A 144179-nucleotide genomic window follows, 5' to 3' on the forward strand; every position below is an offset into this window, starting at 1 on the left:
TGGACAATCGTTGCCACCTTTTCCTATATTTATGAACTTCTTTCTTTGCTATTCTGAATTCCTCTTGTAGCTTTTTATTTTTTCTATAAATTTTAAGCCGTTCACGCTTTGTCTTCTTCCTTCCTCTTTGTATATTGCCCTGCGCAGGGGACACAGGTGGCGTCAAAAAAATTGGAGTTTTTGCTGTTTTTTGTTTTTGTTTTCTTTTTTCCTCTCTCCATTTTCTGCGCAGTTTCCTAGCAGCCCTCTCACTGAGGCTCTTAATAGACGGCCGCTCCCCGTTTTCTTTCCTCTTCTGATATCTTAATCTTTCTTTTTCTAGGTATTCTGCATGCTTATTAGGATCCGATTTTAACCGCGCCCTGTATTCCCTTGCCCTCTCCGCTGCTGTCTTCCCCATCTTTACAAAAAATTGATGCTTTCTTCAAAAGTTCTAATTTATCTTTAAACAGTAAGTAGTCAGATCCCTGTGTGTCCATCCACCTTGTTTCTAATTGCCTTTTGTAAAATTCAGACATGTGCCACTGCACTAAATTTAAGGTTTCTTCATGATGTTTATCAAAAAGGATTATTTCTTTTTTGGTTTTCAAAATTTCTTTTTTCAGCAAATCCATGTCATTCTATTAAAAGAAGAAATCATTTAATTGTAATGAATTTAGCTTTTTTAAACTTATAAACCTTTTAAGTCAATTTAAAGTATTTTATTCATAGAATTTCCTTACCGTCACACAGAGCTCCGTACCGCTATCGTTACTGATATTCCGGTACGGAATGTGATGGTATGGAAATTTTTCACATTGACCCAGAATGTTTCTAAATCTTCTGTCCTAACATAAGGAATTTGTATAAATTAGGTAGCTTGTAAACTATTTAATGATATAACTGCTGGTTGATTGGAGCTTAATACTCACATTCATGCAGAAAATAAAGTTCGGTACAGAAAATTTAATTGACTACATATGAAAAATGGCTACTTACATGCAGTTTTTCTGTTTTCACTGGCAGCCATCATGAAGAAGGTATAACATGTGATTCACTCATGACATCATCAAAAGTTACATTGGCGGGAAATATGCAAATATGGTTCATGAGTGTATCATAAGTGCAGAAAATAGGTGTGTTGCGGTATGGAACACATTTTAAAGGACAAAACTTTTTTATTTAAAAAAATTCAGGAGCGGTGTTTACACAACATACATTGTGTTATAAAACTTGGGTTATATACAATTTTAATATGCACTTTGAATTTAGATCCATTAATACCATATTTATGAGATATGTATGTAAGTTTTTATCTGATCTTGAATAGGACATTACCGTCACGCCATTGTGATAAGGTAATCTGGTTTGTATTTTTCAATATTATTTCTTCATCATTTGAGACTACACTAATTATTATTTTTTTCTAGATAGTATTTAATGCATATATATAAGGACATGTCAAATCTTAAGTCAGCTTGTGAGGTTTCCACATAAATTTGATGAGACAACATCTTGCAGGACTGTTAACGTAATGAGAGAATTGCCCTTATATTGAATAGACGCAAATCTTTATTCCTATGTTGATATAGTGTTTCCTAGACCGACTTTTCCTTTCTTTAGGTCACCTTAATGACTCGGGTGACCTATTGTTATCTTTTTTTTGCATTGTCCATTTACATCTAAACATTTTTAGCTTCTTCTCTGTAACCGCTATAACAAATTTCAACTTATGTTTGCATATTGCATTTTTGGGAGAAGGGGGACAGAAATTGTGAATTCATGTTCTCTGAGAGGTGGGATCAAAAATCTCAACATTAATGTTATCATCAAATGTCTTCTTTAGTCCTGGATCCGGTTGTTTCAATATTTAATTAATGATTAAAGCTTTATTAAACTGATCATATTTAAATTGTCATTAAATTCCGTTGCATCAATGTTTTAATGAAGGAATCTGTGCTCCAATTTTAAGAGAATCTTTTCTAATTTTAATGAAGCCAAGAGGGCTTCTTTTAACGGTCATTAATGTAATACGTAATGTATGGTCAGTTGGGGAGAAGAAGAGCGGATAGGGTTTTCTATACAAAACATGAGTGACGAGGAAATTCGGAGGTGATATTGATTTGGAAAGGAATCGATAAAACAAATCGTGTATCTACTTGACCCAATAATCGGCCATAGGACTAGAAGAAAGCATGTATTGTCAACAGAAAAAACTTATTTTGTTATATAATGTATTTTCCATACGAAACAGTCATAAAACACCACAACATCCCCTTCCCTTGTTTTGTTTTTATTACGTCACATATTGCGTCACCTAAGTGTCGGATCCTCACAATATTTACCCATATAGCTAAAGAATAATAAATAGTAATAACATATAATGCAGGGAGTGGGGTTCTAATATTTTTTTTTAATAATCTTGTTTCTTTGATTATACACAGGTGAACTGTGACGACAATTCTTGAGTGATACTAAAATATTAGAGTTATTTCCATTTGTGCATATCTAAGCATGTCACAGGTGCTTGAAAACTGACGATGTCTCTACTATCTCTCTCTCTCTCTCTCTCTCTCTCTCTCTATATATATATATATATCTATGTCCTTGCACCAACCGCTTGGGTCTGAAAGACCAGTCGAATGTAAAAATAATCCGTTCTAAAATCAAACTGTTTTGGCCGGTTTAAAAACACATTTTGTGATACATTAAGAAGAGTCGCCGTTTGGGTGGGCCACGTTTTGTAGTAATAAGCTATCATTTGAATCATTTCAATAATTAACATGCTTTAAAATCTTTCCTCCAAGATTAATTAGACAATTTATGTAATATCTTGATTTTTTTTCGCCATCATTATTGAAAAACGCCGGATTAATGAGGTTTATTTATTATTCAATGTATGAAAAATGGTGAAGGCCATGGTAATGATGATTAATAAAATCCGTAACATAAATTACTATTTGAAAAAAATGAACTAATATACATGTATATGCATTTATTATATACCCAACTGTTTGTCACTCAGTTTTACTGTTAAATTCACACAATCACGTGACGGTGTGATCCGACGTTCCGGATCACCACACTGTGGTTTTCTCAATCCATATCACCCCTCTCTGAAACTGATGACGTAGTACACAGATAAATGACGTTTTTATTCTCGCGCATCAAAAAGTTCCTTGACAAAATGGTTTGTTTAATGGATAAAAGTTATGTAATTGATCCAAAAAGTTTCCTTTTATTTTACTTTGCTAGTTGTAAAGGGGTGTATAATAAATTTATCATTATAACAGTAACTTGATCCGAAGAGCCGTATCATGTCTCGTTGACAGGCGCGGATCATCAGATCAAACGAGACGCGTAGCGTCTCGTTTGATCTGATGATCCGCGCCTGTCAACGAGACGTGATACGGCTCTTCGGATCAAGTTACTGTTATAATAATATATATGTACACTTCACTACATTTGTGTAATCCATATTTGATTATATAGTGCCAGAAATTACATTACAAGATTTAGTTCCCAAAAAAATATACAATTTCTACAGTAGTAATTTTATCAGATTTCATTGTTTATGAAACCAGAAGTACAACTCTGTAATGGGTAAATTAACAAAGTTACCAGCCAACTTGGCTTGAAGTGGTAAATTATCTCGTTATCGAGATCAACCCAGGTAAGGTGAGAACTATGATCAACGCTAAATGAAAACACTGTTGTAAGTTTTATAAATTTAATAAAGTTAGAATTAACCTTTGTAGATGATAATAAACAATAATCAAAATTTAACAAAGAGTAAAAGTCTTTGAAAATTGCACAGGAATAAATAAAGTTTTATCAAAAATTTAATTTAATTTGGCAAGTGAATAACAATAATATCAATGAATAAATAAAAAGATTATGAAAAATTTAATAGAAAATGGGAGGAATGTGAAAGACCTATGAATAAGCTAGGAGACTAAATAAAAATATATATTTACCTACAGGGCCTCCATACTTATAAAAAAAATGCTCAAAAAATCATGTTCTATAAATAAACACTGGTATAAATTACTGTGAATTAGAAAATATAAAGAAAATGAGCTACATCACCCAAAATTAACTTAATTATCAACACTCAGTTGCACTACGTAAACTATGAAAAATGACACTAAATTGGGACTACTCTAAAAATAACTATCCCAGAAAATAAACAGCATCAAAAATAAATAATGAATAGTAGTTCCAGAAATTTATTAACCTGATATCTACAAATTCCTAGACCAGGCTGGACTTGGAAAGGGGGAACTTAAATTAACTCTATAAAATATCAAAAACCTGAAAAACGTGCAACTTAAACTAGCTAAGACATTGAGTGCTGTCAAACCATGAGGTTTTCTTAGTAGAGTAAAGAGGAACTAACCATGAGGCTGTGTTCCCCAACTCAAGTAAAAAAAAACTACAAGAACACGGTTTTAAATACCCTAGCTATAGGCCCAAAATAAAAGACAACAAACATCAAAGATTCTATGACTAACCAATCAGAACACAGCTACCAAAAGTACTATGAAAAGACTGTTAACATGGATGACACTTCCTGTTTAAAAGTAAAAACATGTGGAATATGTCAACACATGACCTAACTTATAAAATACAAATAAGGGGTTTTACGTAAGTAACAATTGAGATCATAAGGTAAATAGAATTACCATACTTAAATACCAGCAATTACTTGTAAAATATCATTTACATAACCAAGGCTATTTAAATAAAAATCTTAACCACTACATTTATATTGTAGGCCTTCACCATTTTTTTCGTAAATTGAATATTTAATAAATCAACATTATTAACCCTGCATGTTTCATTTAATTTAATTTTGGCTGAATTAAACCTTTTTTTTCATCATAAAGTAATTGCCGTCACGGTAGCTTAATCGGTCGCTCCGTGATCGGAAGGTCGTGTGTTCGAAACACGGCCGCGTCTGACCCAAGTCGATAAAAAATAGGTAGCAACTGTTCCTTCGCCAATCGCTCGGCACTTTGAAGTGAAAGTTGCGGGTACATCGGATGAGACCTTAAAAACCGAAGCCCCGTGTCACGGCACGACAAAGATGGCGGTGACACGATAAAGAACCTCACTGCTCAATGACCCTGAGTGCCGAGTAAAGGTCCAAGTTTGAAGCCCTTAACCGGTAAATGGTGACGTCTCTATATGAGTGAAAATTTTTTTCTAACGGGAAGTAAAACAACAAACGAGCAATCATTAAAATAAACAATATTTTGGAAGGATTATTAAATCAAATCTGTTAAAAAATGATTTGTTTTCATGATTTAATGCCGGTAAATGGAGAAAAACTGAATTTGGTTAGAAGACCTAAATTCAGTTTTTAAATCGAAATATTTTCTCTATTCCCATTATTTATTTAGTTATCGACAAAAGTGACTCTAAAAGATCGAAAGCTAAAATTAAACATTTTACTATTTCTTTCAATTCATATCACAATCACTTAGGCTGTTGGAAATGTCGGATTGAAAAAGAATTCGGACTAGAACACAGTAACTTAATCTAAAGTTCATGGCATTAAAAAAATTTGGGGGAAATCAAAATTATCTTAACGGTTAATTAAAACATTAAGTAAAATATAATAATAGTAATATCGTTTCCAGTACACTTCAAATGAATATGACAAATGCACATATACGTCTGTAAAAATCACAACAAAAACTTGCCTAATAATGACTAATTCTTATTTGTTCCCTTAAGATTGGCCCCTCTCGAAAATTTTCTTGGATATTGCAATGTTTTCTTTCTTGAAATCATTAGAATAACATCTGAGGTAATTAAAAAGCCAATAAAATAAACCGTTTGACTAGTTTCTCTTTTGGCTAAAATTATCATATAAACGTTTATACCATTTTATTTCAATTCTTTAGGTCCTCATTTCTTTGCGATATTACGTAGTGGGAGTTTTCTTGAAGTCGTCGGAGATACTGTTGGAGTGATCAATTGCGTGTCTCGAGAGTTGTCCGTAAAGTGTCTAAAGCCCTTGTTTCCCTGGCTCACCGATTTATCAAACGGCCTGCCGATGACAAGCTTACTATCCTCAAAAACAAATTCTTCAACTTCAACCCTCTTGCACTTACCTATATTCCTCCACCTTTTTGGACCTATAATGCACAAATGTTTAGAATGTTACTATTGATGCAGGATCGAACTTTCGAGCTTATTTGTAGAAAACCAAATATTTTAATTATGGACATTCCATAGATCAAAACTTGTTAAGAAAGCGATGTGTGCAATCATTAATTTATGTTTAATCCTATTATATATATAATATATGTAATAACTAATTACATGTAATTAGCATTTGTAGGTTACCATACGTCGACAGGTAAGCGTGCAGAACTAAACTTAAATTTCGCCAATTTGAATAGTGATAGCAGATTCTCTTCAGAAAGAGACACATTTTGAATCTGTTATTTTAAGTATATTGATTATTTATTGAATTAAAAAAAATTATTAATGCAAATCATTATTAACAATTTATTTATCTATGAATTATGATTACATGTTTGGCTCCATGCTTGTCGTCGCTGTAGTTAGCTTTTCTGTCGCGTATACCTCTGCCGCCACGGTGACCCCATTCTGCGCTAGATCAGAATACTCATTGACGGCTTGATTGCTCGGAATAAGCAGTTCTATTAGCATGGACATAGTTTGGGGTATGCCAAAGATCTCTATGTTGCTCTGTTTATTAAAAATATGCCTTTTTTGTTTTAATTCTCTTGCGCCCATGATCCTGTGAATACAAACAAATTTCATATTTTACAAAGCCCCTGGGGGATCTAGACTGAGGAGGGCGGAAGAGAGGGGTGTGATTTTCAGGGTAAACAGAAAAAATAACCATAGAACCCTCCCCCCAATCGGAAAGACAAACTCTTCAATACTGTAAGTGATCCTTTTTGGAAAAAAAGACTGATGTAAGTGTCTACCCCCCCACCCCTTCCCCCGGATGAAATAAGATTTCAAGTTTCGCACAAGCTGTTTTGTACAGTTTTTGTGTCTGTGTGTGTTTGTTTGATTGTCAAAAAATGTTCAAGTCCTACTATACTGACGCGAAAGACTGAGTTTCAGTTTGCCAGTTTATTCTTTATCCAAAATTAGTAAAATGCTGTAACAAATATATAAGACACAATTACAAAAAGAAAATTCAGAAACAACTTACAATAAAGGTATACTCTTTTGCCGGATAATGACCATTTTAAGATCATGAAAAAATTGTAAAAATAACTATACAAAATAATTATGCAGTATGATATGTTTATAAATTAATATGGAAATAAATAGAAGTAATATCATTCAGAACATATATCTCGTAAACAGTAGAATGTAGCTGACATTATGCACGAACTATTTTCCGCCAAACAGGTAAGTTGTCTACATAACTTGTTTACATACATTTACAAAAAAATTATAAATACTGCATGTCATAAATAATGAAAAATACAATTAAAAACTTACACTGTGGTAATACTGACTAAATGGAGATGTACACTTGTACAAAGTAAGGTGGCATCTTTGGGTGCAAAACACAGTTTTATGTATGAAATATATGGAGATAACGAACAGTATTGAAGCTCAAAAGTCCATTAAACAATACAAAATAGGAGCAGAGCAAACACGGACCTCCAAACATCAGAGGTGGGATCAGGTGCCATGGAGGAGTGAGCATCCCCTGACGTTATTACGACGTTACCATGTGAGGGACAAGCAAAACTGACCCCTATAAAAAATAATATGAAGGCTTGTTACATAGACATCTATATATCAATGGAAAGATAAAATGATGAATTTTATAAATATCAAAGTATAATCCATTCATCACTTACTAAAAACATGTATTTAACACACAAAACACGAAGGAAATGGGGAAATTTATGTGTCTAATCGCAGTACACATATGCATTTTCACCTCCCTTTATCAACAAACAGCGCAGAAATCAGAAAATATAAGATCTGTGCATTTGACAGAACAAGTTCCCAGGTTTTTTTTTTGATGTACTTTTAAGGTACATTTTCCAGCTTTTGAAAGAGCTACATTACCTGCTATTCAAGTCATGCAATTCTGCACGTGTGAAAACCGGATGGTTTGAGAGTTACCTCCCACTATTAAAATGTCACACAAAAAATTATTCTAAAAAAATATATGCATATGTTTTTCATTTAATATTAAGATAAGACTCTCCTTTATGCAAACAAAAACAAAAAAAAGATGCAATTTTTAAGTACACTTCCTATAAATAGCAGGAAAATCCCTACCCATCATCCTTCTCTCTGGGTAAAAAAGCCCCTGGATTTTATACTTAACTGTTTAGCTACCTTTGTGCGTGGGGATCTCGTCACCTGTGCATCTGTGACTTTGTCTGACAAATATGGTTTTTACAACTGGGAAAGTTTAAGCAAGGACAGTAACTCGTTATAATTATTAACTCGTACATGAAAATATTCGTGTTACATAACACTCCACGCCTAATCATCATGATATTACTCAAAAATTCATAAATTTAGAAAAAAGACACAAAAATACAAATGGTTGTATTGTAAATCATATACAGTATCAATTAGGATGCACCAGATGTGCATTTCGACAGATTATGTCTCCAAAAATACAAAACGCATGACATAGTTCTTCTGAACAACGTATACCTTGACTTACAGTTCACAATTCATTGGTTTTACACGGTCACTAAGACTATTCAGTCAGAAACACAACCTTAGTTATGGGTCTCAAATAGTAAACAGGTTTGTTATCTTTGATCAAACGGATTTCAATTGTACGAACTTCGCCATCACTGTCACTCTGGAATACGCGATTCACAAGACGAGGAGGACATTGTCTGCGATACAAGGAATTGTCACGTAGAAGTACTGCATCACCTGGTTTCAGATCAGGTTTAATGTTCTGCCACTTTCGACGGATTTGCAGATTCTGAATGTATCTTTCCTTCCAATGTTTCCAAAACGTGTTTGAAAGCCACTGAACATGCTTCCATTGTGCTGTATAAATGTCCTTTAGGCTTGTAGAGTTGGTACCACATTGGTGTTGAAATTTTCCGTGTCAAAAGCAATAACAGCTTAACAATAATAGGGTCCTCTAAATCTTTGAATTTTGAATGATAGGACAAATAGGTCTAGAATTCATAATTGCTGTAATTTCACACTTGAAGGTTCACATCACTTCATGAGTAAGCTCCTTAGCTTTTGTGTTGAGTAGCATGACATCCAAAATTTTCCTGGCAATGCCAATCATCCTCTCCCAAGATCCGGCCATGTGAGATGTATGTGGAGAATTAAAAGTCCACTTGATTCTGGCTGAAGACAAAAAGTTCTGTAATGGTCCATCCTATTTAAACAATACATTTGCAAGTAGATCATTCAGAGCTCCTATAAAATTTGTCCCTCGATCCGAGCTAAATTCTTGAACAGGTCCTTGCAAAGAAATGAATGGTCTCAGAGCGTTTATAAAAGATGAACTGCTAAGATCTTCAATGACTTTTATATGTACGGCTTTCGTTGCTATACAACTGAAAAGTAGAGCCCATCTTTTAGAATGTGCGATCGAGTCCTCTGGTTGTTCCAAGGCCCGAATACATCAACTCCTACTGCGCTGATTGGTGATGAAGGAACAATTCTATCTGCTGGTAAGTTTGCGATAATTTGTTGTTCAGTAGGTAGCCTAAGTTTCCTACAGGTCACACATTTATGAATTAAGGAGCTAACGAGTCTCTTGACGCCCAAGACCCAGTAGCTATGGGAACGGATAGCTCCCTCTGTGAACAGCCTCCCTAGGTGTTGGATCAGGTGATGGAATCTTAAAGCGAGTAATCTGGCAAGATGAGACTTTCCACGAAGGATAACTGTATGCATCTGATCTAGAGGAAGCGATGCCTGATTAAGTCGCCCTACAACACGAATTCCATCCTTGTCAAGGAAAGGACTGTGTGGCGTAAGAATACTTTTCCGTGTTATGGGTCCGTCTTTCTTAAGACCAATTATCTCCTCCATAAAATACATATGCTGAGAACAACGCAGAACATATTTTTCAGTTTCTAGTGTCTCTTCAATACTCCTTTGAGGAAATATCAATATTTTGCCTTTTCTCAGACGATACACTCTGGGTAAGAGTCTGAATGCACGAATAAGTTCATTCCATGACGAGAATTGCACAAATTTAGAAACGGCAGTTTCTTCAACTGAGCTCTTTTTCACTACTGGTCTTATGTTTATGTCATCATTCGGCTCAATAAGTGGATTATGATTGATTATTATTGTTTAACGCCGAGTCAGCAATATTTCAGCCATATTTCGGCGATCAAATTAAGTGTATATGCCCATTAATCATCAATAAGTGGAAAGTCTAATGAATCTGTAGCAGAGTCTGAGAGATAAAAAAGCTGAGATGATCTTGTAAGCCATTTTCTATGGATTTTTTGCTACACATGTTGTAGACCTTGTTTCAATATATGCTGGATTATTTTCCGTTGAATCAAACTTCCACTGTTCAGGCTTTGAGCGTTGGTGAATGATACTGACACGGTTACTAACATAGTCAAGAAACGTCTTGATAGGTATCCCAACACAACTCTTGAGTCTGAATAGTAGCTCACAATGTCTGAAGGTAAGTCCAAGTTTGTTGTAATGATTTCACTCAGATCTGTTGCTAACACGGCACCACATAATTCCAAACGTGGTACTCTATGTCCAGATAGTATTGCTACTTTAGATTTACCTAAGATAAATCCAACATTCACTTCACCTTGGTTACTAATGGTACGAAGATAAGCAACAGCTGAGATTGCCTTTTCTGAACCATCTGAGCAAATATGCACTTCGCTAGAATGTGCTTCACTAAATGAGGTAGGTGTAATAATGAACCTTTTGTCCATAATAATAACACTATCCACTGGCGGATTTAGAGGGGGCCCAAGGGACCCGACCCCCCTTTTGTGTCCAAAATATGAATTAATAAATCAATTTCTTGGTGTGGCCGTGGGCCCCTACCCCGACTCCAAACTGGTCGCTCCCCCCCCCCTTTTTTCAAGATCCCTGGATCCGCTACTGATTTCATTAAGGATTGACTCTTATTTGTCGTCTAATTCACTCAGTATAACAGTATGAGCAAAAAACTCTAGCTGACTGTCTTCTGTATTAGTTATGTTCCCCAAACGAAGTTTGGGAACATATTGTTTTTACTCTGTTTCTTATTATTAAGTCTTCCGTTCACAACGGAAGACTTATAGTGATTGTATTGTTTCTTTTTAAGTCTTCCGTTCACAACGGAAGACTGATAGTGTTTGTATTGTTTCTTTTTATTATTAAGTCTTCCGTTCACAACGGAAGACTTATAGTGATTGTATTGTTTCTTTTTATTATTATTATTATTATTCCTCCCAAATTTTGTGAGCTCGATTACTCAGAGATGGTTGGATAGATTTTCACAATTTTTCACATAATAGTAGGCTGATATATGAAGTTTATATAAAATTCCGTTTTTTGAAAAATTCACTTCCGGTCCGAAGTTACGGCCGAATTTCCAATTTTTAAATGGACTTTTGTCCGGAATTTTTCTCGGAAACGGTTTGAGGTAAGGATGTGAAATTTACAGGAATACTAGATCATGACATTCTCTTTGTTTCGAAGTTGTTTTCGTATGTTTTCGGTACTTCCTGTCCGAACCGGAAGTGAACTTGTGTTTGGTCAATTTTCAACTTTTTTGTTTTTTAATATTTTTTCAAGATATTATTATGTATAACAGAGGTTATTCTACAAATACTAAATATATAATTTGTTTTAAAATTGGATTGCGCATTTTCTAGATTTTAGGTACCGTCATTTTCCCCATTTACCTAGTGTGTATACAATGGGCAAAGAAAGATAACTCTGACTTGTAAGTGAGAATAGAACTTTCGAGATAAAGGCGGAAATAGTATCGATGACGTCAGAGACATATACACTCTCCATATCAAAAATATTTAGACGTTCCATATGCACTCTTCTAAATGTAAGAGTACGTTGGTTACCGCTTCCAGTACATGTATAGTTTAAAGTTGCCAGTGTAGTGTAAGTCTGTATTGACAGTTAATTGATTTACACATGAATATATCTAAAAAAAATTAATATATATGCTAGGTACCTAACTCAAGTAAATATATTATAAGCACTGAATATACATTTACAGTGATGGACAGGCATGCAATTTTATCCATCTCGTATAGTAAGTTCAGAATACGATAGTTATAAGCCTTCTATAATGTAGACGATTTATTATTCTCTATGATTTGAATGCGAAATTATCCCGATTTATTTTCGATATTAAAAAATATTACATACACTCAAAAAGGAATTGAGCGATAGAAAATTGTAATACAGTACTGTTTTAAAGCCTTTATAAATAAATTGATATCTGCCACTTAAAAGAAAGAAAATCAATCTATAGATTAGATTTGGTTATTACATGATTGTATATTTGATAAAAAGTTAAATTATTTATGACACATGATCTATACTCTATATACCCAAGGAATTATAAAAGATTTGAAAAGACGATTCTTGGATTCTTGTGAAATACTCAAAGAGTTAAAAAAAAATATGTGAAAACGCGATTCTGTGTGAAATAGTGGTACGCTACTTGTGTATATGTTTCTTTTGAAAAAAAAAAAAAAAAAAAAAAAAAAAAACATGATAAAAAAAATTGCACAGGTCTCTTGATATGTGGGATAAGTATACCTGAATGAACACAATTTTATGCAATGATATATAATTATGTACATGCAACTGACGTCCGTACTTTTCCTTATAATTCATAAAACATAAAACTATTTAATTCCTTTGAAGCCTCCCCCCTCCCCCGTCTTGATTATTTGGAGACGTTCGTGCAGCTAGGCATTTGAATTATATATTCGTTTTAGATTTAAATCTGGAACATGTGAATATAATTACCATTTACATGTATACAGAATTTCATATTCTATAATGGTAGATTTGTCATTATGAAATGTTCAATTTACGTCTGAGAAAGAGAGAGAGGGAGAGAGAGATTCCCTCTTAATCCCGATCCTCCTATCCATTTACATAGAGCAAAAATTAGTTCTATATCGGTCACACCCATTCTTAATTAAATGTTTTCTGATTTCATAGTCAGTCATGGTCACATCCTGTATATTTTTCAGCTTAAAAAGTATCACACGAAGTGCACGTGTGTTGACCTGTCAATCAAAATCCCTTGACGCTGTATGCACTGCAATTAAGTAGCCTGAGTTCGAAATGATCTTGAAGTATGATCTTTAAGTAAATCTGATGCAACAAACTTGTAAAAAAAAATATAATAAAATAAAAAATAAAATGTCTCTGTATTGTGAACTTCGATTGTGGGACGTGGAGACCGGTCCTTTGGATGAGATCGTATAAATCGAGGTCCCTTGTCGCAGAAGGTGCTGGCATAAAAAAGATTCCTCACTGCTCAATTGCGATAAGTGCCAAAGTATAGGACAAAAATTTGCAGTCTCCACTGGCGAGTGGTGGCGTCTCCATGTGAGTGAAAAATTCTGGAGAGGAACGTTAAACAACATACGTATAATCAATCAATCAATCAATCAATCGATTGCTGAAGAATTAATGTAATTGAATAATCTGTCTTATAGGTACATGTATGCTGTCAAATCTTGATATTATAACTTTACAAAACTCAGTGACTTTACGTTTAGTGTGATACTAACTTTTTTATAACACCATCACAATTATGCCAAAATATACACACAAGGAAGTTTATGATAGTACGGTGTTCGTTCGTCTGTTTGTTTGTCTTAGAAATGATTGCAAACAATTTTTTTTAAATTGCTAATGATAAACGTTTATCTCTTATAGGTGCCAAATGTATTATACAAGATTGATAATGAAAATCAAAGTACCTTAAGTACTGAAAGGACTTTTTTCCAGTTATTTTTTTCTTTCACAGTAAATATATGTATGCTTTTTACACAGAAAAAAGCAAATTCTTACAGATTTAAAAGAACGGAAGACTTTTTTGTTGCCATGGCAACAAGAGTCTAGTTATTATTATTATTAAGTCTTCCGTTCACAACGGAAGACTTATAGTGATTGTATTGTTTCTTTTTATTAAGTCTTCCGTTCACAACGGAAGACTTATAGTGATTGTATTGTTTCTTTTTAAGTCTTCCGTTCACAACGGAAGACTTATAGTGATTGTATTGTTTCTTTTTATTATTATTATTATTATTATTATTATTATTCCTCCCAAATTTTGTGAGCGCGATTACTCAGAGATGGTTGGATAGATTTTCACAATTTTTCACATGATAGTAGGCTGATATATGAAGTTTATATAAAATTCCGTTTTTTGAAAAATTCACTTCCGGTCCGAAGTTACGGCCGAATTTCCAATTTTTAAATGGACTTTTGTCCGGAATTTTTCTCGAAAACGGTTTGAGGTAAAGATGTGAAATTTACAGGAGTATTAGATCATGACATTCTCTTTGTTTCGAAGTTGTTTTCGTGTGTTTCCGGTACTTCCTGTCCGAACCGGAAGTGAATTTGTGTTTGGTCAATTTTCAACTTTTTTGTTTTTTAATATTTTTTCAACATATTATTATGTATAACAGAGGTTATTCTACAAATACTAAATATATAATTTGTTTTAAAATTGGATTGCGCATTTTCTAGATTTTAGGTACCGTCATTTTCCCCATTTACCTAGTGTGTATACAATGGGCAAAGAAAGATAACTCTGACTTGTAAGTGAGAATAGAACTTTCGAGATAAAGGCGGAAATAGTATCGATGACGTCAGAGACATATATACTCTCCATATCAAAAATATTTAGACGTTCCATATGCACTCTTCTAAATGTAAGAGTACGTTGGTTACCGCTTCCAGTGCATGTATAGTTTAAAGTTGCCAATGTAGTGTAAGCCTGTATTGACAGTTAATTGATTTACACATGAATATATCTAAAAAAAAATAATATATATGCTAGGTACCTAATTCAAGTAAATATATTATAAGCACTGAATATACATTTATAGTGATGGACAGGCATGCAATTTTATCTATCTCGTATAGTAAGTTCAGAATACGATAGTTATAAACTTTCTATAATGTAGACGATTTATTATTCTCTATGATTTGAATGCGAAATTATCCCGATTTCCGAGTTTTATTTTGGATATTAAAAAAATATTACATACATTCAAAAAGGAATTGAGCGATAGAAAATTGTAATACAGTACTGTTTTAAAGCCTTTATAAATAAATTGATATCTGCCACTTAAAAGAAAGAAAATCAATCTATAGATTAGATTTGGTTATTACATGTATATTTGATAAAAAGTTAAATTATTTATGACATGATCTATACTCTATATACCCAAGGAATTATAAAAGATGTGAAAAGGCGATTCTTGGATTCTTGTGAAATACTCAAAGAGTTAAAAAAAAATATGTGAAAACGCGATTCTGTGTGAAATAATGGTACGCTATATGTTTCTTTTGAAAAAAAAAACATGATAAAAAAAACTGCACAGGTCTCTTGATATGTGGGATAAGTATACCTGAATGAACACAGTTTTATGCAATGATATATAATTATGTACATGCAACTGACGTCCGTACTTTTCCTTATAATTCATAAAACATAAAACTATCTAATTCCTTTGAAGCCTCCTCCCCTCCCCCCCCCCCCCCCCCCCCGTCTTGATTAATATTTGGAGACGTTCGTGCAGCTAGGCATTTGAATTATATATTCGTTTTAGATTTAAATCTGGAACATGTGAATATAATTACCATTTACATGTATACAGAATTTCATATTCTATAATGGTAGATTTGTCATTATGAAATGTTCAATTTACGTCTGAGAGAGAGAAAGAGAGAGAGGGGGGAGAGAGAGAGATTCCCTCTTAATCCCGATCCTCCTATCCATTTACATAGACCAAAAATTAGTTCTATATCGGTCACACCCATTCTTTATTAAATGTTTTCTGATTTCATAGTCAGTCATGGTCACATCCTGTATATTTTTCAGCTTAAAAAGTATCACACGAAGTGCACGTGTGTTGACCTGTCAATCAAAATCACTTGACGCTGTATACAATGCAATTAAGTAGCCTGAGTTTGAAATGATCTTGAAGTACGATCTTTAAGTAAATCTGATGCAACAAACTTGTAAAAAAAAAATAAAATAAAATAAAAAATAAAATATCTCGGTATTATGAACTTCGATTGTGGGACGTGGAGACCGGTCCTTTGGATGAGATCGTATAAATCGAGGTCCCTTGTCGCAGAAGGTGCTGGCATAAAAAAGATTCCCCACTGCTCAATTGCGATAAGTGCCAAAGTATAGGACAAAAATTTGCAGTCTCCACCGGCGAGTGGTGGCATCTCCATGTGAGTGAAAAATTCAAAAATTCTGGAGAGGGACGTTAAACAACATACGTATAATCAATCAATCAATCAATCGATTGCTGAAGAATTGCTGTAAATGAATAATCTGTCTTATAGGTATGCTGTCAAATCTTGATATTATAACTTTACAAAATTCAGTGACTTTACGTTTAGTGTGATACTAACTTAATTCATTATATTTTTTTATAACACCATCACAATTATGTTAAAATATACACACAATGAAGTTTATGATAGTACGGTGTTCGTTCGTCTGTTTGTTTGTCTTAGAAATGATTGCATACAATTTTTTTTTTAAATTGCTAATGATATACGTTTATCTCTTATAGCTGCCAAATGTATTATGCAAGATTGATAATGAAAATCAAAGTACCTTAAGTACTGAAAGGACTTTTTTCCAGTTATTTTTTTCTTTCACAGTAAATATGATATGTATGTTTTTTACACAGAAAAAAAGCAAATTCTTACAGATTTAGAAGAACGGAAGACTTTTTTGTTGCCATGGCAACAAGAGTCTAGTTATTATTATTATTATTATTCCTCCCAAATTTTGTGAGCGCGATTACTCAGAGATGGTTGGATAGATTTTCACAATTTTTCACATGATAGTCGGCTGATATATGAAGTTTATATAAAATTCCGTTTTTTGAAAAATTCACTTCCGGTCCGAAGTTACGGCCGAATTTCCAATTTTTAAATGGACTTTTGTCCGGAATTTTTCTCGGAAACGGTTTGAGGTAAAGATGTGAAATTTACAGGGGTATTAGATCACGACATTCTCTTTGTTTCGAAGTTGTTTTCGTGTGTTTCCGGTACTTCCTGTCCGAACCGGAAGTGAAATTGTGTTTGGTCAATTTTCAACTTTTTTGTTTTTTCACATTTTTTCAAGATATTACTATGTATAACAGAGGTTATTCTACAAATACTAAATATATAATTTGTTTTGAAATCAGATTCCACATTTTGTAGATTTTCGGTACCGTCATTTTCCCTATTTACCTAGTGTGTATACAGTGGGCAAAGAAAGATAACTCTGACTTGTAAGTGAGAATAGAACTTTCGAGATAAAAGCGGAAATAGTATCGATGACGTCAGAGACATATACACTCTCCATATCAAAATATTTAGACGTTCTATATTCACTCTTCAAAATTTAAGAGTACGTTGGTTACCGCTTCCAGTGCATGTAAAGTTTGAAGTTGCCAGTGTAGTGTAAGTCTGTATTGACAGTTAATTGATTTACACATGAATATATCTAAAAAATTAATATATATGCTAGGTAGCTAATTCAAGTAAATATATAATAAGCACTGAATATACATTTATAGTGATGGACAGGCATGCAGTTTTATCTATTTCGTATATTAAGTTCAGAATACGATAGTTATAAGCCTTCTATAATGCAGACGATTTATTATTCTCTATGATTTGAATGCGAAATTATCCCGATTTCCGAGTTTTACTTTCGATATTAAAAAATATTACATACACTCAAAAAAGGAATTAAGCGATAGAAAATTGTAATACAGTACTGTTTTAAAGCCTTTATAAATAAATTGATATCTGCCACTGAAAAGAAAGAAAATCAATCTATAGATTAGATTTGGTTATTACTTGCATATTTGATAAAAGGTTAAATTATTTATGACACATGATCTATACTCTATATACCCAAGGAATTATAAAAGATGTGAAAAGGCGATTCTTGGATTCTTGTGAAATACTCAAAGAGTTAAAGAGTGTGTGAACTTATGATACGCTATATGTTTCTTTTGAAAAAAAAAACATGATAAAAAAATTGTACAGGTCTGTTGATATGTGGGATAAGTATATCTGAATGAACACAATTTTATGCAATGATATATAATCATGTACATGCAACTAACGTCCGTACTTTTCCTTATAATTCATAAAACATAAAATTATCTAATTCCTTTGAAGCCCCCCCCCCCCCCCCGTCTTGATTAATATTTGGAGACGTTCGTGCAGTTAGGCATTTGAATTATATATTCGTTCTAGATTTAAATCTGGAACATGTGAATAACATTACCATTTACATGTATACAGAATTTCATATTCTATAATTATGAAATGTTCAATTTACATGTCTGAGAGAGAGAGAGAGAGAGAGAGAGAGAGATTCCCTCTTAATCCCGATCCAAACCAAAAATTAGTTCTATATCGGTCACACCCATTCTTTATTAGATGTTTTCTGATTTTATGGTCAGTCATGGTCACATCCTGTATATTTTTCAGCTTAAAAAGTATCACACGAAGTGCACGTGTGTTGACCTGTCAATCAAAATCACTTGACGCTGTATGCACTGCAATTAAGTAGCCTGAGTTCGAAATGATCTTGAAGTATGATCTTTAAGTAAATTTGATGCAATAAACTTGTGAAAGAATAGAATGAAATAAAAAATAAAATATCTCGGCATTATGAACTTCGACTGTGGGACGTGGAGACCGGTCCTTTGGATGAGATCGTATAAATCGAGGTCCCTTTTTGCAGAAGGTGCTGGCATAAAAAAGATTCCTCAATTGCGATAAGTGCCAAAGTATAGGACAAAAATTTGCAGTCTCCACCGGCGAGTGGTGGTATCTCCATGTGAGTGAAAAATTCTGGAGAGCGACGTTAAACAACATTAGTATAATCAATTAATCAATCGATTGCTGAAGAATTACTGTAATTGAATAATCTGTCTTATAGGTATGCTGTCAAATCTTGATATTATAACTTTACAAAACTCAGTGACTTTATGTTTAATGTGATACTAACTTAATTCATTATTTTTTTACAACACCATCACAATTATGCCAAAACATATACACAGTGAAGTTTATGATAGTACAGTGTTCGTTCGTCTGTTTGTTTGTCTAAGAAATGATTGCAAACAATTTTTTTTAAAATTGCAAATGATATACGTTTATCTCTTATAGGTGCCAAATGTATTATACAAGATTGATAATGAAAATCAAAGTACCTTAAGTACTGAAAGGACTTTTTCTTTCACAGTAAATATGATATGTATGTTTTTTACACAGGAAAAAGCAAATTCTTACAGATTTAAAAGAACGGAAGACTTTTTTGTTGCCATGGCAACAAGAGTCTAGTTATTATTATTATTATTATTCCTCCCAAATTTTGTGAGCGCGATTACTCAGAGATGGTTGGATAGATTTTCACAATTTTTCACATGATAGTAGGCTGATATATGAAGTTTATATAAAATTCCGTTTTTTGAAAAATTCACTTCCGGTCCGAAGTTACGGCCGAATTTCCAATTTTTAAATGGACTTTTGTCCGGAATTTTTCTCGGAAACGGTTTGAGGTAAAGATGTGAAATTTACAGGAGTATTAGATCATGACATTTTCTTTGTTTCGAAGTTGTTTTCGTGTGTTTCCGGTACTTCCTGTCCGAACCGGAAGTGAACTTGTGTTTGGTCAATTTTCAACTTTTTTGTCTTTTAATATTTTTTCAAGATATTATTATGTATAACAGAGGTTATTCTACAAATATTAGATATATAATTTGTTTTGAAATCAGATTCCACATTTTGCAGATTTTCGGTACCCTCATTTTCCCTATTTACCTAGTGTGTAAACAATGGGCAAAGAAAGATAACTCTGACTTGTAAGTGAAAATAGAACTTTCGAGATAAAGGCGGAAATAGTATCGATGACGTAAGAGACATATACACTCTCCATATCAAAATATTTAGACGTTCCATATTCACTCTTCTAAATATAAGAGTACGTTGGTTACCACTTCCAATGCATGTATAGTTTAAGTTGCCAGTGTAGTGTAAGTCTGTATTGACAGTTAATTTATTTACACATGAATATATCTAAAAAAAAAAAATTAATATATATGCTAGGTACCTAATTCAAGTAAATATATTATAAGCACTGAGTATACATTTATAGTGATGGACAGGAATGCAGTTTTATCTATCTCGTATAGTAAGTTCAGAATACGATAGTTATAAGCCTTCTATAATGCAGACGATTTATTATTCTCTATGATTTGAATGCGAAATTATCCTGATTTCCGAGTTTTATTTTCGATATTAAAAAAAATATTACATACACTCAAAAAGGAATTGAGCGATAGAAAATTGTAATACAGTACTGTTTTAAAGCCTTTATAAATAAATTGATATCTGCCACTGAAAAGAAAGAAAATCAATCTGTAGATTAGATTTTGTTATTACATGTAAATTTGATAAAAAGTTAAATTATTTATGACACATGATCTATATTCTATATACCCAAGGAATTATAAAAGATGTGAAAAGACGATTCTTGGGCATGGATTCTTGTGAAAAACTCAAAGAGTTAAAAAAAAATATGTGAAAACGCGATTCTGTGTGAAATAATGGTACGCTATATGTTTCTTTTGAAAAAAAAAAACATGAAAAAAAATTGCACAGGTCTGTTGATATGTGGGATAAGTATACCTGAATGAACACAATTTTATGCAATGATATATAATTATGTACATGCAACTGACGTCCGTACTTTTCCTTATAATTCATAATTCATAAAACTATCTAATTCCTTTGAAGACTCCCCCCCCCCCCCACCCCCGTCTTGATTAATATTTGGAGACGTTCGTGCAGCTAGGCATTTGAATTATATATTCGTTTTAGATTTAAATCTGTAACATGTGAATATAATTACCATTTACATGTATACAGAATTTCATATTCTATAATGGTAGATTTGTCATTATGAAATGTTCAATTTACGTCTGAGAGAGAGAGAGGGGGGAGAGAGAGAGATTCCCTCTTAATCCCGATCCTCCTATCCATTTACATAGAGCAAAAATTAGTTCTATATCGGTCACACCCATTCTTAATTAAATGTTTTCTGATTTCATAGTCAGTCATGGTCACATCCTGTATATTTTTCAGCTTAAAAAGTATCACACGAAGTGCACCTGTGTTGACCTGTCAATCAAAATCACTTGACGCTGTATGCACTGCAATTACGTAGCCTGAGTTCGAAATGATCTTGAAGTATGATCTTAAGTAAATCTGATGCAACAAACTTGTGAAAAAATAGAATCAAATAAAAAATAAAATATCTCGGTATTATGAACTTCGATTGTGGGACGTGGAGACCGGTCCTTTGGATGAGATCGTATAAATCGAGGTCCCTTTTTGCAGAAGGTGCTGGCATAAAAAAGATTCCCCTCTGCTCAATTGCGATAAGTGCTAAAGTATGGGACAAAAATTTGCAGTCTCCACCGGCGAGTGGTGGCGTCTCCATGTGAGTGAAAAATTCTGGAGAGGGACGTTAAACAACATACGTATAATCAATCAATCGATTGCTGAAGAATTACTGTAATTGAATAATCTGTCTTATAGGTCTGCTGTCAAATCTTGATATTATAACTTTACAAAACTCAGATACTTTAGGTTAATGTGATACTAACTTAATTCATTATATTTTTTTATAACACCATACACAATTATGCCAAAACATACACACAGTGAAGTTTATGATAGTACGGTGTTCGTCTGTTTGTTTGTCTTAGAAATGATTGCAAACAATTTTTTTTAAATTGCTAATGATATATTACGTATATCTCTTATAGGTGCCAAATGCATTATACAAGATTGATAATGAAAATCAAAGTACCTTAAGTACTGAAAGGACTTTTTTTCCAGTTATTTTTTTCTTTCACAGTAAATATGATATGCATGTTTTTTACACAGAAAAAAGCAAATTCTTACAGATTTAGAAGAACGGAAGACTTTTTTGTTGCCATGGCAACAAGAGTCTACTTATTATTAAGTCTTCCGTTCACAACGGAAGACTTATAGTGATTGTATTGTTTCTTTTTAAGTCTTCCGTTCACAACGGAAGACTTATAGTGATTGTATTGTTTCTTTTTATTATTAAGGTCTTCCGTTTCAGACGGAAGACCTTATAGTGATTCTACTGTTTCTTCTTTTTATTATTAAGGTCTTCCGTTTCAGACGGAAGACCTTATAGTGATTGTACGGTTTATTATTATTATTTTTTTTTTCCCCTTTTCGTGTCCCCCTCGATTTCTCAGAGATGACTGGACGGATTTTCTTGAAATTTTCAGGGATAATAGAGAATGAAAATACGCCCAGACGTTTTTTTTCATTTTTTCAAAATTCACTTCCGGTCGTCAGATATGTCCGATTTCCGTCTTTTTCAAAAATATTTTGTCCCAGTCATATCTCAGAAACGGTAAGAGATTAAGACACCAAACTTATATGAGTAATAGATCTTGAGGAGTAGGCAAAACCATTTGGGTTAAGAGCGTCAGCCGTCACTTCCCCTTTTCGTGTCCCCCTCGATTTCTCAGAGATGACTGGACGGATTTTCTTGAAATTTTCAGGGATAATAGAGAATGAAAATACGCCCAGACGTTTTTTTCATTTTTTCAAAATTCACTTCCGGTCGTCAGATATGTCCGATTTCCGTCTTTTTCAAAAATATTTTGTCCCAGTCATATCTCAGAAACGGTAAGAGATTAAGACACCAAACTTATATGAGTAATAGATCTTGAGGAGTAGGCAAAACCATTTGGGTTAAGAGCGTCAGCCGTCACTTCTGGTCGTCACAGGAAGTGATAATAGAAATCGAAAATTTCAACTTTTCTTTTTTGAATCTTTTTATGCATCACATCATTGCATTTTATTTGTAGTTTCGAAATATGTCAGTCCCACCGGAAACAAAAACGACAACTTCCGGTTATAAGAGAAAAACTACATAATTTGGGTATTTTTCTTTCCCATAAATATTTTTTTATAGATGACGTATTTGAACTGATTTTTACTTATGTTATTAAGACTGCAAATGTCTAGAGTAACCTCAAAAATCTTTATAAAATTCACTTCCGGTCGCGCGTTCAGGTGTCCGTAAAATGAGAAATTGTCGGAGTGAGATCTCAGAAACGGTAAGAGATTTTGACACCAAACTTTTATGAGTAATAGACCTTGAGGAGTAAACAAAATCATTTGGGTTAAGAGCGTCAGTCGTTACTTCCGGTCGTCACAGGAAGTGATCAAAGAAATCGAAAATTTCAACTGTTCTCTTTTGGAATAAGACTTGCATCATATAATTGTATCTTTTTCACAGTTTTGATATGTGTTGGCCCCATCCGAAACAAAAAAACAACAACTTCCGGTTATAAAAGAAAATCTACATCATAGGGTTTTTGGATTTTCCCATACATATCGCTTATAGATAGAGTTCTTTAAATGATTTTTATATATGTTATTGAGACTGCAGATGTCTAAATTGACGTCAAACATCTTAGTATAATTCACTTCCGGTTGCGTATTTTCCTGCCCTCAAATTGAGATTTTATTCACCTAATTGCTCAGCACCAGTAAACGACTGAAGTCTAAAACTTTCAGGACTGATAGTCAGTCACCAGTTTTTCTACATCATGTGAAAATCGTACGTTGCCGTCAGTTTCCGTCGTGACCGGAAGCGGTGCAAAAAAAGTGAATTTTCCAAGCTTTGTTTTCTTTTTACAGAAATGTTTGGCTAATGCAGATGTTAGATAGACTAAAACCATGCAAATCATTTTCACTGGAAGTGCCGGCCTAAAAACCGGACGTTGTTTCAAACATGAGTAGTTTTTCATGGAAACTTTTAGAGATGATCAGTTGTGAATAATTTAGGTGTAGAATGAACATTTTATTTGTTTGGAGTAATTTCAGTCTTGATGAAGTAAAAAAAAACATAGAAAGTAAATTTATTTCCGGGATTTTCTCATGACCTTGACCTTTGATCTTAACCTTTGACTTTGACCTTGAACTTTGATGACCTTGACCTTTGACCAAAAGGTCAGAATCAATAATTAATTTACTGCTCTTTCTCCCCTCCCCTTCCCCAAAAAAATCAAAAAAAAAAAAAAAAAAAAAAAAATTCAGATTAATATCAGCCTAGAATATTTCTCTAGAAATCATACAACACCTCGGATCGACATAAAATTTCGGGGTTTTGCAGAAGATACCTGAAAGAAAGTTTCCTGAAAATTTGACGGTGAATCTCTGAAGTATATAGAAATTATGAATGTTAACGGCAAACACTACATCTTTTTTCGTATCTGAAATTTAGGTGCCGATGAACATAAAAATTAATTAAAGCTTTTCTCGGTTATTTCTTCAACTGTTATGAATAGCACTCGATTCTTTTGATATGATATGATATTTTAACACCAAGTATTCTTGCTTTCTCTAGTATGTGGAATTTATTTCAATTTTATTTAGAATTAATATTAATCGAATGAATGTCGAAAACAGCGATTTTTTCCTAGCAAGTAAATTTTCACGCTCTCATTGACACATTTTTCTTTCTAAAATGCATATCTGAAATTTTGCTTCATGCTACTTATATTTAATTCAGTCCACACAGAGATGCTTATTTTAATCTTACCTATTATTTCAGGATATTCAGTCACATCCGAACCCGATCCGACATTTTCATATATTTGTAAACAAAGTCTCGACACTGCAGTTCTAATGCATCATAGGCTCTGAATGATTAATTCAATGCATTCCAAATATAGACAAACTCAAATAATTTTTTAAACCGACAATCTGCATTTGCATTATACACCAATCGTGTTTCTCAATCTATTCAAAACTGATTACTACATTGTGCAACAAACAAAAGGACACGTGCTTTTATTCCTATTTATTCTTAAACAATTAATTTACTACCTCCATCTTCATCGGAATACGTGGTCTAGTGGTTAGCGCACAGGTCTTATAACCCGAAGGTTTTGAGTTCGATCCATGTTGGGAGAACTTTTTTTTTTTTTGCATTTTCTGCTTTTTTTTTCAGAATAGTTGACAAAAGAATCAAGAAAACGGAAGACCTGTTATTGCCTAGGCAATAAGTATCTAGTTAAGTCTTCCGTTCACAACGGAAGACTTATAGTGATTGTATTGTTTCTTTTTATTATTATTATTAGGGTCTTCCGTCTCCAACGGAAGACCCTTCTACTATTCTATTGTTTCTTTTTCACTTTTATTATTATTATTATTATTATTATTCTTTTTTTTTCTTTACAATTTTTGTGCAGAAGATTTCTCGGAGTTGGCTCGATCGATTTACTTGAAAATTTCAGGGAAGATGTATCTTTGTCTGAACCTTATACATTTTTCTCATTTTTTTGAAATTCACTTCTGGTCGGAAGTTATCGCCCTTTAATCAAAATTCAGAGGACCTCCTTGTCTGCAATGGAACTCAAAAACGATAATAGCTAGAGTGCTGAAATTTTCAGCGATGCTAGAGGACATGTTGCCATTGATCACCTGGGTTTTCAAATCTTCCGGAAGTGCCTAGTATGGAAGATCGGTAGGGGTCAAAATTTAGGACACGAATCATGAGTGAATTTTAGAGACATTTCTTACGATAACTTTTTAACTATGAGTATTTTGTTAAAACATATTGAACAGAAATTGTGTAGAATTACAAGATCTTTTATATGATATCAAAGAAAAAGGGCTGACTCATCACATTAGGGGCTGAGAAGGGCCAAAAGTCTTTAATCAATAACTTTTTAACGATCAATATTTTGTAATGCATTACTGAAGCAAAAATGTTTATGTCAACCATTTACAACTATATATTATGATATTCACATCATATGTTACATAATTAAGGGCCATAAGGGGCCAGAATGCTAAATCTTTGACGCTTTATATCTCAAAAGTGGGAAATATTTTGATAAGCAATATTGAACAAAAGATGTCCAAAATAATGTTCTAAACAAGATGCAACCTTTCATTTTTTGCTTAACGTCCCCATTAAGGAGTTGAAGGGCCGGCCCCTAAATACTTCTTTTGCAAATATCTCAGAAACGAAAAAGAATTTCTGAATAGTTGTTGAACAAAAAGTGTTCAAAATCATAAGAGCTTTAAAGAGATATGAAGAAAAAGGGGCTGGACCCTCACAATAGGGGCTGAGAGGGGCTGAAAGTCTTTAATCAATAACTCTTTAACGATCAATATTTTGTAATGCATTACTGAAGCAAAAATGTTTATCTCAACAATTTACAACTATATATTATGATATTCACATCATATGTTACATAATTAAGGGCCATAAGGGGCCAGAATGCTAAATCTTTGACGCTTTATATCTCAAAAGTGGGAAATATTTTGAAAAGCAATATTGAACAAAAGATGTCCAAAATAATGTTTTATACCAGATGCAACCTTTCATTTTTTGCTAAACGTCCCCATTAAGGAGTTGAAGGGCCGGCCCCTAAATACTTCTTTTGCAAATATCTCAGAAACGAAAAAGAATTTCTGAATAGTTGTTGAACAAAAAGTATTCAAAATCATGAGAGCTTTAAGATGTTATCAAGAAAAAGGGGCTGACCTCTCACATTAGGGGCCAAGAAGGGCCGAAAATCTTTAATCTATAACCCTTTAATGACCAATATTTTGTTAAACATTATTAAAGCAAAATTGTTCGTCTTAACAATTTATTTATATCATTATATTTAAACGAAAATCTCATTCAAACTCTTATCTCATCCTATCAAAAATCGGACGGAAGACCCACTCGTTGCTCGCAACGAGATCTCATCTAGTTATTATTATTATTATTATTCCTCCCAAATTTTGTGAGCGCGATTACTCAGAGATGGTTGGATAGATTTTCACAATTTTTCACATGATAGTAGGCTGATATATGAAGTTTATATAAAATTCCGTTTTTTGAAAAATTCACTTCCGGTCCGAAGTTACGGCCGAATTTCCAATTTTTAAATGGACTTTTGTCCGGAATTTTTCTCGGAAACGGTTTGAGGTTAAGATGTGAAATTTACAGGGGTATTAGATCATGACATTCTCTTTGTTTCGAAGTTGTTTTCGTGTGTTTCCGGTACTTCCTGTCCGAACCGGAAGTGAACATGTGTTTGGTCAATTTTCAACTTTTTTGTTTTTTAATATTTTTTCAAGATATTATTATGTATAACAGAGGTTATTCTACAAATACTTAATATATAATTTGTTTTGAAATCAGATTCCACATTTTGCAGATTTTCGGTACCCTCATTTTCCCTATTTACCTAGTGTGTAAACAATGGGCAAAGAAAGATAACTCTGACTTGTAAGTGAGAATAGAACTTTCGAGATAAAGGCGGAAATAGACATATACACTCTCCATATCAAAATATTTAGACGTTCTATATTCACTCTTCAAAATTTAAGAGTACGTTGGTTACCGCTTCCAGTGCATGTAAAGTTTGAAGTTGCCAGTGTAGTGTAGGTCTGTATTGACAGTTAATTGATTTACACATGAATATATCTAAAAAAAAATTAATATATATATGCTAGGTAGCTAATTCAAGTAAATATATTATAAGCACTGAATATACATTTATAGTGATGGACAGGCATACAGTTTTATCTATTTCGTATATTAAGTTCAGAATACGATAGTTATAAGCCTTCTATAATGCAGACGATTTATTATTCTCTATGATTTGAATGCGAAATTATCCCGATTTCCGAGTTTTACTTTCGATATTAAAATATATTACATACACTCAAAAAAGGAATTAAGCGATAGAAAATTGTAATACAGTGCTGTTTTAAAGCCTTTATAAATAAATTGATATCTGCCACTGAAAAGAAAGAAAATCAATCTATAGATTAGATTTGGTTATTACATATATATTTGATAAAAGGTTAAATTATTTATGATACATGATCTATACTCTATATACCCAAGGAATTATAAAAGATGTGAAAAAGCGATTCTTGGATTCATGTGAAATACTCAAAGAGTTAAAGAGTGTGTGAAATAATGGTACGCTATATGTTTCTTTTGAAAAAAAAAACATGATAAAAAAAATTGTACAGGTCTGTTGATATGTGGGATAAGTATATCTGAATGAACACAATTTTATGCAATGATATATAATCATGTACATGCAACTGACATCCGTACATGTACTTTTCCTTATAATTCATAAAACATAAAATTATCTAATTCCTTTGAAGCCCCCCCCCCCAACCCGTCTTGATTAATATTTGGAGACGTTCGTGCAGCTAGGCATTTGAATTATATATTCGTTTTAGATTTAAATCTGGAACATGTGAATAACATTACCATTTACATGTATACAGAATTTCATATTTTATAATTATGAAATGTTCAATTTACATGTCTGAGAGAGAGAGAGAGAGGAGAGATTCCCTCTTAATCCCGATCCAGACCAAAAATTAGTTCTATATCGGTCACACCCATTCTTTATTAGATGTTTTCTGATTTCATAGTCAGTCATGGTCACATCCTGTATATTTTTCAGCTTAAAAAGTATCACACGAAGTGCACGTGTGTTGACCTGTCAATCAAAATCACTTGACGCTGTATGCACTGCAATTAAGTAGCCTGAGTTCGAAATGATCTTGAAGTATGATCTTTAAGTAAATTTGATGCAATAAACTTGTGAAAGAATAGAATAAAATAAAAAATAAAATATCTCGGTATTATGAACTTCGATTGTGGGACGTGGAGACCGGTCCTTTGGATGAGATCGTATAAATCGAGCTCCCTTGTCGCAGAAGGTGCTGGCATAAAAAAGATTCCTCACTGCTCAATTGCGATAAGTGCCAAAGTATAGGACAAAAATTTGCAGTCTCCACCGGCGAGTGGTGGCATCTCCATGTGAGTGAAAAATTCTGGAGAGAGACGTTAAACAACATACGTATAATCAATCAATCAATCGATTGCTGATGAATAATTTGTCTTATAGGTATGCTGTCAAAACTTGATATTATAACTTTACAAAACTCAGTGACTTTACGTTTAATGTGATACTAAGTTAATTCATTATATTTTTTTTTTATAACACCATCACAATTATGCCAAAACATATACACAGTGAAGTTTATGATAGTACGGTGTTCGTTCGTCTGTTTCTTTGTCTTAGAAATGATTGCAAACAAATTAAAAATTGCAAATGATATACGTATATCTCTTATAGGTGCAAAATGTATTATACAAGATTGATAATGAAAATCAAAGTACCTTAAGTAATGAAAGGACTTTTTTCCAGTTTTTTTTTTCTTTCACAGTAAATATCATATGTATGTTTTTTACACAGAAAAAAAGCAAATTCTTACAGATTTAGAAGAACGGAAGACTTTTTTGTTGCCATGGCAACAAGAGTCTAGTTATTATTATTATTATTCCCCCCAAATTTTGTGAGCGCGATTACTCAGGGATGGCTTGATAGATTTTCACAATTTTTTACAGGATAATAGGTTGATATGTGAAGTTTATATAAAATTCCGTTTTTTGAAAAATTCACTTCCGGTCCGACATTATGGCCGAATATTAAATTTTAAAATGGACTTTTGTCCGGCGTTTTTCTCAGGAACGGTTTGAGGTAAAGATGTGAAATTTACAGGAGTATTAGATCATGACATTCTCTTTGTTTCGAAGTTGTTTTCGTGTGTTTCCGGTACTTCCTGTCCGATTCGGAAGTGAACTTGTTTTTGGTCAATTTTTAACTTTTTTGTTTTTTAATATTTTTTCAAGATATTATTATGTATTACAGAGTTTATTCTACAAATACTAAATATATAATTTGTTTTGAAATCAGATTCCACATTTTGTAGATTTTTGGTACCGTCATTTTCCCTATTTACCTAGTGGGCAAAGAAGGATAACTCTGACTTGTAAGTGAGAATAGAACTTTCGAGATAAAGGCGGAAATAGTATCGATGACGTTAGAAACATATACACTCTCCATATCAACATATTTAGACGTTCCATATTCACTCTTCTAAATGTAAGAGTACGTTAGTTACCGATTCCAGTGCATGTATAGTTTAAAGTTGCCAGTGTAGTGTAAGTCTGTATTGACAGTTAATTGATTTAAAAATGTATATATCTAAAAAAAAAAAAATACTATATATATGCTAGGTAGCGAATTCAAGTAAATAAATTATAAGCATTGAATATACATTTATAGTGATGGACAGGCATGCAGTTTTATTTATCTCGTATAGTAGTAAGTTCAGAATATTTATAAGATAGTTACTAAGCCTTCTATAATGCAGACGATTTATTATTCTCTATTATTTGAATGCGAATTTATCCTGATTTCCGAGTTATATTTTCAATATTAAAAAATATTACATACACTCGAAAAGGAACTGAGCGATAGAAAATTTTAATACAGTACTGTTTTAAATCCTTTGGAAATAAATTGATATCTGCCACTTAAAAGAAGGAATATCAATTTATAGATTAGATTTGGTTTTTACATGTATATTTGATAAAAGGTTAAATTATTTATGACACATGATCTATACTCTATATACCCAAGGAGTTATAAAAGATGTGAAAAGGCGATTCTTGGATTCTTGTGAAATACTCAAAGAGTTAAAAAAAAAAAAAGAGGAATACGCGATTCTGTGTGAAATAATGCTACGCTATATGTTTCTTTTGAAAAAAAAACATGATAAAAAAATTGCACAGGTCTGTTGATATGTGGGATAAGTATACCTGAATGAGCACAATTTTATGCAATGATATATAATTATATACATGCAACTGACGTCCGTACTTTTCCTTATAATTCATAAAACTATCTAATTCCTTTGACCACCCCCACCCCCGTATTTATTAATATTTGGAGACGTTCGTGCAGACAGGCATTTGAATTATATTTTCGTTTTAGATTTAAATCTGGAACGTGGTTATAATTACCATTTACATGTCATATGAACAGAATTTCATATTCTGTAATGGTACATTTGTCATTATGATACTGAAATGTTCAATTTACATGTCTGTGAGAGAGAGAGAGAGAGAGAAAGAGATTCCCTCTTAATCCCGATCCTCCTATCCATTTACATAGACCCAAATATATTTCTATATCAGTCTTACCCATTCTTTATTAAATGTTTTCTGAATTCACAGTCAGTCATGGTCACATCCTGTATATTTTTCTGCTTAAAAAGTATCGCACGAAGTGCACGTGTGTTGACCTGTCAATCAAAATCACCTGACGCTCTATGCACTGCAATAAAGTAGCCTGAGTTCGAAATGATCTTGGAAGTATGATCTTTAAGTAGATCTGAATCAACAAACTTGTGAAAATAAAAAATAAAATATCTCGGTATTATGAACTTTGATTGTGGGACGTAGAGACCGGTCCTTTGAGATCGTATAAATCGAGTTCCCGTGTCGCAGAAGGTGCTGGCATAAAAAAGATTCCTCACTGCTCAATGGCGATAAGTGCCAAAGTATAGGACAGAAATTTAAAGTCTTCACCGGCGAGTAGTGGCGTCTCCATGTGTGTGAAAAATTCTCGAGAGGGACGTTAAACAACATATGATCAATCAATCAATCGATTGCTGAATAATTACTGTAACTGAATAATCTGTCTTATAGGTATGCTGTCAAATCTTGATATTATAACTTTACAAAACTCAGTGACTTTACGTTTAATGTGATACCAACTTAATTTATTATATATTTTTTTATAACACCATCACAATTATACCAGAACGTATACACAGTGAAGTTTATGATAGGACGGTGTTTGTTCGTCTGTTTGTTTGTCTTAGAAATGATTGCAAACATTTTTTTTTAATTGCTAATTATCCGTGCTCTATGATATACGTATATCTCTTATAGGTGCCAAACGCAGTATACAAAATTGATAATGAAAATCAAAGTACCTTAAGTACTGAAAGGACTTTTTTCCAGTTATTTTTTTTTCTTTCACAGTAAATATGATATGTATGTTTTTTAAACAGAAAAAAGCAAATTCTTACAGATTTAGAAGAACGGAAGACTTTTTTGTTGCCATGGCAACAAGAATCTAGTTATTATTAAGTCTTCCGTTCACAACGGAAGACTTATAGTGTTTGTATTGTTTCTTTTTAAGTCTTCCGTTCACAACGGAAGACTTATAGTGATTGTATTGTTTCTTTTTAAGTCTTCCGTTCACAACGGAAGACTTATAGTGATTGTATTGTTTCTTTTTATTATTATTATTATTATTCCTCCCAAATTTTGTGAGCTCGATTACTCAGAGATGGTTGGATAGATTTTCACAATTTTTCACATGATAGTAGGCTGATATATGAAGTTTATATAAAATTCCGTTTTTTGAAAAATTCACTTCCGGTCCGAAGTTACGGCCGAATTTCCAATTTTTAAATGGACTTTTGTCCGGAATTTTTCTCGGAAACGGTTTGAGGTAAAGATGTGAAATTTACAGGAGTATTAGATCATGACATTCTCTTTGTTTCGAAGTTGTTTTCGTGTGTTTCCGGTACTTCCTGTCCGAACCGGAAGTGAACTTGTGTTTGGTCAATTTTCAACTTTTTTGTTTTTTAATATTTTTTCAAGATATTATTATGTATAACAGAGGTTATTCTACAAATACTAAATATATAATTTGTTTTGAAATCAGATTCCACATTTTGCAGATTTTCGGTACCCTCATTTTCCCTATTTACCTAGTGTGTAGACAATGGGCAAAGAAAGATAACTCTGACTTGTAAGTGAGAATAGAACTTTCGAGATAAAGGCGGAAATAGTATCGATGACGTTAGAGACATATACACTCTCCATATCAAAATATTTAGACGTTCTATATTCACTCTTCAAAATTTAAGAGGACGTTGGTTACCGCTTCCAGTGCATGTAAAGTTTGAAGTTGCCAGTGTAGTGTAAGTCTGTATTGACAGTTAGTTAATTTACACATGAATATATCTAAAAAAAATAATATATATATGCTAGGTAGCTAATTCAAGTAAATATATTATAAGCACTGAATATAGATTTATAGTGATGGACAGGCATGCAGTTTTATCTATTTCGTATATTAAGTTCAGAATACGATAGTTATAAGCCTTCTATAATGCAGACGATTTATTATTCTCTATGATCTGAATGCGAAATTATCCCGATTTCCGAGTTTTACTTTCGATATTATAAAATATTACATACATTCAAAAAGGAAGTGAGCGATAGAAAATTGTAATACAGTACTGTTTTAAAGCCTTTATAAATAAATTGATATCTGCCACTTAAAAGAAAGAAAATCAATCTATAGATTAGATTTGGTTATTACATGTATATTTGATAAAAAGTTAAATTATTTATGACACATGATCTATACTCTATATACCCAAGGAATTATAAAAGATGTGAAAAGACGATTCTTGGATTCTTGTGAAATACTCAAAGAGTTTAAAAAAAATATGTGAAAACGCGATTCTGTGTGAAATAATAGTACGCTATATGTTTCTTTTGAAAAAAAAACCATGATAAAAAAATTGCACAGGTCTCTTGATATGTGGGATAAGTATACCTGAATGAACACAATATATAATTATGTACATGCAACTGACGTCCGTACTTTTCCTTATAATTCATAAAACATAAAACTATCTAATTCCTTTGAAGCCTCCCCCCCCCCCCGTCTTGATTAATATTTGGAGACGTTCGTGCAGCTAGGCATTTGAATTATATATTCGTTTTAGATTTAAATCTGGAACATGTGAATATAATTACCATTTACATGTATACAGAATTTCATATTCTATAATGGTAGATTTGTCATTATGAAATGTTCAATTTTCGTCTGAGAGAGAGAATGAGAGAGAGAGAGGGAGAGAGAGAGATTCCCTCTTAATCCCGATCCTCCTATCCATTTACATAGACCAAAAATTAGTTCTATATCGGTCACACCCATTCTTTATTAAATGTTTTCTGATTTCATAGTCAGTCATGGTCACATCCTGTATATATACACATCATTGGCGAAAATTTGTTTTATAAAAAGTGTTTCTTACAAATAGAGATTTATATATGTACATGTAGATAACCCTATTTATAAAATTTATTGGTTTTGTCTATAGCAGATGTTAATTTAGTTCTTAGCTGACATTAACTTACGTGTATAAATAAATATAAAAGCCAATTGTATGTATGTATGTTGTTTAACGTCCCTCTCGAGAATTTTTCACTCATATGGAGACGCCACCACTTGCCAGTGGAGAGCTGCAAATTTTATCCTATACTCGGCACTTACGGCCATTGAGCAGTGAGGGATCTTTTTCGTGCCAGCACCTACTGCGACACGGGACCTCGATTTATACGGTCTCATCCAAAGGACCGGTCTCCATGTCCCACGGTGGGAGTTGAACCCGCGACTTAAGGATCAACTCCTTACTCCGCGACTCTAGAGCAGACGCTCTAACCACTGCGCCACGTGGGCGACCCATGTAATTGTAACCAAATATTCCGAAGCAATCATTCATATTTATAGGACCGTTAGTTGATTAAATTTCCTCTCATCAGTAAACGTATATCCCCCCCCCCCGGAAATAGATAAAATGCTTCCCTTCAGAGGCGAAGTTTTCAATCATTTTTTTTTGGGGGGGGGGTGCGTCAAAACGTCGATCGTAAAAAAAAATTGACTATATAAAAATAATTTCAAATTTTAATCAGTACCCCATCTCTCAGGGCCCGTCTGTCCCTCCAAGTTTGCCCAGGCTATGACTTTTTGGATTAACTGGAAGCTCATACTTGGTACAAAGATTGCCAATGATCCTAGGGTGTGTCATGGTCTTGATCCAAGGTCATTCCAGCAAATTCAAGGTCAGTGGAGGAAGAATAAATGTTTTGTCCGAGCCATTTATTTGTAATTGAGAATCACTGGAAGCTCATTCTTGATACAGAGATTGCTTGTGACAAAAAGGTTTGCTTCGACTTTGACAAAGAAAATTGTATTATTACGATCTAGGCTGTATTTTTTTATGTTAGCACTTGGTACAAAGATTGCTTATGGTCCGCCGGTTTTAGATGACTTAAAATAAGGTTATTTCAGCAAATTCAGGGTCACTGGCAGAAAAAGTTGTAAAATGCCTGTCTGGGATATGAATTTCTAAGGGGGAATCACTAGAACCTCTTTCTTAAAACAGAGGTTGTTTGAGATTGAGGGTTTGTCTTGACACCGACCCAAGGTTATTCCGTCAAGTTCAAGGATACTGACAGAAAAAAATTAATTTCTATTTCATGCTATGATTTAGTAATAGAAAATCACTGGAAGCTCTTACTTGAAACAGAGATTGCTTATGAACGGAGGCTGTGTCATGACCTTGATCAAAGGTCTTTCTGGCAAGTTCAAGGTCACTTGCAGAGACATAAAAAAAACATGTCCAGGCATAATTTTATTATTGTTTTTTTTCCTACCGATTTTGTGCACGCGAGTTCTGGTCTGGTAGAAAATAAAAAAAATCTTAGATATTTTTTTTTATTTTAATGACCTCACTTCCGGTTCGGAGATTTCTGCGATTAGGTGATTTTTAGAGGGTCACTTTGTCCGTTCGTTTTCTAAAAAAACACTTAAAATAGGAACTTGATATTTTCAACAATGATAGAGCAATGTTCATAAATATGTACTAGGTAGTTCATTTTTTCTAGACGTGCCGCACTTTGACGCTTGGTATGCTCCAAAAATAGTCTTATTGAGAATATAAAAGTTTTTAGCATTTTTTCAAGAATATCTCTTTACTTGTAAATATTTTGTTAAAAGATATAGAACAAAAGTTGTGCAGAATGGCAAGATCTCTCATTTGATATCAAAGGGATCTACAGAGGCTGAAAGTGTTTTCTCAATATCTCCAAAACTATTGAGAATTTGTGATACATCAAAGAAGCAAATTAAAATGACAAGTAGAAGTGAATAAGATTGCCGAAAGTCGTCAAATAACGTCACTTCCGGCCAAAACGGAAGTAGTCAAAAAATGCATATTTTTGCCGTTTTCGACATGTTATTAGTTAATTTATGTAATCAGAAGCGTCCGACCAAATTTATCATCCCTCAACATCACTTCCGGTCAAACCGGAAGTAGCCAGAAATAGCTTATTTTGCAGGTTTTGATGCAAAATTGTAATTTTAAAGTCACTGGAGACGTCTAAACTCATTCCTTTCTCTTGTTGACGTCACTTCCGGTCAAAACAGGACGGAAGACCTACTCGTTGCTTTGCAACGAGCTTTGCTCTAGTTAAGGTCTTCCGCTTCAGACGGAAGACCTTATAGTGATTCTACTGTTTATTATTATTATTATTTTTTTCCCGTTTTTTGTCCAAGCGATTTCTCAGAGATGGCTCGATGGATTTTCTTGAAACTTTCAGGGATTATGAGAAATAAAATAAACTAAAAACATTTTTAAGGATTTTGCAAAATTCACTTCCGGTCGTCAGATATGTCCAATTTCCGTTTTTTTCAAAAGAGATCATGTCCGGACGATATCTCAGAAACGGTAAAAGATTAAGACCTCAAACTTTCAGGGATTATATATCATGACAAGTACGTTTGCAGAATATGTTTAAATTTGTTAGCCGTCACTTCCGCTCGTCACAGGAAGTGATCAAAGAAATCAAAAATTTCAACTTTTCTTTTTTGGATTTAATCTTGCATGGCATTATTACATCTGTTTCGCAGTTTTGAAATATGTTGGTCCCACCGGAAACAAAAACGTCAACTTCCGGTTATAAGCGAAAAACTACATAATTTGAGCATTTTACTTTCCCATAAATATCGCTTATAGATTAAGTGTTTGAAATGGTTTTTTAATATGTTATTTAGACTGCAAATGTCTAGAGTAACATTAAATATCTTGGTAAAATTCACTTCCGGTCGCGTGTTTTACTGTCCGCAAAATAAGAATTTGTGCAAGTGAGATCTCAAAAACAGTAAGAGATTAAGACACCAAACTTATAGGAGTAATAGAACTTAAGGAGTAGGCAAAACCATTTGGGTTAATAGCGTCAGCCGTCACTTCCGGTCGTCACAGGAAGTGATCAAAGAAATAAAAAATTTCAAATTTTCTCTTTTGAAATAAAACTTGCATCATATAATTGAATCTCTTTCACAGTTTCTATATGTGTTGGTCTCACTGGAAACAAAAAACGACAACTTCCGGTTATAAGAGAAAACTATGTAATTGGGATTTTTATCTTTCCCAAAAGTATCGCTTATAGATAAAGTTTTTTGAAATAATTTTTATATATGTTATTGAGATTGCAATTGTCTAGTGTGACGTTAATCATCTTAGGAAAATGCACTTCCGGTCGCGTGTTTTTCTGTCCTCAAATTGAGATTTTGTTTACCAAATTGCCCAGAAACAGTACATTGCTGAAGTCTAAAACTTTCAGAACTGATAGTCAGTCCTCAGTTTATCTACATCATGTAAAAATCGTACGTTGCCGTCACTTCCGGTCGTGACAAGAAGCGATGCAGAAAAGTGAATTGTTACAGTTTTTTTCTTTTTATAGAAATGTTTGGCTAATGCGCATGTTAGATAAACCATAACCATGCAATTTATTATCACCGGAAGTGCAAACCGAAAAACCGGAAGTTGTCTCAAACATGAGTAGTTTTTCATGGAAACTTTTAGGGAGGATCAGTTGTGAATAATTAAGGTGTAGAATGAACATTTTATTCGTTTGGAGCACTTTCGTTCATGACGAAGTACATAAAGAAAACAGGAAAGTAATTCCGTTTGTTTTTATTTGTATTTACATATCTTTGGAAGCCTTGAGATGACTTTTGTTAATTATTTAGAGTAATCTTATTGGCAAGATTGTTTTTTTTTCGAAGAAGTCAAGAAAACGGAAGACCTGTTATTGCCTAGGCAATAAGTATCTAGTTAAGTCTTCCGTTCACAACGGAAGACTTATAGTGATTGTATTGTTTCTTTTTATTATTATTATTATTATTATTATTATTCCTCCCAAATTTTGTGAGCGCGATTACTCAGAGATGGTTGGATAGATTTTCACAATTTTTCACATGATAGTAGGCTGATATATGAAGTTTATATAAAATTCCGTTTTTTGAAAAATTCACTTCCGGTCCGAAGTTACGGCCGAATTTCCAATTTTTAAATGGACTTTTGTCCGGAATTTTTCTCGGAAACGGTTTGAGGTAAAGATGTGAAATTTACAGGGGTATTAGATCTTGGCATTCTCTTTGTTTCGAAGTTGTTTTCGTGTGTTTCCGGTACTTCCTGTCCGAACCGGAAGTGAACTTGTGTTTGGTCAATTTTCAACTTTTTTGTTTTTTAATATTTTTTCAAGATATTATTATGTATAACAGAGGTTATTCTACAAATACTAAATATATTATTTGTTTTGAAATCAGATTCCACATTTTGCAGATTTTCGGTACCCTCATTTTCCCTATTTACCTAGTGTGTAGACAATGGGCAAAGAAAGATAACTCTGACTTGTAAGTGAGAATAGAACTTTCGAGATAAAGGCGGAAATAGTATCGATGACGTTAGAGACATATACACTCTCCATATCAAAATATTTAGACGTTCTATATTCACTCTTCAAAATTTAAGAGTACGTTGGTTACCGCTTCCAGTGCATGTAAAGTTTGAAGTTGCCAGTGTAGTGTAAGTCTGTATTGACAGTTAGTTAATTTACACATGAATATATCTAAAAAAAAATTAATATATATATGCTAGGTAGCTAATTCTTGAAAGTAAATATATTATAAGCACTGAACATACATTTATAGTGATGGACAGGCATGCAGTTTTATCTATTTCGTATATTAAGTTCAGAATACGATAGTTATAAGCCTTCTATAATGCAGACGATTTATTATTCTCTATGATCTGAATGCGAAATTATCCCGATTTCCGAGTTTTACTTTCGATATTAAAAAATATTACATACACTCAAAAAAAGAATTAAGCGATAGAAAATTGTAATACAGTACTGTTTTAAAGCCTTTATAAATAAATTGATATCTGCCACTGAAAAGAAAGAAAATCAATCTATAGATTAGATTTGGTTATTACATATATATTTGATAAAAAGTTAAATTATTTATGACACATGATCTATACTCTATATACCCAAGGAATTATAAAAGATGTGAAAAGACGATTCTTGGATTCTTGTGAAATACTCAAAGAGTTAAAAAAAAATATGTGAAAACGCGATTCTGTGTGAAATAATGGTACGCTATATATTTCTTTTGGAAAAAAAAAAACATGAAAAAAAAAATTGCACAGGTCTGTTGATATGTGGGATAAGTATACCTGAATGAACACAATTTTATGCAGTGATATATAATTATGTTCATGCAACTGACGTCCGTACTTTTCCTTATAATTCATAAAACATAAAACTATCTAATTCCTTTGAAGCCCCCCCCCCCCCATCTTGATTAATATTTGGAGACGTTCGTGCAGCTAGGCATTTGAATTATATATTCGTTTTAGATTTAAATCTGGAACATGTGAATATAATTACCATTTACATGTATACAGAATTTCATATTCTATAATGGTAGATTTGTCATTATGAAATGTTCAATTTACGTCTGGGAGAGAGAGAGAGAGAGGGGAGAGAGAGAGAGAGAGATTCCCTCTTAATCCCGATCCTCCTATCCATTTACATAGACCAAAAATAAGTTCTATATCGGTCACAACCATTCTTTATTAAATGTTTTCTGATTTCATAGTCAGTCATGGACACATCCTGTATATTTTTCAGCTTAAAAAAGTATCACACGAAGTGCACGTGTGTTGACCTGTCAATCAAAATCACTTGACGCTGTATGCACTGCAATTAAGTAGCCTGAGTTCGAAATGCTCTTGAAGTATGATCTCTAAGTAAATCTTATGCAACAAACTTGTGAAAGAATAGAATAAAATAAAAAATAAAGTATCTCGGTATTATGAACTTCGATTGTGGGACGTGGAGACCGGTCCTTTGGATGAAATCGTATAAATCGAGGTCCCTTGTCGCAGAAGGTGCTGGCATAAAAAAGATTCCTCACTGCTCAATTGCGGTAAGTGCCAAAGTATAGGACAAAAATTTGCAGTCTCCACCGGCGAGTGGTGGCGTCTTCATGTGAGTGAAAAATTCTGGAGAGGGACGTTAAACAACATAAGTATAATCAATCAAACAATCAATCAATCGATTGCTGAAGAATTACTGTAATTGAATAATCTGTCTTATAGGTATGCTGTCAAATCTTGATATTATAACTTTACAAAACTCAGTGACTTTACGTTTAATGTGATACGATATTTTTTTTATAACACCATCACAATTATGCCTAAACATACACACTGTGAAGTTTATGATAGTAGGGTGTTCGTTCGTCTGTTTGTTTGTCTTAGAAATGATTGCAAACAATTTTTTTTTAAATTGCTAATGATATACATATATCTCTTATAGGTGCCAAATGTATTATACAAGATTGATAAATAAATGAAAATCAAAGTACCTTAAGTACTGAAAGGACTTTTTCCAGTTATTTTTTTCTTTCACAGTAAATATGATATGTATGTTTTTGACACAGAAAAAAGCAAATTCTTACAGATTTAGAAGAACGGAAGACTTTTTTGTTGCCATAGCAACAAGAGTCTAGTTATTATTATTTTTCTTCCTGGGTACTTTTTTGTCCGTGAGTGATCTCCGAAACTATACATCCGATTGAGTTGAAACCTTTTTAGGGTTAATAGGAATGTTATGTAGATTTGCGGAACGAAGGTCATTTTGCGTGCACATGCATGCACGTGCGTGCGCGTGCAATGAGTAAAATGACCAATATACTTGATATAGCCATAACTTTCATATCTTTTGATGAAATACTTTGATACTCAGAATATAAGGATATATTAATAGTGTAGACAAGATGACATGGTCAGAATGCACATGCATGCACGTGCGCTCATGCGCATTGATTGAAATAACCAATACAATTGATATAGACTTTACTTGTACATTTTTTGATGAATTGCTTTGACACTCAGAATATAAATACATATTAGAAGTGTAGACAAGAAGACTTGATCAGCGCACACATGCATGCACGTGCGTGCACGTGCGTGCGCGTGCAATGAGTAAGATGACAAATATACATGATATAGCCATAACTTTCATATCTTTTAATGAAATGCTTTAATTCTCAGGATATCAGGATATATTAATAGTGTAGACAAGATGATATGGTCAGAATGGACATTCATGCACGTGTGCGCATGCGCAATGATTATAATAACCTATACAAATGATATAGACTTAACTTGTATATTTTTTGATGAATTGCTTTGAAACTCAGAATATAAATATATATTAGAAGTATAGACAAGATGACATGATCAGCATGCACATGCATGCATTTGCATGTACGTGCGTGCGCGTGCAATGAGTAAAATGACCAATATACTTGATATAGCCGGAACTTTTACATTTTTTTATGTAATGCTTTGATACTCAGAATATATAGACATATTATAAATGTAGACAAGACGACATTGTCAACATGCATATGCATGCACGTGCGCGCGCATGCAATGCTAAAATGTCCAATATACTTGATATAGCTGTAACTTTTATACTTTTTGATGAAATGATTTGATACCCGAAATATGTAGATATATTAATAGTGTTGACAAGATGACACGATCATCATGGACATGCATGCACGTGCGCGCGCGTGCAATGCGTAAAATGACAGATATACTTAATATAACCGAATTTTTTTTTTATCTTTTAATGAAATTTGAATATAAAGATGTATTAAAAGTGTAGAGAAGTTGACATGGTCATTTTGTACATGCATGCCCGTGCGCGCGCGTGTAATGCGTAAAAAAAACCCAATATACTTGATTGCCTTATTTAATGAAGCTTACAGGGAATAAGACACCAAAAGGAAGTTGGGGAGCGTTTGGGGAACATCTGTAACGGTCCCCGTTACAATTAATACTAGTTCTTTTTAAATGTTCACAAAATTCTTGTGATTTCTCTTTGTATTGACTAGCTAAGTTCATCAAACTTTCTGTAACGAACACCGCCACATCTGTCTTTGTTTTCACATTCATTATATAAATCAATGTCATTGTCTATTTTTCTTTTCATTTGACTTAAACTGTAACAGAACTTTTTCACATTGTCTTCATACATTGCCTATCCTGATGTGCGAGTTTCTACATACGGCTTGTCTTTGGAAACTAAAGTGTGGACGCTTCCATAGTAAAAGATTTTTTTTTTTCTGGGAAATCACTGCACCCACATGAATACAATCTCGAATGTTCCATCACTCAACAGCTTTTAAGAATTTCATTGCTACTTGTACAGAATAACTGAATTTTAGAAATCATACACAGGAAAATGGCAGAATTTTTGGAGAAAGACCCACATACTCTGTACGTCTCTCTGCATTTGGAATTATCACAATTCAGACTAAGAACGATTTCGTTTTCTTGGACATAAAACATGTGATATGTATAGTGATTTGTTCATGAGAAAATGTCTACTTTTTCTTTAGTAAACATGTTCTTTGAATGTTTTCAAATTCCTGATAAACTGGCAGAAGAATTTGATTGACACCACCGAAGGAAAGTGTAAATTGTCTATCATGATAGGGCATTTAGCATTGGTTGAAACAATGGAATAAAATGTTTTTCCTTGGTTTCACGTTCTTTTTCGGTCTTGTTGTAGAACTTGTATATTGGAAAGACTGTGAAGTTAGGAAATTTGATTTTGCACATGTTCTAACATGTCCGCTTACGGCAGTGCACTGGTACTCGAGCGATCGGTTTGACTAATCTGTTGATGATGGACGGCCATTCAGTGTCTAAGGGTGTCTCCGGTTTGGTCAATATAATGCTCACCGCATCCTGAACATGTAATGACATATATCAAATTAGAACTCTCGCAGGTAAAAGATGAAAGGATAATGAATTTTCTTCCGTTTTCTTTGCTCTGAAGACTTCTTTTTGTCAATTTATTTTTTGCTTTTGATGCCATTAAATTTTTTTTTAAATTTCTTTACTTCTTCTTTGTGCTGTTTGGATCTGTCTAGTTTTCTTTTGATTTTCCTTTTTTTTCTTCAGTTAAGAATCCAACTCTCTGCCTTTTTTCGACCAACTGTTTATCAATAAGTTCTAACTTTTTCTCTAGAGTTCTTGCTTCAATACTAAAGACATTAGGAGTAGGGAATGGGTACTGGGAAACTGACGAAGTTGAGAGAAAAAATGTGCTGGATCTAAATTCTGACCTTTGTTTTCCCCTCTTTCTCTTTTTATTACTTTTGTTGATAGAGCCTCTTTATTGATATTTTTTTTTGTTTTGTTATTGTTTGAAGTAATGAAGTCATCCACTTAATATCTTTCTTGTTTTCTTTCATAATTTAAAAAAAAAAAGAGTTCAACCACATGTTTTTAAAATTGGTGATGGAAACTTTTGGTAATTTTTTCATATCCAAAAGGTCTTCTTATGAATGAAATCCAATGTCTCTAAAGATATCCATATTATTAATTAAAGTTCTAGAATCTCTCTTACTACGCACGCACCGCTCACTAATGTTTGCGTATTCTTGCAGTTGTAACTAGAAGTGACGAATTCGTTGGTCCACAACCCATATGTATTGGTTCTTGTTAGGTCCGGATATGACTATCTGCACGGTTTTAGAAGTTTGTTATTTAAGAAGTAGACTGAGATAAGTTAGAAAAGTAATTAAAGTCTGAGTTGATACAGATCTGTGGTTGGATGTATCGCATATGGCAGTTGATCTACCTTTGTAGACGCTGCCTGATGATAGGTTCTCAATGTCTCTCTTGTTGTCACGAGAAAAATTGTCTTCACAGATCGACTAGAACTGCAGTAATAAGTGGTTCGCCTTACTTTCTTTTTGAAAATGCTCTGTGAGAGTGACCAACTCACTATTTCTTGACGAACTAATATAGTAGCGTATCTTTTTCTTACTCGGAATTCTCTATGATGGTTGACTTCAGATTCAAGTTTAAAACCGGAATTGACTGAGGTTTATCAATTTTATCGATTACCATTGGGATTTCCACAACTGACAGAACATTGAAAATTTATCCAAATTAATACAAAGCTTCTGACAAATTCTATGTTTAAAACATCCTATGCTACTGCAATAAATTGAACAGTTATTGAAGAGTAATTCAAAGAGCTTAGCCAGTACTCTTGTGTGTCACCATGTTGTTAACAACTCGAATTTCCCTAGAAAGGTCACTTCCCGTTTGAAGGTTCCTGAATATTTCAAAGTGGTTTCCATATATTACGGCTAATATTGACTTTTAATAAGGTACCAATGATCTTTAGAGGTATTGGTTGATTAATTCAAATGTATAACATGGTAATAAATTATCAAGATAGTACAAATGCAAATCCAAGATTTTCCAACGACGCTACTTACATGTACTAATACTATAATGAGATTTATCTCGGTTTTTGTCATTACATAAAGGTGAGGGTCTCTTCTCTAAAATTATCAACCAAAGAAATCGGCAGAATCTACAGGGAACAATTAAGGGTATTATGCGCACTCACGAAATCCATATTTCACGTCGCGCAGCGCCACCTATCCTTTCGACAATGCAAATTTGTAATTAGATGAAGTGAAAAACCACTCTCTACCATCGGCTCATACATTCACCTCTGTCGTTGGCTCGCGTATATCACAGTTATACGTACGGAAAATAGCGCGGTTGTTTTAATTCATTATAAATAAATACTTGCGCTAATATGTCTTTTTATGTAGGTATTTCCTAAAATAGATCTAGAACTAATTGTTTAATTTAAAACAATTCTTGGAATATCATGTTTTCTACTTTATGTCAAAAATTTTGACGCGAGCCCATTCCTGAGGTGTCTGAGAGAGGAACGAACGACAACTCTACATAGGAGGTTGGTGAAAAACATGTATACTTGTATGTACTTCTGTCTGTTTGAATTCCCTCTTTCATTTGATATGATGAAGCCTCTGATGAACTCTGATAGAGAAACATTTCCTTTTTTTCATCAGCTATCTTGCTCAGAGACCAGAAGAGCTTATGTGATACTAAGGAGTCCGTCGTCTGTCCGTCTGACTGTCTATGAACATTTTTTTCAAAATGCTACTCCTACAATTTTGGTCCGATCGATTTCAATATAACTTCATACACCAGTGGACTACACTAAGACACATAAATCTTTTTATCTGTTATTGATTTCGATGAACAGTGTTCCGTGATTACTAAAAATAGAAATTTGTATGAAATTCTTTCATAACGCTACTCCTTCTACAGTTGCAGTTCGATTTCAATATAACTTGGTATACAAGTAGTTTTAGCAATGTCAAATGATTTTTTCTGCCTTTTCTTATTCAGAATATCTATATGCCATTGTTATTAGTAGATCCAATAAAACAATTTGCAGTTTATTTGATCCAAATATCTTAAAAAATGAAAAAGTTATGGCTATGTGAACACTTGATATCCTTGTTAAAAAATTAAGGCTTTGAAATGAAAAGAAAAGTAACCAAAGTCTTTTTTATCGTTTTTATTAATAATAGTTTCTCCTTGAAACTTTCAGGATTTGTACAATAGATTGTAAAAAAGATAAAAATTGAATTAGAAGTTATTCAAAGGCATGATTATGATAATTATTTTGTTAATTATATGCGAAAAATGCGAAAACGAGGTGGCTCAAACTTCTTCGTCCCGCTTCTTCAGTTCCTGTAATCATTTGTCCATTTTTTTCTGAGAAAAAAAAATAATTTCAATATAAATATATTTTTTCTTCCATCAAACCTCTGTCAATAAATGTAATTTGAAATACAATGACTACCATTAATTAATTGAACCATCCTCAAAATTACACTCAATTATGAAATGAAAGAAAAATTGATGTATAAGTATACTGTTTAAATTGTTCTTATATTTCTGTTCAATTTCAAATAAAATCATTCATAAAAAGAATAATTATATATATATATATAATTTACCTTAGGCTTTCAAAAGTTAATTCTATGTTTAACGTTACCTACACGTGTAGGTTTGAGAGAAATTGTAGTTTTAAAAAACAAACAAACCCGAATATTCAATTTCATTTTTTCCTGTTTGATTTTACTTTTTGCAACTAAAATACTGCAATCTGTAGAAATACAAAATGTTTAGGGCATATTACGAATTTTACATCGACATACTTACTGAGATTGTCTTTAAAACTTAAGGGAAAATCATGAAACAGCTACTCTACAAGTAGCTTGCATACTCACTCTCTTTTTAACATCAGAAATGAATAAAAGTCATTGGCTGGAAAATTTAGTTTGTTTTAATTTGATTGCCCTCCCGCATAGGTTTGGTATTTTAAAGGTTAGGTGACTTTAAACTTAGAATTAACTTTATGCAGCCTAGCTACCTTACTTTTCATATACAAATAAAAGGGAAAGGGGGTAAATATCGAACATTCTCAATAGTTTCTTACATATTAAGGTTTTTGGACATCGCCATGTACATATCTACAATAGGTTTGATTACAGTTAAACAGCATGATATATATATCTTCTGTTAATATGATATATACATGTGTATTAGGAAAATATAATTCTCAGTTCCCCTTTTCTATAATCATCTAGCAAGGTGTAAGCATATATGGCCTCGTCGTTCTCATATACTTGATATTGTACCAGGTCGGAAAACCTGGTACAACTCCTAGAACCTTTCCTTTATACTTTTGCTTGTCAGCGAAAGTATGTTTAACTAGTTTTCCAACAAGAAGTGGCATGTCTAAATGTTTTACTTCACTGGTTTGTGCACTGGCCGCAGATGTAATTAATTGTAAAATTTTTTTTTTCAAGTCCTGCACTGAAAGTTTTTCATTTTTACCATCTGGGTTTTTTTTTTTTGGATAAATTGAAAATTTTACTATCTTTGTGCTTTTGTTTAAGAACATTTTTTTCTAAATTTAAGTTGAGCTTGCAAAGCCTTAATTAATTCTTTATCATTGTTGATTCTTCCCATGCCCTCCTCTACTTGCTCTGGGCTTTGCCAAAGACCATAATAACAAACATCATTTGTCATTTCTTCCTCTTTTCTCATTCTTTCCTTTTCTAATCTCTCTAATTCAAGCTGTTTTTTTCTTTGAGCTTCAAGTCTTTTATTCTCAATTTCTTTTAATCTATCCTTAAACATGTTCCTAATTTCCCGTCCTCCTTTTCTTGAAGTCTCAATTGTCCTCTCTCTTTCCTCCGGAGGTAAGTTTTTTAACCATTCACTTGTTTTGTTAAAAGCATACATAAGATATGCTTCGTTTGCAAGAACAGATGCATTCGGACGGTAAGACAGAAGATGATCCAACTGTCCAAAAATAAATTCGGGCAACTTATTATGTTTCATCACGGAGGATGTTTGTTCCCGAACATCAGGCGGCGGATCCCAAAATTGTCCCTCAGGTAGATGCTCAGGAATCATTCTTGATAATAGCTCCTTAATGGCCCTGAAAAGTGACTGCAAGAGTGGGAGACAAATTGGGTCCAATTTTTCATCTTCTTGGATAAGTTTACTCATAACTCTATCATTCTCATTCACTGGAGTTGGAAAGGGACGGGAGTTTCCATGAAGGAAGTCACTTGAAGCACATTCATCTGTTGCAGTCTTATCGAGGTACTGAACAAGTGTATAATAGTGGGCGTTCATGTCCAAAATGTGTCCAGGGTTTTCAATGAGTCGCCATAATGGATCAAACCAAGTAATCTTGCTCCAGCAAGGTATAAAGGTTCTTCATAATCATACCTGACAGCTCTCAACAAATCATTTGGAGTACCATGCACATTGCAAAGGAAATGATGGATATCCTCATGGTGGTAAAAAACTGCTTGTCCGATCATGAAAATCATGTTAAACCTGTTATGTTTGAACCTCTGTATATAATTTTTCTTCTCTCCTTTAGAGTTTAAGTAAGTTTTCCAAGGAAGAAAAATGCCATTCTTCTCATCTTCGCCCATGGCAAAAGCCTTGCTGCTTGTTCTTAATAATCGAAGGGTACCACTTTCTGTCTTATGGTACCTCTGCAATTCTGGTTTCTGTGCAGAGCCAGTTACCTTGCCATCAAGATATTCTGTTTCAATTTTATCTAGGACGGCCTCGCATACATCCGCTATACCTACCAGTAAGTGCAAACCACAGAAAAAGTTATTAATTTGACTACATAGTTTTTGTTCATCTTGGGTAAGACTGTTGAAATTAAGTTGACTTTCTGAAAAGATTTCATGCTTGTACTGTTGATAAAGTTTGTTAAAATTTTTCTCTGTACTAGCTCTATCTGACATGGTGTTTTTTATGTTTGAGAGCAGCTCCATTCCAACAGACCTTTCATGCTCCTCTTGCTCCTCTTGTATTGTACAGTATGATTCTATATCTCCTAATATCTCTTTTAAAGTGTCTAATGTACATTGACCACTTTTATTTACCATTTCCCTGAGGCCTAATAGGTACGAATTTCTGTCCATGTCAGTTATCAAATATGACTGGTAAGTATGGCCATATTTGCGTGTCTCATCCGTGTATAAAGTAGTATTTTGTTGCTTTGAAACAACTGATCCTAAGTGCATCTGGGAAATTGCAATTTTTCGATCATTGAAATTGTCAACAGCTGAACGTGACGGTATCTTATTAGGTGTTTTTCCGCATAAATCTGCGACCTCCTTGATAACGGGTCCCACATTTCTGGATGCAACTTTTAAGTTAGTTAGATTTATAGCACATTCAACCAGTTCATTGGTATATTTGTTCTGGACAGGATCATAAACATACAAATCTGTATCATTCTCAAGTAACCCTTGTAAATAATCAGTGGACACTGAAAGTTCCTTAAGTTCTTCTGCTATCTGACTTTTTTCAGCATTGGCTGCCTCATATTTCTCTTCAAGTGTGTGTACAGTGTTTTGGAGGTTCTCAACATCACATTTGGAGGTTTCTAATTTCTTTTCAAGGAATCTTACTTTTCTATTAGAATCTATCAAAGAACTTAAATGTTTTTTGTTTCTTATCTTTGCCTTCTCTAATAGTTTATGTTTAGAAAGGAGTTGCTTTTCCATTTTGTTTAAAGTTTTTGTACTATGATCTGTCTTAGTTTTTTTTTTACTTTGCTTAGTTTTATTTGTTTCTCTTTCCTTTCCAGTTTTCTCTTTTTCTGTTAATTCCATTACTTTTTTCCTTCTTTCTTGAAGTTTTTCTGAGAGAGAACTTAATTTATTAGATTCATTTTTGGGGAAATGTTTTTCAGATTCCTGCTTTGTACTGAAACACTCATTGGATTTTTTTCAGAATTAATTGGAACTACAAATTCTTCCCCTCTAAACTGTTCCCTTAAATGCCCCCCTTTTTTGTCTTCACTTGCTATTCTGTGAATTTTTGACAGGCATGCTTCCATATTTACATTGTCAATTCCAGTTATTTTTGTAATAATTTGTATAATTTTTAAATATTCTAACTGCTTTGATTTTCCGAAATTAAATATTTCCAGAACAGCTCCTTTGGTCAATTCTTTAGAACATTTCACATTAGCACCCAAAAAAACAGAAGATAAGTCGAGTCCTAAAGCTTTGCAGTACGACATTTTAAAATTTATAAAAGATGTTTGAGCTTAATCCTAGAATTGTTCCAAAAACATGTGTTTGGGTATTTTTTTCATTTGAACTTACGATATTGACTATTGATGCTTCATCATATATAATACAGCTTGTGTTAGTTGCAAATGAGCCTGAAAACACAGTTTGTGATGATTTGCCTTTGGTTTTCTTCTTCTTTTTTTAAGGAGACTTTGAGACTGTTCTATGTCTGAGTCAAACTCTGGGCTCAATCTGTTTTCTACAGCCAAGAAGTGATTTATCTGGAAGAAACAGGGTACAATACTAATACACTGAAAGTTTTTTTTTTCTGTTAGGTTTGGATATATCATTACAGTTGTTCTACAATAACACTGAATATTCATACTTTTCTTTTCTTTGTTGGGGGTGGTTCCTCTGAGGGAGAGCTTGTTGCTTCCACGGAATCCCTTTCCGCTTCCTCAGGAGACTGAGAGTAAGATGAACCCTGTGTCAGGTCTAGGTCAAGAGAACCCTACAAAATAAAAAAAAATATTTAAATAAAAAATAAAAGTACACATTTCTCTTCTTTATTTACAATGACTGCATGAATGTATTTATAACTCTTAATAATTTTTATAGTTTAATCTTTCCAAATTTTCAAGGACACAATCTATTCGATATTGCTATGTTAAAGATAAATAAACAAAAAAAAAAAAGAAAAAAAAGAGCAAGCATAACATTATGTTAATGATTAACATTAACAATTACCTCCGATTCCGAATCAGTTTCAAACAATCGCTGTGAATATTCCTCCACTGTTAAAAAAAATCATATTAAATTCATTCTTTTAAGATTTAAAAAGTAAAGCTACAGTTTTAAAATATTTTGTAATTTAGTGTTCATTTTAGTATTTTTACTTCAATTTGACAAAGTTTATTTCTATAATTATGGCTTGACACAAAATTATCGATTGACTCACTCAGAGTAAATATTGGAGTTATCGTTCTTTACATTTCATACAGTGTATGAACAATCCTCATTTTCGACATAAACACGCTTATTTCTATGAAAATCTTGTTTACCTACGATTAGTTCAGTGATTAAACATCTTAATAATATGCAATCGCTATGCGTATTTTGTTTTACAGTTTAAGAAAAACTTCGATAAAAATTAAAGTGAGATCTAACGTTTACTTACTGACAAAGCCCGGGAAATTTTATGCGAATACGTCATGTTGAAAGGATTTCCTACCAAAAATAACCACCGTCTTCGGACTCCTCTGGTGTTTTCAATGAGAAAAAACGCGTAATCTAAACGGTATATACTGAGGTTATAATTCCGCCATTACATTATTTACATCCGACAGCGCCACCTAGTGAGCTTTCGCATTGCTAGTAGTTTACACAAAGATACATAATGCTATGCATTTTTTTTTTTTGATGAACGGTGTTGCCATGGTTAATAAAAATAGAAATTTCTTTGAAATTCTTTCAAAACGCTACTATTCAGTTTGATTTCAATATAACTTGGCACATGTGTAGACTACACTAAGATACATAATACTGTGAAATATATGGAGATAACGAACAGTATTCAAGCTCAAAAGTCCATTAATCAATACAAAATAGAAGCAGAGCAAACACGGACCTCCAAACATCAGAAGTGGGATCAGGTGCCATGGAGGAGTGAGCATCCCCTGCCGACCGGTCATACCCGCCGTGTGCTCCTTGTCATGATCGGGAAATAACGGAAAAATCCGTCGACAATTCAGTGTGTAAATAATGGCCTAACAATTAGTATGAAAAATGTCAGTCAGCATTTGACTCAATAAATTGTATTTGCTGACAAGGTCATTGTATCGACCATATATCGGTTTTTTATGAACTGGGTTTCCATGCTACTAAAAATATAGAAATTTCTGTGAAAAACTCGTAAAGTTTAAATTGATTTCAATACAACTTTGTACACAGGTAAACTACCTTACGATACATAATTCTGTGTATGGGATTTTGATGAAAGGCGTTGCCATGGTTACTAAATATAGAAGGGTACACAAGTAAACTTCACTAGGATACATTATTTCGTTTATCGATTTTGATGAATGGTGTTGCCATGGTTACTCCTACAGTTTCAGTCTGATTTCAATATAACTGGTACACCAGTAGACTATAAACTACATTAAGTTACATTATTCTGTATATCAGTTTTTAATTTTGTTGAAGTGATCCCATGGTTACTAAAATAAAACTTTCTGTGAAATTCTTTCAAAGTGTTATTCATTTTACAATTTTTGTCGAATTGCAATTAAAATTGACTCTCAAAGAGACTAAACCAAAGATCATTATAATATTTATTGCAGTTGCCAAAGCTGCAAGTCCAAGTGCTACCTAGCTTTCTCTACTTTTGTTAAGTAAAAACCACAAGAGCTACAGTCTCGTCAGAGATTTCTGGTTTCTGAGTAATATTTTTGCAAAACTGACACCCCTCCCTCCATTCTTTCCCTTTTAACAATTTGAGTTGAACAAGGATGATAAAATATATTATCTATTTACATACCTGAGAATGGATAATATGTTCAGTGTTATTCCTCACTCTTATTTATTTTTTTAAGACACTGGATTGATTTTAAAATCGCAATACCCAACAGGGCTAAATGTGAAAGTGAGTTATACGTAGTCTCTATAAAGTACTACATGTACTTTCTTTATAAAATTACTTTCTCTTAGCTGCCAGAATTACATTATGCTCTTTTAGCAACCTTGTTGGTGGAGCAAGCAAATCTTGTGCCTTGTGGATCTAATGTCAAACGTCAAGAAAAATTTTGTGCCTTTAGAGGCACAGTGACATAACCACACTCTTACATCTTTCCTGCTTCCATATTAATCCAAAAACAATAAGGGAAGAAGGAGAATTGATATAATTGAAAGGAGGGTTTTACTTTACAGATACCATATCATTTGTTCTAGGGTACAAAATCTCTCTTTATTATATACCCAACTGTTTGTCACTCAGTTTTACTGTTGAATTTACGCAATCACGAGACGATGTGATCCGAAGTTCCGGATCACCACACTGTGGTTTTCTGAATCCATATCACCCCTCTCTGAAACTGATGACGTAGTACACAGATAAATGACGTTTTTATTCTCGCGCATCAAAAAGTTCCTTGAGAAAATGGTTTGTTTAATGGATAAAAGTTATGTAATTGATCCAAAAAGTTTTTTCTTTTATCATATTTAGCTAGTTGTAAAGGGGTATATAATAAATTTATCATTATAACAGTAACTTGATCCGAAGAGCCGTATCACGTCTCGTTGACAGGCGCGGATCATCAGATCAAACTCGACGCTTCGCGTCTTGTTTGATCTGATGATCCGCGCCTGTCAACTTGACGTGATACGGCTCTTCGGATCAAGTTACTGTTATAATAATATATATTTATTTGTAATATGAAAGAAATTCAACCGTACATATTTTGCCCATATAATTTGAAATATGGCCTATCAGACCCCTGTAAGAAGATTCTGAAATTAGACAACCGACCTGAGATTGTGCATTATTTAAAAATAACCAATTGATAAATTGCAAACTTATAAAGGCAACCTTTTTGTAGTAAAATTTAGTAAAATATTTTGATACGGTATATTTGAGGAAAATGTAATATAAAACTAGAACATACATAGCCCGGGAATAGAAATTTAAGAAAATGTAAAATTCAATTTTTACAAAAAATCAACAGAATAATTGAAATGGAACCCAGATTAAATTATATCAAAATGAGGAAATATGAATCCGCGGTTTCAGATATTTTGGCGATTTTAAATGAATCAAATAAAAAGAAAATGTAGAGATTCAGTAGATGACATCACTAGATTTTACCTTTGACCTTGACCTTTATTGTACAAAAATAATGGAGACTCCTTATAAGTATGTCAAAATATCAGGCCTCTACTATAAATGGATCAAAAGTTACTTTCCATTTAATAACAGACAGTCATATGGCATTTAGATGGCATAAACACGATCTAAAAATGTAGGCTCCTCGATGATGAATATATAGGATTCTCTAATTTTTCTTCAAAATATGGTAAAAACATGTCATAGCTTATTATTTTTCTTACGAAGATCCTTGATTATTGACAATATAGTGAAATTATTCTTTTTTCTGGTGAAATTTAGAAGATATGCGTTAAAACAGATTTCATTGGTGTTGTGTACTACCTTAAGCGACGTTAAACTTCATTTTTAAACTTACCAAATGTAACAACAGCACCGTACTTAACGTCATGTACATTATTTCAAAGTTTTCCAAAAAGAAACATACTGTGTTAGCAAGAAATAAAATAAACAATTGGTTAATTTCTATTCAATCTACTTATTTGTGTACATTTGTAATTACAAGTGTACGTATATTTAATTTTATGTACAATGGAAATATCCTGGAGCATTTATGACAACCGTCTAAGACACGGTGACCAACAAAGGCAAAAACTGACATCAAGTAGTTGATCTTTAAATCTCCCATGATGTTCATGTAAGTATTGTGGCTGGTCTCTAGTTACTGTTCCTTTCGCTAAACTCCTGTAACCACCACAGTATGAAAGTTGACATTTTACACTTGCCACAACTCCATCCATAATGAGTTTCCTTTCGCTAAACTGTTGTATCCACTACAGTATGAAAGTTGACACTTTACACAACTCCATCCTATCCCAAGTTTTTGTGTGGGGATTGAACACAAAAGAACAAAATATTGAAGTTTGAACAAAATTGAATTTGAGGGAAAATTGGCCTTTCTATTGTGTACTACCTTAAGGGAACGTAAAAATTACTCACATTAATAAACGACTTAAAACTGTTTATGAATGTCTAAACAATGTATATTGAAGAGTTCTTACTGCACCCTGAAGAGTTCTAAATCCATGAATTTTATGCAGTAAGAGTGACCTGCCATTTGATGCAAGATGTAATAAACAGAAATCTGCAGTAAATGACACAATTTGAAATAACTGAAAGTATTAGACCAAGATAAAGCAATTAAATACATTATTTGCATGTAAGTAAACACCAGTGATCTCCGTTCTCTAATACTGCATTGTCCATAAAACATTTTTTCTCGGTAAATATGGTGGATAGGTACTAGTAGCTTGGTTGAAAATTAAGTATCTACATATTTTAATGAAACTATTATCTCAAAGTCAAGCAAGCTAATTCGATAAGAGAATTTGTGTCCCTCGCTTGAGGAAAAAATAGAAGAGGGCTGATGATCTAGATTTAAAATTCGCAGATGGAGAAAGAAAAAAAGTCAACCTTGACGATTCAGCTTTTGGCCTTAAAGTCAATATAAGTCTTTTTAAAGTTAAAGAAGTTCATGACCTAAGGTGTTTTAGGCAAAGGCTTACAGAAAAACTAAAATTATTGTCTGAAAATTATGTATGCAATATATATTTCTAACCTTGAGCTTTTGACCTCAAAATCAAAATGGGATTTTCTTATGCCATATTAAGCAATTGTGATATAAAATTTCATTGCAAAATTTCAAAGTTTTTTAAGATATAGTTTGGAAAAAAAAGTGGCACACAGACAGGAAGTATGAATTTATGACCTTGACCTGAAAATCGATAGGGTTCTTCTTTAGGCCATAGGGAGTTGTGATATTAAATATTATTAAGACCTCAAAGAAAACAAAAGTTTTCCTCTGGAAAATGTCATTTGTAGTGCATTAATGCAAGACCTTTAACCTCAGCATCAATAGGGGTCATCTTTATGCCATAGGGAGTTTGGTATAAAATTTCATTGCGAAAGTTCAAAGGCTTCTCAAAATATCGTACAGAAACGAACATGTTACACACAGACAGACAGACAGACGGACGGACAGAACTAAATCAATTTCTCCCACTTTCGGTGACTGCGGGGAACAAAAATCCGTTTTCATTAGTGTTTAGCACTCCCTTAAATCCATTTTTTGTTGTTGAAGGTTTATTAAAAGAAAATAACTGAAAGTTAATAGAGTGGATTTGTTTATTATGCAGCGTGAAAAACTTTCATGTAAATTACCGGTGAAAGCATTCTTTACATATATACTATTACCTTATTAACTATTTCTTAAAATTGTTAAAAGTGCAAGTTAAAATCAATTCTAAAAAATACTTAGACGCCACTCATACAAATTCAAACTGAATTGATGTCAATTTGTGTTAATTCGCACAAATTAACGCATTCAAGGATACTTTCGTTTTTCCTCTTTGGTTAGGTGAAGAATATCGTTTAGTCCAGACATATTTTGACATATAAACAATACAGGTACATGGCTACAGGGCGATTTATTAGGTGAGCTTTCCATTTTAGCAAAGTATTTCCATGTATGAGTATAGACCATGCAACAAAAGATCTACCCCGCTTGTCTGTTTTGGCTTTCCGTGGATTATCGCTCTTTGACGTGGCTTGTAAAAGGTAAAAGTCATTGTCGTCACCCCCTGTGCATAGAGCTGCAAACACTGTTCCTTCGGTAATAAAATCTAAAGGATCCTGTTTTCTAGACTCTATTCAATTTCATTTCAATTTCTTCAGAAAGTCCAACTAAAGGTAAATTTGCACACTTTTCCTTTTCTAGACAATTGTCGTAGTTACATGACATGTTACGAAATACTGTACACATGGTTATTTTCGCCCTCTCACACTTACAAACAATTTTGCCCCGTTTTAAATTCGCCTGGTCAGAATTCCGTTCAAGAAATTATACTGAGTTTTTTTAGTTCGCCCCCTTTTAAACTCGCCCACCTGTAAGTAGAGCGAAAAATTTCCCTGTTTACAGTATGATTTTCTCGTACTTAAATGTCCCTGCTCGGTGTACTGCTCAAATTCCTTGTCTGCGTATACCGGCCATATCAGCTTGGTTCTTTAGCAAACCTTCCGCTGCATCCTGTGGTCTTTTACCATGGCTGCTTTCATAATAATTCCGTATTATTTTCTAGTATCTAAGCTCGAAATTTCCTAAACAGTTCCTTAAAATGATGGTCGTGCTTTTCATCAGGAGAAATAAGAAAAAAAAATTCCAAATGTTCTCCATGAAATCTTAATTTCAGGATAGTGTTGGTAAAAAGACCACAGGCACCTGAAGCGTGGACCCCCCACCCCACCACCAACTAACTAATAAAACATAAGGAGTCTATTTTCTCGAAAATATGTGAGTTCTCCATCAATTCTATCTGTCATTCTGTGCCATTGGTTTGCCTGTACTTTTGTCAACATTTAAAAATTGGCCATATAGGGTATAATAAAAATACACAAGGTAAGAAACAAAAATTATAAACAAATGCGGGGTTCCCCGCTTCGAGGCTGATTTCCAAGGTATTAACTGACACCTGTCATATTTTGCAACCATTCTGTCAGGGAGATGTTCTCCTACTCGTCTCTTTAACCTAAATCCCATATTTAGTGTTTCATACGCTGTAATCTGACGATTTATTACACGGACACTTAAAATTTTCTCCATTGGCAGCCTTGCTCACGAGGATTGATATGTTATGCTTTATCTGATTGGTCAGATGATTTTAAACTGTATTCCGTCGACCAATCAGATAAAGCGTAACATATCAAATTTCATTGTTCTAACCTTTACCTCCAAATTCCTGACCTGAGACAAACACACTTTTCAGCTTGACTGTTCATGAGTATACATGTACATGATGATCATTTGATTTAGTAAGAAATATGACTGTTTGAAACTGTAAGTATCATAATTTACTTTTCTTTTAATAATACATAATTTAATATTCATATCTAACTTTTGGGATTAATAACCTGAATGAAAGATTTTTGGAGTGAGAGATTAAACTGATATTGCAGAGTCACGATTTATTAATTAATATACTCTGAAATGTAAAAAAGCTAGGAGTCAGCTTTATGCCACAAATAGGTTTAAATTTATATGTTTTGATTATAATTTAGGTTTACTTTTTTTAATTCTGAAAATTGTAAACATGAAATTTAATAATTTTTGTTGATTATAATGTCAACATATATGCATGTTTAATATAAGTTATACATTTATTTCATTGTATTTTATAAAACTTTGAATCAAGGGGAATGACTCATGAATTCCCCAGATGCAATGTAATGATGTTTTATGGTTTGTTATAATATGAACACAACAGAACATTTGACCCAGTATTCAACATTTCACGACTCTGGTCAAAATACCCTTGCTTTTAACAACTTTGTACTTAGCCTCCTAGATTTTAAAGAATAAATGCATTTTTCACAACAGAATCAACTGAGTCTCACATTATAACGCCAGAACCCCCTGATCTGGAGGCCATAAATGCTACAGTTTGTAATAGACACCCTTGCGTCGACATCATAACCATGTAATTATTTTATCTGCTACACACCACTGAGCAAAGAGGATCTTTGTAAGATTTAATGTTTTTCTTCACTATATGATCAATAGAGCCTCATCCTGGCCCAGAGGCCATGAATTCCCACTTTTGGAGGAGGCAACCTTGCTCATCAAAACCATACACTTAGTATGTTTGCTAAATACCCAGGGGCAGTAAAGATTTTAAAAGAAAAAAATGCATTTTTTCTATATGATCTATAGAGCTCTACCCTAGCAAAGGAAACCTTGACCCAGAGACCAAGAAGTTCACCAAAGTAATTTTAGAAGAGGCATTCTTGCTCATGCTAACCATGTAATTATTTCGATTTCTTAATACCCGCGGACAGAGAATAAGATTTCAAAAGAAATTTTTACTATAAAATCAATAGAGCCCAGCCATAACCCCTGACCCAGGGGCCATAAAAGAGGAACTCTTGCTCATCATAATCATGCACCTAGTTTGTTTGCTAAATATACAGTGGGAGAGGAGTTTTTAAAAGAGTTTATGCATTTTCAATATACAATCAATAGAGCCTCACCCTAACTCCAGAACCCCTGACCTCAGGGCCGTGAATTTAACAATTTTAGTAAAAGCCTCATTGTGTGTTATAATCATACAGTTTGACTGCATGATCTCCAGGAACATAGAAAAGATTTTTATTTTTGAAAGTTAGAGTAATTATGATGTTTTTTTTTACCCACTCCTCGGGCCATAGAGGGAAAAGGACCATGAAATTCACAATTTTTGTCCCCCTTTTCCCATAGTTACTTTTTACTAAAATTTGTTGAAACTGGAAATGCAATTTATAAAGAAAAAACTGAAAATATTCAAAAGTTTACAAACGTCGCATAACACACGACACCGGACAAAAACATTGCAATAGGTCACCTAAGTCACTCAGGTGACCTAAAAACGACCCAATGGACAAGAACTTTAGTATAAATAAGATTCATACCTTAATATAAACCGCAAAGTCAGTATTCGAAATGAATTTCACAATTTATTATTAAAGATTTATCTACATTTATATATTATAAAGAAGTATTTTCGTTGAGATTTAGCAATCACCACGATTAGTGTACAGTGTACGTGTACATAAATTGTCGTATTCAAAATTTAGCGCAGTCACTGGGTATGGAGTTGTTGGCGTAATCATGAATTAGCGCTATACATGTCCGTGCCGTGTATTGTAGTTACAGATGATTTCTAAGCGGTATTCATAAATTAGCGCACCGTTGCCAAAGCCGCTAAAATATGAAGCCCGCTATTTTAAGTACACATACAGTATATGGCATGGAAACTCATAATCTTCTCCCCTGAAACACGTGTTTCTAGTGACACAATATGAAAAAAGAACACCAATAAATGCAATCTCGATGATGTACTCTGTAAAATATAATTTTTCTGCTTTCCTCCTTCCAATATGCAATATCATAAGGCACAAATATCACGGCATATTATACAAGATGACATCTAAAAGACAAAAATATAATTAATTACACATGTGTACGTGTCAGTTTAACTGTTTGATGATTACAGTTAGCAATTGGCTTTCCAGAAAGCCTTATAGGTCATTTTTGTTCCAATAATGCCATATAATGAACGAAGTAATGTAAAAAAAAATGTGATCATCTGTGGTATTTACTGAGTGTGTGAAAAGTAATCATGGCAATAAACAAAATGTTCGTTTTTTGTAATCCACATTATCTACCAATGTAACTTTAATTTAATGACTCCCAATGTTAAACAAATTATTTAAAAGATATCGGAACCCCTCATTATTAGATACTTTTGGAATATTTTCTATTTTGTCTACTTAATGAAAGATTTTAGATTTTTAATTTAATTATTTCTCTATTATATTACAGAACTTGCAATACACATGTACAGAGATAAGGAGTAGCATAATGGTGCTACCTGTCACAATTGTGCATTTAAAGGTAAGGAATATAAAACCTTTCATAATTGTAGGTGGTGGTGTCAATTTAGGAATATTATATTAAGGGGTTTTCGCTTTCCATGGTTTCATGAATAGTTAAAAAACTTCAATTTCAGGGTACCGTGACGTACCTATTTTGTCCAATGCTTGGCTTGGATTTTAAAAACTCGAAACTAGTTTAGACCAACTCATATGGTTTCTTTTGTTCTCTAAGTGACTTCATTCATGAATAAAATGCTTACAAAGTCGTGCAAGTCGCCTAAGTTAGCATTTGTTGAGGCCTCAATATGACGTCTACAGCTAAAAGATCTCCAAAACAAAAGGACAACATTAAGTAAAATTGATATTCATAAAGACCTAATTTTCTTCACACCTGTTCCTTCGGTTGTTTCGTCAATCAAATACATGTGTGTCTTCTTTGGCTGGAGATTTGCCTCTTCATCAGTGAATTTGAAACGTCATTAATACAACAATTTTGTGTATCCTTAAGAAGGAAGTTTATTTTTATTCAACAATGACACTATATCACACTATATACATGAGTAGTTTTATGAAAACATGCTTTTTTAAGACAATACATCGTTCTAAGTGTTGCATTCAAAACCTGCGGAATGATGGATGTTTAAACAAACCTGATTACTTTCATAAAATATTGTCTATTTACTTTGGTATTTTCTTACAACAGATCATGTCTCTAATACGTTCCCGTAGAATAGAGTTAACAATGCCATACACGATTGGATTTGTTGCATGACTAAGGAAAAATAAATATCGTAGTGATAAACTGCTTGTTATTCCAAAAATGTCGAGGAAAAAAGGAATCCACGTGACGATATAGATAAAGGTACAGATAAATAACATGGTTGATGTCTTCGTACTCACATACGGAGCTCTTTTTTTACGAGATTTCGTGACAACTTTCTGAGTTAAAGCAGGTTCTTCTTCTATAGTGGCGATTTTTTTCAGGCAACGTTTCCTTTTTTCTGTATTTGTCTCTATCACAGGTCTCTCCGAACGCAATATCTCCATCTTTTTCTTTTTGTTCAATAGCTGTTGCTGAATTCTGTGAATTCTCTCCTGATTGCACAGAAATTGTTGGTTTTGTCGATTTCTCTGTATTGTTTTCGACTGATGGTGTAACTTTTACCACTCTTATCGGTGCTTTCGATGCCAGTGAAGCATCATTGATTCTTTTTCTGTTTTTGTACAAACGATAATAAATAAGGCCATACAAAATAACAAGTGCAAATAGAACTGATAGATCCAGTAACAAAAGGATGAATGTATATATTGTAGTTCCTAGCCTTCCTACAGTTCTACTAGACAGCTGACAGTATATAACTGTGGAATTATTTATTGTAGGTTTAGAAATAACCATAAAAATTGCCGCAACAGGAGTCGAAATAACGAAGGAGAAAACGAATGCGCATAAAATGAGCGAAAATGACAGTCGTTTTGAAATGATTTTCGTAGGTTTCCACACCTTGACGAATCTTTCAATGCATATCAAGCATAACAGCAAATTTGAGAATATAACAGTCGTATGGCTCATAACCTCCATTCCACGACAAAGAAAGTCGTTTGTTATTGATTTCAGCTCATACAGAATTCGGTAAGGCATCATAAAAAGGCACACAGTAATGTCAACTAAAGCTAAGGCTAGGATGTTTTTCTGTTGCGAAAGTGGTCTTTTCTTCGAAACATACACTAAAAGTACAAGTATATTTCCAATAGTCCCAGTAGTTGCAATGACAACAGTTGAAATGAAGAAGATAAGGAGATCTGGATTCCTAATGCTTATCAAAGACATTTTCATTGAGATCGTTCATAAGAGAGCAGTTGAATAACGAGATTTGCTGCAGCCTTCCTATATATATTAATGTTCATTGAGAGGGGTTAAAGGAAATAATTAATAATGCCTAGCCCTTGTCAAGTTATTGATGTGTAGTGGGAATAAAGGAAAATTAATGTCACCTTGCATCCTTGTACCTTATGGGTGAATTTAAAAAAAAACTAGAGGTACTGTGAGCACTGAGCTCACTAAATGATACCCCCCCCCCCCCCCCCGCCTCCCATATGATTATAATGGCAAAGTCCATGTTTCGCCCTGGGAGATCCGAAATAAATGTCAGATCAAAAAGTAAAATAGGAGGTGCACAATGGCATTATGTTTCAAAGATTATGTGAAAGTCTCATTAAATTTCATTCAGTGGTATAAGAGGAGTTGCGGATAAGAGATAGGTACCCCAAAGCGTAACAGACGGACGGACGTACAGACAGACGGACGGACGGACACCCCGATCACTATATACATGTACCCTCCCACTTTTCAAGCGGGGGGTATAATGACCACCAAACTGAATTTTTTTGGAAAAATTCAACCACTTAAAACATTTTTTTTCACTTATATCATCATATTGCACATGCATTCTAGTTTAAAATCCTGAAGTGGCAAGGTAATAGACAATTGGATAAAAAAGTTTCAGAATTTTTATTAGTAAAATTTCTTTTGAAAAAAAATATCATTACACCTTAAAAGACTTTCTAAAATACATAATCACAAGAATTTAGAGTTTTTTAGGTCACCTGAGTAAACTCAGGTGACCTATTGCTATCTGTTTTAGTCCGGCGACGTGCGTTTGCTTTTGAACATTTTCAACTTCTTCTCTAGAACCGCTTAACCAATTTCAACCAATTTTGGCATATAGCATCTATGGGTAAAGGGGAACAAAATTTGGGAATTTCATGGTCCCTGCCCCCTGGGGCCTGAGGGTTGGGGCTTAAACCACCAAAATTGATGTAATCTTTAAAAATCTTCTTTACTCCTGGACATCAAGCAGTCAAACTGTCGGGATGATTGTAATAAGCATTGGGCCCTCTACCAAAATTGTGACATTCATGGCCCCAGGGTCATTGGTTCTGGTGCTAGGTGGGGCCATATAGATAATATAGTGAAAGTGCATTATTTCTTTGAAAATCTTTTTTCTCTTCTCCAGGGTATAATTTAAAAAAAAAATAGTACATAGTTATGATGAGCAAGAGTGCCTCTTCCAAAATTGTGAATTTCATGGCCCCTGGGTCAGGGGTTCTGGTGTTAGGTCGGGGCTCTATTGATTATATAGTGAATATGCATTAATTCTTTGAAAATCTTCTTCTCTGCTCCTGGGTATTAAATAAACAAACTAAGTGCATGGTTATGATGCACAAGGATGCTTTTTCCAAAATTGTGAATTTCATGGCCCCTGGGTCAGGGGCTCTAGTGTTAGGGCGGGGCTCTCTTGATTATATAGTGAAAATGCATTAATTATTTGAAAATCTTCTTCACTGCTCCTGGGTATTATTTAAACAAACCAAGTGCATGGTTATGATAAGCAATGGTGCCTTATCCAAAATCGTGAATTTCATGGCCCCTGGGTCAGGGACTCTAGTGTTAGGGTGGGGCTCTATTAATTATAGAGTAAAAATGCATTAATTCTTTCTTTGAAAATCATCTTCACTGCTCCTGGGTATTATTTAAACAAACTTATAAAGTGCATGGTTATAATAAGCAATGATGCCTTTTTCCAAAATTGTGAAATTCATGGTCCTCAAACTAATTAAAATTAGACTTGTATTTTCGCTCCTCTACGATACACTTCAATTGAAGTGTATCGTAGAGGAGCGAAAATACAAGTCTAATTTTAATTAGATTGTCATGGTCCTAGGGTTGGAATTAGGGGGGGGGGGGGGCTCTATTGACTATATAGTGAAAAAGTATAATCTTTTCGAAAATATTCTTTTCTGCTCCTTGTTATAAAGCAAAGAAACTAAGTGTATAGTTATGATGAACAAAAGTGGTTTACCAGAATTGTAAGTTTCATGGCCCCTAGGTCAAATGTTCTGGTGTAAGAATGGGTGTAAATGGATTATTTCTGTTAAATAATCCTGTCTCTCCTTAGTGTTGAGCAGATAAACAAAGTGCATAGTAATGATGAACAATTGTGCTTCTGACATTTTTTTTAAACAATGTGGTCCCAGGTTTTTGTGTTGGGGGGGGGGGGCTATAAGGCTATATTGATAATATAGGGAAAAATGGTTAACTCTCTGAAAATCTTCAACTAAATTATGATGATGAGGGTACCTCTACCAAATTTGTGAATTTCATGACCCTGGGACATGGGTTTTAGTGTTAGTGTAGGGCTGTGTTGAATATGTGAAAATGCATTATTTCTTTCAATTTTCTCTGCTCTTTGGCATTTCGAAGGTAAACAGAATAAAGGTTTTAAAAAGCAAGGATATTTTTACCATATTTTTGAACATCAGGACAATTTGGTCAATTGTTCTTGTCCTGACCAGGGCTCTATTAATTTGTATTCTACTGAGAGAAGTTATTCCCCTTTGCCATTCACTTTTGATAAATAATGTATCTGATAGTTAATAGAATAAGAGAATTACGCAAAAAAATTTAATTATATAATACAAAAAGTACTTTCAGGGTTTTAATGATCAGGTAGACTTGTAAATAATAAATAAATAAAAATGAGACAAAAATAACTTATCTCATTAAATGTTCTTCAAACAATATGCGGTTAAAAGTAGTACAGAAGAACTAATAGTTTGTTGATAGTTTGCATGGTGATAGTGATAAATGGGGGATAGTTTACAATTTAATTCATAAGTTGTTACTGAATACTTGACTTATTTTTTCTTTAATCCTGATCATTCTATTTCTCTTGCTTTTGGGTAACAAAGCTTCATCTATCAGTTTATTCTATACTCTATGGATCCTCTAAATTGTTGTATTATACTCAGGTGACCGTTAAGGCCCTTGGGCCTCTTGTTATGCTTCAAAATGGTAAAAGGGGTATAAATGATTAAAACTAGACCTTGATTGAGTATCTTCTCTTGTAAATGTGACAAAAAATTGGCTTTTTGATTGTTAATTTATATTATTTTTTCAATTCTAGTTTGAAAAGTTTTAATATGAAAAAAATATGAAGCAATAAAGTTCCCCAACATTCATTTTTTTGTCCGTTCAAGTCAATCTTTTAAATCTAAACCAAAAAAGAATTTTTATATACGAGTTCTCTTACAAAAAATACTAGATTTTGAAGTGACCCTATGTTACATTATTGTGTTGCACTCCTGACATCTGATATGTATTTTATTTAACATTCTTACTTTGTAAATCAATTTGTCGTTTTGATATTTTTTATCGTTTACGGCAGGTTTTTCATATTTTTGAGACCTTAAAACATGATTATTTGCAAAGTGTAATATATATAAATTGTATTTAAAAATATATGTGAAATGATGAAAACTATTTCCTGAATTGACTGTAAAATTTCTGTAATTTGTTGATAGACATAGTGTTTTGAACATCAAATAGTATCAAACATTTTTTCAACTTATTTTTTAGTTAAGATAGTTAAAAAGCATAGGTACTTGTAAAGCAGTTTTGTTGCACTCCTGACTGCAGTAAAATTTAAAATTAAAACCTAGAACACAAAATTTCACAACGTGTTGGCAACATCAAGTGGTAATGAAATTGTGCAATATTTATAGCCCAATACTCCAAAATTAAAACAGATAAAAGTATTTAAAATTCGCTTTTTATCTGGAATTATTCCTTATTTATGCCAAAAATCTAGCTTAAATGTATATTTTAGAAGATAAAATATATATTATAGCATATTTTCCTTTAGAGGACAAAATTCTACTCATCATGTTTTCTTTATTTCTATTCTTATTGGATGATTTATAATTCTAACATATTAGTTGCACTCCTGACCAAAAGCATTGGGGACTTCAAAGTAGAATTGTGAAGTGAAAATTACATAAGAACTTGTTCTGTTGTTTCAATGAAGTTGAGGAGGAATTACTTGAATTTTATGACAGCATGGCCATTATATTTTAGTGTGTTTATTTTTAACGTTCATTAAAAAAAATCACAAAAAGATAAAAACACATCTAAATTGATAAAATTCAAAAAGTAAGGATTTTAATAATAAAACTGTCAATAATTATTTATTCATTTATACAAAAAGTTCATTATTAATTAATGAATACTTCTAAGCATGAATAGAAGTGTTTTTGTCAAACAACTTGAATCTTTAAAAAATGTGTTGCACTCCTGACCATAGAAATATAGATCTGAAGCACAGCCAGATCCTGTAATTGATAAATCTATTTGGTAAAAATGTTCTTTTTGTCTTTATTTTCCAAAATAAAAATCAGAAAATCATATAATGATAATAGTTTTTTTTAGCTTTACTGGTCAGAGACCAGAGGAGCTTATGCGATAGTAAGGTGTCCATCGTCCGTCCGTCTGTGAACAATTTTTCAAAATGCTACTCCTCCTACAGTTTTAGTCCGATTTCAATATAACCTAGCACATTAAGTAGACTACACTAAGATACATAATTCTGTGTATCGGTTTTTGATTTCGATGAGCAGTGTTGCCATGGTTACTAAAAATAGAAATTTCTGTGAACAAAATTTCAAAGCGCTACTCCTACAGTTTTGAACTGATTTCAATATAACTTGGCACACAAGTAGACTACACTAAGATACATATTTCTGTATATCGATTTTTGATTTCGTTGAACGGTGTTGCTCTGGTTACTAAAAGTAGAAATTTCTGTGAAAAACTTTCAAAACGCTACTCCTCCCACAGTTTTGGTCTGATTTCAGTATTACTTAGCTCACAAGCAGATGACACTAAGGTACATAAATTTGTATATCGGTTTATTGATTTCGATGAATGATGTTGCCATAGTTATTAAAAATAGAAATTTCCTTGAAATACTTTCAAAATGTTACTATTCCTACAGTTTTGATCTGATTTTGGTATAACTTGGCACACAATTAGACTACGCTAAGGTTCATAATTGTCTTTATTTTTTATTTTTTGATTTTGATGAATGATGTTGTCATGGTTACTAAAATCGAACTTTCTGTAAGATTCTTTTAAAAGGCTACTCTTCTGACAGTTTTGAGGATTGCAATAAATCCTGCCACAAAAAGAGACTAAACCAAGGATCATTTTTCTATTTATTGCTGTTGCAAAGTTTCAAGTTCAAGTGCTACTTTTATCTTCCTTTGTTATAAGTACAAACCAGTAGAGCTACAGTCTCATCAGAGACTTCTGGTTTCTTAATTATCTGCCCTTGTAAGGGGACTTGGCCCTTTATTTTAACATTTAAACTCCCCTTCAACCAAGGATACTTTGTACCAAGTTTGGTTAAAATTGGCCCAGTGGTTCTTGAGAAGTTGAAAATGTGAAAAGTTTACAGACGGACGACGGACAACGGGTGATCAGAAAAGCTCACTTGAGTTTCAGCTCTGGTGAGCTAAAAATGGAATAAAATAATTACAAATTTTAACATACATTGAAGTATCTCAAAAAGATAGTGATAAGAATGAAAAATATGTTTGTTCTTGTTTTATTTTGGCTAAAATGTTTGATAAAAGACTAATTCAAGTTTACAGCTGTGATACATGATACGGCCATCAGGAACTATTGTCCTACATGTATGTATGGCCACAATATTCAAAAAGACGCCCAAGAGCCTTAACGGTCACATGAGTACAATACAACAATTTACAGGATCCATAAACTGATAAATGAAGCTTTGTTGCTCAAAAGCAAGAAAAATAGTACGTTTTGCTCCAACAAAATAATTGGTTTAGTATCTAATCTGTCCCCCATTTATCACTATTACCATGCAGACTATTAACAAACTGTTCTATTTTTTTAACCCCATATTATACCTTCTCACATTGGCCTCTCTTGGCCTTTGAACTGTTGAAGAACAATTAAAAAAGATGTTATTTTTGTCTCAATTTTATTCATCTATTATGCTGCCGCTGCAGTGGTCAAAAATGATGTTTTTTCTATTCGACTTCCGAACGAAGCAACAATTTTTACGGCCGAAGCAAAAGCTATATAGCTAGCTTTTGAATATATTAAAAGTTCTAGTGAAAAATCGTTTACAATATTTTCAGACTCGCTCTCATGCTTAGAGTCCATATACAATATGAACACAGATCATCCATACATTTTGGATATATTGACTAAGTTCTATCATCTGACTCAACAAGGTAAAGAAGTTGAATTTTGTTGGATTCCGAGTCATATTGGTATTCCGGGTAATAAAAAGGCCGGTAGTTCTGCAAAAACTGCTCTTCAATATGAAATCGTTTCTTTTAAAATTCCTTACACCGATCTAAGTATTTAGTGAAACTTTATGTAAATTCTCTTTGGCAGATATTTTGGGATTTTTGTGATAATAATAAATTGTGATAATAAATAAAATACAAAACAAAGTTAATCAATCATCTGATTTCGGCCTGAAACGTCAGGACGAAGTCATTATTTCAAGAATACGAATTGGACATTACCCATTCATATCTTCTAGACAAAGAATGTATATCTTGCGAATGTGCAATAACTATACACCATATTCTTTTGGAATGTTCTGATTTTTCGCCTATACGAAAGAGACTTTTTAATAATATGCGAACAATGCATGGTCTTTTTACAAACATTAATCCTTGTACAATTACACAATACTTACAAGAAACTGATTTTTACAACAAGATTTAATGTACATATTTTTTATTAGTATTTTTGTAATTTTCAATTTAACTTTTCATTTTATTTTTAAATTTGATGTCCGTCGGATGGGACGTTAAATGGTGCCCGTGTCAAGGATTTCAACCCCCTTGGCACGCTAAAGATCGTTTCTCTGGTTTTCGAAAAAGAGTAGGCTCAAAACTTTCAAAACCGTTCCTATAATATTTAAATTTCTACCGCCGAAATATAGCTGAAATATTGCCGACTCGGCGTAAAACAATAATAATCAATCAATCATATTATTTCCAAGTCTACCTGATCATTAAAACTATGAAAGTACTTCTTGTATTAATATACAATAAATATTCTTGCATAATTCTCCAATTCTTTTAAGCATTCAAATACAGTACCAACCAGACCCAACCTGACACAAAGCAGTCCCACAGCGGCCCCAGAAAGCAGTCCCAGAAAGCAGTCCCAGTGGGCGGGGTTAATTAATTTAATGGGCGGAGCTTACTCAGAATGAGATTACCAATAAACAATGTAACTATATAAAGGCAGTTGAAATTGATGAGCAATTCTTTCTGAGTAGTATCAACAAATATTTACAATTCTTACGCGATAGTCATTCCTGAATTGTTAAGAAAATCACAGTACGCGTACAGAAACAAATTAAAATTATTGAATGAAGAAGACGTTCACACCTATTAATAACATGAATATTTAAACACAATTATTTGGTATATTAATTTTTAATCAAAATAAACCAGTTTCTTTATTTTTTGTGATTGATACTGGTTTTCATATTTAATTTTTTTATACAGAAAATTAAACTTGAATTGTTTATTTTATACCAGAATTAGCTTTAAACAGATAATAATAATTATAGAGCAAGGCCGATTCCCATACTATACTCTGAATGCATTTTTCTTAAGTATTGGATCTTTTGAAAAATTCTTTGTTAAACATTGCCGAGTATTTATATTTCAGTCATGATTATTTTCAATGACTTCCCAATGTAATTATCCCCTCGCGCAACTAGTTGCGGAGGGGATATAGCATCGCTACTGTGCGTATGTGTGTGTGTTAGTGTGTCCGTTACAGCTTGTGGGCAAGATTTAAAGAGAACCTTTAGACTATCAATTCTCAGCTTCAACATACTTATGTAGCATCGTAAAAGGAAGAACCCTATTCATTTTCAAATTAATCGGTGAATTATTTCTCAAAATATTGCGTTTTTACTACCTTCAAACCCTGAAATTTTATGTACGACTTGACAATACTCGCTTCCGCTTAATCAAACTTGGAAAATTCGGGTCGCTTCGATAGACTCGCTTCAGTAAGTTCACCCAACTGAATTAAATTTTTGCGTATTGTCATATTATTGTACGTATCTTGAGACAGTTTGTATGAATAAGTTTCATCTCGGATGCTGAGTAATTGAAATAATTTGATGAACGTCGCGGTTTCATTACCAAATTTCCACAGGTGTCTGTTTACAACATGGAATTTATTCGTGAGGCACACGTAATTCCTGAAAGCTAAAAAGACATTTTGCAAGTTTAGGTCTATGGTTTCAGTGACCTCTCAACTCCGGTATATTGTCATATTTATTATGAAAGAATATTGTCTCCGTGGGTATTCTCAGATTTTATGCATATAAGAGTACAACTTTGAGATATACGTAGGAAGGTAAATTACTGAAACTTAGAGCATACGTGATATGTTTCTGCAAGGAATATGGAAACTGCCCAGTTATGTATGTATGTTATCCCCCCCCCCCCCCCGATGATTTTGTTGAAAAAATAATGAGTGCTGCAACATATTTTATTTTCTTTACCTTACTTTACCTTATTTTAAACCTAACTAGATGATTGTATCTTCATTAACGTCCCTCTTGAGAATTTTTCTCTCGTATGGAGACATTGCCATTACCGGTTAAGTTCCTGCCGCGAGGGGATGCTCCGCTTAGCGGTGCTCTTGTTATCTTTAGATTCTCAGTTTTAAGTGTTTTATTATATAAATGTTCGAGTGTACATCTGTAAATCACGCAAATGGAACCCTCAGATTATGTTCAAAATTAATTAATCCCGAAATAAATTTATACAGAATTATTGAAACTAAGATTTTTTGCAGGACATAGATTGAAATTGGTGTCAATGTTGACCAGCGTGCTCAGTGATGTGTAACACTAGTACTGATACCCAAATAACATGCATTGACTTTCTGCTTATTATGCCCAAAGGCGATTGAAACCTCAGGTGTTGACACCATTTTATACAATCCCATTGTATTAACCGACCTGGTAAACACAAACAAAAGAAATAAGAAACAAGTCACAATTCCCGATATTTTCAAATGTTTATTTTTTAAATAAATGTACTCTTTTAATGACTTGTTTATAAATTAAAAACTAATTCATAAATAAATCCCCGAATAATTGTTCACATTGTTTATGTGTCAGAAGAATGGTAGAATAATTTTATTTCATGGTCATTAAATAAATTATTAGGTTTTATTTGAGGGTGGTAAAAAATAGCATGGAGTGCTCTTTTTTAAGCATGGTATTAGCTTTCTCAATTAAGAAAAAAAATCCAGTACAGTACCTTTCTCTGAATACATGTATCTTACTGAAATGACAAGTTTGTTTGTTTTTTGTTTGTTTTTTTTTTTAAATAGTGCTAATGCAAACTTGGAGTACATATGTAATTTGACAGGATTAATTTATTAAATAGGCCTAGATAAATTTTTTTTTCAAACACCTGTATTGAAGTTTAATTTAAGGGATAACAATTTTCCCCTGGCTTCCCTTTTTAACTACTTTTATTTCCTTAAAATTAATTCTAGACTACAATTGTGTAAATTTACAGCCCTCTGAAGGCATTTAGTAATAACATGTATAACTTTCTCTATTTATTTAATTTTTGTAAGAAATTAATACTTGTTTTTTTTATATTTGCTTTTATCTTAAACACTTCTCTGCAGAGAGTAAACAAAACAAGGAGCTGCAAATTCAGAATACACAAGGGGCGGAGCTATCATGTCACTCAGAACCTTTTTCACGCATGAGTGAACAAAGCAGTCCCAGAAAGCAGTCCCAGGGACTGCTTTCTAGAGAAGTCCCACAGCAGCCCCAGAGCAGTCCCATAGCGGTCCAAGAGCAGTCCCACAGCGGTCCCAAAGCAGTCCCGGGGAATGCTTTCTGGGACTGCTTTGGTGTCAGGTTGGGTCTGGATGGTACTGTACATTATTTACAGTGATTTATTATCAAAGTTGAATGGCAAAGGGAAATAACTTTGCTCAGCAGAATATAAGTTAATAGAGCACTGGCCAGGACCAGAACAATGACCCAGGTGTTCATAATTCTGGTAAAAATACCCTTGCATATTAAAACTTTTCTCTGTTTGCCTTGAATATCCCAAGAAGCATAGAAAATTTTCAAAGAAATGCATTTTCACTATATTATTAAATAAATAAAACCCCATCCTTACACCAGAACATCTGACCCATTGGCCATAAGCTCACAATTCTGGAATAAGCACCCTTGCTCATCATAACTATACACTTCTTTCTTTGCTTTATAACCAGTAGTAGAAAAAATATTTTGAGAAAAATTATGCATTTTCACTATATAATCAATAGAGCCCCCCCCCCTTTCACCAGAACCCCGATCCTGGGGCCATGAATTTCACTATTTTGGAAGAGGCATTCTTCCTCATCATAACCATGCACTTCCTTTGTTTGAAAAATACCCAGGAGCAGAGAAGAAAATTTTGAAAGAATTTATGCATTTTCCCTATATAATCAATAGAGCCCCGCCCTAACACCAGAACCCCTGACCCTGGGGCCAAAAAATTCATAATTTTGGAAGAGGCAACCATGCTCGTCATAACTATGCACTTACTTAGTTTATTTAATACCCGGGAGCAGAGAAGAAGATTTTCAAAAAATTAATGCACTTTCACTATATAATCAATAGAGCCCCGCCCTAACACCAGAACCTCAGACCCTGGGGCCATGAAATTCACAACTTTGGAAGAGGCACTCTTGCTCATCATAACTATGTACTTACTTAGTTTATTTAATACCCAGGAGCAGAGAAGATTTTCAAAAAAATAATGCACTTTCACTATATGATCTATGTAGCCCTACCCTAGCACCAGAACCCCTGACCCTGGGCCATGAATTTCACAATTTTTATAGAGGGCTCAATGCTTATTACAACCATGCCAACAGTTTTACTGCTTGATGTCCAGGAGTAAAGAAGATTTTTAAAGATTGCATTAATTTTGGTGGTTTTAGCCCCATCCTTCAGGCCCCAGGGGGGCAGGGACCATGAAATTCACAATTTTTGTTCCCCTTCACCCTAGGTGCTACATGCCAAATTTGGTTGAAATTGGTTGAGCGGTTTCAGAGAAGAAGCTGAAAATGTTCAAATGTTAACACACGACGGACGACGACGGACGAAAACAGATAGCAATAGGTCACCTGAGTGACTCAGGTGACCTAAAAATGAGGAGACCTGGCCCATTTTTAGGTTTCCTCCTAAGATGCATAAATTCATGTTCATGTACTTTACAGTGTGCAATGTTCTGCAAGTGAATTGACTAGAGTATAGCCTTAAAATCTGAAGTAAGATCATGCTGACCTATTCTTGGATTGCAACCCCCAACACATCAATCTAATGCATCAACTTTTCAGTTTTCACTCTCTCTCTCTCCTTGTTTTGTCAAACTTTTTTCACTGTTTTAACTTTTTCTCCTTTTTTTTTTTAAAATTTTTTGTCCAACTTTTTCACTATAGAAGAAAATAAATATTAAATCTGTGATTGCTCACCTTCAAAACAAATAATCTATCCTTGACTGGCATGAATTAAAATTATCTGAATCGAAAAATCCCCCACCTAAGAATCAGAAAGGTCGTCCCCAAAAGAAATTGTTAATCTACATCTGTTCTGCTAATCTAAATGCTTTGCGTACACAGAACATGTGCTTTAGGTTCTAACGTCAATAGTGCTGATATGTGTCAAAGATGTGTTAATATGTTGTCAAAGATCGTAATATTAAATTATTACATTCATGTGAAGGTTAATTCTATGTGCTAATTTAGAAAATCTTATCTATCATCTTGAAACTAAGGAAAGGAATTAAACAGGTATTTATGCCAGTTGTATAGTTCCTTTCCTTTTTGAAAGATATATGGTTTAAACTTGAGTTTTTAAACTTGCCAAGAAATGTTACACATGTATTACATTATAATCTTTAATTTGGACTATATATATATAGTGCATGATTTTGAGGGTAACAGTTGAAATTGAAACCCCAAGGAAAACCAATGTCAACCGACGCGTCAGCAATTTTTTTTTATTATGCTGAATGTCTTCTTGTTTGTTTACTTATTGTTTAACGTCCCTCTCGATAATTTTTCCCTCATATGGAGACGCCACAACTTGCCGATGGAGAACTGCAAATTTTGACCTATAATCGGCACTCAGGGCCATTGAGCAGTGAGGGATCTTTTTCGTGCCAGCACCTTCAGCGACACGGGACCTCGGTCTATACGGTTTTATCCGAAGGACCCCACGTCCCGGGCGACGGATGTCTTCTTGATTTAAGAAGTCAGCAAAAAAATTCGGAGATCGTCGTTAAGTTCACTTTTAGAAAGCTTTTAAACTCAGCTTCCAATTTTCTCAATAAGAATGCTTCGAAAAAGATTTACCGATCTCTTTATTGTTTATTTGATACTCAGAGAATTAACGTTTTATTTAAAAAAAAATCATACCCGCGATATTATAAAATAAAACGTTTATTCTACGTTATTTTTGGATTTTTCAAATGGAATACATTGTTAATGTGTAATGGAAGATTAATTTATGAAAGAAGGCAAATAAAAATATCCTTGGACCCGGGGTGTATATTGGGGGGGGGGGGGGGGGTGTCCTGTCCACAAGCGTCGGACGCAAGCTTTGATTGACGTTAAGCTTTCAAACGCACATTAACTGATGTTTTGAGAATTGTATTACCCGTTGTCAAGTGAGTTGCAGCTTGCTAATGCTGAGGGTAACATTACAAATTGTTAAATGCGTCTTAAACAATAAGATTTTTAGAATTTAACATAAAAGTATAATAAAATCTTATACAGAAGGTTTATCATAAATTGCTGGGTTTTATCCCAGGAATCTTAACATTCAAGAAACTCTACATTATTCAACATTTATGTTGTAATTTCAATTAGATATTTTAAATTAGAATACTACGCAAAAAATGCAAAATATTGTTTGAAGAAGGTTGACCAGGGAACTCAGAGTCTCTTTTTTTTAATAGCAGATCCTTACTCCACGGATTTGACATGATCACATGGATCACAGGGGCTTGCTCCTGGCGTGTAAAAATATTTATAAAAAAAAACATATACGATATACTAAAACTACACAAGGGAGGACGCCATCTTGGACCCCTTCCTCGCTTCAACCCCTGTTTCTCTTTTATTTTAACATATTCCGCTCACTCACCGCCTCAGTTGTTTCAAGTAGTCCTTCTTCTAAGACATCATCCATAAATTATCCCCCAAGAACCTCTAACATACATGATTTAAACGATTAATGAGCCGTAACCGCCCATTAGGACAGTTGATAGGGACAGCAACCGAAAGTAGAATGGCCTCGATTTCGCGCAGCCGTTCGGAACTCTCCATACGTATAAAGATAACTGCTTATGATGATTAGGCGGGTTTTTTAAATAAGTACGGGAAATTTTGGTAGATGATGGAAAAATATGCTGTTTCTTGGTATGTAATTTTTAAAAGAAATAAGCACATTAGTGTCTCATTTGCACAATTAATGTATTTTTTCAACTCATTAAAAGATTTTTTTTTCAATAAATCATTCATGAAAAAATAATTTCAAGGTTAAAATAAAAATTTAAAAAGGTGAATATAGGCCTAAAAACAGCGAGCAATAAGTGTAATGCAGTGGGTTAATTTGTAACAAATTCAATTTCATCCAAAAAAAGAGACACTGAAACAATATATTAATACCACATATATTTCATAAACATTTTAACATGTTTACCTTTTACATCTTATCAGTTTTAATGGATATTTTCAGATTGTTAATTGTAGAGCTGACATTTTAAATAACATCATCACCAGATTTACATGTGTTACAGTACCATTCATCCTCAAGTTCATTTTCATCTTCAATATGTATACAAGTAAAATGATACCATGTATCACATCCATCACAAGCAACACTCTCCTCCACACAGTTATTGCCACAAACCCCACACGGCCATGTACTTTTTCTGCTTTTTTTTGCTTTGCCTTTTCCTTTTCCTATTCTTCCTCTTGTTCTGGTTTTTTTACTTGTAAAAGGTTCTGTCGGCATAGTTATCTCATCATGACTTCCACCTGCAACTTTGTCACTAGTATTTTCACCTGATTTTTCTTTGGCAGGAGGGCTGCCTTCAGATGTCAGAATTTCAGGCTGCATCATTGTCTCTGAGTCCATAATAACCTTGCTTAATGCAGCTCTTAAGTCCTTTTTCAACCGATGACCTTTCATAGAAACTCCATAACCCTTAGATAGTAGCTCAAGTTCAGCTTTAGTGAATTTGTTTTCCAAGAATATGTCATCTTTTATAATCTCAGATTGAAGCCGTTTATGTGACGTAATCTTTCCATGTGTTTGGTCACATTTTATAACTGTGAAATTAAATACATCTTTTCCTATTTTATTTTTCTTCATTTTAATCTGTTTTCTGTGTGCCTCTGTTTTTCTAATTTTCATTTCTTCTAGGTAATTTCTCCGAACTTGAGACAGGCTCATTATCCCATATTTTGCCAAAATATCCCTCATTAGTTTTTTCACAGTCTCTTTTTCTGCTGTGGGTGGAAGTAAGTTCTCAAAGCACTGATAGAGACTCTCAATGGAAAAGAGTTCATTTTGAATAAATGAGAACAAATTTTGTCCATATAACTGAATATTATGAGATGATTCCAATTTTCTGATTTCCTTGTCCAGTTTCAGAAAAAAGTGATAGGTCTCATCTGATATATTGGTCAGGCCCTTTCTCAAGTTTTGTCTTGCTGTTTCACACAATGACTCTTGCTCTTCTGATTTTTCAAATAAAACCCCCTCTGATTCACAAAGTTGCTGCAATAAATCTAGCTCAATGCTTAAAGACTGAACATTTTTTTTATGCACATTCTTGTACAGATTTTTCTTGATACTAGAGCTTTTACTTTTTAACAATTTTCCTACACACCAACCACCAATATATCTAATTTTCCCTTTACCAGCTGGTGACTCTTCGAATGATATTTCAGAGCCGGTTTCAGATGCAGCAGCTTTGCGAAAAGTTTCAGTATAAGTTTCCAACACTCTCTTTCTGACATGAGTACAAATTTTAAAAAGGACATTTTTTTCTTCTTGAGATATATTAGGAAATAACAATTTCTCCATCAAAAGATATTTGCCTTTAGTGATGAATTCATTCACCTGATGGTAAAATTCTGATAGAGTTTTATTTTCAATTTTTCCCCCTTCTTTGAGAATGCTTGTTTTCAGTTTACTAAATTCATTCCACAGGAATCTGACAAATGTACCAGTCTGTGAATTATTTTTCAGTTCAAGTGTAGCATTGTTCTCTAGCCGTTGATGCTCTGTTACAGTGAATTTGTTTTTTACTGCATCCAAACAATCTTCCACCTGTACTGTCTCTGGTAGTTGAAATTCAAAGTCAGACAACTTTTCAACTTCATCTAAATTATCTAGTAATGATACCATTCTTTCATCATCCTCATCATCAAATTCTGAGTCGGCATCACTGTCACCTTGATATTGAACAACATTTCTGTTTTCTTGTAAAGGTGATTCTCTTCTCTCAGTATCATCAATATGTACAGAATGACAACAAGACAAGTTTTTCTTAGGATAGGCTTGTACTCTACTGTAAAAATCTAAGACATCTTTTCCTGGTTGGCGAATTAAATTCTTTGAAAAGTTAACAATGCGAAAACCTTTTTTGGCCAGGGTTAGGCCTTGTGCTTTATGTACAGTGGTAGCAAAGCACAGTCTTAGTGGTATTTGCAGCCTACAGGCAACATCCTTTTGATGTCTCTTTGAGAAAACTGTGAACATGTGCTTTTTGATTTCCTCCTGTCTGTCCAGAGTGGAGAAATACACTACAATGCTGTCAAGTTTTGCTTCCTTCACAATGCCCCGTAGTCCATTTACCAATGTGTTTGATAAGTTTACAAGTAACATGACAGGAGATTCCTTCTTTATAACTAATGTTTTGAGTGCTGGCACTGTTTCTAGTTGTTTTAAATCTCCACTGTCTTCAGATACATATGATCTTGAATCTCCTGCAAAAAATAAATAATTATCCCATTGATTTGTATATTATAATAAACAAATCAAAGGGATAAAAAAAAGACAACTCCTACCTCACCACCAACCCCCACGTACACACACAAAAATGCACAATAACCAACCTAACCAATTCATTTGAAGAAATAGAGTTGTTCAAACTGAAATCTGCATGACAAAATCATAATTTTACATAAAATATATTTCTAGATTTTAAAATATTGCTGGACTTGATGGAAAAAAAAAAACAAATGCAAAAATTCAAACTAACATTCTGACATACTTGGCACACTGATGACAGATGAAACAAAACAGACAACATACAGCAAATATATTTTTATATTTTGTGTTATAGGTTATGTTCCAAGATATGCAGTGCTAGTGATTCCAAAATAGAAGTCTCCACATTAGTTTCATCATATGAAGAAGCTTGTGTTCATGCTGGCATACAACCTATATTTGAAAATGTCTTCTCAAAAATAATCTTTTCAATATATGACATCAAGAAAGTAAGACTTAGACATGAAAAGGGAAGAAAATATTATTTTGTTGGCATAAAATTTAAAACTGAGAAAGATTTATCCATTGTTACACCATGGTCTGTTGGCAAACATTTAACCTCAACTATGATATTAAGCAGCATGTTATCAACTGTTACTTTATTAATGCCATCTGATATAGTTACCAATGGTAACATTGTGATGAAAGAATTGAAGTTGGATTTTCAGAAGAAGATATGGAATCTATCAATCAGAAATAAATCAATTGACTTGAATGAACTTTACATTTCCAATGATTTTGACTGCACAGCAGGCTCTTTACATGAAATTCTTCACATTGTGTCCAAAATAAATATCTGCAAGGGAATTTTGAACCTAAAAAGCAATGTACCTTCTAAAGCTATTTGTGAGAATCTGGTTACAAGAGGTAATGAGAATGGAAAATCAGATAGTAGGCTAGGATGTCGGACCTGTTGTCAAGCCCTCACTTGGTGTACCGTAAATGAATCATGTAGATCTTGCAATAAGCAGTTGAACGGTGGCACAGCTGATGACAGTATGTGTAACTCTATACAATTATGTCAGACCAGTAATGATGTACAGAGAATATTTGAGAATATTTTCCCTAATGCATCTACTGAAATGAAACATTTTTTACAAACTCAACACACTATTCTAAGCTCCAATTTAAGCCATGCCAGTCTTGTAAGATGGGATAAGTTTACATTAAAACTATGTCTAAACTTATGGTGCAAGGGAGCAAAAGTATATGAAGATTTAAGAGATAGTCAAATTTTTAAGTTGCCTTCAGGTCCACATCTAAGGAGGATGAAAAATAGTGTGACACAAAGACCAGGCATTAATGATGAATGCTTAGAATGGATGTTCAACACTGCTCAAGCAAATAATTTACCCCCAAGTGGTTATTATGGAGGAATCATCCATGATGAGGCCAAAATTCAACAAGACTTGGTCATCCACGTGAAGGGGAAATGCAATGAACTAGTAGGCTGGATTGATACAGGCGAGGAAGCACAGTGTCTCAACTAGTAGGCTGGATTGATACAGGCGAGGAAGCACAGTGTCTCACTATCCTTCGAGAAGGGGGAGTTCATCAAAGTCTGGCTACAGATGTTTTACAACTGACATTTCTTGGAAATACAGGTTTTAGATTTCCAATAGCTCATTTTCCAACTTGTGGCATTAAAGGTTCAGAACTCTACATCTTAATATTGGAAGCAGTGTCAAAACTACAATCATGGGTGTTCTTTGTAGACTATATTATGCAGGATGGTGGTGGTCAAAATAGGGAATTTACAAAAATTCATTTCAGTGGTAATCCAAATAAAGAATTCTTTCTCTCTGATCATCTAGTGAGTCCTGGGAAAAAAATTGCCCACTGTCAAGATTTTTCACACAATATGAAAAAGCTGCGGAATTCCCTATTAAGTAGTGGAAACCATAAGTCATCGAAAAGACTTCTTCAAATAGAAGAGTCCTACATTGTCTGGGATCACTGGCTGGAGGCATTCAAGTGGGATGAAAAAACAAATTCAAGGAAGGTATATTACAAACTTACATTAGCTCATATTCATCCTGATTCCTCAGAAAAAATGAGGAATCATTTGGCTGATGAAGTCTTAAATGAAGACTTGCTTCACTTGATGAAGCAGTACCAAGATAGTTTACACAACAGAGAAATATTGAAAGGCACTATCAATCTGCTAGAACAGTCATCCACACTTGTAAGAATCTTCCGAGACCCAAGACCCATCAACAATATTAATGATACAAGACTCTCTGATTTACAATCTATGCTTCAGTGGTTTCAGCAATGGCGGTCTCAATACCAGCAGCTTCCTGCAAAAACTGCAAACAAAATGCTACCAAGTAGTAAATGCCTAGATGACCTTGAAAGTCTTCTACATTCTTTTCTTCATGTTTGTAGAGTTCATTTAGAACAGTTCAAAGGGGCAGAAATAGTACCTGCAAGATTCAACTCTGACATTGCTGAAAATGTTTTCTGTCAGCAGAGGGGATTATTTAATGGAAATAACTCTAACCCAAATTATTATAATTACTGCAGTACAATCAACAATATCATACTTTTACAGTCATCCACCTGCAGAGCTAGGAAATCAAATGCTGGACAACCATTAACTGACCCCTACTCATCGGATTCTAAAGTTTCAACAAAAAGACCAAAAACCATCAGAATTTAGTGGAGCCAGTAATATTACTTAAGGGAACAGTTGTGAACATAAAATTAATCTGATAAGGATTAAATCTATATCTAAAACATTGAACTTTTAGAAATATAAATTTACATTAAATGTCTAATAATATACATGAACATTTATTGTGTTTGCATTTGCAAATTACCTTCTGCCTCAAGCATTTTTTCTGAGTTCCAAATCTCCACGTCAAGATTTTCAGCATACAACCTCACAGGTTCAGGACCAGGGGGTAAATTTCTTTTAAGTCGCTTAATTAAGTTATGCGACTCCTCAGATAAATGTCCTCTGAAAGCATAAAAAGAGTTGCATCAATGAGCTCGTATTTATTTTGATTTTTTTTCTATTTATAAAAGAATTTTAAAAAAAAAAACATAAAAAAGTTTTTTTTATATATATATAACATATTCTGTTCAATGAACAAAAAATATCTTACTGGGCTACGTCATGAATTGTTCTGATAAAATCAGGCTCCTCTTGTCGGTGGATTTGATGTAACTGGATATGGTGAAATTTTTGAATTCCTTCAAAATGGAAACATTGTTTTCCGTCGTCATTATAATGGGGATTCGGAATACATGGTAGTTGTAGAAAATCACCACAAAGGATAATCTGAGTTCCCCCAAAAACATGTGAATTTCTTTTAAGTTTTCTTAACAAAAATTCCACTTGTTGCAAAGTTTTTCGGCTTATCATTGAAATCTCATCTATTATGAGACAGTCGGTTTTCAATATCTCATCGAGTGTCCATTTCATATTTTCATTACAGAGTAATAAATTCAAAGCCTCGTCATTGTCATAACGCCCATCTCTTATTCCCATAAATTTATGTACAGTTGACACATCTTCGGATATGTGTTGCTGCAAATTAGCTGAGGCCACCCCAGTGCTGGCAGTAACTCTTACTTGCTTTCCCTGATTTCTCAGCTCTTTAGCAATTTTGGATATAATATAGCTTTTTCCACTCCCAGGTAACCCAGTAATTAGAATATTGTGGCCTGACAGTACTATGTTAAGCGTTTTAATTTCCGAACGGCTGCGCGAAATCGAGGCCATTCTACTTTCGGTTGCTGTCCCTATCAACTGTCCTAATGGGCGGTTACGGCTCATTAATCGTTTAAATCATGTATGTTAGAGGTTCTTGGGGGATAGTTTATGGATGATGTCTTAGAAGAAGGACTACTTGAAACAACTGAGGCGGTGAGTGAGCGGAATATGTTAAAATAAAAGAGAAACAGGGGTTAAAGCGAGGAAGGGGTCCAAGATGGCGTCCTCCCTTGTGTAGTTTTAGTATATCGTATATGGGTTTTTTTAATAAATATTTTTACACGCCAGGAGCAAGCCCCTGTGCATGGATACAGGTCCTTCAGATAGAACCATTTAAACTTAAGTCCAGTGTCTCAGGACATGCTGATATGTATAAAGATCCTTTATTGTTCAATGGCCTTAAGTGTCGAGTACAGGCCCCGGAACATTTGGAGTCAAACGTTAAGGGCTCTATTTTCAAATCTGAGAAAAATTTAACTCGGAAAAAGTGTGCCACCAAAATGAATTCTCTAAATTTAAGTTTATTCTTGAGTTTTTCTCAAAAATTCTGAGATTTCTATGTATTTGCCGAGATACGAAGAAAAATTCTCCGGTTCAGCAGTTATAAATATGTGACGAAGATATGCAATATGAGAAGTCTGCAACGCGTAGAGGTCTTTAAATTGATTGTAAAACTATGTCAAAGCTCTATAAAAAAATATAAAAGATAAATTATCCAGCTGAGAACAGTTATAAATTTGTTATTTGGAATAAACGTCCCCGGCAGCTTCTCTCCTTTTTTCATTCCTCCTTTAAACTTTTTAAGAGATTTCTGCTCATTTTCGATACAGTTTCGTTTAACACGTTCTGTTCTTCGTTGCTCCGGGCAAGTTTCCTTTTTAGAGTGAGTGCCTCAAAGGAGGAGTTTCGATAGCATCAAATATTGATTTAAGGAGGTTGGATCCTGTCATCAAAAGTAATGAGAATTTTTTATCAAGTATATTTTAAGAATCTACACACATAGCTTAATTAAAAATCAAAACAAAAAATGGGGGTCAATGTGCTTCTTTTGATGCTACAGAACATTTAGTTTGACCTTTTTGCACTGTAAATACTTTTTACACATAAATCAATTTTTAAAGTTTTTCCTCCAATAATATTTATTCAAATAAATTATGGAAACAAACACAGTCTTATTTCATCTTGAATAGACACATTGAAATTTGTCACAACAAAAAAAAAAATTCAAATTACTTCGCATGTTCAATTATTTGACCTTTTTGCACTCAAAAATATCATTTTTCTGACATTAAAATTTTTAACAAGCAATAAAATCATTTGAAAGTAATGACATTTTACTGAATTTAAGAAGAATGGTTAAAAGTATCTTATATATTCAGATAAGGAAATTAAAAGTGGGGGTCTGTGATGTTAAATTTTAGATATTACTAAAATAGTGCTAATTTTAAGCTTAAGTTAGGACTATTTTTTTCTGGATTTTCGAAATATATTTGCTATATTTATCAAATATGATGATAGAATTCATGATAGTTTATTTAATATATAATTTAGGACCAGCATAAAACAGTTCACGGCACAGAAAAACTTTGTGTGCAGGCTGCATGGAAAAATAGGAATCCAAACTTAACATACTTTAAATACTTCGAAAGAGAAAAAAATGATCATTTTCTTCTAAAAATCCATCCGCCGCAAAATATAGTTCCTCACTTAATGCTTTTGGTATGGAATTTAAGGATGGAGTTTTAACTGAATATCGTTTAATTGGTATTGTAGAATCCAAATTTGTTGTAAGAACTAAAACATTATGCAGAATTTTTGAAATACAGATTAAGACAAAAATCTACTCAAACGCTCAGGAGCGGACCTCGTTAAAAATTTTCAAAGGATTTTCGACTTTGATATTGTAGAGTTCTTCCATTTCATCCATAATGACTAGACAGGAGCTTCGTAGTTTGCAACGTCATCCAAACAGAAACTTAACGTCACAAAGATATGAAATGGTGCAATTTAACAAGAACCAGAGGCTTCTTACGAGACTGAAGCTCTATTGGTTTGTATATACGATAAGGAGAGAGAAGCAGCACCTGCATTTAAAATTGAGAACAGTGGCAACGCCAATAAATTAAATAACGATCTTCGGTTTAGTTCACTTGTGTATCAAGTTTTAATAAACTCAGACCAAAAAGCTATAGGAGTATCCTTTTGAACGAATTATAATTTATTCTATTTTTAGTATTCGTTGCAAAAGTGTATATCTAAATCAAACCCCAAATAAACAGTGCATCTTAGCGTAATTTACTCGAGTACCAACTACCAAATCATATCTTGAAATCAGAAGCCAGATACCAAGAAAGTTGAAAGAGTAACGTTTAAAAAATCACCGAATTTTCTAATTTTAGTTACCATGAAAACACAGATTGTGGAAACGGAACTAATATAAAGAATTATGTATTTTAGCATAGTCTTCTTATGTTCCAGGTCTTGTTAAAATCGGATCAAAACTGTAGGATGAGTAGCGTTTTAATTGATTTCCCAGAAATTCACATTTTTGATAGTCATGCATCGCGACTCAGTTGACGAAATCAAAACTTTGATAAAAAAAAAAGTATTTTACTTGTGACCTAATCTTTTAGAAATTAAATCGTAAGGAGGTGTATACCTTTTGAGAGAATTTCACAGAAATTTCAAATTTTAACAACTGTGATCAATATTCGTCGAAATGAGAAAAACCAATATGAAGAGTCAATTATTTTTATATAGAATTATCTACGGACTTTTCTGTTTGCCCGATCATACAAGGAGCACACGGCGGGTGTTCGACGGGGGACGCTCACTTCTCCATGACACCTGATCCCACCTTTAATGTTTAAGAGGTCCTAATTTGCTCTGCTTCCTAATTGTATTGTTCCAGTGGACTTCAGCTTGATCACTGTTCATTATCTTCATGTATCATGTATCTGAGTGTAGTCTACTTCTTTATGAAATCTTAACTGACATTGGAACAATACGGTAGGAGGAGTAGCGTTTTGAAAGACCTATTGTTTGTAACCATGGCATCACTCACTGTTCGTTGAAATCCGATATATAATGTTATGTATTTAAATATACTCTACTCAATACCAATCCTCATGAAATCGTACCATAAGTGTAAGAGGAGTATCGTATTGAAAAAAGTGTTTTCAGACGGGCTGATGGGGCGGTCAACTTGCTAACGCATAAGCTCTTCTAGATCTGAAGTTAAACATAAAGAATTTAAGGTGTTCATCATTTTCCGTTTCATTTACATTAACAAGGTCACATTTTGTATTAAAAAAATGTATTTTATGTTAATGGGCAGAATTGAATTATTTGTGATTTCTTGGCACATCCTTTTTGAGACGAAGTCAACTGAATGAAAAAAAATGGAATTAAATTCAGATTTGAGTTATTATATTATAATGTAAAATTCATCATTTGCGGTCCGTGGCCACATCTGAAATTGCGGCCATCTACTTGCAATTTGTGGAAATGTGAAGTGTTCTCGAAGGGATATACAGATATACAAACAAGTCTCACGTTTCTTTTTTAAAGAGCTAATACTACTTTTGGCCATTTTGAATGATCGATATACTAAATGTCATGCAAAAATAATTTATACCTGCAAAACAAGTGTACATATGCAAGAGTTGCATACACTACATAACTTTGGATTGGTATCAGACATATTACAGATATGGGCACTCATTCAAAATTTTTCAACCATGTTATCAATATGTTGACCATGTTTGTTTTTTTTTATACCCCCGCTCCGAAGGAGAGGAAGGTTATACTGATTTACCCTTGTATGTGTGTCTGTCTGTGTGCCCATGTATCTGCCCGTAACAAATTTTCGTCGCAGTTTTCTCGGCAACTACTCATCACAGATGATTGAAATTTTAGCACACTTTGTTTAGGCATGCCATATGGTGGAATTCACTTTTGTTCGAATCCGATTTCAACTTCCTGTTTATCCGTGTGTCTGTCCGTACCAAATTTCCGTCTCAGTTCTTTCAGCAACCACTCAGCGCAGATTCTTGAAATTTTAGCACAATCTTTGTTTTGGCATGCCATATGATGGGGTTCATTTTCGTTGGAGTCAACTTCCTGATTATCCGTGCGTGTGTCCTTACCAAATTTTCGTCGTAGTTTTCTTAGCAACTGCTAGGATAATATGCTTGAAATTTTAGCACAATCTTTGTTTAGGCATGTCAGTGTTTGGATTCATTTTTGTATGAATTCATTGTCAACATGAGAGTGTATATTCACATCAGAGTGACGGTATTACTAGTGAGCATTCGCTCACAGACTTCTTGTTTATTTAATGTAACACATGTTGAAAGGTTACATATTCTTAGGAGTTTTACCTCACCCTCCTTTTCTTATTTGATCACTTAGGTCAAATTAAGTTCAGTTCCATTGTCGGTCTTGTGAATAATGAGTATTTTAGCTTCTTCATTTGGATTAAATTACCTGATTTGGATGAAATTAATTTACTTAACATGTTTTTAATGAAGGGGGATAAAATCTTGAAACTCCTTTTCCTCTATTCCTTGCAGGGTTATTCCATCGAAATGAACGAAATGTACCACGTTTTTGAAATTGGATAAAAAATGTAGAATTAACGCTTTGAAAAAAGTTTTTTTTTTTTAACAAAACGGCTAATTATAAGGACACTCAACCATTCATAACCTCTTCGACCTCAAATTAGCTTAAAATAGTTTTAAAAAAATACTTCCTAATTAATACTTTTTCTTTATGGTGATTAATAAAGATTTTTAATCAAGTCCCGTGCAAAAATCAATTTTTCTTGACGTAGTGACAGTAATAAAGCATAGATGTAATTAATTTGCTTCATTTCGTTCGACAGAATACCACTGTAAAGGGATATGAATACAAATATAATGCATTCACATCACTGACTTTATTTTATTTTTAGGCATATAGGCAAATTTTCATTATTCAACTGTTAGCTCCGCAAATGTAGGTGTTAATGACTTCTGTCATGAATTAAACTATTTTGATTTTTAGTTCACTTTAGTGCTCAGGTGACCTATTGCTATGCGTTTTTGTCCGTCGGCGCTCGTCGTGCCTTAACGTTTGAACTTTTTCAGTATCTTCTCTGAAACCGCAGAATCAATTTCAACCAATTTTGGCATATAGCATCTATTGGTAAAAGGTAACAAAATTTTGAATTCCATGGTCCCTGGGGGGGGGGGGGACCACCAAAATTACGGCAATCTTTAAAATCATCTCCTTCACTCCTGGACATCAAGCAGACAAACTGGTGGCATGATTGTAATAAGCATTGAGCCCTTTGACAAAATTGTAAAATTCATGTCCCCAGTATCAGGGGTTCCGGTGCTAGGGCGGGGCTTTAAGATCATATCATGAAAGTGCATTATTTCTTTGGAAATCCTCTTCTCTTCTCCTGGGTATTCAACAAACTAATTACAAGTACTTAGTTAAGATGAACAATGGTGCCTTTTTCAAAATTGTGAATTTCATGGCCCATGGGTCAGGGATTCTGGTGTTAAGGTGGGGCTCTATTGATTATATATTGATTATATGGTAAAATGCATTAATTCTTAAAACTCTTCTTTACTCCTAGATATCAAGCAGTCAAACTGGTGGCATTATTGTAAATAGCATTGAATGTGAATTTCATGGCCTCTGGGTCAGGGGTTCTGCTGTTAGGGTGGGGCTCTATTGATTATATAGTGAAAATGCATTAATTCTTTGAAAATCGTCTTTACTACTAGATATCAAGCAGTCAAACTGGTGGCATTATTGCAATAAGCATTTAGCCCTCTACCAAAATTGTAAAATTCATTCCCCAGGGACAGGGGTTCTGGTGCTAGGGCGGGGCTTTAAGATGATATAATGAAAGTGCATTATTTCTTTGGAAATCATCTACTCTTCTCCTGGGTACAGTACGCTACGGAGCATGTCACGTTACCACCTGGACCATGCATGTGTTACGTGCATTGGCAGAACGGTGGCATATGTGTATTCATATGTATATTTAAACCAGAGGGGCCTACTTTAAGAAGAATGAACACTAAAAACCCACTTTGATTATTTTTTATGGAATTAGTTCGCGAACCTTTATCATTACTCTTAGAACTATTATCAATAATCATTAACATACAATGAACGTTAATTTAATCGACTAATCAGATATGAAGAAAACGAACAGTAATCAAGCTCAAATGTCAATAGAAAAAATATAAATCAGGAGCAGAGCAAACACGAACCTTCAAAAACATTAGAGGTGGGATCAAGTGCCATGGAGGAGTAAGCATCCCCTGCCGACCGGTTACGTCCGCCGTGTGCTCCTTGTCATGATCGAGGAAACGGAAAAATACGTAGAAATTTCAATATGTAAATAATGCCCTAACAATTAGTATGAAAACCGTCTGTCAGCATTCGATTTAATGATAGATTGTATTTTCTGAGAAGGTCGTTGTATCGATCATGGAACTTGCGAAATTATGACTTTAAACGAGACTGTTGAGATTCTAGTTTCATCAACTTGTTTGCCAATAGCTTGCCTCGTTTTAGAAAATGTTCGTATGTAATTTCTCTCTCGCTCTCTCTCATATATATATATTAACAATAGTATTATATTAGTAATATAGTAGTAAATTATAACATTATTTTACCATTTTAATTTGAATCTACCACGATAAATGTTTTATTGATAATATCTTTTTTATGTCTATTATGTACATGATGTAAATTTAAACTAAGATTGTTCTTGACTGGTATATTTTTTAAATTTTACTGAAATGTAGATTGCCAAGTCTGCACTGGAAGGGTACCTGGAGGGGTGGATTCCTCAACTCGATATGCTTCACAAAGTCGTGCACTTATGGAGAAGGGTAATGCATGCATTGATAACAAAATTGTGCAATATCCTGTTTAAAGAAATCTTTCAACAATTTTTTTGTATACAGAGGAAATATAGAAGAATATAAACTTTTCGTTGCTAATGTATGCATAGGAATAAAATTTTACTTTCTAGCAAAAATGTTTAACAAACTTCTTTATAAAACATATGTGTTTGAAGTATCCTATGCCTCCACCATACAAATGAGACCCTCTTTTTCCAGGTATAAATTTCATTGCCTCTTGGAATTTATATTGTAAGATTATTTTCTCAGTATGACAGAAAGTCAATTTTTAATGCTTAATTGGGCTTTTTAGCTCAGCTGAGCCGAAGGCTCAAGTGAGCTTTTCTGATTGAAGTCTCTCGTGTGTCGTCTGAAAACTTTTCACATTTTCGATTTCTTCTCAAGAACCATTGGTCCCATGTCAATCAAATTTGCAAAAAAGCATCCTTGGGATAAAGGAATGTAATTTTGTTCACAGGAAGTGCCACTCCTCCTTTCAAGGGGAAATAATTAAGAATTCTTCAAAATTTGTTGGCATCTTTAAAAAAAATCTGAGGAACCAATGAGCCAGAAAAGATAAAACTTGTATTATTGTTAAAGAGCTAGGTTCACTAACTCCATAAAATGGAGATAATTTTCGATCAGAGGTTGGGGTCTATGCAAAATATTGAAAAAAAACAACTTCAGTTTTTGGCCATTTTAAAAGAAATTTTTAAGGATTTGGGAATAATGTCGCAATTCACGACGTCGTAATGCATGAACTAGCGAGAAAATTACGTCAATTTTGGTAGATATGCAGTCAGCAAGGGTCCAAGTAATGTTTTTTCAACTAAAACATTTTCAATTTTTCAGAAATTCACAGGGCCAAAAAAGGTCCTAAGTGAACCTTGTTCTTTCTTCAAATTATGAAACCCGGGGGTAGGGCGTGGCAACAACAGGAGATGAACGTTTTACATAGGAACAAACGAAAAATCTGAAAAATTTTCTTCTCAAGAACAGCAAAGCCATGAGCTGTATGTATTTAAAGCATAGACATATAAATGTCAGGTTTTAATAATGAGACACAACATTCCAGTCAGTTCATTTAATGTGAAATTGTTAACCAATTGCCCATAAATGTTTATGTAATTAATTTCATTGACTTATTCTTAGTGAGGTTCTATCTATAGGTTTTTTTCTTCTTGATTTAGAGTGGTTTTTGCCAATTAATTAAACACTAGAGTGCTCTTCAAAGCAGAAAAAACACAAAAGACCATACTGTGAGAACATGTTTATTACTGAACTATGCACGAAGTTAATCTTTTTGCCAAATTATGTAAACTAGAGCTACTGTGAGTGAGCTCACAAAATTATTATAAAGTCATGACACATCCTCAGGTCATAAACTTGTACCATAAATGAGGCTCCAATGATTCTCTGTTACAAAGTCAAAGCCTGGACACGTCTGCATGGACAGAAAAACAGACAGATAGACAAGCAGACAAGGTGATTCCTTCAAACACAAAAAACTTCGTTTGTAGGGGATTTAAAAAAAAGAAAAAAAGAAACCATTGAAAGGCCGTTTACCAATTTCAAGTGATGAATCGGACAACCTAAAAAGAGATTTTTTCGATGGAGAAAAAGAAAAAAAAACAAAGCTGTTGAAGATTACCGGAAGAAAAAAATTTCTCTCTTTGAAAGGATTTTTTAGAAGCAGAGTGAGATGATTGAAATACAGAAGAGGACAACACAGGCCTTAAATGAAATCTCAACATTCAACACAGCCTTCATCATCACCATTTTCACTTTCACCAGTTATCAAATTCAATACATAGTTCAATCCTTAAGAAGTTTTAGTGAGTTAAAAGTATTTGAATTATAAAGATATTTGCTAATATCAGTTTATATTGAACTGAAATAATGCTTAAAAGTTGAGTTTAAAAGATAATATTAAGAACTAACAATGTATAGACAAAATCCTTTAATTAACAATTAGTGGAGTTGTAGGAATTATACCCATTGAAAAATCTGTCAAAATATATATTTAATTTCTCTAGAATATGCACTGTGAATCAATTATGCCTTATAATGCATCAAATTACCAGTATATGAAAGATTTTTATGAATTTTTTAACAAATATTTTTTCATAGTATCCAATACTTTTTATTAATGAAAATGACACCTCACCCTAGGCTTCTTATTTATACAGACGTATGTAAATCAATAATGTCATGCTGTATCCATCTGTTTTGAGACAATTTTGTAGCAATAAAAATCATACTCGATACTTTTTCCATAATCTTGTAATATATGTTTAAATTCTTTCTATTTTGAGAATGGGGGGAGGGGGTTATTTTGTTTACTTTGTTAAGGAAATACTTGCACATTTTCCTTTATTTGACCCTTTGCTGCAAGAAAATATATATTTCTTTTATATAATCAGATACATTTATATCATTTGTTATGGAACGCCATGGCTGCCTTATGTTAGATGATTAGCCGGGCTCATTGCTCGTAGAGCAATAGCCGGCTTATGTTACGGTGTTCAACCGGAAATGCTGCTTCCTCACCGCCAAATCTTTACGAGTAAGAATATAGTACGTGTGTTAAACCACCTTTGAGGCAATACAAACACTAAATTAAAGACATTTACAGTATACGAAATTATCTAAACAAATAAAAAAACATCAACGGTAATATACTTTCTCCCCTCTTCTTTGATTTATTTGTTTAAAAGATGCGAAAGGTTTTCATCAGGTCTCCCTGTTTGCGTCATATTCTATAAATAAGGGTTGTGTTGCAAGGTTTACACTAATGCGAGAAGCACGTGACTTGATGTACATCTTGATTCAAAACTCCCCGCTGAGGACTCGTTTGACCTAGCTGTATCAATGTTTATTTACTTCTGTAAGTAAACAATACAGGTGATAAATTGTTAACGCTGTTAAATTTTAACTACATTTTATTTAATTTTTTAGACATTTTTTATTTGATATACTATATGCCATAGAAATATTTTGTGTTACATATTCTTCCAATGTCTGAACTTGTTATTCAGTTATTACAATGCATGCTTCATGTAAAACGGTCTTTGTTGAGTCCGGCTCTCTGTACTTCTGAGTACTTTGATTTTATTATATGCAATGGGTTCATAATTATATGCTGTGTTCTATTACTACATGCTGCGGGTTCATAATTATATACTGTGGTTCAATTATTATATGCTGTGGATTCATAATTATATGCCGTGGTTCTATTATTATATGCTGATGGTTCACAATTATATGCTTTAGGTCTATTATTATATGCTGTTGGTTCATAATTATATGCTGTGGTTCTATTAGTATATGCTGTGGTTCTTTTATCATATTCTGTGGTTCTTTTATTATATGTTGTGGTTTCGATCATTATTATATGCAATTATAAGCTGTGGGTCTATTATTATATGCTATGGTTTCATAATTATATTCTGTCGGTTTATTAAATATTATTTTGTTGATTAGAAACAAGCTATTCGAATCCGGATTTTTTGTTTTGGAATTTACTGGCAAAAGGGATTCTAATTTGTTCAAATGAAGGGCCAGGTCCCTTAAAAAGGGGTAATAATTGAAAATTGGATGGGTGTCTTTAAATATCTTCTCAAAAGCTAGTCTATAAAGCACGAAAAAAGGTCCACAGAAAGGGCCCTATTCCTTTAAAATCGCTAATTATCTAAAATCTGTCAAGAGATCCCCACCTTCTCAAATCATATATTTTCTTGTTCCAAGTTTATGTCAAGAGAAGTTCTGTTGTACATGTGATGAGGGTCCCTCGGATCAAGATTGAATGCTCTTTCTTATATTGTCTAAGATCTTTAAAACTATTGAGATTCCCACCCCCAAACCATCTAATTTCTTGTACCCATAGGAAGGGTCCCTAGGATCAAACCTGACCCTGACCAGTCATATATAGCCTATATCTTGAAAATTATAAAGATCCCCACCCTCATACCATATATTTTCTTGTAGCTTGATAGTACATATGAGGAGGGCCTCTGGGGGTTAAGCCTGACTTTGCCCTTTGGTATATTTTCTAATATCTTGAAATTAATTGAGATTCCATGATTCAAACCCATACATTTTCTATTTCCTTTTCATAAATATTATGCATACATACTGGAATTTCACAAATGTTAACATTTGTCTCTACCCTTCAATATATCTTGGTAGAACAAGAAGGTAAGGTGAGCGATGTGTCCCATTGGTCCTCTTGTTCAATCTTTTACAAATATACATGATGTCTTTCATTATGATTCTTAAACATGAAAAACGTTAATTCATTTTTAAGATGAAGGGGTGACCTATGAGTTATTAAAAAAAACCCACCTTTTTTTATTTATCCATGATTCCAGACAAAGCAGAAAATATGTTTTGTTTTTAATGTTTGATTTTTTTTTTCATTCAATAAAAAATTGATAAAAAATAATGCAAAATTGATTTCCACTTTTATTTATTATATCAACTCTAATAAATAGATTAGGAAGCTCTACGATTAATCGTTGATGTTTTAATACCTTTTAGTTCCTCAAATAAATAATAAAAGATAGTGTTTTCAACATTTTGTGCATGTTATGGAAAGTGTCTAGGCAATGCACTACAAAATGATAAGCTTAGTTCTACACAATATTGTGTAAGTAGTCCTGACTTAACTTATAGCGATTTTGCCCAACAGCAAAAGACAGGTAAAAAAATTTAAACAGTATTACTATATGTGTATGACGTGAAACACTGGTAGTTATATTTAACATCTAGTAAATGTACATGTATATCTCTGAACTGCCACAGTTTTCTAAATGTACCTTTCAACAATATCCAAACATCTCTGAAAATCATCTATTCCAACACTTTCACCATCCCTGTAAAATTCTTGGTCTAAAGCATTTTGGCATTCTTGACTGATCATTGTAGAAAGGGATTCAATCTACAAATCCCTCCACCCCATAGTTCTGCATATTTTCTTGTTCATCCAGACCATTTGGGTTTTGTAGCTGCCCTGAAGTCCATAAAATTAATGGGGTAGACTTAACTGTGCGCAATCTATGCCTAACCCATGCATCACTCCAAAATACAAGCTTTCTGTTAATTTCTGAATAAATAATGGAGCTAAATGAATTGGATTGAGAGGGTCCTGGCTCTGGGATCATGAAACTGTCTTAAATTTAATTTAGAATTTTGGCTTAATTTTAAGATTCAGACTTAGATAAGATTGCGTTCTTAAGTGGATCACAAAGGAGACTAAGTCATTTCTTACCTAAGATTATGCTAAGCAAAAATCTGATTGAAAATCTTTATCGCTATAGTACCTCGCGTGGTCTTTAGCCCGCTTACGGTTGTTTTTTTTTTTTTTTGGAACTCTTCAATGTTGAAGTTACATAATCGTCTGCCGTTATATAAAAAAATGAGCGAAAGTAAGGAGTGTAGGGCTGTCACGGTTTCAGAACATGTCGGGTCGGTTCTGATTTTTGTTCATCAACTATATATTTATGATGCGTGATAAGGTTTAATATGAACATGTTTTATTATATGTTTACCTCTTTTGCCCTGGATATATGGGATATTTTTTTCATATCCAACTGCTGTGACGTCACAATGGGTTTTGGGTGAAATGGAATATGTGGAGATAACGAATAGTATTCAAGCTCAAAAGTCCATCAAACATTATGAAAGTGATGAAGTAAAATAATGTAGATTCATATATACAAACAGTGGAAAACATTAAAATTGATGTATAAAACGTGATAAAAAGAATCTCCCATGGTTTGTGGTTGGATATGATTTTTTTTTTACCAACTCGTGTGTATTTATCCCTTCACCAAGGTTCGGGGATTAAAAACACACAACTCGTTGGATAAAAATCATGATCAATTAAAAATCATGAGAGATCTTTTATACAGTCAAACCTCGTTATCTCAAACTCGAAGGGACCGAGAAAATACTTCGAGATATCCGAGGATTCAAGATATCCAAGATAAAATACTCAAGGAATAAGCAGTTGGGACTTCAAATGTCTTCGACATATCCATGGTATTCGAGATAGCCGTGTTCGAGATACCGATGTTCAAAAAAAAACTGTATATTGTACATATATAAATAGAGGATGTTCAATGTTTTGGAGTTGGATATGGAATTTATTTCACAAGTGGGACAATATTATTTTCATATTTTTGACTCGAAAAAAAAAAATCCTGTCTCACGAGTGAAATAAATTCCATATCCAACTAACTACGAAACATTGAATTTTCTTGTTATTACATTTTCTTTGATTTTCCATTTGCCTCTGTCTTTTCCTAACACAATGACGTCATAGTTGAGCTGTTGCGATTGATTGATTATATGTTGTTTTACGTCCCATTCGAGAATTTTTGACTCATATAGAGACGTCACCATATACCGGTGAAGGGCTTCAAATTTAGACCTTTAGTCGGCACTCCGGCCCATTGAGCAGTGAGGGTTCTTTATCGTGCCAACGCCTACCGTGACACGGGGCCTCGGTTTTTAAGGTCTCATCCGAAGGACCCGCAACTTTCACTTCAAAGTGCCAAGCGCTTGACGAAGGAACAGTCGCTACCTATTTTTTATCGACTTAGGTTAGTCGCGGCCGTGATTCGAACACACGACCTTCCGATCACGGAGCGAGCGCTCTACCGACCGAGCTACCGTGACGGTTTGAGCTGTTAAGACGTCATAGCTTAGCAAATGTGAGGTTGAAAACATTGTAACATACACTGGATTTTAGCAACATTATTTGGGAAGAAATTGTCTGTTTTTGTCTCTATCTAGACGGATTAGGTACTATCTCTATCTTATGACAGGCCAGAACTTATTTTTTACGTACTTTGATATCCTCTCACACTGTGAGAGAATATCACTGTGATATCCTTTCACACTGTGAGAGAATATCACTTTTATTCAATAAATAAATCAAAGTATTTCACTGTTGAAAATGTAATAATTTACTGTATATTACACAAAAGGATTGGAAAAAGTCTTAGTAGTTCAGTTGATGCAATTTCTTACTTGTATTTTTTTTTCCAGGGGAAATACCACAGCTCAAAGGTCAGTGATGGAAATCAAGAAGAAATACCAGAATATAAAGAAAAAAGGTGAGCTTTTTTAGTGTATTTTATCACCCCCCCCCCCTTCTGTTTAGACATTCAAAAGATAATTGCCAAGTGGGAATCTTGTTTGGAAAATACAGGCAAAAAAATTTGTAATTTAAGTAAATTTTATTTGAAGTGAGCTCTGTGGAGCTCTTAATCTGTCATATGTTCATACATAAAGTATTTATAGCTGAAGAAATTTATTCTATTTTAATTATTGGGCTGAATATTTCAATTAATACAGCTAAGGAGAAGAGGAGAGTTAATTTGCACCCAAAGACAGGGGGAGGAAAACAACCGTTATCTCCTACTGATAGTGAAAAACTGCTGCTTGATGGCATGGAGGTTGGACCAAGCCTCTGTGGTCTTCCTTGTGGCTTTGACACATCAGGTAATATTTGTAACAAGACTATTGTTTAATCTTCTCTGTATCATTGTGATTGACTGAGCATTGCCAAAACCTATCCGGATTAATCTGATGACCTTTAAATACTGATAAACATGTAACAATGTAAGTGTGACCATCTAATTTAATCACATATGAACTAATTTAGTTTATTATACTTTCATGTTAAATACTAAAATCTGATTAGTTTAGACGCATTTAACAATCCGTAATGTTACCCTCAGCGTTAGCAACACACTTGACAACGGGTAACATTACGAAAATATCACATGCGTTCAAATCATGCGCGTACGGTTCACCGTAGAATTCTCAAAACGTCGGTTGTGCGTTTGAAAGAAGCCGAATAAACGACGTCAATAAAAGCTTGCGTCCGATGTAGCTTACTTGAAAACAACAAACGACAGACGAAACATCCTTGCGAGTGCAGACTTTAGATGATAAAGGACTTTTTGAGTAGCAAACAAACCATAAAGAGGTTGGTAAATCTTTTCCGAAGCTTTCTTATTGAGAAAAATAGAAGCAGGGAGTTTGAAAGCTTTCTAAGCGTGAACTTAACGACGATCTCCGAATTTTTTTATGACACCCGAAATCAATAAGACATTCAGTATAATAATATAAATAGTGCACGTTTTTGAGGGTAACAGTTGAAATTGACACCCCTCGGAAAACCATTGTCAACCTCCGCTGACGCGTCGGTTGACAATGGTTTTCCTTGGGGTGTCAATTTCAACTGTTACTCTCAAAAACGTGCACTATTTATATAATATTATTTAACATTTGAACATTGTAAAGTAAAAATTGCTGTCATATGCCATCTGAAATATTCAGACGAAAAAAGGATTACCTTATCGTCTTGTCATGTCTGTGTTTCTGTTAATTTCAAGCCAAGAAAAACAAGAGGCCCATGGGCCACAACGCTCATCTGAGTCAATATAGCCCTGCTGTTCTTCGTCAGCAGATTTCTTCTCTTATATTTTCATATAAAGCTTTGATGGCCTGTTCTAAGCATACCCTACCCCAGGTGCCATGTTATGAATGAAGCTGAATATAAACCTTCTGAGGATGCTGCTATATTCAGATAACTAATCATGGTTTTGCTGTTCTTTAAAACGGAATTTTAAAGATGTCTGACACCCTACCCTGGGGTTGGGGGATGGGGTGGGGGTCATGATTTGAACAAACTTGAATGTACACTACCTGAGGATGCCTCCATATCAATATGACTAATCATGACTTTGTTGTTTTTGAGAAGAAGATTTTTAAAGATATTTCCTATATATTTTCTTTCGTAAAACTTTGATCCCCCATTATGGCCCCACCCTACTACTGGAAGATGCATTGAACAAACTTGAATCTACAATACCTGGGGATGCTTCGATATCAATATGACTAATCATGGCTTTCCTGTTCTTGAAAAGATCTTTAAAATTTTTCCTATATATTCCTATGTAAAACTTTGATCCCCCACTGTAGCCCCACCCTACCCCCGGGGGTCATGATTTGAACAAACTTGAATCTACACTACCTGAGGATGATTCCATATCAATATGACTAACTCTGGCTTTGTTGTTCTTGAGAAAAAGATTTTCCAGAATTTTTTCTATATATTCCTATGTAAAACTTTGATCCACCATTGTGGCCCTGCCCTACCCCCGGGGGTCATGATTTGAACAAATTTGAATGTACACTACCTGAGGATGATTCCATAGCAATATGACTAATTCTGGCTTTGTTGTTCTTGAGAAGAAGATATTTAAAGAATTTTCCTATAAATTCCTATGTAAAAATTTGATCCCCCATTGTGGCCCCACCCTACCCCCGGGGGTCATGATTTGAACAAACTTGAACGTACACTACCTGAGGATGATTCCATATCAATATGACTAATTGTGGCTTTGTTGTTCTTGAGAAGAAGATATTTAAAGAATTTTCCTATATATTCCTTTGTAAAAATTTGATTCCCCATTGTGGCCCCACCCTACCCCCGGGGGTCATGATTTGAACAAACTTGAATCTACACTATCTGAGGATGATTCCATATCAAAATGACTAATTCTGACTTTGTTGTTCTTTAGAAGAAGATTTTTCAGAATTTTTTCTATATATTTCTATGTAAAACTTTGATCCCCCATTGTGGCCCCACCCTACCACCAGGGGTCATGATTTGAACAAACTTGAATCTATACTACCTAAGGATGATTCCATATCAATATGACTAATTGTGGCTATGTTGTTCTTGAGAAGAAGATTATTAAAGAATTTTCCTATACATTGCTATGTAAAACTTTGATACCCCATTGTGGCCCCACCCTACCCCTGGGGGTCATGATCTGAACAAACTTCAATCTACACTATGTAATGAAGGTTTCACATAAGTTTCAACTTTTCTGGCCCAATGGTTCTTGAGAAGAAGATTTTTAAAAGATGACACTAAATTTTCACCAATTCTTAATTATCTCCCCTTGGAATAGGGCGTGGCCCTTCATTTGAACAAACTTGAACCCCCTTTACCCAAGGATGCTTTGTGGCAAGTTTGGTTGAAATTGGCCCAGTGGTTCTTGAGAAGAAGTCAAAAATGTGAAAAGTTTACAGACGGACTACAAACAAAATGTGAACAGAAAAGCTCACTTGAGCTTTCAGCTCAGGTGAGCTAAAAAGGGAAATACAGTTGAACATTGATATCTGAAACACCAAAATCTCGAATACCATGGATATGCCGAAGTGATTTGGAAGTCCCAACTACATATTCCTACAGTATTTTACCCTCGATATCTCAAATACTCGGATATCTCGAAGTTTTTCTCAGTCCCATAGAGTTCGAGATAGCTAGGTTTGACCGTATTCTCATTGTATCTGAACATTTAAGGAATGATAACCTTTCCGGTTTACAAAACCCTGCTCATTTTCTTTGGGTGTTTGTATCCTTATGAAAGTACCGTCAATACTCCCAAGTACACCGGGAAAATCTTTTGAAGGAAAACCAACAACAGCGTCAGATTATGATCCCTTGGGGCAGGGTAAATCAAGCCACAATACTAAGAAGATGAGGTCTTTGCATAGGAATACATAGGAATAAAACTTTTAAGAGTTGCTCGGCCAATTTTAATCATATTGATATGCAAATATTCCCAAGTTTTGTGGGTTGAAGTTTTAGCTCACTTGAGGCAAAGACTTAAGTGAGCTTTTCTGATGCAAGAGTGTCTGGCATCCATCTGTCTGCCTTGTGACTTGTCGAAAACTTTCACCTTTTCAACTTGTATGAAATCTGGGCAATTTGCTGGGATCAAAGTTTTACATAGAAAAATATAGGGAAGAAAACTAGAAATCTCCTTATGAACAGCAGGCTTATGATTCCTCATATCAACATTATTATTTTTTAAAGGGTTTTAGATAGGAATCACCAGAAGTCTCTGATGAAACTGTAGCTCTTCTGGTCTGTACGTATAACAACAAAAGTAGCACTTGGATTTGAAACTGCAACATGCAGAAATAAATAGAATTATGTATCTTAATGTAGTCTACTTGTGCACCAAGAAATATTGAAATCAAACGAAAACTGTAGGAGGAGTAGCGCTTTATGATTTCGTGCATCGGTTTTTGAAATCAGAATAAAACTGTAGCAGTACCGTTTTGAAAAATTATTTAGAGACAGACGGACGAACGTCAGACACCTTACTATTGCATAAGCTCTTCTGGTCTCTGACCAGTAGAGCTAAAAATGTTCTTTCTCCTTTAAGTAACTTGGGCATAAATATTCATTATTAATTTGCAAGCAAATTCAGGTGGTATGTATTTAAATTCATCAAACCACAATATGGGGTCAAAACTTTTATTGCACAAAAATTAAGTAATTTTTTTTAAAGAAAAAGGCAAGTTGATGCAGGTGACTACTGTAGTGTTTCCTGCCCATATACGATATTTTTTTATAATGAGATACATAAAAAATCTAAAGCTCGAGAGCACAAACTTTCATTCCATAGACGTTATCACACCCATTCAATAGAACATTCCAGGAAAAGGTGCCCAGATTCACACGTGACATTTGGTTCCAAATGATTGTCTCACCCCCTTCACAGAAGACAAATGAACAAGGGCACCGCAAAGCAGGGCACCCCTTCGCATCTTTAAATCAAGGCAGCATTCGAAATCGATCCCGATGCAAATTACGTCAGTTCCGTATCGCATAAGGACAAACTAACACACTAACAAACACACAAGCGCGTTACTATATCCCCTCCAACTCCGTTGCCCGGGGATAAAGAAATGCATAAAAAAGGTTCCGCGGACGTAACATCATAGGAAATCGCTGGAATAAAGAGTTACCTTTAAAACACACAGACAGTTCACGGTAGCTCAGTCGGTAAAGCGCTCGCTCCGTGATTGGGAATCTCGGCCGCGACTGACCTAAGTCGATAAAAATGAGTAGCAACTGTACCTTCGCCATGCACTCGGCACTTTGAAGTAAAAGTTGCGGGTCCTTCGGATGAGACCTTAAAACCGAGGCCCCGTGTCACGACAGGCGTTAGCACGATAAAGATCCCTCACTGCTCAATGGCCCTGAGTGCCGAGTAAAGGTCAAAATTTGAAGACCTTCACCGGTATATGGTGACGTCTCTCTGTGAGTGAAAAATTATCGAATGGGACGTAAAACAACATACAATCAATCAAAACACACACACACGAAGTAAACACATCGGTAATATAATATGGACTACAGACAGGCTATTTCACATTGTTATATATTCTCGGATGGTGTTTAACGAGTGAAATCACTTGTCATTATCATTATTCGTGGAACTGCGCAGCGTTTGTCTTTAAGTGAAAAAGTTAAGTATGATGTTGTGGGGCAGTTTCAAGGAAATTCGTGGTGTAATTCGCAAGTATTAACAACATGTCGAAACCTCTTTAGACCCCGTACAAGCCAATCATGTTTGTCGCTGATTTTTTTAGAGTTAAAAAACCCCCCAGAAACTGTGAAATCAAAATTCTAGTATCAGCACAACGTTTGCGCTTATTCCGGGAGGATGTACCAGTGAACTTTAACCCCTTGACAGAGTGTTACATGGTCCTCTAAAGAAAAGATGGAGGGGAGGAGATAACAGACAAAAATGTACACGCAAACAGAAAACAAAAGCTTGGGAGCACTTAAACAGCTTCGGGGATATAATTATGCAGAGTAAAATGTCAGGAGTTAACATGAAATTTACGAAGATAACGAACAGTATTCAAGCTCGAAAGTCCATTAAACAATACAAATTTTGGAGCAGAGCAAACATGGACCTGTAAAAACATCAGAGGTCGGATCAGGTGCAACGGAGGAGTGAGCATCCTCTGCCGACCGGTCACAGCCGCTGTGTGCTCCTTGTCATGATCGGGAAATAACGGAAAAAAAACAGTCGATTGATTGATTGTATATTGTTTTACGTCCCATTCGAGAATTTTTCACTCATATAGAGACGTCACCATATACCGGTGAAGGGCTTCAAATTTTGACCTTTACTCGGCACTCAGGGCCATTGAGCAGTGAGGGATCTTTATCGTGCCAACGCCTGCCGTGACACGGGGCCTCGGTTTTTAAGGTCTCATCCGAAAGACCCGCAACTTTCACTCCAAAGTGCCGAGCGCATGGCGAAGGAACAATTGCTACCTATTTTTTATCGACTTAGGTCTGTCGCGGCCGAGATTCGAACTCACGACCTCCCGATCACGGAGCGAGCGCTCTACCAACTGAGCTACCGTGAACGGTTAAAAAACAGTCGACAATTCAGTGTTAATAATGACCTAACAATAAGTATGAAAAAAGTCAGTCAGCATTTGACTTAATGATAAATTGTATTTGCTGACAAGGTCATTGTATCGACCATAGAACTTACGAAATGACAACTTTTAACGAGACTGCTGATATTCTTGTTTCATCAACTTATTTGTCAATAACTTACCTCGTTTAAGGAAATGCTCATACGTAGAGCATGCTCTTGCGTATCGAATCAACTGAGAGATATAATCCCCGTATGCAGGTGATAAAGGTATATTGCTGTATAAGTAAGGGAAGTTGATGATTGTAAAGTTAAAGTCATCACGTTTATTATAAAGCTTTGTTGTTAGATTACCATTAACGTCTTTTTCTAGTAAAATATCCAAGTATGAAACAGATGTGTCAGACTCTGTGGTATCTTTTATTTCAAGCTCACTGGGAAAAATCGTATCGACATAAGAATGGAAATAACCATTGTTAATTGACAAAACGTCGTCGATATATCTAAATGTCGAGTTGAAGGCCACAACCAGTGTTTTCTTCTTTTCCCGTACAAGATTTTGAACAAATTCTGCTTTATATGAATACAAAAATAGGTCTGCTATAAGGGGGCGGAATTGGTACCCATGGGAATTCCAATAGATTGTTGAAAGACGTTGTCTCCAAAAACACACAGATATTGTCAATACGAAACTCAAGCATCTTTTTAATATCAACTTCAGAGTATTTGTGTGTACAATCAGAATGTTTTTTAATCTTATCCAATACTATGTTACCCTGATTTTTCGTTACAGTTTGAATTACACCGATGTAACTGCTACCAGCTTAGATGCTGTACTAGTACAATACCAATCACAAGACAACAACAAGGCAGTAATTGTTTATACCAGCAGGGGACTATCAAAATCAGAAAGAAACTAATGAATTTACAAATTCGAATTTTTAGCTGTCAAATGTGCCATCACTGAAAAAATTTCATGACTACCTGTACTGAAACAATTTCATCTTCATAACCGTTTGGTATTTTCTACCGACCAGGATCTCGGAATGCTGCTGCTGATGGATTATCCAAAAAAAAAAAAAAAAAAAAAAAAAAAACAGATATCATCAAGGTCATCTGAAACATGAGCCAAGTTCTACTGTTAGAATCCATTTTCGTTTTACCAGAAGTTATAGACAACAATCTACCAACACTTTCACTGTCTTCCAGACCATTCAGAAATTAACATCAGGCAACAATAATGCAGAGACCCAATTATCAGATTTTAGTACAACCGCGTGAGATATCAGAATAAATCACAAAAATTTCAACTTCCCATGTTCAATTCCAAAGACCACCTATTTCTCCACAAAAACTTTAAAAGACCAAAGATGGAATTCTAGTAAAGAAATAACTGAAAACAACAAGAAAGAAGTGCAGATCTTTTTCGCACATTTATGCACTAGGCTAGCATTGAGATTATTACTTAGCGAGATGGGTCATCCAGGCCGAGACAAAACCAAGGCTCTGATACGACACAGATTCTGTTGGAGAGGAATTTGTAATGACATTGAAAATTTGATCAAGAACTGCAGGAGATGTATATTAAGAAAATCAACAGCAGACAAAGCTCCACTGGTGATTATTACATCACATCACCCCTTAGAATTTTTTTTGTATTGATTATCTTACCCTTGAAACATCAAAATGAGAATTCAACAACATACTTGTAATCACAGACCATTATACGAAATCTGCACAAGCCATTCCGACTGAGAACCAAATCGCCAAAACTACTGCAGAAACTTTACACTTTATTCTTCATCACAAAATTCCAAACAAAATTCACAGTGACCAGAGACCTCAAATTGAATCATCCATTATTTCTGAACTTTGATAAAAATTGAACATAAAGAAAAGCAGACCGCCACTATCACCCGATGGGGAACGGAGTTTGTGAACGATTCAGTAGAACACTACTTAAATGTAAGGAACCTTGGACATAACCTCAAAACTTGCATCCCATCAATAGTTCATGAATACAACTTAACAAAACGGGATTTTCACCATTCTGTTTGACGAAGAACCAAAATTACCTTCAGACATCATTTTTGGCTTACCAGAATCATCAGAAGAAAACACCGATGATCACTGCATAGAAAACCTGAAAGCAAATTTGAAGAAATCATACCGAGTTACTGAGCAGTTCTTTGAAGTCACAACAGAAACATCAATATGATTTGAAAGCCAGAAATATAGAAATTGGACCAGGATATAAAGTTCTAGAGAAGAGAGTTGCATTCGAAGGAAAATACAAACTGTCAGACAAATGGGAGGAACACTATATGATGGAATAGATCAACCTTATCTACCCATTCTAGTTTGTTTTCATTGTCAATAACGTAGAAAGAACAAGAACATTACACAGAAATTTACTAATACCATTACAGAAAAGTAACACCACAGAGCAAGAATTGCTGAAGCCAACAACAGCAACACGTCGAATCACCACCAGATGTCATAAATAACAGAAAACAAACGGAAAGTGACAGAAGCAAATCAGACGACGAATTTGTAATCGAATCAGAAGTTATAGTATAAATCACAACCCCCCCCCCCCCCAAAAAAAAAGAACAGAGAACAAACAGTTCTGCTGAGAGAGAAAACCAAAAACAAGATCGTGAGTCAACAAATTCCAATTCTTAAAGTAGGGGAGAGCTCGAGCATAGTGCAGGTGAGAAAGACAAATTACAACTGAAGGATGGAACACGTACTACTGATCAAACATATTCAGAGAAATAATTATGCTGGACTTAAAAATACACTACCAGTAGTGACCACTGAAGAAGTCGCCCGCGTGGCGCAGTGGTTAGAGCGTCTGCTCTAGAGTCGCGGAGTAAGGAATTGATCCTTACGTCGCGGGTTCGAATCCCACTGTGGGACGTGGAGACCGGTCCTTCGGATGAGACCGTATAAACCGAGGTCCCGTGTCGCAGTAGGTGCTGGTACGAAAAAGATCCCTCACTGCTCAATGGCCGTAAGTGCCGAGTATAGGACAAAATTTGCAGCTCTCCACCGGCAAGTGATGGCGTCTCCATATGAGTGAAAAATTCTCTAGAGGGACGTTAAACAACATACAAACAAACAAAACCACTGAAGAAAAGACTGATACTGAGAACAGAGAGACTGAAGTAACAGGAGATGCGAATACACCTACTAGACCATCAAGATCTAGAAAAAGATCAAAATGGATGACCAACAGCCAGAATGGAACAAAAAACTGGATTGTTTACCGGCATAAGCTTATACAGAGCTATATTAGGGAGTTGACAAGGGGAATTTCTCAGGCCATGATTAATGTTATTGTAGATAATTAGTCAGTCAGAATTCCATAATAATTATTATTTTATGCTTGAATTACAGTATTATTTTATTCTGGTTTTATGACTAAGTAAGTTCTTTTTTTTGTAGATAATGTATTGAAAGTTGAATGTTGGGGACAACATTTTTCGCAACTGGAAAAGAATATTCTGAAATATCTGACGTTTTCCAGGCTTTTTTTTTTAATAGAACACTTTGATATTTGACGTGCCAGGAACACGTCAAAACCGGTACCATTACGTACACTGGAAAGTTCTCCAATCGATTTTAAATACTTGCAAGTCGAATCACAGGCACTTGGGCTATGGACCCCCCCCCCCCTTTTCCATTTTTTATTTCTTTTTAAATCTGGGATCAAATGACCTTTTTCCTATTTTTATATTCAAACATTTTTCGCAACTGGAAAAGAATTATTCCGAAATATCTGACGTTTTCCAGGCTTTTTTTTTTAAATAAAACACTTTGATGTTTGACGTGCCAGGAACACGTCAAAACCGGTACCATTACTTAAACTGGAAATTTCGCCGCCTCCTCCAACTGGAGGCGGAGTTCTCCGCTCGATTTTAAATACTTGCAAGTCGAATCACAGGCACTTGGGGAATTGAACCCCTCCCTTTTTTCCATTTTTCTCTTTTTAAATCTGGGATCAAATTACCTTTTTCCTATTTTTATATTCAAATATTCACTATATGTTATCGATAATATAACCCTTTTGTCTCTATAAGCTGTTTTTAAATATATCGTTTCCGACTGTTACATAAAATAAGAGAAGGCTTGCATTTTTTTTTTCTCGTCGTCTGCCTCACCTCGCTAAAACTTGGCGTGATTATTTATGTAAAGCATAAAAAAACATGGAATATGCATACATCAATAAATTTGTAATACATTCTTCTTCCTTTTCATATTTCCATTTAAATTTGATGTGCCCCGGATTTGTAAATATTTCGGGTTTTTTTAATTTCGATGTAGTCAACCGTATTTTCGCTGTTTTTTTTTTTTTTGTTTTTTTTTTTGTTTATTTACGAGTTAGATGACTTAAATCTCGCCGGAATTCGAGGGAATTCCTTGAGAGTGACAGAGGAGCGCGAGATCCAATAAGTGAAAGGCGCCATATGACATATCATGGATGATGCAGCGTGTGGATGTTGTGGTGAAGAGTTTTTTACGGAAAGCGAAAGGTTTTCAACGAACCTTCTTCATTCACGGAAGGACAAAAAAGGGTGTTAAGTATGATAAATATAAGATAACAGTTGTCTCATCCGTAAAAAAGAGAAGAAAACCACAGTTAATATATATAGGAGCTTAGATTGATTGATTGTATGTTGTTTTTCGTCCCGTTCGAGAATTTTTCACTCGTATAGAGACGTCAACATATACCGATGAAGGGCTTCAAATTCAGACCTTTACTTGGTACTCAGGGCCATTGAACACTGAGGGTTCCTTATCCTACCGTGACACAGGGCCTCGGTTTTTAAGGTCTCGTCCGAAGGACATGCAACTTTCACTTCAAAGTGCCGGGCGCTTGGCGAAGGAACAATTGCTACCTAATTTTTATCGACTTAGATGAGCTACCGTGACGGCCATAGGGGCTTAGAGATTTCAAATTAAGAAATGTACACTGATAAAATATTAAACCTCAAGCAAGTGATAAAAAAGAAAAAGTGATTTTTTTACATTTAATTAAATGAAATATGTATAATATGAATGCATTATATATAAGGTGTAGCACTACTCTTGATTTTCAATGCCTAGAATCGATTCTATACTAGATGCACTATTAGGGTCTAGGTTAGCTGCAATAATGTAGCCCTCCGATTTTTTTTTAATCTGATGTGATGTACTGAATTTAGAATCACTTGATAAAGTAAATGTCGGTGTTGATAAATGTTTGTGTTGTATGATATCACTAAACATCGATAAATAAAAGCATTCCATGCGATTTTTTTTTTCATAAACAGTGATATTTATGCTTAAAAAAAGGGAAATCCTGAACGATCCGCTCCCCTAGATCCCGAATTCTCATTGGTTGTCCCAAAATAAAATCGACCATGGTCAGTAAATATGGTGAATAAATTCAAGTTGTGATGTTGACTTACACGAAAAATAACCGATATACGGGTTGTTCTGTATATTTTTGGATCAATTCATGTCTTGCATAACTGTATTTTATGAGTTCAGTTTAGAGATGTTAATAAAATACCCACTTACTGATAATTTGAGCCGAAATCTGTGCGGTAGTGAATCACTCCCGCACTTGCACCATTACGGAGATCCTAAGGAGTTGTAGCCCTCTCAAAAAAAAAAAATCGGAGAGGGCTACATTATTGCAGCTAGATCTAGGTGGTTTTCAACGATGAATTTGAAGAGTGGATTCTGGCAAGTCAAGATGGCTCCAGAAGACATCTATAAAACAGCTTTTTCAATACCTGGAGGTGGGCACTGGCAGTTTCGTATAATGCCTTTTGGCTTGTGTAATGCTAGCGCAACTTTTGAGAGACTCATGAAAAAGTTCTATCTATTTTGTCATGGAAAATCTGTTTAGTATACCTTGACAATATTATAGTCCTCTCAGAAGTTTTGATGAACATTTATACAATTTAAGACAAATCATTACACGTTTACATGAGGTTAACAAAGATATATCCCAAAAAGTGTACTCTTTCGCAAAAATAGGTCTCATTCTTAGGACACATCTTACTGCTACACATTCTGGCTTTGGTTTCCAAATGTTCCATCTGCAAGTATAATCTCTCTCGTAGAATCCAAAAGCTCAATTGGAAGGATATGTGGTGCTGACTGTTAAAAAAATCAATAATATTTAACGATGATGATAAGAAAGAATTCGCAGAGTTTCGTAAACAAGATGAAGATACATAGAACCTTTTATGGAGAAAAAAAAAACGCCTAACATGTTAAAAGGATATGTTGCAAAGCGCACAATTAGGGTGAGCAATCCACACCCCCTTCCAAAAGAGAAACAAAAGAAAAATCAGTAATGGAAGTTCAGAGGCAACCTCTGAGGTCGAAACCAACAAGAAACCTGAGTTAGCAAAATCAGCAGAAATGTCAGCTCCACCAGCAGAGAATGACTTACCGTAGGCTATTCGATGTTTCATCCACTTCATCTTCCTAAAACAGCACTGCATCAAAGAAATCCTTGGCTGAGTCCCTGGAGAGCCCTGATGACTCTGTGGACGCTGAAGAAATAAGTTGTAATAAAGCTGCTGACAAAGAATATCAGGTGCCGTCGTCCCAGTGCCAGAGGACTGCCCTGCCGATAAGAGAGAAATACTACTAAAAGGATTAGAAATGCAGCAGAAAGAGCAAGTGATTTTAAATGAGGGAGGCCGTAAATGCAAGAGCAGCAGGCAAACCTTACAGGCCAATCCTAGCTCAATCCTGTCAGCCATGGTATCCAAGGACATGTGCTCCCAAACAATGGATCGGAGATAAAAACATATTTCATAGACAGAAATCCCAGATATTTTGATTTTGAGTTAGATTATCCAAGATCCACCGATTGCAATCTTAAACCCCTTCCAACAGACAAATGTGCTCTGATGCAGATTTATGGAGAGGCTTCTTAATATAAACTTGCCGGACTGGTCCACGCAGTCAAACAAAAGAGAAATATTTTGGCTTATGGGTTGATTGACAGTATTTCCTCTATTCTGAATGATTACATGCTTTTTTTTAAGTTTAATTAAAATATGTGCACACATTGCTGCCATGATGAGAATTGTTGTTTCACGAATTTATCTAATTCAACATCCAACCTATAACAAACATGTGTTCATCTATATGTAAATATGTTTAATATTTATAAATGTTGACCATTACTGAGAAAATTAGCTTATAACTTTTTGTCCCTATACAAATAGTTGTTTGCTATAACGTCTGATATTTTTTTTTATATTTATACTCACACGTGAAGAGATCACTGGTTTAATTTTTTGATTCAGACCTAAAAGGTCTATTCGTGTTTACTAAAAGGTTTGTTTAAGTGTGGTTTAAAGGGGTCTGGACACAGTTGCATAGTTTACATTTTAAATTCCTATGCTTATTAAAAAAAAATAAAACCATTAATTGAATTGAACTTGCATGAATATCCTTGGCATTCATTGAAAACGACATTCTTCTTTACATCACGTCAAACACTATTTTACTGTTTTTGTAAACAGGGCACGAGCTCTGTTATTAGGTCTTTCCTTTCTGTGGAAAGACCTCTTGAAATGCTTTTGTTTATTATTTTATTTCTCACCCGGACTTTTGAAACCTCAAGACTTATAAAAAAAATTATAGTTCATGATACTGGATATTTAAAGTTATTCTGAAAGACGACCCCCTCCCCCCCCCCCCCCCCCTATGTTTGAACTTTGACCTCTTACACAGTTATTGCCTCTTAAACCGTAAAGCTTGTTATCGCTACTCCTTTGAAACCGTAGAGGTACAGAACCTTCACCAAAGTCTTCGACTAATTGAGGGGACTCTTCAATTTTTTCATTGCGATAGTATTCGTTGACCCCTTCAATGAGTTATTGCCCCTGAAAGTTTTTGAAGTTTACAAATAATCAAAAAATTTCAAAACGATAAGTCGTAGAGACATGTAACCAACTGCGTTAGATTCTTTGACCATTGACCTTGAAATTTATATGAAGGTCAAAGGTCAAGGTCATTCCATACATGAGAAATATATTTCTTTCTATAGCTCTTTTGTCCTTAAAGATTTATTATCCATCTTTGCATAATTAATATGTAATCTTAAAACTATTCATAATATTTCATTCTTGTCCCCTAAGACTGATCCACTTAAAAGTTATTGCCCCTTGTGTGAAAAACCTTGTTATCGCTACTTCTCTGAAACCGTAGACCGTACAGACACAAAACCTTCACGAATGTCTTCAGGGTCTTTAGACACAACTTCAATCTATTCAGTGCGAAAAGATACGATGAACCCTTATATGAGTTATTGCCCTTTAACATCTTTGCACTTAATATTAAGCCTTATAACTTTAAAAGTTTTAGTCATAGAAGCATGGAACCAATTTCAATGTGATTCTTGACCTTTGACCTTCAATATGTGTTAAAGGTCAAGGTCATTTCAAAATTTTTGAAATTTTCATTTGTTTTCTATCTTTCAAGCCATTTATGGATTCTTTTGTATAAAAATTAACTTTAGAGAGTAAAATATAAACATTAAAGAAGGTGGAAAGACCTCTAATTGTTCGAGAACAATTGGTCTACTAGTTTTATTTTTTTTACTTTTCACTGGGTGTGTTCACTTTGTGAAACTTTGCACATATCACTGAGCATGGACTGACAAAACTGGTGAGTTGGTTTTGCTTTCTCATATTTCTGGATTTAGTTTTAATATTTTTCATTAATACACAACAAAATTTCTAATTTTCTTAAGTATTAAGGATAAACTTTGTGAAAGTGCAAGGATGTGTCAATCAAACGCTTCCCGAAATTCGTAGTTTCAAAGTTTCCAGATAAAAGAAGTTTCTGAACACGCTTTTATTATATTTCCGTGTGAAAGGCTATAGAAACATATAGTCATGATATTATACATAAAATTTGAGAAAACATTAACTTCAAATCCGTGTCCAAGTCCAAATCTGAGTAATATTCACCCTCTGGACAATGTAAAACCTCTTGGCCAATGAAATGCAAGTGTACAACCAATGAATGAGTGTAGGTATGAAATGTGTAAGTGGATCTAAAAGGAAGGGAGGTATATCCTAATACTTTGTTAGTAATAGAAAGACTTTAGATTTTATTTATTTATTTAGCTATTTTAAATTTATTTCATTTATTTATCATTTCTTAAATTACTTATTAAAATATACATCTACTACAGACCCCCCCCCCCTTAGAAAATACGTCCCCGTCATTTCCCTAATGGGACATTACCAAGTAATATGCAGCAACACATATGCTTACGAAACACTGCACTTACTTCTCACTGCATTTGAAATATATACAAATAAAATCAAATTAATTGTTCTTTAAAACATCAAGCATTGTGCGAACAGCTGATGCTGTTCCCGTGGAATCTCTGTATTAGGTTCCTGTGTTCTCTCCTTACCTTCAACATTACCTGCACCATGATGCTTCTCCTCTTCTGTCTGGTTCTGTATAACATCCCTTTGTACCGGTACATATACTACTTCCATTTCCTTGTCTGAACTGCTTTCCTCATCTCTCTGGGATATATCTTCATGAATATCCTCTTTCTCTTTACTCTGTTGTCTTGCTCTGGTTCTAGGCCTAGGTTTAGGTTTTGGAATTTCCTTTACCTTCTCTATTTCTTCTTGAGTTTTGTAATTGTTCAGCTGACTAATTGGGAGAAGTAGATTTCTGTGTAGTGTTCTTATTTTACCCTTGGTTGTTTCTTTTTGGATCTGAAATACTGGAATGTTTGGATCTGGTTGGTCTAATACTTTCTAAGCTTCTTCTTCCCATTTATCGGAAATTTTATGTTTCCCGTCAAAAGATACGATTTTAACTAACACCCTGTCACCTGTCTGTATTTCTGCTCCTCTTACTCTCTGATCATATCCTCCTTTCTGTTTCTTTTGAGCTCTCGTTGTATTCTTGTTGACTAATTCATATGCTGCCTTCATATTCTCTTTCAGGTCATTAATGTACTTTGATGTTGACTTCCATTCTGTTTTCTTGATTCCAAATTCCTCGTCAATAGGCAATCTAGGATTTCTGCCGAACATCAGAAAATAAGGTGATATTCCGGTTGACTCATTTTTGGTGCAATTATAGGCATGTACAAGGGGATTGATGTATAATTTCCAATTCTGTTTTTGTGATGGTTTCAATGTGCCTAACATATCCAGTAGAGTCCTGTTGTACCTTTCACACTGCCCGTTCCCCACTGCGTGATAAGATGTAGTCCTAGATTTCTTCATTCCTATAATTTCACATAATTCCTTGATAATCTGACTTTCGAATTTTGCACCCTGATCGGAATGTATTCTACTGGGAATCCCATAATAATTGATAAAGTTGTTGAATAATGCCTCTGCAGTTGTTTTCGCAGTCATGTTCCTTGTTGGTATGGCTTGGGCAAATCTTGTGTAGTAATCTGTGATGACTAATATATGCTGGAATCCTCCTTTACTCATTTCCAAGGTAAGGAAATCCATACACACTAATTCTAAAGGGTATGACGATGTAATACTGACAAGTGGTGCTCTCTGATTGGTAGCTTTTCTGTGTATGCATCTATTGCAGTTCTTAATCCATTTGTCTATGTCCTGATTCATTCCTAACCAGTAGAATCTGTCTTTAATAAGCGCTGCTGTTCTTTCTCGCCCAGGATGACCAAATTTATCATGAAGTTCTGATAAAACTTTGTCCTTAAACTTTCTTGGCAGAACTAACTGTTGATTTAATTTCTCTGAAACTGCTGTTTCCCTGAAAAGAACATTGTTAATCAAATGCAGTTTATTAAAATTTCTAATCAATGCTTGTGATTGAAATCCAAATGGTAAATCTTCCAGTCTTGGTTTCTGTTTGCACCTAACAAAATAAATCCATGTTTTAAGAGTTGGATCTGAACTCTGTTCCTGGTGCCAATCCATCTCTTGGTCAATGCTCTTTTGCGATGACATATTCCTGTCTATAATTGTTGAATCTAAAGAAAGAGAAGTAATTAATGGACTGGAATATACTGCTTGACAAACTGCTTTAACTGAATCACTACAAATAGACTGAAATTCATTAGTATTGGGTCTTCTTGATATTGAGTCAGCATCCTGGTTCTGCTTCCCTGGTCTGTAAAGAATGTTAAAGTCATAAGCAGAGAGTGCTGCTAACCACCTATGTCCTGCAGCGTCAAGTCGAGCTGTCGTCAAGACGTATGTCAGTGGGTTATTGTCTGTTAGAACTGCAAATTTGTGTCTGTACAAATAATCGTTGAACTTTTCTGTAATTGCCTACTTTAAAGCCAGGAATTCTAGTTTATGTGCTGGGTAATTTCTCTCGGTGGGACTCAAACTGCGGCTTGCAAAACTGATGACTCTCTTTTGACCATGTTGCTCTTGGTATAACACTGCTCCTAATCCTGAGTGACTGGCGTCTGTGTGCACCTCAAATGGCAGGTTATAATCCGCAAATCCTAAAATTGGAGGAGAAGTCAAGTTTCTTGAGATGTTTAAAAGCCTCTTCCTGTTCCAATCCCCATCTATATTCCTTTCTTGTTTGTCTACGCATCTTGTCCTTATTACATTTATTGTTGGTTTTTGGCATCATTTCTGTAAGAGGTTTGGAAATTTTACTGAAATTTGGGATAAATTTTACTAAAATTTGGGATAAATTTTCTGTAATATCCAATAAATCCAATAATTTTTCTAATTTCTTCCGATGAATGAGGCGTTGGCCAATCTAGGACTTTCTGTACTTTTTCTGGGTATGTCCCTTATCCCTCCTCCGAAATAATGTGGCCTACATACTTTACCTTTTTCATAAAGAGACTACATTTCTTTGGAGACAGCTTTAACCCTGATTCTCGTAGTTCGTCGAATACTAACTGCAATCTTTGGACATGTTCTTCGTAAGATTTGGAAAATACAATCAAATCGTCTAAGAAAATAAAACGTATGTTTAAATGAAGTTCTAAGCAATTTTCCATAAGTCGTTGGTAAGTAGCAGGGCTGTTGGATAGTCCGAAAGGAAGTCGGTTAAATTCGTAAAAGCCTAATGGTCCTACTGTAAAAGCTGTACGTTCTTTGTGTTTCTCTAGAATTTCAACTTGATGATAACCGGACTTCATGTCTAACACAGAAAAGTATTTATTTCCAGAGAGAGCATTCAAAATTTCATCAATTCTTGGTAGCGCATATGCGTCTTTCTTTGATTTAGTTGACGGTAATCGACACACATCCTTAATTTGCCATCTTTCTTCCTAAATATAACATTGCTGGAAAATGGTGAACTGGATTTTCTTATCACCCCTGAATCTAAAAGCATTTGTAAATGGTTTCTTATTTCTTCGAACATGCCTGTTGGAATCCTTCTTGTTCTTTGCTTAAATGGTGTTTGGTCTATTAAATCAATTATGTGTCTCACAGTGTTGTTAAATCCAATATCTGTCTCATTCTTGGAAAATATATCTCTGTAATCTTGTAGTAGCTGTTGAATTTTCTCTTGTTGTTCTTTGCTTAAACCTTCTGATGATATTTTGATTTCATGCAAGTATGAATAGTCGTCTTGTCTAAACGGAGTTGTTTTGTCAATTAGCCACTGGATGCAACTCACATATGATTTCGCTGGGGTTGACTGTCACTGTTCTTGTTGTTAAATTGCTTATGTGGACTGGAATTTCCTGTCTTTCAATATAGTTATATGAAGCAATAGTTGGTTCTATATCCAGGTCTAGAGGAATTCTGGAGTAACTAGTGGCTTGTAGTAATGCACAAGTGTTCTGGTATGGCACCTTTCTGTCTGTAAATCCTTTTATAACTACTTGGCTGTTTGGTGGTATGATGGTGCGTTCTGATGACTTAATAACAGCTAGCCTGAAATTCTGCTTGATCAATTCCTTTCTACCTGAGTTGCAGACTTCTAAATGCTAAAAACCATGGTGTTGTTAAGGCTGTTTCTTGTAGAAATCTCTCTCCATTTTGTAAATGTGTATTTTCTAGTAGTACTTTGATGATATTGGTACCAAGAAGTACTGGAACTCTATTGCTGTATTTGGAATCAGGAACTATCAAAAATAAACATGACTGTGGTCGACTATCTGGAATTCCTAATGGTTTAATTTCCAGTTCAATGTATCCTGAATATGTCAAAGAATTTCCATCAGCACATTCAATATTGATGAAATCTTCAATAGGATGGATGGTTTTCCCTTGTTAATAGTTTTCATAAAATGACTGGGATATTGTTGATACAGTAGATCCAGTGTCAATAAGAGCTTTTGTTGTTATTTCTCCTGATATCATAATTTCAGCTTCTGTCGATTCTCCAATTAACTTTGGTAATCTGTTGGGGCTCTGCATACTTTGACCTATCGTTTGCCCCCTGTCGAAGGTCGATATGCGTTTAAATGTCCTCTCTTAATATGGTTAACTCTGACTCTGCATCCTATCTGTAAATGGCCCTGCTGACCACATCTCCAGCACACTGGTATTTCACTTTGTGGTCTACTAGCTGTCCTTTGAGTTACAAATTCTGGTGTTAAAGTTGTTCGTTCCGGTTGAAATCTGTCATTCATTGGCCTTCTGAATCTGTAAGGGGCTTTGTATCTCGGAGTGTAATTTCCTCGCACTATACTTCTACTCTGATGTTGATCATTTGCTCTTTATCTTTTTAACTCTTCTAATTCTGTAGATAAACTGTTCACAGTGGTAATCAATTCTTCAGTTTCATTTGATTTCTTTTCTACATTTGTTCTTTTCGCTGGTATAGGTTTATTTGTTTGTCTAACTCATCTTTCCTTTTCTCTCTGTCTTGTTCCGATATCCTCATAGCTCTCCTAAGGTCGTCAAATTCTGGGTACTTGTCATAGAGATGACCAGATATGTCCTTCAGACTGGTTTTCATCCCTGACCAAAACATGTTTCTCAGCATGTCATTCTCATCATCTGGATTCACTAGTCCTTGTATGAGAGCTTTTGATAACAAGTCTTCTAACCTGCATCCCCAGGCAGATACATCCTCATTTTCTTGCTGTTTTGCACTGTAAAAATTTGCCAACAGTGACTCTTTCTCCTCAACTAAACCATAAATACTATCCAGCTTGTACAATATTTCATCCACTGATGCATTAGGTCATAACCTCATCAACACTCTACTTGCTGATCCTCGTAGTGATCGACGCATAGCTAAACAAATAATATTGTCAGCATACCCATCTGTTTGCAAACATTCAACCTCATACTTCCACTGATCATAAAGAATATCACTCTTTTTGTCACCTGAAAATATTGAAATTTTAGGGACACCACTAAGAGGAATGTGGGCTAGAGGATTGGGCTGGGTAGATATATGGGCAGAAGTATTTGGAAGAGTAGATGGGTGGGAAGATGGGCTTGGTTTGGGTTAGGACTGGGCTGGAGTTAAGAAACTGGGCTGGGGAGGGAAATGGACTTGAGGACTAGGATTTTCAGACACACTAGCTGATTCACCCTTTATTTTCTCAGCATATTGCAGTATCCATTGTTTGAATTCTGCTGAGCTACCACTCTTTGGCTTAATCTCTAATTCTTGCATTATATCTGATAAATGAGACATCTCACTTTGAGTCAGACCTGCCATCATGACAACAAATAAACAACACAAATGCAAATTCATATATCAATGAGAAATAAGTCAGAGACTCAATACATGCAAGGAACCGACGCGCAGCAATAATGCAAAGAAACCGCCGCGTTCGTAAAATAAAAAAATTGTATAATCACACACACACAAGCTGTTTTATCACATCTTCAAACTGTTTGCTGGTTTAAAATGTACCTTTACTTTTTAGTTTAGCTAATAGCTACAACATTTTAAATACTGACTTAATTGTTTGTTTACTTTTGTTTAATTCAACCTATTTAAGCTGTACTTAGTTTATTATGAAACTAAATTTATTGTTTAATCAAAGCAGACAGATATTAGTATTGTATGATAACACTAAGGAATATATGAAACTCAGACAGACAATTATTTGATCAGAAAATATTTAGTTGTTTTTTTGTACAGTATGTGATGATCAACAGTAATTGTATGTGTGTTGTGTACACCAATACACTAACAAACTGTCTCTAGATTGGGATAAGACTGATGAATTGAGACTTAACCCGAATTTCCTCAGATCAATACGCAACTGACACCTGTAGTCAAGTTCTTACCTTCCAATTCTAGGTCAATGTCAATGGCAGTTATAATTAGTGGTATGAGTTCTCAATAATAATAGTATAGAACCACTAAATACACAAAACAAGCCACAATGTAATTAAACTAAGTAATAGCAAAATAACAATGCACAATGACCTTAAATACACCACAAGTTTCGGTCAAATAAATATTCAAACACTGAAAAAATTAAATAACTAATAAACATATACACCCTAAATAAAGGAGTCAAATATATCTACTTTATCCAACGCTGTTGGTCCATTGTTTCCGCGAATGTTGATCGACGAAAGTCTTTACAGTTAAACATGTGCACAATATAAACAAAGAAAATTCAGATTACTCACTGATCAGTGTCACTGAAATGCTTGTTCGGATATTTCTGGAAGTGTTCACAGGAATTCATGCACTGAGCTCATAGAAATCGGATACTTCCGGATTTGTCGTCCCATTGGCGAGTCGTTGTGGCGTAGAAGAGCACTGTAGATGATTGAGGTTCATTTACGTTGGGCGCCATTTTTGTAACGGGAAATCCCGGCATGAATAAGTCGAAGAACGTTTATTCTTTTAACATTATCTATTCATCATTTCATATATCACAACATAACTGGCTCTGAAATTAATATAAAACATACAATAACATTAGAATAGTACAATAAAATATAGTAGATATACATAGGAATCATTATACAAATAGTGTTCTAAATAAATATTTCACTATGGAATTTTAATAATACTCTTTACATGTGTAAATGGAAATAACTCTTACAAACTTAATCTTTAAAATCACTTTCCACAATCGTGAAGAGTTATCTTTCTTATATAATAAAATAACAAAATAGCAATGCATACCGGTTCATGGAACCAAGTCCATATGACCAACTGTATGGGTCTTTCAATATGATGATACACTATATTAATAATAAATAAATTCCTAAAGATATGCTCTTTACAATAACTCAGTATTTCCAAAGAAACTCCAAAGCATTTCTTATGAAAATATTTATCCATATACATTTACTAGAATCTTGATATATTAAACTTAATAGAAATATCAGATTTATCCATATCTGATTTAATCATAGGTATAAAATATTCTATACACATAATTTTTTACCAAGTAACAAATTCTTAGTTTCTCATGTATATCTTATTCTAATTAATTAGTTTAAAAGGTTAAAATATTAGTACTTACATTTCTGTCTCTGTCCAGGAATTTAATGTCAGGAAATATAATAGTTACAATACTGTAGATTTCACTAATTCAGTAATTCACAAGAGTACCTTCTGCATGTCTACATGACTATGAAAATTTTAAATCTGAGTAATATTCACCCTCTGGACAATGTAAAACCTCTTGACCAATGAAATGCAAGTGTAAAACCAATGAATGAGTTTAGGTATGAAATGTGTAGCTGGATCTAAAGGGATGGGTGGTATAACTTAATACTTTGTTAGTAATAGAAAGACTTTAGATTTTATTCATTTATTTAACTATTTTAAATTTATTTCATTTATTTAACTATTTTAAATTTATTTCATTTATTTATCATTTCTTAAATTACTTATTAAAATGTACATCTACTTCACCTTTAAGAGTAAACATTTGGTGAAAAGGGTGGTTGGCTTGTTTTTATTTCAGGTGCAAACTGCAGAGCCAAAGAAGAGATTTGAGTATATATATTTATTTGAATAAAATTTAATAAAATATTAAAAACAATTACATCCTGTTGTCTTTCGTTCAACATTAAGGGACCCCACTATGTTACGCCGCTAAACATATACAACTGCAAGTCGTAACGGCATTAAAGCATAAAAATAGCCAGATGGGAAATACGGTTGTGTATAATTACAGGAAAAGTTCTGTCCAAATGGTATCAAGAATTAAGGAGTCTGTTCCTCAGTTCACTCCTACACTAGGAGGGGCTCAAGCTCCGGTGACTCTGGAGATGTTCTGAAGTTGGTAGAGTTGCTAACTGGCACCTAATTCTCTTTTTAAGGAGGATAAAGAAAGATCATTCAATGGTTTTGATTCCTTTCCACCAACTTTTTCTTTCTAAGGGTATGAGGGACAGAATCCAAAGACTGCGAACGAAAATGGTCAACAAGTAATTGTAGATGATGCAGTATTGAGGAAAGAGTTGATTTACATATGATAATATATTGTTAAAATTAAATAACACTTACACGGTAGGTTCTACTAATAAGCAGTTACGCTTTAAAAGGAAACATTTTTTACCGATTCATCAGAAGAAATTTGTTACAACATCTTGTTTTGTTATTTTCCTAGGGTATAAGCATTTCTTTGAGCAGTTTGTGCAACTTCTGCACAAGTAACAACTAGACATAATTTCACAAGAAGTACATATGCTTCTGTTTTTGTTTGCACGATGTTTCATTTGATTCACTACTACCTTATGTAAATCAACAGGTCTCCATCACATTCGCACCAAACTTTACTCTATCCCTTTGAAAGTTCTATATGTTTTATTTGAAAAGGTCAAGGAAAGTCCATATTAGGATTATTCGACACCAGAATACAGGCTTGGATCTGTGATTATGGATATTACAAATCATAGGCTTTTTAAACTGCCACGTTTTACGTACGATAATACTGCCTAAACAACCCCTTTGTTCCTTAAACTTCAATTTGCAAACAAAGGAATCAACGCAGTTAATACTAGTAATATTCTTAATCACAAAGGGTCCAGTCTTGTATTCCACCATATTTCAAGTTGAAGTACACGCCTTGTATTTCTTATAAATATACATCGACTATTGCTTCCAAACTTTTTAATTAAGAAAAAAAACTCTACAATGCCTGCATATCGATACGTAATCCTCCTACGTGTTCATTTTCTACTTCACCTTACAACTATAGTCCTGCTGGACACGTCATTACTGGTGATGTAAAGAAAGTTAATAATGAGGACCTTAAATCCCTTATTTTAAAAGGGCCAAAATTTAGGGAACACCGTTCTTTCAACTGGCGTCATAAATTTATAAATATTAAGAATTCTGTAGAAGATTACGCCAGGCGATGGGCCAAACACGAAAAAGAAGACCTTGCCACTTTGTCAGAATGGATTAAGAGCATCAGATGGATGTTGAAATCTCGCATTAATCGATTGAGGGGCTGTATGAAAAAAGTATTTACCCTTCTGTCTTCAATAATTCAGAATGAAAAAGGGATTCGATAGATTACACGATCAGTATGTACTGGTTCCAGCTGACAAAGCTGGTAACAACATAGTCTTTGTTTGTAAGGCTCATTATTTGAATTGTATTCTAAAGGAACTAGGATTTAATTCTACGGATGGAAATCCAACTTGCACCCATACCTCCCTTTCTAAGGAGGAAATTCTTCAAAATCATATGTCCGTTTTAGCTATTTTTACTATTCCCAACAATTAAAATGAATTTGAATTACCATACCTTTACTGGATTTCTAAACTTCATAAAAACATACATAATTATACATAGCGGGTTCCAATAAATGTTCTACCAAGCCTCTTTCTTTACTCCTCACTAAAACGAGAAACTCCAGGAGTACTGTACAAGAGTATAATCGAGAGGTGGTATAAATCAGATATGTATACTTAAAAACTCCAAAGAACTTTCTGAAAATTTGAAATCCAAAATTTTACTAAAATCATTTGGCGTATTCGACTGGTAACTTTTTGATGAGTAAAAATAGGCTTCGTCCACATGTGCAGTGGTTAAAGGTTTCTCAACAGTCTCGTACCAGTCGAACGTATAAAATGAGAAATGAGTAAAAGTTACGTTTAAGTATTACTCGATGAATAAAAACGAAGAAATATCACTTCCGGTAGAAAAATGGAAAACAGCAAATACACAGAACAGGTGGGTTTTTTTTATCAGTCACTTACACTGTCTTTGATAGCAGCGAGAGTGAGGACGATGATCTTCCTTTGTTAACCTTATTGGCTTCGTAAGTACAAGTGCAATTTTGTTTATGAAAGATGTTAAATCCCCCCCCCCCCCCAACACACAAAGCTATAACAGGTGACGGATGTCAATCCCATTGATTATCAAATTTATTTGTCTACAGTGAACTGATAAATAATAACAGCAATGGATCGAAAGAGGGTGTGGGTGGGTTAATCTCTGTTCATAAGTCTACTTTCATCAATTATACACACTGTGTTTTGATTAGGACCCTCCCCCCCCCCCCAAACCATTGAAAATTAACGAAGAATGTGTCACCAAATTCATTCTACAAATTTTAAACATTTTATTCATTTGATTTCTTATTGGAGGTCATCAATAAAATGGCAAAATGTACCCAAGGAAAGACACAGAAAAAAGAAATATACCAAAAACGTTGTATCCCACTTTCACCTAAATGAAATCTCAGATTTCAACTTGGAAGGAAACCGCAATTCTTATGAAAATTCAAAGAGTACCTGAAGACGCTATCCACAATAAGAGAATTTTGTTCTTGCAAAAAAACTTTGTATCTTTACATCGACCGTTGGAAAAAGGGTCCAATAGCATCGACAATGTAAACATTGGTAGATGTAAAGATAAAGTTTCACAAGAAGTCTAGCAAGACAGTCTCTGAAATTTGTATGAGGAATTGTTCTGAACAACAATTTTACGAAGAACTGTTCTGAACAACTTAATTTGAAGTGAAAGTTGCGGGTCGTTCGGAACCTTAAAAACCGAGGCCCCGTGTCACGGTAGGCTTTGGCACGATAAGGATCCCTCACTGCTCAATGGCCCTAACTGCCGAGTTAAGGTCTAAATTCGAAGCCATTTACTGGTATATGGTAACGTCTCTATATATGAGTGAAAAATTCTCGAACTGGATGACAAACAGCATACAATCAATCAATCAACCTAATTCTAAACATATTCTATAACCAATTTGTATATTTTATCCATCTCCTAACCCTTTAGAGTCGTCTTTATAGACCAGTAAACTCGGTTGTTGTGAATTGTCTTCCAGCCGACAATAAATTCTTTATGGGTTGAGTCTTCCATCCTGGTTTCTTTTGTTGGTCTTGGTGACTGATAATGTTGGGTATTCTTTTTCTTGCTGTAATGTAATAAGATTTGAATGTGTTAATACGCCTTGCTCCTCTAAACTGGTCTGCTAAAGTACATATTTCGTTGAAGTTTTTCGGTATGCGCTCTATTTCAAACAGTGCCAATTCTTCTTTAGAAATAAACTGTTTGTTTGTTTGTTTATTGTTTAACTCCCTCTCGAGAATCTTTCACTCATATGGAGACGCCACCTCGGTTTATACGGTCTCATCCGAAGGACCGGTCTCCACGTCCCACAGTGGGACTCCAACCCGCGACGTAAGGATCAACTTCTTACTCCGCGACTCTAGAGCGAGCGCTCTAACCACTGCGCCACGCGGGCGACTACAAATAAACAGACACTTGTCCTTATGTATCATATTGTCTCTTAAATGTTTTTCTAACTCGACCAAGTTCAATCCACTCATGAGTTTACTTTTAATCTCTTCCATACCTTTCATTTTCTGAAGGTTGAGTTCCTCATTTTCAAGTGCTTCTTTACTGAGATTAGTCTCCCTATCCTGCTTCTCCTTCCTTACGGCTGCTCGTAACTCACGCTGATGTGTCCGTTGTTGTATACACTGCTACAAATAAGCACCCGCCAACTTCAGACTGAAAATATCCTGTACTTTCTTTCAATGATTCCATCTTACTAGTACTAACTAAATGATTAAAAAAATAATAATAAAAAACCCATTGATTTACAGGAAAAAATCTCTCTCAAAAGTTTTGATTGATTGTAGTTTTACGTCCCATTCAAGAATTTTTCACTCAGATAGAGATGTCACCACATACCGGTGTAGGGCTAGAAATTTAGACTTTTACTCGGCAGTCAGGGCCATTGAGCAGTGAGGGTTCTTTATCTTACCAACGCCTATCGTGTAACGGGGCCTCGGTTTTTAAAGTCTCATCTGAAGGACCCGCAACCTTAAGCTTCATTTCAAAGTGCCTAGCGCTTGGCGAAGGAACAGTTGCTACCTATTTTTTATAGACTCAAGTCAGTCCCGTCCGTGATTCGAACACACTACCTTTCGATCAAGGAGAGAGCGCCTTACCGACTGAGCTATCGTGAGGGCGCTTTAAATAGATCATTCCTTGGAGCAGAAGAGAAAAAGAAATGATAAGCGTCTTATATTTTTTCCACAAGAACATAACGGACTGTCAATAATATAATGTTACACCAAAAAGATCTCCACTCAAAACGCAATTATGTATTAATTTTGTATGAATTACATTCCAGTTACTATCACCATAAGAATATAAGATGGAGGGGCGCTAGTCGGGAGCATATACAGAATTTTTAAAGAAAACCTAGAGTCGTGGATTGTATTGTTTCAGGGGCAAAGAGTTCCATTGCCTTATTGCCATTGGGACAAAAGATTTTTTTTTTATTAATGTTTATTTTACTCTTAGGAATGCAATAATAATCAGATCCTGATCCTGACTCTTGAGAATCTATTCAAGGCCATTAAAGGCGCGGATCAGGTGTTTTGGACTCATTCTTTCTATTGTGGCAAAAATACGTCCGTCATTCATCAAGTTCGAATCTGTTAATATGTTGCTTCTGCTCGCTTGGCCTTAGTGTGACGATTTCGTTAAAACGGCAATAAAATGCAAACTAACCTATTTTTTGATTTCCTCGTCACTTTTCATTTAATTGACGAAGTTTATTAATTAAAATTTTCTGGGTTTCCAAAACAAACCGTTGTTGATCGCATTCCAAAGGTTTGACGTTGCTAGTCACGTGACCCGAGCGTGCCTTCTGATTGGTTAAAAGGTAAATTACGTCATTTGAATTTGTAAACACGAAACAGCTGATTTTATGAGTTTTACTCGTCGCCTGCCTGGCGCAATGTTAGAGCGTTCGCTCTAGAGTCGCGGAGTAAGAAGTTGATCCTTACGTCGCGGGTTCGAATCCCACTGTGGGACGTGGAGACCGGTCCTTCGAATGAGACCGTATAAACCGAGGTCCGGTGTCGCAGTAGGTGTTGGCACGAAAAAGATCCCTCACTGCTCAATGGCGCCCTGAGTGCCGAGTAAAGATCAAAATTTGCAGATCTCTACCGGCAAGTGGTGGCGTCTCCATATGAGTGAAAAATTCTCGAGAGGGACGTTAAACAATAAACAAACCACAGGAGTTCGCATACCTATCAATTTTACCGAAATTTTCAGTAAATATAAAAAATACGTAATACCTATAATAATAACACAAGGAGTGCAACGCATTCCGGGGAACCCCTCTCTTAATATCGAGGCTGCCGCGCAATCAATTTTCAATCGAAAATTATAAAACACAAACCATTCTTTTCGGAAGGAACCATTCTTTATGTCTGTTAATGCATATGACTTGAAATGCCTGATTAACAACAGTAGCAGTGACATTTCTCAACGACTTTGCTCAAACGTTGGTTGTCCGCGACGCCATTACGTGACGTTATAGTGGGTGCGTTGATTTACCCAAAAAGAAAAAAAAATGCCTGAGATGAACAATAATATGTAAATTTAGATAATTTAAGGTTATGTACGATATGAATGTTCTACAAACAAATTCAACAGTTCTCCGATTTTACATACCGATGTAAATAATATGAAGAATACAACGTACAAAATGATACTTGTAAGAAATCAAAATGAATTACATGTACTTCCAGTAGACAAATGATTTGAACGTAATAGGGAAATGTTTTGAGCAGTGCGTTTCTCCTAAAAGATATTTTCTTTTGACATTTGAAGCATCATTTCAAAAAATGCTTTGGACACTTTTTGATATTCTTGCATGAAGTGTGCGAGGGTCTGTACATGCATGTGTAAAATGAAATGAATTATTTAATAATGTAACGCTGCATTCATGTGAACAAAATTGTGAGTGATATACATGTAGTTCAATAAAAAAATCATATATCCCCCCAATAAATAAAAGTAAAATGGAGGCGCACGTTCAGCGATTGAACAACCTTGAATATCTAACCCCCCCCCCCCCCCCCACAACTTATACGTCAACATAGTAAATACATCCCACGTGTGGCATTTAAATCTATAGATGAGGAATTTATATGTAAACAAATTAGTAAGATCAATGTCAGAAAAGCTACAGGCATAGACGGGATCTCCCCAAAGATACTGCATTACGCGAAGCCTGTTATTACCAGACCCTTGACCAAACTTGTAAATATGTCGTTGTCATCCTCAGTTTTTCCAGATTCTCTAAAGCTAGCCCAGTTAGTCCCTATTCACAAGAAGAACAGTGTACTAGATAAGGGAAACTACAGACCAGTTAGCGTCCTCCCAGCTTTATCTAAGATCTTTGAAAATGCAATCAACACTCAGCTATCAAATTATTTTGAGAAAATTTTTAACCCTTATTTAGCAGCATTTAGATCAGGGTATGGTTGCCAATCTACCCTATTAAGAATCACTGAGGATTGGAAGAGAGCTTTAGATGAAAATAAATATGTTGCTGCTATTTTAATGGACTTATCCAAGGCGTTTGATTGTCTCCCTCATGATCTTGTCCTGCTCAAACTAAAATCTTATGGTCTCTCCCCACCTGCGGTAGATCTGATAAAGAACTATTTATCTTGCAGAAGACAATGTGTCAAAATTAGTCAAAATATAAGCACCTTACTGGATATCTTTAAAGGTGTACCTCAAGGATCAATTCTTGGACCAGTTATTTTTAATATTTTTATTAATGACATTTTCTTTTTTGTAAAAAATTCAGACTTGTACAACTATGCAGATGACAACACCTTATCCAAATCAGATCCTATCTTAAAAAAATGTTATTACTACACTTGAAAAGGAAAGTGGTACTCTCATCGACTGGTTTTCAGTTAATAAAATGCAGGCAAACCCAGAAAAATTTCAAGCAATAGCTCTGGGGAAAAAGATGCATGATAAAAACATTACTTTAAACTTAAATGGTACAACTCTTGCCTGTGAGGAAGAAGTGAAACTGCTTGGTGTTACTTTTGATTTTAACTTAAACTTCAATTCTCATATTTCAAATATTTGTAAGAAAGCAGCTCGACAGTTAAATGTGTTAAAACGTGTCGGGAAACATCTCTGTAAACTGGGTAAACTTACCATCTATCATTCCTTTATAATGTCCAACTTTAGTTATTGCCCTCTGGTGTGGCATTTTAGTAGTGAACAGAATTGTAAAAAAATAGAAAAAATTCAAGAGCGAGCACTAAGATTTATATATAATGACTATACAAGTAGTTATGACCAGCTACTACTAAAATCAAACCTCCCTTCACTGAAAATCAGGCGTATGAGAGCCATGGCCCTCGAAGTCTTCAAAATTGTAAATAAGCAAAGCCCATTGTTCCTGCAAGATTTAGTTCAACAGAGAAATTCCACATACAATTTTAGGTACCAAAAGACTCTGGAACTACCTAGGCCAAGAACTACTAGGTATGGAAAACAGTCTTTCAGCTATGCGGCTGCTACGTTGTGGAACTCTTTACCAAATCATGCTAGGGAACTTTCCACCCTCAACCAGTTTAGAACATTCATTGACACATGGAGGGGGGGGGGGGATGCAAGTGTAGTTCCTGCAGAAACCACAGTGTGGGGGCGGCATAGCTGATGAGACAATATTTATTTATTTATTTATTAATTGAAAGAGTCACAGTCTTCTATTTTTGCAGTTTTTCATTTATTTTTGAAGTCTTTCATTTGCTTTACTGATACCACCTTAATTTATTTTATTGTGTTCTTCTAAGTTTCTTTTATATCTATATATTAAACTTTGTTATTTACTTAAATTTTCAATAATAAGGACTCTGGGGGCTGAAACTTTTGGAGTAACATCCTATGATGGCAAAGGTGTAAGCTCTCCAGGATCCTAGTTTCTTTTATTTTTGTTTTTGATATCTGCTTTTTCCTAACCTCACAACAATACATATCCTGTCTATGTAGGTAGGGACTGACCCAATCACTAGACAGGATGTGTGTTGGTGAGGAACTTTAATTATTATTATTATTATTATTATTTTAAATTTTTGGTTAAGCTGTATTTGCTTGAATTTTTAAGTTTCTAAGCTATCAATTTTATTTTTCTATTATTAATACAATTAGTGCTTTTAATCTGATCCCATGTGTTTAATATAGTGCTTTATCTAATTTGTTATTATGATAATGCTTATTTTTTTTAATTTTTGTTCTTAATGCAATGATTTTGCTCTTCAGATTTCTGTTCTTTTTTTTCTAATTCTTAAATTTGTTTTATCTGCCATGCGTGTGTATATATGTACATGTGTTTTTTGCATGTTAATTTATGTTGTAAATGTTTTCTCTGTGATATTTTTAGCTGTGATAGTCGGTTTAAGAGCTCTACAGAGCTCATGTTCATTGTTAAACTTTGTAAAAAATGCCGACTTTAAATAAAATTTACTTACTTACTTACACGTATATAAATACTTTAAAATGGCCTCTTTTCTCTTGTTAAAACAACAGACAAGTATAGATCAGAAAAGCTCACTTGAGCCTTCGGCTCAGGAGAGCATGAACACAAATTATGCCGTGTTACGTACTTTTTAAATACCGGTAAGTATTTAATAGGTTTTTTATTTACTGAAAATTTCGTGAAAATTGATGGGTACGCCATCTTCCGTCATAGTACCTATATTAAATTCCCAAAGTATACGATTGTTAAATAATCTTTTCGTTCTTCCTCTTTTTACTTGTCAAAGATTTCCTCGCCAAAATTGAAGACATATTAACTTGGATTAACCCCCCCCCCGGCTCTCCCGCTTTCAAGTTTTTTTAACACCTCAAACGTAATCTAGTAGGAATGTTTGCTTAATTTTTAATATACTACATTGAATAAATTCAATAAGGATTGGAAAACAGGCAAACCCTTTATATACCAGTTCAATGTCTAAAAGGTCAAGACAACAAGGAGTACTTTAGTATACGTAAGTTAATAATCAATGATAAAGATTCACGGGAAATTTTTTTTAGGGGTATTTTGGAATAAAAAATGAAGATGATGTCAGCCCCCTAAATTATTCACTTATTGTTCCATCAATACATAAAAATTTAGATTTATTATTCATAAGTTGTGTATTGACCATCCCCCCCCCCCCCCCCTTTCCGCCTAATGCCCCACAAATCTGCTAACTTATTAATGTAAAATGTTTTATATATTTTATTAATTTTTTACAATAGACGAACAAGTACCCGTATTTCAAGGTAAAAGCTTTATCTCCGGTATCATATTGTACATGATTACTCATTTCAGGCATTATATGTTCCTTTTGGGTAAAGCGACGCGCCCGTATTACGTCACGTAATGGCGTCGCGGACAACCAACGTTTGAGCAAAGTCGTTGAGAAATGTCACTGCTACTGTTGTTAATCAGACATTTCAAGTCATATGCATTAACAGACATAAAGAATGGTTCCTTCCGAAAAGAATGGTTTGTGTTTTATAATTTTCGATTGAAAATTGATTGCGCGGTAGCCTCGATATTAAGAGAGGGGTTCCCCGGTGACCTGGAATGCGTTGCACTCCTTGTGTTATTATTATAGGTATCACGTATTTTTTTTTATATTTACTGAAAATTTCGGTAAAATTGATAGGTATGCGAACTCCTGTGAAACAAACAAACAAGTTTTACTCTGCCCTTTGTCTATGACGATATTTTATGAAGTTTGCAAAAACAGAAGATTTTTGATAGATTGGCTTCAAACTAAAGGACTTTTAGGAGACTTATATACACAACTTTTTTCAGTTATGTCCCTTAGTTAAATTTCATCCCGATAGGTGTCGCAGAAAACAACCGCCATTGCGTCCGTGACCCTGCATAAAAGAACTCTGTAGCAACCATGTCAGTTAACAAATATAATATTTAGCGCACTAGCAAAGTGTAATAAACATTTATGATATTCTTGTTGAGATTTCCTTTTTTGCATAGAATTTGAATAGAAATCGATGTAAACATGATACATATCGTAATCTTTCGACGTACTTGGCTCCAGTTTTTGGCACTTTTTTCAACCCTTTAATTTTTTTAAAATGTTTTGGATTTCCCCAACCTTTCGGAATGAAATTTGTCCAAATGCGCATCTAGTGCATCAAAATTGGTACCGTTTATGATAACATCGGAAGATTTCGTCATTAATTAAAACTAAAGAACTTCAAACCACACAGGCGCGGATGCAGGTTTTTGCGTTAGAAATTTGGGGGGGGGGGTATAAGACGAGGAGTCTTGGTACCGCGGAGGTCAGTAGGTTGGCATCCGGTAGGGGGCTGTCTTCCTGAAAACCGACACATAGCAATGTATGAATTGAAAACTCCACATCTGAATTTTTTTTTGGGGGGGGGTATTTTTATTTATGCTCTATTTGTATTATTTTTCAATTATTTTATTTATGTATACAGTAAATTACGACGGCGAAGATATGAAAAATTACAAATTGTTGGACAGTTACAATTTAATTATTTTAAAAGCGGTATACTTCATTATTTCATCGACGATAGAGCCGGTTATTTTAAGATTAGAAGTGTCCCTAATAAAATGTAACCCCAGACTTCAACAATTTATAGGTAACATTCGACTTAGTCGGCAAGAATTTAATTTTAAAAAAAGGTTATCTTGTATTACTGAGAATAGTAAAATGTGTTGTCATCGATCAGGAAAACTGAGCATGTTAAATTGAGATGTTAGCCGATCTAACGCACGTGTGTCTGGGTATTATATTGATATACCTTATGTTCTTTTTCGTTTCGCTCAGCCGAACATAAATCATTTCCTGTTCTAACATAAAAATAAAACAAATACAGAATGTAGGATAAGACACAGTTAGCCATTAATTAAAGCAACGTTTTACAAAGACGATCACGTCCATAGGAGGGCAAGATCAGCATCCATATAACGGGTGATATTGGAGTATATCCTGATAGGAAACGCTTCCAAAGTCTACTACTGAAAAGCAAAAATCAGTGAACATCCTAATAGAAAAGGTTTACTGCCAATATTCGACAAACTTCATTCAATATCTGAAAATGCATCTAAAACTGTAGCACATTTTTTTTTAAATAGGGCTTAAACTAGTGAGTCGTTGGCTAACTTTTGCCGAGTGATTACAAAAACCGATTCCAAAATTTAAATACCCTAAACCGAATGCCTGCAAATTACTACGATAAACAAAATAGTGCTCCTTATAATATTACGAACATCACAAAATAATTTAAATATCCAATACTTGAAAGCGTTACTGGCCTATTGGAACAAGCGGAAGCTCTCGAAGCCAAAGGACCCCTGTTCAAATCCACTGAGGGACACCCATCTTTTTTTTTACTTTTTTTAAAAACGAAAAGAAATTTATTTATTTTCGCTTCGCTCAGCCGAACATAAATCATTTCCTGTTCTAATATAAAAATAAAACAAATACAGAATGTAGGATAAGACACAGTTAGCCATTAATTAAAGCAACGTTTTACAAAGACGATCACGTCCATAGGAGGGCAAGATCAGCATCCATATAACGGGTGATATTGGAGTATATCCTGATGGGAAACGCTTCCAAAGTCTACTACTGAAAAGCAAAAATCAGTGAACATCCTAATAGAAAAGGTTTACTGCCAATATTCGACAAACTTCATTCAATATCTGAAAATGCATCTAAAACTGTAGCACATTTTTTTAAATAGGGCTTAAACTAGTGAGTCGTTGGCTAACTTTTGCCGAGTGATTACAAAAACCGATTCCAAAATTTAAATACCCTAAACCGAATGCCTGCAAATTACTACGATAAACAAAATAGTGCCCCTTATAATATTACGAACATCACAAAATAATTTAAATATCCAATACTTGAAAGCGTTACTGGCCTATTGGAACAAGCGGAAGCTCTCGAAGCCAAAGGACCCCTGTTCAAATCTACTGAGGGACACCCATCTTTTTTTTTTTTTACTTTTTTTAAAAACGAAAAGAAATTTATTTATTTTCGCTTCGCTCAGCCGAACATAAATCATTTCCTGTTCTAATATAAAAATAAAACAAACACAGAATGTAGGATAAGACATAGTTAGCCATTTCGAACAACAAACGTCGGGTGACTGGAACTTTACATACAGATTTATTATAATAATTTGAGCTTGCATTTATCACAATCCAAGATTTTTAGATACATAGAGAATATTATCAATATTATCTTTAACATAACCATCTTTGGCAGACTCCCTCCTCCATCGTCCATGTGCTTTAAACAGTCTGTCTGGAATGTCGAGATTTGCTGCTGCTGTTGCTCCGCCTGATCTAAAGGAATGAAGTCCAAACTCTGTACTATCTTCTCCAACTTCTGATAATGCTCTTAAAAAAATCTCAATCATAGAAGTATAAGATAATGGTTTATTTAGAATACACAATTTATAAGTTCTGCTTTTCTTGAAAAACCGAACAGACCTAAATATAAATTCGTCCGAATCCTTTTTAATATCAGCCAGCCGGAGATAATCTTTTAAACAATGGACTGGACAAAAAGGAGAATTTGATCTTGCAATATGAACAGAGTTACCTCTTCTGTATAAATCTGTCTTGGAACTCCTGATAATGATTTCGACATATTCATCACGAAACTCTGTCCGATCTTTTGATACCACATAATTCACTTGCTCGAAAAAACCCTGCATATCCTACAACACATAATAGTCTAGTTCGCAGATGACATAGATTATTTAGGTCATTCTTTGCTTTGAAAACTTTTACAATGATCTCAACAGTTATAGGTTCCTTTTTGTTAACACAAGGTTTGGCCAAAATGCGTTTCCCACCTTCTGCAGTAAGTTTCACAATTTTTTCTCAAGAAGGATTAGGAAATAGGTTTTTGTCATGGTACCACTGAATGGCGTAAATAGAAGCACTCAAAACAGGAGATGAATTAGTTTGCACCAAATAGGATATATATAAAGAAACCGTAAAAGGTGAGGCCGGCAAATTTTGCAAATTATGAACACTACACCAATTTTTAAATTTAGAGAAGTGTTTTATTCACGCTAGGTGGACCAGATTTTGACGCCTCGATTAAACTAGGAATCTGATTAGCCAACAAAGCAATAGCTCCATCCGAATGTCTACACAGTTCGTCCCAGTGTGGGTGTGGCAATGACTGAAATAACGAAGAAAACACTAAATTACATGTAAGCATTTAATTACACTAAACTACCATAAGTATTCCATACTGTGACGACAAAAATAAACATGCCAATATAACAGAAAAAGCAATCGAGTACACTTGTGAAAGTCTTAAAATCAAACATCAGTCAAAATTAATTCTGAAGCAAATCCATAACCTTGACGGTTGCACCTATATGAATTACAGTCAATACAGTTTAATTCTCTAATGGCTTTTTCTTACAATTCAGGTGGCTCCCAGCCCTGACTCACAGTTCAGATGGCTCTAAGCCTTGATTTACAGTTCAGATGGCTCTCAGCCTTAACTCACAATTTAGGTGGCCCCCAGCCTTAACTCACAGTTCAGGTGGCTCCCAGCCTTTACTCACAGTTCAGGTGGCTCTCAGCTCAAGAGAGATCGCTCAAACAAAAGACTTTGAAAAACCAATCCATCAAGCGCTCAGCATACACAGTCTTAATATCACTTTTCTTTAAACGAGCTACAATAACAATTCTGTAAACTAGTATTAATTGTAACGGGGACCGTTACAGATGTTCCCCAAACGCTCCCCAACTTCCTTTTGGTGTCTTATTCCCTGTAAGCTTCATTAAATAAGGCAATCAAGTATAATGTTTTCTTTTACGCATTACACGCGTGCACTGGCATGCATGTACAAAATGACCATGTCAACTTGTCTACACTTTTAATACATCTTTATATTCAAATTTCATCAAAAGATAAAAAAAATTCGGCTATATTAAGTATATCTGTCATTTAACGCTTTGCAAGCGCGCGTACGTGCATGCATATCCATGATGACCGTGTCATCTTATCTATACTATTAGAATATATCTACATATATTGAGTATCAAAGCATTTCATCAAAAAGTATAAAAGTTACAGCTATATCAAGTATATTGGTCATTTTAGCATTGCATGTGTGCGCACGTGCATGCACGTGCATGTTGACAATGTCGTCTTTTCTACATTAATAATATGTCTATATATTCTGAGTATCAAAGCATTACAACAAAAAATGTAAAAGTTATGGTTATAGCAAGTATATTGGTAATTTTACTCATTGCACGCATACGCACGTGCATGCATGTGTGCGCTGACCACGTCATCTTGTCTACACTTCTAATATATCTTTATATTCTGAGTTTCAATGCAATTCATCAAAAAATGTACAAGTTAAGTCTATATCGATTGTATTGGTTATTTCAATCATTGCGCACGCGCGCACGTGCATGCATGTGCATGCTGACCATGTCATCTTGTCTACACTATTAATATATCCTTATAGTCTGAGTATTAAAGTATTTCATCAAAAGATATGGAAATTTTGGCTATATCAAGTATATTGGTCATTCTACTCATTGCACGCGCATGCACGTGCATGCATGTTTGCGCTGATCATGTCATGTTGTGTACACTTCTAATATGTATTTATATTCTGAGAATCAAAGCAATTCATCAAAACATGTACAAGTTAAGTCTATATCATTTTTTATTGGTTATTTCAATCATTGCGCGTGCGCACACGTGCATGCATGTGCATTCTGACCATGTCATCTTGTCTACACTTTTAATATATCCTGATATCCTGAGTATCAAAGCATTTCATCAAAAAATATGAAAGTTATGGCTAAATCAAGTATATCTGTCATTTTACTCATTGCACGCGCGCGCACGTGCACGCACGTGCACGCATGTGTGCGCTGATCAAGTCTTCTTGTCTACACTTCTAATATATATTAATATTCTAAGTTTCAAAGCAATTCATCAAAAATGTACAAGTTAAGTCTATATCAATTGTATTGGTTATTTCAATCAATGCGCATGCGCGCACGTGCATGCATGCGCATTCTGACCATGTCATCTTGTCTACACTATTAATATATCCTTATATTCTGAGTATCAAAGCATTTCATCAAAAAATATAAAAGTTACTGCTATATCAATTAAATTGGTCATTTTACGTATTGCACGCGCACGCACGTGCATGCACGTGCGCGCAAAATGACCTTCGTTCCACAAATCTACATAACATTCCTATTAACCCTAAAAAGGTTTCACCTCAATCGGATGTGTTGTTTCGGAGATCACTCACGGACAAAAAAGTACCCAGGAAGAAAAATAATAATAATAATAACTAGAAACTCATTGCGAGCAATGAGAGGTCTTCCGTCCGATTCTTAAAATAAAAACGAAAATCCAAGCTGAAAAAGTGATAAAAGAAATTCAGGCACTGGAGATTTAACCCTGATCGTCAGTGTGAAAATTCAACGTGATTTCTTTGATCACTTCCTGTGACAAGCGGAAGTGACGACTGACGCGTTTCACCCAAATGATTTCGCCTCCTCCTCGAGGTTTATTACTCATAAAAGTTTGGTCTTTTAATCTTTTACCTGCTTTTGAGATCTCGCTCAGAAAATTTCTCATTTTGAGGACAGAAAAACACGCGACCGGAAGTGAATTTTTGAAGATATTTAAGGTTACCCTAGACAATTGCACTATGAATAACATATTTAAAATTCATTTCAAATACTTAATCTATAAAGAATATTTATGGGAAAGTAAAATATTCAAATTATTTAGTTTTTCTCTTATAACCGGAAGTTGTCGTTTTTGTTTCCGATGGGACCAACATCTTTCGTATCTGCGAAAAAGATACAATAAAGTGATGCAATTTTTAATTAAAAAAAGAAAAGTTGAAATTTTCGATTTCTTTGATCACTTCCTGTGACGACCGGAAGTGACGGCTGACGCTCTGAACTCAAATGTTTTGTCTACATCTTAAGGTCTGTTTCTCATATAAGTTTGGTGTCTTAATCTCTTACCGTGTTCGAGATCTTGCTCAGACAACTGATAATGTGATATTCTTTGCATGTAAAATTATATTTATATATGCTTGTAGTAAAGACGCCTAAAATATTACATGGGTCTTTCAAAATGCAAGGATATTAAAGATTTCTTTTAAAAAATGAGAATAGCGCAGAATTCAGAAAGAAAAAAAACGCTCAATGTCGTTTATAAAGATGAAAACGTAAATTAAAACTAAGAAATGAGATAGAAAATTCAGACATAATTGGGAATAAACCCAGATCGCTGCTTTAAAATTTAATATGGACACCACGACACCAGCGCAATTTTACCATCCATCATCGATTTTTGTATCAATGCTTGAAGTAACAAGCGTTAAGGAGGATAAAAGCTTTTTATATATATATATACGGCGGAATTATAAAATGCTAACTAGTTAGCCCAATTTTGTGCAAGCAGATTAACATCGAAATTCGTTAATTGAGTTTAATTAAACAATAACTGTCAGCAGAAGAAATAATCTATTACTGATGAACTGATGATTCTGTTTACTTCTTTTATTCCTTATACATATATATTCAACTTTCTATTCCATGGAATTCCATATACATGTATTTCATGTCCATGTTATCTTTTTCTGCTCTTCTGTATCAGACCATTTGTCTACTATGAAAAGGGAGGGGTGTTACAATACATTATTTCGCGCCAAACGTCACGAGCAAATCTTCGCGCTTTTCTTTAAAATGTTTGTTCTATTGAATGGTTTCCATCAGCATATATATTATTGTATGTACCGTACAAATTACTAATTTTATTGCATTTGGAGGTCAGAATATTTATGTTTTCAAAGACAGATTATCCATTTCCAAAATCTGCCAGATCCAATAATTCCTGTACATTTTATTGATCCTTATGGTAGTTTCGTTCAACAAGACGCTCGGCTGTCTCCGTAAACTCCGACCAGCTCGTCGGAGTTTACGGAGACGGGCGCCATTTTGACGCCGCTTCAAATTTTAAAATGCAAATATCTAGAGTTTGAATTTATCAATTTTAAAACAAATTATATATTAAGCATTTTTAGAAGTGCTTCTATAAACTCTAATAATATCAAAGAAAAATAATGAAAAACAGAAAAGTTGAAAAAATCCATTTTTGAAATTCGCTTCCGGTGGTGACCGGAAGCATCGACGACACACAAAAAATTGGTCAGAACATCTACAAGTCATGCTCTATCATCTTTGACATGTCTCCAGTTCATACCTTTAGCCGTTCTAGAGGAGATAGAAAGACAAAAATCCAATTCAAAATCAGAAAATTGGCCATTACATGGAACCGAAAGAGATTTTTTGAATTTTCTCCTCAAATGCACAAAGTTCATAATAATGTCCATTATCCCTGTAAAAATCACTGAAAACCACTGAATAGTCTTTGAGAAAACGCGTGCACAAAATATGGGAGGAAAAATAAGAATAACAATAATAATAATAAGAAACAGTAGAATCACTATAAGGTCTTCCGTGAAAACGGAAGACCTTAATAACTAGATGAGATCTCGTTGCGAGCAACGAGTAGGTCTTCCGTCCGATTTTTCGATAAGATGAGATATGCTTTTGACTATGATCTTTGTTAAAAGATAATAATATATAGACTTCCCTAATTAGATTTCATTCTTTTGATTTATATAACATTATTAAAAAAACTCTAGATGACATGCTTTTGGCCCCTCTCAGCCCCTAATTTGAGGGGTCAGCCCCTTTTTCTTGATATCAATTGAAAGGTCCTGTGATTTTGAAGACTTTTTGTTCAACAACTATTCAGAGATTTCTTTTCGTTATGGAGATATGCTGAATGGAAATATTTAGGGGCCACCCCTCCAAGTCCTTAATGGGGCCGTTTGACAAAAATTGAAAGGGTGCATATTGTTTAGAACATTATTCTGACCATCTTTTGTTCAGTATTGCTTATCAAAATATTCCCCCTTTTCGAGATATACAGCATCAAAGATTTAGCCTTCTGGCCCCTTGTGACCCCTTATTATGTAACATATGATCAGAATCTTATCATATATTGTTGTAAATCGTTACGATAAGCATCTTTGCTTCAGTAATGTATTACAAATTATTGATCATTAAAGAATTATAGGTGAAAGACTTTTGACCCCTCTCAGCCCCTAATTTGAGGAGTCAGCCCCTTTTTCTTGATATCAAATAAAAGATCTTGTGATTTTGAAGACTTTTTGTTCAACAATTATTCAGAGATTTCTTTTCGTTATGGAGATATGGTGAATGGAAATATTTAGGCGCCACCCCTACAAGTCCTTAATGGGGCCGTTTGACAAAAATTGAAAGGGTGCATATTGTTTAGAACATTATTCTGACCATCTTTTGTTCAGTATTGCTTATCAAAATATTCCCCCTTTTCGAGATATACAGCATCAAAGATTTAGCATTCTGGCCCCTTGTGCCCCCTATTATGTAACATGTGATCAGAATCTTATCATATATTGTTGTAAATCGTTAAGATAAGCATCTTTGCTTCAGTAATGTATTACAAATTATTGATCATTAAAGAGTTATAGATGAAAGACTTTTGGCCTGTCTCAGCCCCTAATTTGAGGGATCAGCCCCTTTTTCTTGATATCAAATGAAAGGTCGTATCATTCTGCACAACTTTTCTTCTATATGTTTTAACAAATTCTTAACAGGTATGAAGATATGAAAGAAAAGGTGTAAAATTTTGTGAGATGTTTCTGAGACATTTTTTGAGCCCTACCGAGATTCGGCGCCTTTTGCGCTAGAGAGATTTGGACACCTGCCTGCAAATCTACTAACCTTCCCCTACCTTCACTGAAAATCTTGCCTCAATATCATAAGTTGTTTCGTAGGAGTTTCCAGGACAAGCCGACCCTCTAAAAATCAGAAAATCCTAAATATCTCAAGATAGAAAGTGACGTCATCAACGAAAAAAATTTCCAATAAGGTTCAGATCAATACCTATCAGATCTGAAAGTTTCATGAAAATCGGCCAAGACGTTTTCGAGAACTCGCGTGCACAAAATCGGTAAGAATAATAATAATAATAATAACTAGAGCGAGCTCGTTGCAAAGCAACGAATAGGTCTTCCGTTGGAGCTGCGGAAGAAAGAAGTGACCTTGAGTCAAGGTCATGCCACATTCTAAAGTTATACATGTAAGCAATCTTGTAAGGGGAAGCAACTTACAATATTTCGTTAGGAAAAACTGTAAAGGAATGTATGTGACCTTGAACATTCCAAATTTACCTTGCGTCAAGCCATGACACACTCTCGTCATAAAACCCAATCTGTGTGTTACCGACTTAAAAAGTTCACAGTGACACGTCATGTTCTTTTAGTCCATACATACAGTCAAAACATCTAATCCTTAGTGACCTTGAACTTGAGTCAAGGCCATGTCACACTCTGCATGATACCAGCAATGTTTCACTAGTACACAAATACGCTAGCGAAATAACAGTTTCTCTGTCAGTGACCTTGACTCGACCAAATGACCTTGGCCATAACACTCTCTGGTTTTGAGCAATCCCAATCTGTGGGTTTCTGAATGGATAAGTTCAGCCATGTTTTTTCAGACCATACAGCGAGTTGGAATAATTTGTTAGGTTCAACTGAACACAATGATTTAAAAATTCATTGAGAATGTTTTATATCCAGTTTGGATAAGTAGTAAAACGTGGAGATCAGTCCTTTGGATGAGACCGTATAAGGTCTCGTGTCGGGGTAAGTGCTAGCATGAAAATGATCTCTCATGCTATAAATTTTGAATTTACCGGGTGGCAGTAAATACAAAATTTACAACATGACATGTAAATTTTGTATTTACTGACAACCGGTAAGTTCAAAATTTACAACATGACAGATCCATGGCACTTGATTCTACCTCTGATTTCAAAAGATTTGCACTGCTCCTGATTTGTATTGTTTGAATGGTCTTTTAAGCTTGAATGCTGCACAGGTGCTTGTGGCCAGCCCCCCCCCCCCCCCAATATACACCCTGGGTCCAAGAATATTTTTTATTCGTCTTTTTCCATAAATTAATCTTCTAGTACACATTTACAATGTATTCCATATGAAAAATCCAAAAAATAACGTAGAATTAATGTTTTATTAAAAAATCATACCCGTGGTATTACGAAATAGAGAAGGTAAGTCACTTCCATTTGTTAACACCGGACCCCTCTTGGATATCGGGCCTAAAATATTATATACCTAACACATGTCACCAAAATATGTTATTATATCTTGTATCGGTAGACATTTTTTGTCTTTAATCGTGCTATTTAATTGCCTATGCATTCCACAATAATCCGAGTATTCATCGTCAAACGTAAAAAATGTAAGAGTTGGAAATGTCAAAGTAGAAATTATACGGAAGTGATGCAGAAACGACACCTAGCGGATAACTCTCGAGTTCCGAGTGTTACAGAATTTAGGGAAAAGCAATTTTGATAAAGAAGTCGAAATCGACTCATTAGAATTTAAATTTTGCTGCAGATTTTCCAGATGAATTAAGGTTGTCATCAATATTCTTTTTAAAGGATTTTATCACTCAAACCAAATAGCGTTTTAAAAACGCTTTCTAACTGCACTTAACCAGTTTGTACAATTTTCCTGTTGTTCTTCATACTCACATAACAATTGTTTATAACATGTCCGCAGAATGCAATTATTTGTATTGAGCAAATTACACCAATATTTCAGAATTCGAAGTTTTCTTTGAACATACATTGGGCATCTACCAAATTCGAAATTAACCATTAAGTTATTTGTAGATTTTCGAAGCGACATAATTTTCTTCAAAAAGTTAATATGTACTTGCTCAACATGTGGGGCTTTATGAAATCCCCACATCTCGCATCCATAATGAAGAACAGAACCTACATATGTATCAAATAAAGAGAGTGTGGTCTCCACATTTAGATTATTCTCTTTCACTCTTTTCCACAAAGGAAAAGTACATTTTTCCTTAACATTTTACCTGTGGAATGCTGATCATTTTCTCCGTATTCCATCGGCCCTTACTGCTCAAAGGCCGTAAGTACCATGTACATTATAAAATGTATAAATTTCCAGCCATTCACCATTTATATCCTATTAAAATTTTAATTCCATCTATTTTGTTAACATTAAATTGCTGGAAATATAGTCAAAAAATCCGGAATGAAAATAATAAATGTTAAAAGTGAAATTTATTAATTGTCGGAAGTGCAATGCAAAATTCCGGAAATCAAATGCACCGAAAATGGTACCTCCCCCCACCCAAAGAAACTATTAGTACACACTTCGACGCTCATGCAATGTGCAATTGACCACTCCAATGAACTCATTAAATCGTTACATTTTTTAAGTTTTAGAAATAAAATAAAAGACTATGGAACGCCATAGCTGCCTGAAGGTCATTTTCATTTTATATGAGGTGGGATAACCTTTATGTGAAGTGGTGAAGTCATTATATATAGTGGTAAAATCATTATATTCAATGAAAACTTTATTATATGCAGTGGTTTTATCTTTATATACAGTGATAAAATCATTATATACAGTGATAAAATCATTATTTTCATTGATAACTTTATTATATGCAGTGGTTTTATCATTATACTCAGTGGCAATGTCATTATATGTAGTGGTTAAATAATGTAATGAAGTGATAATATCGATATATTATGTTGTAAAATCATTATATGCAGTGGTTTTTCCATTATATACATTACTGAAATCTTTCTGTGATGTGATGAATTCAATATATATAGTACAAACATAATTTGTGTGATAAAGCAATCATTACATTGTATGAAACCCACTGCATGTGGAGTGCCAAGTTAATTTCATTCAGTGCGACACCTTTACATGAAGTGAAAAATCTATTATGTGCAGTACTAACATCATTATATTATATAGTAAAATTATTATATATATTCCTAAAATCATACTTTGCAGTGGTAACATCTTTATATGAGGTGGTTAATTATTTATATGATGTTGTTAATTTGTTATATGATGTGGTCAATTCTTTATATGCATTAGTCGTTTCATGTTATGCAGTGGTAACTTCTTTATCATCATCTAAACTGGTCCTCTTGCAAAAACATTTTTAAAAAATGCGCGGAGTTCCAGTTTAAAGAGTGTTTGAAAATAGGAAATTCGGGCCGTGGCAAATTAAAAGCTGGGACTATTCGAGATTTTTCATAAAATTTTCAGACTCTTGTTTTAGGCTAATGTGTTTTCGCTGTAAAAATTGTATTTAAATACTTGGTATTTTAGATTTTCTTGACGATTTTTGGTTTCAAGTAAAATTGGTAGGCAGTTTCAATTTTCTGATTTAATATTTTATCTATTGTGCTATAAGTACTTAGTATTTTAGATTTTTTTTTTTTTTTTTTTTTTTTTTTTTTTTTTTTTTTTTGGCGATTGTTGATTTCCATGTTGGTAAAATGGGTAGACTGGGTTGGCGATATTTTATGTGTGTGTGTTTTTTTGACATATTTGATAAAAATCTAATAAACTTAAAAATTATTCCGATGTTAATCACTGTATTTTAACTAAAAAAAAAACTATTTATTTTTGATAGTTATTTCTTTATTTGAAAATGCTATTTTTATGCAAAATACACATATTCATTAAAAAAAAGGATTATTAAACCAGATCCGATCATCCGGGAAGAACCTGGTGCAAAACACCATAAATCATTTCTAATTTCATAATATGCAAATGTGCACTGGTACATGTATCTATATGCTAGTAGATGGAAGGAAATTGAATTACGTTAAATATGTAATTTGTTTAATACTTTTTTCGGGGGGGGGGGGGGTTAAAATACTAATATCAACTATTTATAAGACTGTTTCTAAGACTTCAGAAAACCTTAAATCACATTGAAATGCTTAAAATAAAAATTGCTGCATGAAAACATTTCATTTTCAAGTTTCATCTTTGCCGTCGCCAACGTGGCACGGTGATCAGAGTGTCTGCTCTAAGAGACGCGGAATAAAGAGTCAATCCTTACATCAAAGGTTCGATTCCGACAGTGGGACGTTGAGACCGATCCTTCGTAAGAGACCGCATAAAGCCATAAACCGAGGTCCCGTGCCACAGTAGGTGTTGGAACGAAAAAAATCCCACACTGCTCAATGGCCGTAAGTGCCAAGTATAGGACAAAATTTGCAGCTGTCCACTGGCAAATTGTAGCGTCTCCATATGAGTGAAAAATTCTCGAGAGGGACGTTAAACAGCAAACAAACAACCAAATTAAAATCATTTTTGCCTTTTTGAATAAAATGATAAAATTATAAGAGTTATCCTTCAAGGCTATATCCTTAAACCAAGCAACTTACGCGTGATTAAAGTCTGACACAAGGCTTTGCATTAATAGTCCTATAATTACATGTATATGTGATAATACTTTAATTAATTTATATTTTATCAAGTGACATGAAGATAATGAACAAGTATTTCGGATTTTTTATGTTTGACTTCCGGGAGATCAAATCCGATTTTAATGAACCATTGGCGTCGGAAGGAAATTGATAGTGGGGTGGCTAATTGAAATAGAAAAAAAAATCAAACCTGAAAAAAAACTTGACAAGCAGAAAAAAAAAAAAAAGGAAAATTGTTCTCTCTCCAAACCCGAAAATCCTATTTCGGAGGGGGGGGGGGGGGTCGAACATCTTTCAGTACCAAATTCTTTTAAACACTACCAATTACCCTTCTTTCACTACAATGAATCGTGCCTGTAGAAAGTGGGGAGGGGGGGGGGCTAGACTACGCCCGAATTTTCAATGCCTATATTATGTCTACCTTTGTAAAAAAAAAGGGGGGGTAATAGCCCCCTCCCCCCCCCCCCCGGTTCCGACGCCTATGTGAACCGGTTTTTCTTAAACGTGTCATTTCACTTAAAAAATGCCTTTCAAAGAATGAATAATTTTTATCATCAGAATAATTTAAAAGTTTATTAGCTTTCTGTCAAATATGGCAAAAAAAAAAAAATAAATAAATAATTAAAAAAAGAAACAAACAAACAAACAAACAAAAAACAACAAACAAACAAAACACGTAAAATGTCTACTTGATTGCCTACCCGATTTACCAACCTCACGGGCGGATTCAGAGAGGGCCTATGGGACCCCCCTCCCCCCTTGTGTCCAAAATATACACAAGATTTAATAAATCTATTGTTTTTTGGTTTGGCTGTGGGCTACCTACCCCGACCAAAAACTTGTCGGGCCCCCCTTTTCAAGATTCCCGGATCCACCACTGAACTTGGAAATCAACAATCGCCAAGAAAATCTAAATTACTAAGTATTTTAAAATTAAATGCAATTTTTACAGCGAATACACATTAACCTATAAAAATGAGTCTTAAAATTTCAGCACAGTTGATCAAATCAGGAAGCTGTATAATAAAATCAGAAATTAGAAAAATCTCGAATAGTCCCGGCTTTTAATTTGCCACGGCCCGGGTTTCCTATTTTCAAACACTCTTTAAACTGGAACTCCGCGCATTTTTTTAAATAAAAGGACCAGTTTAGATGATGATAAAGAAGTTACCACTGCATAACATGAAACGACTAATGCATATAAAGATTTGACCACATCATATAATAAATTAACAACATCATATAATTAATTAACCACCTCATATAAAGATGTTACCACTGCAAAGCATGATTTAAGGAATATATATAATAATTTTACTATATAATATAATGATGTTAGTACTGCACATAATAGATTTTTCACTTCATGTAAAGGTGTCGCACTGAATGAAATTAACTTGGCACTCCACATGCAGCGGGTTTCATACAATGTAATGATTGCTTTATCACACAAATTATGTTTGTACTGTATATATTGAATT

Source organism: Saccostrea echinata, unplaced genomic scaffold (assembly GCF_033153115.1).
Source record: "Saccostrea echinata isolate AGI-Se365-2 ecotype Australia unplaced genomic scaffold, CSIRO_AGI_Sech_v1 ptg000043l, whole genome shotgun sequence".
In the NCBI taxonomy this organism is placed as follows: domain Eukaryota; kingdom Metazoa; phylum Mollusca; class Bivalvia; order Ostreida; family Ostreidae; genus Saccostrea; species Saccostrea echinata.